Source organism: Oryx dammah, unplaced genomic scaffold (assembly GCF_014754425.2).
Source record: "Oryx dammah isolate SB20612 unplaced genomic scaffold, SCBI_Odam_1.1 HiC_scaffold_20, whole genome shotgun sequence".
In the NCBI taxonomy this organism is placed as follows: domain Eukaryota; kingdom Metazoa; phylum Chordata; class Mammalia; order Artiodactyla; family Bovidae; genus Oryx; species Oryx dammah.
Window position 1 is genome coordinate 66,314,097 of NW_024070204.1, and position 115,075 is coordinate 66,429,171.

Below are 115,075 nucleotides of genomic sequence, written 5' to 3' on the forward strand. Positions count from 1 at the left end.
TTGAGAAATCGGTATGCAGGTCAGGAAGCAACAGTTAGAACTGGACATGGAACAACACACTGGTTCCAAAGAGGAAAAGGAGTACGTCAAGGCTGTATATTGTTACTGTGCTTATTTAACTTATATGCAGAGTACATCATGAGAAACGCTGGGCTGGAAAAAGCACAAGCAGGAATCAAGATTGCGGGGAGAAATATCATTAACCTCATATATGCAGATGACACCACCACCCTTATGGCAGAAAGTGAAGAAGAACTAAAAGCTTCTTGATGAAAGTGAAAGAGGAGAGTGAAAAAGTTGGCTTAAAGCTCAACATTCAGAAAACAAAGATTATGGCATCTGGTCCCATCACTTCATGGGAAATAGATGGGGAAACAGTGGAAACAGTGTCAGACTTTATTCTGGGGGGCTCCAAAATCACTGCAGATGGTGAGTGCAGCCATGAAATTAAAAGACGCTTGGTCCTTGGAAGGTAAGTTATGACCAACCTAGACAGCATATTAAAAAAAGGAGAGACATTACTTTGCCAACAATGGTCCATCTAGTCAAGGCTATGGTTTTTCCAGTAGTCATGTATCGATGTGAGAGTTAGACTATAAAGAAAGCTGAGCTCTGAAGAATTGATGCTTTTGAACTGTGGTGTTGGAGAAGACTCTTGAGAGTCCCTTGGACAGCAAGAAGATCCAACCAGTCCAACCTAAAGGAAGTCAGTCCTGAATATTCATTGGAAGGACTGATGCTGAAGCTAAAATTCCGTTCCTTTGGCCACCTGATGTGAAAAGCTGACTCATTTGAAAAGACTCTGATGCTGGGAAAGATTGAGAGCAGGAGGAGAAGGGGACGACAGAGGATGAAATGGTTGGATGGCATCACTGACTCAATGGGCATGAGTTTGAGTAAACTCTGGGAATTGTTGATGGACAGGGACGCCTGGCGTGCTGTAGTCCACGGGGTTGCAAAAAGTTGGACACGACTGAGCGACTGAAATGAACTGATCCAACTCTCCCTGAATCCATGTCCTTTACCATGTGACTTTGCTGCCTCTCTCATCAGGAAGTAGAGTCTATTTCTTTAGCCCTAGAATCTGGGCTGGACTTGCAGCTTGCTTACTCCAGTAGGATCTCATAAAAGTGGTGTGCCAGTTTTGATCTTGTCCTCAGGAGATCTTGACTGCTTCTGCTTCCTCTGTTGGAACCCTGTCACTGTTCTTAGAGTGAGCCAGAGGTAGCCAGCTGGAGGATGAGAGACTATGTGAAGAGAGCCCAGTTATCCAGCTCAGGTCATCCCAAACCATCCCACAGCCAGGGGGGCCCCAAATGCATAGTGAGGCCATCCATGATCACAGAGCTGATAACACTCAATTGACATGAGTAGGCCCTGCCACGAGCAGAAAACTGGCCAGTTGACCAGTAAACTCAAGAGGAATAATACATGTTTATTGTTTGCAACCATTCTTGGGGTTGGGAGGAGGGTTGTTATGCAGCAACAGCTGACTGACACAGTATGGCCACCACCACTGTCTTCTACTCTAAGGAAGCAGATTGACCATAAACTTAGTTTTCCATCCTTCTGAAAACCAATTTTTTCAATGGCTAATGGGAAGGAAACTTTAAATTTAAAAACTTCAGCAGAATATGTCGAGACACTGATTGATTTGCTCTAATTTTTAAAGATTTTTTACCTTTGATGAGTGAAGCATTTTTCAGGTGAGAAATGGCCTTCTGTTACCTCTGTGATTCTTGTTCTGTTCCAATTTTTCTTTTATGCTTGTTTCTCTTTCTAGGGCACATAAGCTGGGTGCACGATGGATCTGCGGGGCTTTTCGCCATGTTTCCTACCCTCCCCCTCATGCCCTTGCTTCAGTCTTTTTCTCTGTGTTTTGAGAGAATTCCTCTTTAATCCACAAATTTGGTATTTTCTAGTATTCAAATTCCTGTCGCTTCCTCCATGACATTTTAAATTTCTGATCATCATGATTTTCACCCCCTAGAATATTTTTCTGATTCTCAGATTATTTTCTTTTCATTACTGCTCAACCTTGTTTTCCAAAGGCTGTGTCCTTTCAGATCTTACTGAGAAGATAAATGAGAATTTGTTACATACATCCCTGTATGTATATAAAGATGTTATATACATCTTTCTGCTGCTGCTGCTGAGAAGATAAATGAGAACTTGTTACATACATCCTTGTATGTATATAAAGATGTTACATACATCTTTCTGCTGCTGCTGCTAAATCATTTCAGTTGCGTCCGACTCTGTGTGACCCCATAGACGGCAGCCTGCCAGACTCCCCCATCGCTGGGATTCTCCAGGCAAGAACACTGGAGTGGGTTACAATTTCCTTCTCCAATGCATGAAAGTGAAAAGTGAAAGTGAAGTCATTCAGTTGTGTCCAACTTTTCGCAACCCCATGGACTGCAGCCCACCAGGCTCCTTCATCCATAGGATTTTCCAGGCAGGAGTACTGGAGTGGGTTGCCATTGCCTTCTTTGAACATCTTTCTGACTTTTTAGTAATTACATTTTAAGGGAGATTATTCCTTTTGGACTATAAAGAAAGCTGGTGCCAAAGAATTGATGCTTTTGAACTGTGGTGTTGGAGAAGACTCTTGAGAGTCCCTTGGAATGCAAGGAGATCCAAGCAGTCCATCCTAAAGGAAGTCAGTCCTGGGTGTTCATTGGAAGGACCGATACTGAAGCTGAAACTCCAGTACTTTGGCCACCTCATGCGAAGAACTGACTCACTAGAAGAAACCTGATGCTGGGAAAGGTTGACAGCAGGAGGAGAAGGGGACGACAGAGGGTGAGATGGTTAGATGGTATCACTGACTCGATGGACACGGGTTTGAGCAAACTCTGGGAGTTGGTGATGGACAGAGAGGCCTGGCATGCTGTAGTCCATGGGGTTGCAAAGAGTTGAACACAACTGAACGACTAAACTGAACTGATTGCTTTTGGGGTTGTTTCTTTTTTTTTTTTTTTTGGCTGCATTGTGTAGCTTGCGGAATGATCTTGTTCAGTGCTGACCAGGGATCAAACATGGTCCACAGCAGTGAAAGCACCATGTTCTAACCATTGGACCAACAGAGAACTCCAAGGTGACTCTAACTTTAATTCCTCTAGGTAGACACTTTCTTTTGATCTGCTAAATTCTTTCCACATTCTAGGTAATTCTGCTGTTTGTTCATTCTTATAGGATGGTGGTTTTGGTAACCGGTGGAGTGGTGGTAGTGATGGTGGTGGCGGTGGTGATGGTGGTGATGTGGTGGTGGTGGTGGTGATGGTGATGTTTTGGTGGTGGTGGTGATGGTGGTGGTGGTGGTGGTGGTGATGGTGGTGATGGTGGTGGTGATGGTGATGTGATGGTGGTGGTGGTGGTGATGTGATGGTGGTGGTGATGGTGATGTGATGGTGGTGGTGATGGTGATGTGATGGTGGTGGTGATGGTGATGTGATGGTGATGTGATGTTGGTGGTGATGGTGGTGGTGGTGGTGATGGTGGTGATGTGGTGGTGGTGGTGGTGCTGGTGATGGTGGTGGTGGCTGTGGGTGTGATGGTGATGGTAATGATGGTGGTGGTGATGATGGTGGTGGTGATGGTGGTGGTTATGATAGGGGTGGTGACCTCACTCCGTGGCCTTGTCAATCCTCATTGGTTTTCTCAAGCAGCTTCACCCTGACTCTATAGGAGAGGTTCCTGTGGGCTGTGGTCACTTGGAGTCCATCTCTAGCTAGTCTTGACCAGGGTGGGAGGACCAGCCACATCCTACACCATAGGCAAGCAGAGCCTGTCACTGACCAGTCCTTAAAATAGGAGTCCCTGTGGGACAGACAAGGACTTGGCTGGGAGAGCACAGGGTATTTGAGCAGGGAGGGTAGGGAGGCCTCCATGGAAAGGGCTGTGGGGTAATGGACCAAGCACTGATTTTAGCACCCACTGCCTTATATTATTATCCCAGCTCTGCCACCACGAGACCTTGGGGGGTTACTCCACCTCACTGAGCCTTGATTTTCTTGACTGTAAAATGAAGTTAATAGTGTACTATTAGACATCCCTGGCAGTCCAGTGGTTAAAACTTCACCTTCACATGTATAGGGTACAGGTTCAATCCCTGGTCAGGGAGCTAAGATCCCACATGACTGTAATAGTAACTCAACAAATGTTACTTCTCTTTCCCATTTTCCATGAGTCTCAGTTCAGGCAGGAGGCTAGGACTAGGGCAGTTTCCATCTGAGATCCCAAAGCCGAGATTCCCCACAGACAATCTCAGGCTGGTGGAATCGGAGGTGGGGTGTCATGGTTAGAGCGCAAACTTTAGCCCCAGACAGCCCTGAGCGCTGCTTCCCAGCTGCGTGACCTTGGCTAATACACGTGACCCCACTGCACCTTGGGTCTTTAGGCATTGTGGGGTTAATGCTGTACTGCCTCATGGAGCCACTGTGAGTGGATGTTGGGACACAAGAGCACTCTTTGAACGGTGTTTGTGAAAGGATATGGCAATCCCTGAAGTGGGTTTGTAGAATGTAGTTTGAAGAGAAATATTAGTGTTTGCTGTGTGTGCTCACTGGCCAGGAACCAGCTGGTCTGAATGTTTCTTGCGAGAGAGATCGACACGGGCACGCATCCACTCTGCTGTCTCTGCCCCGGGTCACCGTGGCCTCATTCCGAGTGGGCACGATTGGCCTGGAGACGGGCGAGTTAACAACCCTCCCTTGGTCATATTTGACCATCACACCATCAGAAAGGCGGGCTCAGCAGGCGCTGCTTTCATGTTGTTCTATATTTACCCCTCATTGGTCTATCCATGGGACCGGGTGTGTGCTGATCCCTGCCCAGCGCCTCCCTGGCTCCCAGGGGCTCGTTATCACAGGACACAGACCCCTTATCTCCGTTGAAGGCTCAGGCAGCAATTTGCTTTCAGGTTGAAACCTCCTCAAATCAATTTCGGATGCTTTCTGTGTGACAGCCTGTGGCTGCGGGCACCTCCCTGGTCCCCTTGACTGGTCTCTGCCTCTCGACAGTGGTTCAGAGGAGCTTTTGGAAACCTTTTACCCTGCCAACAAGTCATCATTCATTCATGCACTCAATCAATGTTTATTGAGACCTTGTGCTGGGGGCTGGGGATATAAGCGCTCATAAGATATATATGAGGACATGACCCTTCCTGCAGCTCATAGTGAATAAAATAATCATGCGGTAATGAGTGCTGTCTTACGAAGAGCCAGCAGAAAGATAATAAAAAGATTGCCTTTGGATGGTGTGGTAAGCTCAATGCTGCTGCATTGGGTCCCCAAGAGGCCACCCCAGGGGAATATCACAGGTGCTCACCCAAACCTCCACATCCTGCTGGTTCAGAACTTTAAAAAATTATTTCTTTATTAAAGTATAGTTGATTTACAATGTTGTGTTAATTTCTGTTGTGCAACAAAAGGACTCAGTTAACACATATGTACATTCTTTTAAAAATTCTTTTCCATTACGGTTTATCCCAAGATGGATTGGAAAGATGTCTTGGAGGAGGAAATGTCAACCCACTCCAGTATTCTTGCCTGGAGAATCCTATGGGCAGAGGAGCCTGGTGGGCTACAGATATCGGGTCACAAAGAGTCGGACACATCAGAGCCACGCACTGTGTGACATAGTGGGAGCTTGTTGTTTATCCATTCTATGTGTAATAGTTTGCATGCAGTCACCCCAAACTCCCAGTCATCCCTCCCACACTGCCTGCCCCTTGGCAACCGAGAGTTTGCTCTCTATGTCTGTGAGTCTTTCTGTTTCACAGACAAGTTCATCTGCGCCGTATTCTAGATTCCACGTATAAGCGACAGCACATGGTGTTTGTCTTTCTGTCTTGTTTAGTGCGACAATGTACGGTCGCCTCTGAGTTGCTGTGGATGCGTCGTTTTGTTCTTTCTTACGGCCGAGTAGCTTTTCATCCTTATATGCCCCACACCTTCTTTATCCATCCACCTGTTGAACATTTCGGTTGTTCCCACGTCTTGGCTACCGTGAATAGTGTTGCTATGAACATAGAATACGTGTATCTTTTTGAATTAGAGTTTTGTTCAGATACCTGCCCAGGAGTGGGATTGCTGGATCATATAACAACCCTATTTTTAATTTTCTGAGGAACCTCCATACTGGTTTCCATAGTGGTTGTGCCAGCTGACAATTCCACCCGCAGTGTAGGAGGATTCCCTTTTCTCCATACTCTCTCCAGCATTTGTTATTTGTAGACTTCTTAATGATGGCCATTCTGGCTCAGAAGTCTTATCAACATCCTGGGATCATGTCCTTAATTCAAATGTTGCCCACGCTATAATGGGCTGAATTGTGTCCCTACACAGTTATGTTGAGTGTTTCAGCATGTGACCTTATTTGGAAACAGGGTTGTTCCTGATATAATTAGTTAACATGGGGTCATTAGGGTGGGCTCTATGGTGTCCTTACAAGAAGAGGAAATTGGACAGAGACGGATGTTCACCAGGGAAGATGATAGAAAGAAGCAGGCAAAGAACAGCCAAGAGACGACACAGACAAGACTGGAGCGAGGCGGCCGAGAGGCAAGGAGTGCCAAAGACCCGCCCCCCGGCAGCGACCAGCGGCTGGGGGGCAAGGAGGGCCTCTCCCCGAGAGCCGCCAGAGGGAGATGGTCTTGCGAGCCCTTGATTTCAGACTTTCAGCCTCCAGAGCTCCGAGAACATAGTTCTCTGTTGTGTTACACCACCTACTCATGCACCAAGTCCTCAGTGAGCAGTTGCTCTGCGCAGACACTATGCTAGATCTAGGGACACAGCTGGGGCCTGGGGCCTGGCCGAGGGGTAAGCTGGTGAAGGGCCTGGGGCAGAGGCGCCAGGTCCAGGGCACCATCACGGAAAGGCATCTACGGGTGAGACTGGAACCAGAGCCAGAGGAGGTGTGAAACCATCCTCCCCAGCGGACAGAGCTGGGAGGGGGACTGTGAGATGGCACTTCCGGGGCAGCCCCTCCCATCCTCTGGGCTGTGCTCATCACCAGGTTGTTCTCTGGATGGGCCCAACACAGCAGATGAGGCTTCTACTTCAGAACCTCCAGTCCCATCCAATAGTTAGGCCTCCCTGAGATTGCCCCAGATGACACTGGATGGAGTTTGGGGGCATCCCCAAAGCTCTCCACTCACATTTACCAGGGAGTTACCAGTTTAACCCACATGACACGCAGGGCTCACTCAGGGCCACCGTGTCAGCATTCTGTTTGCAAGGCCCCGTGTGTCTGCCCCGTGCCACTTCCTCCCCAGACCTGTTCTCACATGTTGACTACATGCCTTGCCCAAGAAGAGCAACCGAGGTTAAGATCCCTGAGTTCCTTGGACTATTGATAACCTTCCAGGTATCTACTGCTGTGGAAGATAGCCAACCACCATTTAACTCTTCCATGGGTCAAGAATTCAGACAAGACACAGTGTATCTTTGCTCTGTGAGGTTGGGGGCCCCAGCTGGGAGACTGGAATGGCTGAGGCTGGAATCCTCTGCAGCCTCCTACACTCCCCTGCCTGGTTCCCCGGGCTGGGATGACTCGAGGGCTGGGCTTATTTGGAATTGACAATCCAAGCATCTACGTTAGCTTCTCCATGTGGCCTGGGCTTCCTCACAGCATGGTAGCCTCAGTGTCGTTGAACTTCTCACCTGGCAGCTGCTTCTTCAAGGGCAATGGATCCAGAGAACAAGGCAGAAGTGGTATGTCTTTTATCACCTAACCTTGGAAGTCATATAGAATCACCTCCAGTGTATTCCATCAGTCAAAGCAGTCTCAAGCCCTTGGAGATTCAAGAGGAAGGAAAAGGAGCCTGTGGACATAGACACAGACCCCTCCCGCAGAGGACATGTGTCAGACAATTTGCCACTATGTTTCAAAACCACACAATCAATGACAAGAAAACCTAGGACAAACCTAGACAGAATGTTAAAAAGCAGAGACATCACTTTGCCAACAAAGGTCCATCTAGTTCAAGCTATGGTTTTTCCAGAAGTCATGTATGGATGTGACAGTGGGACCACAAAGAAGGCTGAGCACCAAACAACTGATGCTTTCAAACTGTGGTCCTGGAGAAGACTCTTGAGAGTCCCTTGGACAGCAAGGAGATCAAACCAATAAATCCTAAAGGAAATCCACCCTGAATATTCATTGAAAGGAATGATGGTGCTGAAGCTCCAATACTCTGGCCACCTGATGTAAAGAGTTGACTCATTGGAAAAGACCCTGATTCTGGGAAAGACTGAGAGCAAGAGGAGAAAGGGGTAACAGAGGATGAGATGGTTGAATGGCATCACAGACTCAATGGACATGAATTTGAGCAAACTCCAGGAGACAATGAAGGACAGGGAAGCCTGGTGTGCTGCAGTCCACAGGGTCACTAAGAGTTGAACACGTCTTAGCAATTGAACAATAGGTAGGAAACCAGACTCCCCTCAGATGAAGGGACACTTCACTTGGCTGACAGCTCCTGGCCCTCCCCTCAAGCACAAGATGAGGTCCAAATCCCTTGGCATAAAAATCAAAGTCCACACAGCCTGTCCCAGACTGCGTTCTACCCACCTCCTCTGGCCCTCTGGACTCTCCCTGAACTGACCAAATGCTTTCACACGAGTGTGCCACCCCCTGGCCAGCATGGGCCCGAGAACCCATGACCCTCAAAAGGTCTCACTGAGGCCACAGCTCCTGGGATTATCCCTCCAGAGGCCCTGAGTCCCCAGGGGGACAGAGAAACCTACCTGGAGCTCTGGATCCTCAGCCTAGAGGTGATGGCCCTCGTTCCCCACTAACGACTCAGCCACCTGTCTTCCCTCCTTGAACTCTGCTCCACTTGAAGCGACACAGATTCCCAGCTGGGGCTTCAAAGGCGTGGGGGACGGGGGGATTGAGTGGCCCTAAACACAGGAATCAGAGCTGCTTGCGATTCTCTAGAGTTCCCGCCCAAACTCATAACTATTCGCAGGCACAGACAGCTGAGCTCTGTCTGCGCTCTTGAAAGGGCTGCCTTTGAAGCTGGCAGTGGAGCGCTGAATAGCTCCCCTGAGTGGGCACCACACCCAGAGAGGAGGAAACGGGGCCACACCTGGAAGGGCCACTCTGTTAAAAGGACCCATGGCCCCTGCAAGGAGGCAAGAAGAGCAATAGGAGGAATACACTTCCACAAAATGATGACCATGGGATTGAAGGGGACTGAGAGTCCAGGGACAAAGCCACTTCCCATTTCAGCTGGCAAGCTTCAGCCCAGCCTTTTCCTGGTGGACAGTGAAACTAGAAGGGAAAGCCCTTGCCCTTTGGAAATGGGAACTCTTTCCTTCCTTACTCCCTTCATTCACTCATTTGTTCTTTCCATCATTCAACACAGAGTGATTGAGAGCCCACTGTTTACATGGTCCTGCTGGGCTCAGCACTGGAGGTTGCCAGGTGGCCAGGCCAACTCCCCCGCCCCCAGACTCCAGATGATCAGACCAGCATAAGCTCACGTCCTAGTCCAGCTTCTTGCTAGCTGAGTCTCCCTGAATGGTGGCCCCTCAAAGATACATCCACCTCAAATCTCTAAACCAGTGAATGTGACCTTATTTGGGAAAGGGGCACACAGCAGGGGCTCAGGAAATGTTGGCCATTTTTCAATTGTTTTGAGTCCCCCACCCCACTGCCTGGCTGTGAACGGAGTCTGGGTCTCCAGTGAATTTCTAAGTCGGACCCTGAAAAAGAAAGATGCAAAACTTGATTTTGATACCATGTAGACGTCCAGTACTCTTGCCTGGAAAATCCCATGGATGGAGGAGCCTGGTGGGCTGCAGTTAATGGGGTCACTAAGAGTCGGGCACGACTAAGCGACTTCACTTTCACTTTTTACTTTCATGCATTGGAGAAGGAAATGGCAACCCACTCCAGTGTTCTTGCCTGGAGAATCCCAGGGATGGGGGAGCCTGGAGGGCTGCCGTCTATGGAGTCGCACAGAGTCGAACACGACTGAAGTGACTTAGCAGCAGCAGCAGCAGACGTTGTAAGGGGGTCCACTCATGCTACCTGCCACCCTGAATTGCTTGCATTCCCTGGCATTTTGTGTGAAGGTCCTTGGGCTCTTGGACAAGAATGAACTCTAAGGGGATTAGACAGATCAAATTCACAAGTGTACAAGCTAAATGCACTCTGCACTTGAACTCCTGCCCTTGAACGGCACTGTGTGATGAAGCATGAGTGAAGTGAGCCCCAGCAGCCAGGGTGAAGCCTTCTTTCTTTCTTTATATTCATCTTCAATAACTCTGAATGTTTAGAGGCTTTTTAAACTTTTTGTTTGGAAATCATTACAGACCCACAGGAAGTCACAATAGTACAAACAAATCGGGGTTCTGTGGACCCTTCGCCCAGCCTCCCCTAGTGGTGACCACTGTTTATACAGCAGTAGCCACTGTTGACAGGAGGCCGACCTGGGTATCATACTGTCAACTATTATTCTGTTCTCACCAATTGTTTTCATGTGTGTTCATTTTTGTGTGTGCGTCTATGTAATTTTATCCCAGGAATAGACTGGTAATTTCACCACCACTGAAATCAAGACCCAGACCAGAGGCATCCCCACAGAGGACCTTCCTCATGCTTCCCTTTACAATCACAGGTACGCATACCTCGTGCCCTGGCAACCTCTAATCTGTTCTCCATCTCACTAGCTTTGTCATTCTGAGAGTGTTATATATGTGGACTCGCAGAGTAGGCAACCTTTGAGATTGGCTTTCTTCACTAAACATCATTCTCCTGAAATCCATCCAGAGGGTTGCATCTATGAACAGTTTAATTTCTTTTATCGCTGAGTAGTATTCTATTGTAAGGATGAGCCTGATTTTATTTAGCCATTCACCCGTTGAAGGACATTTGAGTTGTTTCCAGTTTGGGCTACTAAAGATGATTTGAACATTCGTCTACAGGTTTCTTTATGGGTGTATGTTTTCATTTCCTATGAGATAAGTACCCAAGAAAATGTTCAGTTTTAAGCTTCTCTATTATCTGGAACAAGTCTGCTAAGATGTCATGATCTGCAAAGACTTTAGAATTTGTGTTTTAAAATACCAGCTAGTTAGTCATTTTTCTAAAGAGAAATCATCTTGTTTTCACACTGATTTTGTAGATGGGGCTCCTTCTATATAGAATCTGCATATGAAAGAATATTAATATGCTCTTTTTGTCAGAGATAATTGCATTAGTCTCATAACCAATTTAAAAAGTAGAGAAGAGACAGCCATTGTACCACCATTCCACTTTTCGGTGACATTGAAACCGGTGGTTGATGTGGTTTTATTTTTCATTCTATCAAGCCTGAACTGTCCTAATGGACCCCCACAGGCTTAGTGGTAGCATTGCCCCCAAAGGGGACACATTCGCCACAGTGATAGCAATGTCTGTGTAGAGACACAGACTCACACCACCAGCCTGGGCTGGGCCTGTCCAGATGCCCGCCTCCATCCTTCCCTCCCACCTCTGTGGGCCCCACCGTGGCTATACTCACATAGCACCTCCAGACTCACGGCCCTTCTCATCTCATGCAGCAGGCCCTCTGCCGCTGACTACAGTCCAGCATCCCAGGAGACAGCACCTCTTTGGCTGCACCCAGCATCCAGCTCAGACCAGGATGTCCCATTGAGGCCTGGCCACCAGGGGCCACCATCAGACCCACACACTCATCCGGGCTCCCTATGTTGACTCACAGCCCAGGGCCTCCTGTGGCCCAGGAAGAATGTCAGCTGGAGAAAAAGAACCAACAAGACGAAAGCCATGGCCTTTTGCAACCATTGCTTTTGCTGTATTTCATTCATATTTGCAGAAGCAACAGAACAGAATGTATAAGAGGAATTTGCTTTGTTTTAAAAAAAATAACTTGCCATATCTCATCAAACCTAAGATGCTCTAGTTTGTAAGACTACCACTGTTTTATGTACCACAAAGAAAGAAAATGTGCTTCCATTTAAACCACAACACATGACTGTAAGACATCTTGAGTTCAGAGATGCTCACAGTAAAGCCATGTGCATCTTGGAATCAGATGAAATTCAGGATACAAAAGTTAAGAAGCACCTCCTGGAATGGTAACAGCTCTTCTCTCTGCATGGAGCACCCCATGCCCACCTGGGTGACTGCTATTTACTCTAAGAGCTCAGCTCAGATGTCTCCTGCCAGGGAGGATGCCCCAGGACATTTGGACTCTATTCTGCAAGCAAAGAAGTTACAAAATGATGGACTATGTGTCCATCTGGTACAGAGATGTGTTTTGTTTGGCCAGCAGAGAGCTGCTGTATGCCTTAAAATTTAAATATAGCTAAATTAACTACAAAATTAATTCAATACATAATTATGTTATCTTGGTAGAGTAACAAGAATTACTGAAGTGCTAAGGCTTTCTGTGATGGAATACAAATTCGGGAAGCTGTGTGGAGCATCAGTGTTGCTTTCTTCTAAACGAACACCCTGCTGTGACTCTGGCCTTTCTTCCTGTTGGCAAGCACAACAATGTATAACAACCGAAAATACTGAGCATGGCTGAAAGCCACGGTGATCTTGCAGGAATCTGGACATTTTACATCCATAAGGTAAGAATTTGGAATTTGAACCAGCCATTTCTTTTTATGTATTTTTTTTTCCTTTTCCAAGAAAGGATGCAGTAAATCTCTAGCCAAATGCATGTTGATCCTTTCACAAGCCTCCCTTGTCTGGATCACTAAGGTGACACCCCCAGAGAGCAGCATGTGACCCAGAGTACGGCATCAATTTCCAGGATCCATGCAGGGTGTTTTTGTTTATCTTTTGGGTTTTTGCTTGTTTGTTTTCTTCTTAATTAGTGGCTAACATTTAAGACATGCAGATGACACCACCCTTATGGCAGAAAGTCAAGAGGAACTAAAAAGCCTCTTGATGAAAGTGAAAGAGGAGAGTGAAAAAGTTGGCTTCACGCTCAACATTCAGAAAACGAAGATCATGCCATCCGGTCCCAACCCTTCATGGGAAATAGATGGGGAAACAGTGGAAGCAGTGTCAGACTTTATTTTTGGGGGCTCCAAAATCATTGCAGATGGTGATTGCAGCCATGAAATTAAAAGATGCTTACTCCTTGGAAGAAAAGTTATAACCAACTTAGAGAGCATATTCAAAAACAGAGACATTACTTTGCCAACAAAGGTCCATCTAGTCAAGGCTATGGTTTTTCCAGTGGTCATGCATGGATGTGAGAGTTGGACTGTGAAGAAGGTTGAGCACCGAATTGATGCTTTTGAACTGTGGTGTTGGAGAAGACTCTTGAGAGTCCCTTAGACTGCAAGGAGATCCAACCAGTCCATCCTAAAGGAGATCAGTCCTAGGTGTTCTTTGGAAGGACTGATGCTGAAGCTGAAACTCCAGTACTTTGGCCACGTCATGCGAAGAGTTGACTCATTGGTAAAGACTGATGCTGGGAGGGGTTGAGGGCAGGAGGAGAAGGGGATGACAGAGGATGAGATGGCTGGATGGCATCACTGACTAGATGGATGTGAGTTAGAGTGAATTCTGGGAGTTGGTGATGGACAGGGAGGCTTGGCGTGCTGCGGTTCATGGGGTCGCAAAGAGTCAGACACGACTGAGCGACTGAACTGAACATTTAAGAATCAAGAGTTTCAAAAAATCCAACTATCTTGCTTTTCTAGGAACACCTGAACATTCCTGAGCTGGGGTCCCTGCTTGGCCTAAAGATGCTTGTGTTATGACCCCTGCCACAGGCAGTAGGAGCACAGAGGGATTCAAGGAGGGTATGGCATGAACTTCTGAAAGAGGGGCTGATGTCTAGCACTGATTTAATGAGAAAAGACTGATTGGGATCAGTCAGAAGCTGCTGGAGTGATTCAGGCAGGAGATGGGGAGGCCTGAGCCAGGATGAGGCTGCATGTAGAAGTGGGGGCCTCTGTGACTGACCAGGCAGAAGAGCTGAAGACACGAGAAAGGGACGGGTCCAGTGGTTAAGACTCCATGCTTCCAGTTCATGGGCTTTGATCACTGGTCTGGGAGATAAGATTCCACATGCTACATGGCTGAAAAAAAAGGATATAGGAAACAGGTTGAGTTTCTGGCTTTGGCACTAGAGGCCAGGGAGGGTGAGGGAGGCTTTCAGGTGGGGATAAGATTGCAACCAAAATTGGCAACCCTGGTGTTGGTAAAGGTTTTGACACCCAGCTTCTGTATCCTCTGTCACTGTCCTATTTAAGCAGGCATCCCTCACCTACCTTCTGCAACCTTCTGTCAGTGAAGGTCTGGTCTTGGGCCAGAGCCCTGTGATGAAGCTGAGGATTGGGCTGAATTTCAAGAAGAGCCAAATCGCAGGCTTTGGGGTAATGCTAATCCCAGCTCTGGGTTAGACCAGTTCGTGGTCAATGGAAACTGGTGATAAAGGGGAAAGTAAGCTGCAAAGGCCTTCGAGGGGCTGCAATGGGGCCTGGGGCGTTTGCAGGGAGAGTGTTTGCTCTGGGACCACTCCACGCTTCCCTGAAAGCCGTGCTGGGGAGGGCACTGGCCTGCCAGTGTGTGTGTGTGTGTGGGTGCTCAGCAGCGTCCTGCTCCCTGTGACCCCATGGACTGTAGCCCACCAGGCGCCTCTGTCCATGAATTTTCCAGGACAAGTTACCATTTCCTTCTCCAGGGTGGCCTGCCAATCCCATCCTCTTCATTTCATCCACTTCCAGTACCCAGAGGCTATATCATTAAGGACACTTGGAGTGCAAGTAACAGAAACCCAAAGTAGAAGAGGCTAATTTTTCGCTGACCTACCTAGGGAAACCAGAGATACACCTGGTTTCAGGATTGTCTGGATCCAGGGACTCAAATGATACCAACAGGATGCTATCCGTCTGTCTTTCAGCTCTCCTCTTGAATAGACTGCCCCCAAAGACAGTCACCCTATAGCTTCAGAATCCCCTCCTTCAAGTTTATTGATCCCAGATGAAGGGAATGCTTCTATCTAGAGAATTCGAGCAAACATCCCAGGACTGATGCTTGGTGGCCTGGCTTTGGTTATGTGAGTCAATCACTATGACCCCAATTATCCAACTCTGGCATAGGGGGTTAGGTGAGTACCACCCTGACCAAGACTGAGAGTGGGCAGGAGTGGTTCCACAGAGGAAAATCCCAGATGAAGGGGACTGGATACAGGGCAGGCAGACACACAGGATACCACCACAGGGCATTTGCCTTTCAACCCTGAGGTCAAAGGGAGGAGGAGCTCCTCCCCTGCCCAAGGGGAAGGAGTGTGGGAGTTCTCCCAGACCATCTCCTGCCGCAACCAAACATCCTCCTCTGTGCTCAGCTAGACCCACTCCCCCACCCCTAAAGAAAGGGGGGAAGGACCTCTGGATAGCCAGGGAGCCCCCCTCCCCCACCTTGACTCTGCTCACACCTGTTTTACATCACAGCAAAAAAACTAGGGAAGGAAACAATTTTGAGTATGTTAAAGTACGGAAGGAAAAACATTAACCATGTCAGTAAAGACTTTCAAATCAGAAGGGACTGGATGTATTTGGGTCAGAGGATTGAGAAAATTCTGGATCACTAACATTATCCACTCAAAAGTATCTCTGCTATTGCTTTCCAGGATTTTGGTTTGGAAAATGGTTAATAATTTGGTTTCAGCTGCTGCCACATTCCACACAGGCCTTGGGATTACACAACCACTTTTGTTCCTGAGAAGAGCTGAGAGTGACGCCTATAACTTGCTGGATAGAAATGTTTGAAGTCAGCGTGGTGTGGAGTAACATGAGCAGCAGGGCTGAAAGATGGATGTAAATATTAGCCTTGAAAGCTCACCTTCCTGTGTAAATCCGTTTTCCAGAAAGAAGATGTCTGAGATCTCTTTTCTGACCTGCGGTGAGTCGGCGTCCCAGGTGGGAGGGAGCTGAGGAGCCCATGAAACGCTCTGCTACCCGGGAAAGAGGAGGAGCAGGCCTTAGAATGGCTTGCCCCGATCCCACCTTGCTCAGCACGAGAACTTTAGAAGTCCAGACCCTACCGCTCGAGAAACCTGAAAACCACCTAAATGCCCCCAGAAGAATGGAGGTGGGTGAGACCACCAGGTTCATTCACTTACTCACTTATCATTGAGTGCCTTTTATGCGCCAGCGACTATCTCTGGGTAAAAGGTTTCCCAATAAATTTTTTTTTCCTTCTGTAGAATTTGTCAGTGTTTTCCCAATTTTCTCAATAAGCCTGTATCACTTTTATCATCAGAAAAAAAAATGATCTCATTCAGTAAGCACAAAATCAACAAAAGGAACTCATGCTCGGAGACCACCTTGGCAGCAGGCAGCAGTTACCTATTGCTGTGTAACAAATGTGCCAAACGTAGTGGCAAAAACTAACAACACTCATTCATCCGTTGTTATTTCCTCTCGTGGTTCTGGGGCTTGTCCAGGCTCAGCTACAGATGTCTGTTTCTCACGCACATTTGACATCAGATGGTGGCTGATGCTGGAATCATTTTGAAAGTTTCCCCACTCACACGCCTGGCATGTAAGGTTGGCTGTTGCTGGGACCTCATGGGCTGGAACACCAGCAAGTGGGCTCCTCGTGTGGGCTGGGCTTCTTTACAGCATGGTGGCTGTGCTCCAAGGGGGAGTGTCCCAAGAGAGAGCCAGAAGGATGTGATATTGCCTGATGACCTTGTCTCAGATGTCACACAATAACACTTCCACTGCAGTCATAGAAGCAAAAGTCACGAAAGTCAGCCTATATTCAAGGGGAGAGGACTTAGACTCCATCTTATGACGGGAGGCTTGTCAGGAAATTTGCAAATATCTTTAAGAGGGATTACACCGTGTTTTCCTGAATCAAAGCTCCCAAGCACCTCTGTGATCTTTCAACACTAGCAGTCATCCTTCCCACCACCCTGTGAGTTCCTGTCTTATCTGTCTTCTCAGCATCCCTGCCCCCACTTCAGACCCTCTACTCTCAGCAGGAGACCTGGTCCCCTCATGAAAGGGAAACCAGACACAGCAGATGTCCCCATGCATCTGTATTCTTAGGGCTGAATCTGAACCCCCTTTCCAAGGTGCCCCTCTCCCCTCACCTCCTCCGTGACCTCACCCAACCCACTGGTCCATTCTTTCTCTCCCTTTTCCTTCACATTCTTGGAATGTGCTCTGTTTCCTGACCTTAAATAAGCCAGTCCCTTAGAGCCTGGGGGAGGGAACCATTCAGAAAGTTATTGCAATCAGGCGGCCTAAGTCAGATCAGGTCAGTGGGAGAAGGCAGGAAAGGGTCGGCTGAAAGCAAGTCCCCTTTGAACACGACTTTGAGGTTTCCAGTTTTTTGTCTCATGCATCATGGTATCTTTCTTACTAAATATGTCAGACAGAGTTCCCTCTGTCCTCTTAAATCCCAGAGCAGCGAGTGGGCATGAATCCTGTTGTGAAGAGGTTGAAAGACAAAGCCTTTCCAGAGACGCAGAGTCAGGAGGCAGCAGGAGCAGGGTCCTGGGGCTGAGAGTGCCTTTCTCAGAGGCTGAATCAGTTAATCCTCGCCTAGAGAAGGAGGGTAGCCGCTGTCACTCACTGTCTGCAGATTCCCTATGGCGGTGTGCAAAAATGCTCGCCCCAAGCTTACTAGTTAAGTCGAAACTGACTGTGATGAACCTGCACACAGTACCAGAGCGACATCAAAGCTGCACAGGGACCCAGGGAGAGGATGGAGAGCCTGGCAGTCGTGTTGTAATGCTGCAGGGTCACAGTTCACACTCATCAGCATATCCAATACCCCATCCACAGTTGTGTGGAAATGACTTCTTAAAAAGCAGAACAGGTTTGGAAGAAACAATATCGCCTAAGAAACCTAGAAGAGAAGTCGTAAGTGACAAAGAAAAACCAATCAGAAAAAAAAAAAAAAAAGAAAAACCAATCAGGATGCGTTATTTGTACTGGATACTATATGGCATTATTTTGCATTGAACACAAACACACTCACTGCATGTGTGAAACAGTTGTTTAAATGCTGGATATTATGCTGAAATGTCTAACAATCCCCAAATATCTGATAAGTTGTGAGGACAGAAGTCTAAGAGTGTATATTTGCCGTGATGTTTGGAGAAATCGGTTGGGATTTCTGGATGGACTGGATATCAGGATGGTTCTTCTCCTTCCAATCAAGGATGGTGCAGCCTGTTGCCTTCTGAAGTCCACAGTTCAGGACAGGGGTTCAGGACTGGGGTGATGAGCAGTGCTGGTCCCCAGTTCCCCACCCGATGCCAGACCCGGTCATCACAGGTCTTCACGGCTGCCACTCTGCTGGGCAAGACATCATATGTGTCTCATTTCAGTTGTGGATCATGGATTTCCAGTTGAGGGAGAGCATTTTTTCATCCTTTATTGTTGTTTGTATCTCTTGACTCCCATTAACTGCCTGGGCACAAAGAGACTATCTATCTCAGGCTGGTGCCCTGAACTCCCTCCAGTCTAACCTTTAGAAATTCCCAGGGTCTCTGACAGGCTCTCCCACAAGCAGCTTTCCAAATGGGGTAGACAAGCACATTCCAAGAAGCAGGGCTATCTGAGCTCTGCTGGGAAGGAGTCTGACTCCGGCACCTGGTTCCTCTCTGGGCTCCTCTGCCTTCCTCCCAGAAGGGGAGGTTGGGGGCCTTCTAGGCTCTCCTGGGGAAGTGCCCAATTAAACACCAGCTGGTATGGCCAGGGTGTAGGCACAGTGTGAGGCACGTGACCAAGGTTATGTGCCACTTGCTGGGGCTTTTGGGACAGCCTTCCACACTATAGAGCCACTCGTCGTTTGGAAATGCCGAAAGGAGCCGAGAGGCACGTTCAGCCAGATGGTCCGACTGTCCTCCCTGTTCCCTAAGACCAGGTGGCTCCGCACAGCCACAGGCTCCCCGACCTTCAGAGTGACCTTCATCACCGAAGGGCACTGATCACTTGCACCTGTCCCCTCAGGGGTTCCTGTGAGCAGAGGGCTAGGGAAAGGGGCCCTGAGTTTCAGACAGTGCTGGCCTTCTGACTTGATCGGTAGTGGGTTAGAGAGATAATGACATCTCAGTGTGTCTTGCTCGTTAATTGTTTTCGCACGAGAGCAAGTCCCCCAAACCACAGAAACAATCACACACAGACACTAACGACTGAGCAAAACTTTTTTAAAAACAAAACAATTGTCCCCTAGATTTACTTCTAATTTGCAAAGTGCCCTCTTATTTGTCTATTTTTGTTTCAGTTTATCCGCCCTCAAAGCCTGGGTTTTTAGTCTCTCCTGGCCAAAAGACATGGGGCCTCAGAGAGGCCGAGGAACTTGTTCAGCATCAGAAACACTAGAGCCGGGGAATGTAAAAACTGTCTGGAAAGCAGTCTGGCAATCCTTTTAAAGAGTTAAATCTAGGGTTACCCCATGACTCAGCAATTTCAGGTACATTTCCAAGAAAAGTGAAAACATGTGTCCATATAAAAACTGTTACAAAAGAATTTTTTTTAAATTTTGAGATATATATTTAAAAAAGACCGATGATAACCAGTGTTTGTTCAATACATTTTTAAAATGAGAAGGGAAAACAACTCTTTCATGAATGTTCCTAACATACCCATGATAGCCAAAAAGTGGAGACAACCCTAATGTCCATCAACAGACAAAAAGATAAAGAAGACTTTCGTGGCGGTCCAGTGGCTAAGATTCCATGTGTCCAGTGCAGGGGGCACGAGTTTGTTTTCTGGTTGGGGAACTAAGATCCCACATGCCACGCAATATGGCCAAAAAACTTCTATTTTTTTAAAGAAACATCAACAAAATATGTAGACTGTGGTCAGTCTATACACTGGAAGATTATTCAGCCACGGAAGGAATGAAGCTGAAAACAAACTGTGATAACATAGACGAACCAGAACCATTATGCTCTTCGGAGGACGCCAGGCCCCAAAGGCCACACTGCATACAGCTCGAAGCACCTAAACGTCCAGAAGAGGGAAGCCTACAGAGATAGAAGTAGATTAGTGGCTGTTTAGGGGTGGGGGTGGGGCGGGATTGGGGAATGGAGGCCTAATTGCCAACAGGCACTGAGTTTCTCATTGAGGTGATGAAATGTTCTAAAATTGTGGTGATGTCTGCACATACCTGTGAATATATTGATGCTAAAACCATTGGATTGTTCACTTTAAGTGATAGATTGTACAATATGTGAATTAAATCTAAATAAAGCTATATTAAAAAAAAAAAACTGTCAAAGCCAAGACCTGCCATATGAGCTTTGAGTATAACTTCATCTCCTCTTTCCACACATCAGGCTGCAGGTCCATATTATTAGTACAACACATGAAGTGCCTGACTGAGCCCCGAGGCATTTGCTGGTTGATGAGTGCCCACAAGCACCAGTGCTAGCGAACAGCCTGATTACGTAACCTACCCAGGAAGAAAGATGTAAGCTAATAAAAATGTAGGCTTTTTAAAAAGGATGTATGTTAATAAAAATATTAACCAAGTTCTATTGCAGGGGGAAAGTTGATCACTGAGATACCCTTTGAACTATGGGATGGATTAAATGTGTCACGGAGCACAATGCAATCACAAAAAATTATGTACCAAATAAAATCTCAAAGTCCATTAACAGAGAACAGAGTAAATCATTTACAGCGTTTCCCCACAGTGGTGTGCCACAGAGCCATTTGAAAGAATGTGGTAGCTCTATGAAAACTGAAATGGAAGGATCCTAAGAGATACTGATTTGGTGCAAAACTGTGCATAAGATTCTTCCACTTGTATAATTTTATATACACACGTGTACATATATACACGCAGACACACACATATACTTGAGTACAGGGACAATATTTAAAATATTTAGCAATTGATAGACCAGATAAAATTGTGGTGCTGAAGAAGACTCTTGAGAGTTCTTTGGACTGCAAGGAGATCAAACTAGTCAATCCTAAAGGAAATCAATCCTGAATATTCATCGGAAGGACTGTTGCTGAGGCTGAAGTTCCAATACTTTGACCACCTGATGTGAACAGTCAACTCATTGGAAAAGACACTGATGCTCGGAAAGATTAAAGCGAAAGGAGAAGAGGGTGGCAGAAGATGAGACAGTTAGATAGGATCACCTACTTAATGGACATAAATTTGAGCAAACTCCAGGAGACAGTGGAGGACAGAGGGGCTTGGCATGCTGCAATCCATGGGGTCAGAAAGAGTCAGACATGACTGAGCGACTGAACTGAGGGTACCATCCAGTTAGTTAGCATGGATGCTGGCAGATATTGCTGCATCCACACTGAATATTAAACCTGAATTTGTGAATGATATATTAGAACATTTCTGGAAGGAGATATAAGAAGCTGATGTCCGTGATTATGTATTAACTAAGGAGCTTTTGACTGTAAGATTATACCCAACAAATACTCAACTTTTACAACTCAACAATAAGAAAACAAACAACCTAATTAAAAAATCGGCAAAATATTTGAATAAACACTTCACCAAAGAAGATATTCAGATGGCAAATAAGCATATAAAATCATTAGTCATTAGGGAAACACAAATTAAAACCACAATAAATACTGTCACACACCTACCAGAATGGCTCACGTTTAAAAGGTTGACCATACAAAGTGCAGGTGATGACATAGAATAACAGGAATTCACTCACACAGCTGGTAGGAATGTAAAATGCGGCAAACACTTTGAAAACACTTTGACAATTCCTTGAAAATGTAAACATACACTTATATGATCCAACCAGTGCTTTCCTAGGTATTTCACCACATGCAAATGAAAGCATAAGTTTATACAGAGACTTCTACACGAAAGTTTACATCAACTTTACTTGTTATAGCAAAAACTGGAAATGCTTATTATTCAGTTTAGACAAACAACCTGTGATATATTCACATGATGAAATACTACCCAGCAACAAAAAGGGATTAACAATTGATACATTGAACAGTATAAATGAATCTCAAAATACTTATCCTGAGTGAAGGAAGCCAATAGTTACACTAAGTGAAAGGAGCCACAGTCCCAAAATAGTGTGATAGTGACAGGAAGCAGGTCAGTGGTTACCTGGAGAACACACAGGAGCGGTGGAGGAACAGTGAGGGCCCATTGACCACAAAGGCTTGCCCCGCTTCTGGGGGTAATGGATATGCTTGTCACCTTGGTTGTGACTGTATGCATATGTCAAAACTCAGTTGTGCAGTTTAATTATGTGCAGTCCATTAATTATCAATTTCATCTCAGTAAAATTGCTTTTAAAGTAAAAAAAAAACACAACAGTTCATACAATCTGAATTAATATATTTTTGAGAAAATAGAAAAGAAAAATGCACAATAATGTACTCCCAAATGTTAATGGCAGTTCTCTCTAGATGGGATTATGACTTCTTCCTAACTTTGAGGGGAGAATTTTGTTCTGATCAAATATGTGCTCACTCAGTAGTTGTCCAACTCTTTGTGACCCCATGGACTGTAGCCCACCAGGCTTCTCTGTCCATGGGATTTTCCAGGCAAGAATACTGGAGTGGGTTGCCATTTCCTCCTGGAGGGGATCTTCCCAACCCAGGGATTGAACTCGTGTCTCCTGCATCGCTGGCAGTTTCTTTACCTGCTGAGCCATCAGGGAGACTCCTGTGATTAAATATACTTACCAGTTGTCCTGCAAGTGGCATATCTTGTATTGCTTTCATAATATGAAACTGCACTCTGACAAAAGTATGCCTCCACTGACAAGAAACATCCCACAGACAGCTTTCATTAATTGGGGTGAAATTCCTAAGCTAAGGCAATCTGGAAAGGGCCAGCCCTTTGGTGGTTGAACGCTCAGATGCACCCCATCACTACATCCCAAGGTTTGGAATCCATCCTGCACTAGCTACCCCTTCTGACAGCAGCCCCATGATTTCCTGGTGGGAACCAACCCCTCCTGCCTTCCATTCTGTGGTTTGTGGAAGCAGGGTTGTCTCCACCCCCGTGCTGGGCCTGACCAGTCAGGACATCTGCCCGCCTCGGCTGCAAGAATGAGGGCAGGGACCAACGCAGGGGTTTGCGGGAACTCTTAGAAAAAAGGCCCTCTCTTCTGGGGTTCCAAGCTAAGAGGACGTAAGTCTGAAGCTGCCTGTGGAGGAAGAGGGAGACTTGCCACCTCAGGCAAGTCCCCTTGAGAATAAAGCCAACATGGAGAGAAACAGGGAGATGAAGGGAGACGAGTTCCTAACACTGTAATTAGAGCACCTGAATCCAGGTGTGATTAAAGGCACTCTCCATGTTTTATGAGCCAGTGAATTCCCACCTAAGCAAAAGGTTAGGTGACTGCCCTGCTCCTAAACACCCCTCGCCAACCCCAGGTCAGCAGGCATCCTCACCCCTCAACCCCTCCCTTTAGATCTCTGTGGTGCTGGGTGGGGTCCGCATCAAGACGGCTAGACCCTGCGCCCCTATTGTTTGCCTCCTTTATTCTTGCTGTTGAGAGAATTCCAGCGGCCCTGGAGCCCAGCTGCCTGATTTGAGCCCTAGATCCATCAGTTTCTAGCTGTGTGATCTGGGGTATGATTCTGGTCCTTTCTGGGTCTTAATTGCCTCAGCTATGATAACACTACCTACCTTATAGAATTCCTGGATTAAGTGAAAAATAAGTAAGCAGTCAGTAAGTGTATTAACATCATCACCACTGCAGAACATAAACACCTCACCAAATATTGTTTTTGGATCTCATTATAATTGCTTACCATTAATTTTATTTTGACTACCATTTGCTGTTTCTAAGCAGTCTAAAAGAGTTGTCACTTTGCTCCCAGGGTTTCGGGGGCCCCTTCTAGGACACTCACCACCTGCTACTCTGTCTGGCTCCAGGTCTGTCTCCGACAGGCGGCAGGCTCTGCAAGGCAGGTGGAATCCTACCCTTCAGTCCTCGGGACCCAGAAGAGTGTAGCCAGCATTCACATGCAGGAAGATTCTGGAATTACTAGGGGGATGAGGTCATTCAGGAAGGCAGTCAGAGCTTGCAGAGTCTAATGAGTCACACCTCCTTACTCCTCTGATCTCCTGGGTTCGAAACCTGTTCGGGTGGAGGCAGAGAATGCCCTGCAAGTGCTATGGAGTGCTAACCAGGAATACCCTTCTGAGAAGTGCTAACACTTCTATCAGGAGCACTCTTGTTTGTTTTTTTTTAAATCAGGAGCACTCTTGTTTTTCAGACCAGTCAAGCTGTCAGATTAAAACTGATGGGCCATTTCCTCAATTTTCAGCCCATATTCATTGGCTATTCTGTGGATTCATTTCATCCAGGGCAAAAAAAAAAACCTATCGGGGGAGGAGGGGAAGCGCAAAGGCCTAATAATAAAAAAAGAGAACCTTTTACTCTGAGTTAATTCTGCCCACTGACTTCTGTTCTCTAGATGGATTAGGAAAGATGCTGAATTTGTCCTGGTCAGCTCTGTCCCACTCTCAGCCCTTGCCCATTTGAGAAAATCTGCTCCATCCCTGGTCCTGAGTCCCTGCCAATCCCAGCATTCTCTTCTTGGCCTAAGCGCCATTTCTCCCAAAATAAAGTCTCAAAGGGAAAAGGGAGTGGATGCAGTGGCCATTGAGTTTATGGTGTGAGCTCTTGGCCTGAGTTTTGTCTTTTAATCCTCCCAGTGCCCCTAAGAGAGGTCAGCGCTGTGGGCTGTTCCTGTGCTCCAGAGGAGGGAACCACAGAGGGGCAACCGCTGCCAGGGAGAGGGCAGTTCACCCAGGCGGCACTTCTGACCATGCCCGCGGTGGTGTACTGACCGACCCGGCAGGCCCTGGGGCTTTGCTGCTGGGTACTGAGAAGGGGGTGACAACACCCGCCTCCCCTCACCCCAGCCTGCAGCCCTTCATTCCCGACAGCATGGCTGAGACTCCCGCCTGGTATCTCTTAGATTAGCCCCCAGCTATTTTTATTCTGCCCCTTGCTGAGGGAAGAAACACAAGTTTGGACAAACCCTCAGGCCGGGCCCCAGGGGAGACCACCACTGCCAAGGAAGAAAACAGAGCTTATTTCACACCTTACTATCTTTTAAAAAACATCTTTTTTCCTTAGAAGCATTGCCAAATTGAGCCACCCTGCCAGACTGCCTCCAGCAGGGCCTTTTTGACCCCCTAAGCTCACTCACACAACGGATGGAGGCAGACTTTCAGAGTCATGGGGACTTGTGCCTGTTGAAATAAAGTCCCATCTCCTGGGCTAGTGGGAAGAGGTGTTCTGGAGAGGCGCTTGCTGATGGGAAAAGGAACCGGAAGAGGAAGTGGGAGGGTGTCAGGAACACAGGGAAGCCTAGAGAAAGCCAGGCTGTCCTGGGAGGGTGAGGTCCAGGCTGGGCCAGGGTGGGGACCTCAGGGATGTCTGAATGAAGGTGACGGGGTCCAGAGCTCACCTGAGAGGAGATAAAGCTTTGAAAACTTTTTTCTATGTTTGAATCTTATTTATTGAAAGTTTTAAAAATGTCTTTTATTGAAGTGTAGTTGATTTAAATGTGTTCATTTCTGCTGTACAGCCAAGTGTCTCGGTTACACATATATTCTTCTTCATATCCCTTTCTGTTAGGGTTTAATCACAGGATACTGAGGATAGCGCCCTGTGCTACACGATTTTTAAAGTTTTATTTTGTTGGAGTTGGTTGCAGTGCTGCTTCAGTTTCTGCTGTATACACAGCCATGTTCTTTTTCATAGTCTGTTTCTGGAATCCTTGACGATGCCCCTCTAGATGACGGTGACAGCTCCGAGGACACGGGTGGATGGCCTTGCCTTTGGGAATAGGTAGTGCACGAGGGTGAGGAAGACCCAAGCCAGCACTCTAGGCTGAACAGAAGATAAAGCAAGAGGAGGCAGGAGTGGCTGAGGAGGCAAGAGGAAAACAGAGAGGGGTGTGTCACAGAGGCAGGAGGTCTCAGGGAAGATGCAAGGAGCGCTGGGCAATGCTGAGGAGGTAGGCGGGGCGAAGGCCTTTAGACCAGCAGCCTGGAGATAACTGATGACCTTAGCAGAGCTTGTTTTGGAGAGAATGATGGCAATCGTTTCAGTTCAGTTCAGTCACTCAGTCGAGTCTGACTCTTTGTGACCCCATGGACTGCCTCCCTGTCCATCACCAACTCCCTGAGTTTACTCAAACTCATGTCCATTGAGTTGGTGATGCCATCCAACTATCTCATCCTCTGTCATCTCCTTCTCCTCCCACCTTCAATCTTTCCCAGCATCAGGGTCTTTTCCAATGAGTCAGTTCTTCACATCAGGTGGCCAAATTATTGGAGTTTCAGCTTCCGCATCAGTCCTTCCAATGAATATTCAGGACTGATTTCCTTTAGGATGGACTGGTTGGATCTCCTTGCAGTCCAACGGACTCTCAAGAGTCTTCTCCAAAACCACACTTCAAAAGCATCAAATCTTCATAATAAAAGACAGATCAAAGGAGCCTGGTGAGTGGGAGCTGAGGAGACGTGTCACAGAAGTCTGCAGAAAAAAGAAAGGCAAAGCAATGGCTCAAGAGGGAAACAAACTCTTCCATGTCTTTTCCAGAGGGACGCCCTCTGCCTGCACAGGTCCCCCGGCCAGCACCTAGGACACCGGCTTCACTGTCATTCTGTGCTGTCCTGAAGGGCAGGGCCTCCATTCCTATGCAGCCCTCGGGTGCCTAACACACACGGGGAGCTCAACAAACAGTAGATGCTTTGGATGATGTTGATCACAACAACGGCAACAGCAATGGAGACAATGATGAAAACGCAGACTCTTGAGGGTCAGGAACTCCTGTCTGAAGGATTAAGGGAGCTGGTAGACTCTGAGAAATCTCGCTGGCAGAGCGCCTCTGCCTCTGGCCGTCTCCATCAGTCCCTGTCTGCTGGCTCCTCTTTCCTCTTCATCCTTATTTCTTCTCTGTCTATACTTAGGTCTCTGGGTGATTTCATCTGACCTCATGGCTTTAAATTCTGTGTGCCAGAGATTTCCAAATGGAGGATTTCCAAACCTGCCATGGGTCACTTTGACCTGGGTGTCTTTAAAAGGGCACAGCTTTTGAAAGAATGACCTGGTCCAAGGTCCAACATGGAAAAAGCAAGAGAGTTCCAGAAAAACATCTATTTCTGCTTTATCGACTATGCCAAAGCCTTTGACTGTGTGGATCACAATAAACTGCTGAAAATTCTGAAAGAGATGGGAATACCAGATCACCTGACCTGCCTCTTGAGAAATCTGTATGCAGGTCAGGAAACAACAGTTAGAACTGGACATGGAACAACAGACTGGTTCCAAATAGGGAAAGGAGTACGTCAAGGCTGTATAGTGTCACCCTGATTATTTAACTTATATGCAGAGCACATCATGAGAAACACTGGACTGGAAGAAACACAAGCTGGAATCAAGATTGCCGGGAGAAATATCAATAACCTCAGATATGCAGATGACACCACCCTTATGGCAGAAAGTGAAGAGGAACTAAAACGCCTCTTGATGAAAGTGAAAGAGGAGAGCGAAAAAGTTGGCCTAAAGCTCAACATTCAGAAAACGAAGATCATGGCATCTGGTCGTATCACTTCATGGGAAATAGATGAGGAAACAGTGGAAACAGTGTCAGACTTTATTTTTTTGGGCTCCAGAATCACTGCAGATGGTGACTGCAGCCATGAAATTAAAAGACGCTTACTCCTTGGAAGAAAAGTTATGACCAACCTAGATAGCATATTCAAAAGTAGAGACATTACTCTGCCGACTAAGGTCCATCTAGTCAAGGCTATCATTTTTCCAGTGGTCACGTATGGATGTGAGAGTTAGACTGTGAAGAAGGCTGAGCGCTGAAGAATTTATGCTTTTGAACTGTGGTGTTGAAGAAGACTCTTGAGAGTCCCTTGGACCGCAAGGAGATCCAACCAGTCCATTCTGAAGGAGATCAACCCTGGGATTTCTTTGGAGGGAATGATGCTAAAGCTGAAACTCCAGTACTTTGGCCACCTCATGAGAAGAGTTGACTCATTGGAAAAGACTCTGATGCTGGGAGGGATTGGGGGCAGGAGGAGAAGGGGACGACAGAGGATGAGATGGCTGGATGGCATCACTGACTCGATGGACATGAGTCTGAGTGAACTCCGGGAGATGGTGATGAACAGGGAGGCCTGGCGTGCTGCGATTCATGGGGTCGCAAAGAGTCGGACACGACTGAGCGACTAAACTGAACTGAACTGAAGGTCCAACATAAACTGATTAGAATCAAATGGGACCAAGATGGCAGACAAGCCTAGACCTTGATCCTGAATCAGCCAGTGAAACGGCACACCCAGAGGTGCCATGACAGTTCCAAGGCACTGTCAAAGACTAAGGCGTGGGTCGTGGCCCAAATCCTGGAAATCTCCACCCCTTCCCCAAGATAGTTGGAATAACCCTCCCACTCATTAGCATATGAAATTACCCGGCCTATAACAACTAACCACCCCACATTTGCCGCCGCTCTCACACTCTGAGATGGAGGGTGCTGTGGAGTGTGCTTCTTGCCGAATCTGAAAAACTACACTTCTTACCTATCACTTTGTCCCCCACTGAATTCTTTCTATGATGAGACATCAAGAACATGAGTTTATTAGGCCCTGAAACCAGGCACCATGGGTTTTGGCTGGGTTCGAGTCCCAGAACGTGTGTTCAAGTCCCAGTCTGAGATAAACGGTTTCATTGACACATCTCAATGTGTCCAAAGCCCAGCTCCTGACTGCCTTCCTCCTTTGGTTACTCAGGGCCAAAATCTCATAGTTCTTTTCTCTCCTTCCTTCAAAAATGATATCCATTCCTTCAGGAAACGCTGTCCAGCTGGGTTGGTTCTCCCTTCAAAATACATCCAGAATGTGACCACCTCTCGCCACCTCCACTGCTGTTGGCCAGGTGCAAGCCACGATCACCTGCCCCCAGGGTGGCCGCCGTTAGCCACCGAACTGGTCTCCCTGCCCTGCCCGTGTCCCCTTCCCTTTTTTTTTTTTTAAGAAACAAACATTTAAGACTTATTTATTTGGCTGCAAGGTCCCAGTTGCAGCACACGGATCTTCACTCTTTGGTGTAGCATGTGGGATCTTCAGTTGTGGCACGTGAACTGTTATTTGCAGCCTGTGGGATCTAGTTCCCTTATCTGGGATCCAAGGTCCCCTTGCATGGGGATCTCAGAGTCTCAGCCACTGGACCACCAGGGAAGTCCTCAGTATCCCTTTCATTTTGTTATCAACACATAAGTCATGTGAAGCCACTCCTCTGCTCCAAGCCCCATGATGGCTCCCTGTGTCCCTTAGAGTACAAGGCCAATCCTTCCAGTGACCTACAAAGCAGTCACGATTTAGTCTCCCACTATCTCTTTGACCACCTCTTACTCCTGTCCCTCTCACTCTCTGTTGTAGCCATGCTGACTTCCTTGCTAGTTCCCACATTTGCCAGTCATAGTCCAATTTTGTTTTTTTTTCCCCCCCAGATCAAGCAATTCTCCAGCATCAGCTACCCACTCCAGTATTCTTGCCTGGAGAATCTCATGGGCAGAGGAGCCTGGAGGACTACAGTTCAGAGTTGCAAAGAGTCGGACACAACTGAGCAACTAACAGTTTCACTTTTTTTTCACCTGGAAATAGCATCAGATCACCCATATTAAGTCCTCTGGGACTCCTCGCAGCTCCATTCCACCACCCCCACCTCGACTCCAACCACAAGTCCAGTTTGTCACCTATTTCTGACCAACAGGCTGTAGATGGGGGTTCCCATGAACCCCTCCTCCTTGGGTCTGATTAGTTTGTTAGTGTGGCTCACAGAACTCAGAGAAACACTTAATTTATGAGAGCAGCACCAGCTTATCATAAAAGGAAGTAGCTCAGGAACTTCCAGATGGAAGAGACGCAAAGGCCTAGACATACCCGAGGTGGAGTGTCCCCACTCTCCCAAAATGCGCCTGTCCCTGCAGCCCCCAGATGCTCAGCAACCTGGAGGCTCTCTGAATCCCATCCTTCCAGGTTTTATGGAGGCTTCATTACATAGTCATGGTTGATTACAGCACTGGCAATGGGTGACTGAACTCAGTCCCTGGCTCCTTTCCCTTCCTTGCAGATCAGGGGTGAGGCTGAGAGTTCCAACCCTCTAATTATGTGATTGTGTCCCTTTGGTCACCAACCCCATCCTTAGTGCTCTCCCAAGTCACCTTATGAACATAACAAAAGACAATTTTATCACTCTCCTTCAGAACACATTCCTATGGTTTTAGGAGTTCTGTGCCAGGAACATGATGAAGATATTCAATATATTGGATACACTCAAATCTATTCTGTATCTTATTAAAAATCACAATGTCACAGATGCTCTTACTGTAGTCCTTTGCTCTAGATGGTCCCTGAGTGGTACCTTCTTCCCCCAGCTGTTCACTCTGCTCAAACCTTGCCTCCTCAGTGAGGCCAACTGTGACCCCCTTACTTAATATTCCAAACTTTCCCTCCCTCCCCCCTTTCCAAATCTCCATTAGCTAGTGCCACATTTCCCAAAACATTTATTTTCTAACACAATAAATAACTTATCCAGTATGTTTATTTTTTTATTGAAGTATATTCAGGTATCGATAATATTCATTTCAGGTATACAGCACAGTGATTCAGTATTTTTGCAGATTATACTCCATTTTATTACAAGATAATGGCTATAATTCTCTGTGCTATACACTACATCCTTACCTACTCTATACTCAGCAGTTTGTGTTAGTCCTATACCCCTCGTTTGTCCCCCTCCCTTAGCTCTCCCCTATCCCATACTACAAGTTCTAAGAGGGCAGGGAATCTTTGTTTTGTTCACTGAATATCCCTAACACAGTGCCAGGGACAAAGCAGGTGTTCAGTAAATATCTGAATAAACAATCCCTTGAAGACTGTTCTAATACTTTAATACCATGACTATCGGCTCAGCAAAGTAAACAAAAGCTTGCCTTACTGTTTAACTTATGGTTGTCAGAGGGAAGGAATAATTACGGACTTTGGGAACGTCATGTACACACTGCTAGGTTTAAAATGGATAACCAACAAAGAGCTATTGTATAGCACATGGAACTACTCAATATGTGCCAGCCTGGATGCGAGGTGGGTTTGGGGGAGAATGGGTACATGTATATGTATGGCTGAGTCCTTTCGCTGTTCACCTGAAACTATCACAACATTGCTAATCGGCTATACCCCAATACAAAATGTTTTTGGTGTTAAAAGTTTTTTAATTAAAAAAAAATTAAAAATTAAAAAGTGAATTAAGGTAATTCATGAAATGTCTTCCAAAAACTATACAGGTGAACTTTGTTCACTTGCATGTTTGCTTAAAAATATATATATATAATAACATTTCATTTGGATGAATGGAAATAGTCTACAGCAAGACCATAAGCATGAAATGTGAGCACTGCCCCCTCCTGGTTGAACATGGAGACGCCGCCTCCCGCACTGCCAGCCCCAACCGGGACAAGTTAGGCTGGCTGACGGGGGTTGCGAGACATGCTGTCCAAGGCGTTTCAAACTGGGTCAAATTCAACCTTATTTTCAGAACGAGGCAAGAAGAGGAATAACGTATCAAAGGCAGAATTTTAGGGAGTACACAGCCCACACATTTACATATCGTGAAGAGGATGTTGACAATTAGTGGGAAGGAGTAAAGAAAAACGTTAAGACAAGACAATCCTAAAATGATCACATCCATCTGCTGCACTTACAGCTGGAATCTGAGTGGGAATTTCCCATCTGTGCTTTAGTCTCAGCTTTAATTTGACTATAAATAAGACACACGCGTGCACAACTTACAATGAGCAGCTTCTGGGCCAGGAGCTGTTTAAGGATGATCTATATAAACTGTGCACACACTAACTCAGAACCCACTCAGCACACTAGTCAGTCTGAGGTGGGCAGCCAATCTCTCATAACTTGGTCCCAGGATGATCTGCCACTTCATAACGGAGGCCTTAATGTGGACACCCTCTGCTCAAACAGAGGCAAACAGAACTTCCGATGCCCAGGCCAGCCTCCCCTGGAGAACCTAGCTGTTTGCCCCAGGAATTTTCAGGGCCCAGAGGCCTGACGGTGGCTGGACTGCGAAGCCTGTGGCTCAGTCAGACAGAAGCGGCACTTGCTACTTTGCATTCTTGTGTGATTCTCAGATGGACTCCACAGGCGTCTACATATGGACCATCACCGCCCGCCCAGGCAGGGAGGCTGAGGCTGAGTGGCCTAAGGTGACCTGCTATGGTCACGTGGTTCCTTAGCGGCAGAACCAAGACTCAAAATCAACTCTCTTAACTAAGGTTCAAATCCACACGTTTCTTCCACTTTCTCCTCTGCCCCCACATTACCCTCCCAGGGCCTCTGGGGCTATAAATAGTGGGGGAGGCTGGGATTTTGTGGGTGAGGTCAGCCAGGCCTTTAGCACAAGGAGACACTAACATCTCCCAGCCGGGCCTAGCTTGGGCCCTGCTACCCGCCAGGTCTCAACAGAACTCAGGCCCAGACAGGCCCCAGCTTATCACTGGCTTCACTCTCTGGGTTATATTTAGCCCTGGCCCTCGCAGAGAAAGGTGTGGGCCAGCCCCTGAGACGGTGCACACCCCAGCCACTGTGCGCAGAGAGGGCGTCCGCCTTGGCCTCTTCAGACGCTGCTGCGAGCCGCCGCCAGCGGGAGGTGCACCCTCCTCCCTGAGGGCCTGTGCGATCTTGTCTGTCTTGTTCGTTGAGGGACCATGGCAGCCTCTAGAACACTCTGTTTCTGTGTGGCTGTTGCTTAAAAATTCTTTGCTGAACGAACAAGTGAATGATCTGAGTTCAAGTTCTAGATAGCTGGACTTCAAGAATAGGCACATGAATTCCCAGAGGAATGCCTTAGAAAACCAAGTGCATTTCATGCTATTAAATACAGTCAACTTTATTCAAGGAATGGATGTTTTCATCCTCCTTCTCCCCTTCTTCTCTTCCCTCCACCAGATCTAGCATTAAGGCTGCAGAGGGGGAGGGGGACATGGGAGGGACATCAAATCCTGGAGGCCGGCCCGGGTGTCCCACATGATTGCACCCAGAGTGCGTGAGGGCTCTTGGCGTCCCTGCAGGGTCCCGATGACAGGCTCCCTCCTTGTCCTCTGCTCAGCCCGTCACACCAGCCACCTGCAGAAACTCACGGGGCTGTGTCTCCATCTCACCTGCTGAGCACCTGAAGCAGGCTGGGGCCAGAGTTCAGGAGTGCAGCCAGACTCTGACAGCAGAGTTCAGAGGGCAGAAGCTGGCAGCTCTCAGATCTCACAAAAATGGAAAGAGCCGTTTTTTCAAAATATAGAGGACTGTAGCAAGAAAGAGGGCCAGTGCAAGGAAAATGAGAAGCTTGTCTGTCAGCTCTCGGCGATTATATTTTGTGATGAGCTTCCGTCCCAACTGGATGGTCCCTGACATGGATTTGAATTCTTCATTTGCATCCAGGATAGTCCGTGAAGAATTAACTGAAACAAGAGGGAGGGAGCATGACTCAGAAACTGTATGGCACCAAACCCAGAGACTTTGCTGGCTGGGTTCCCGGTGTAACACTGCGCTTGGGAGCAAGTTCCAGGGCCAGAACAAAAGATGTGAAGACAGGCAGCACAGAGGAGCACAGAACAAGGACAGGGCAAGGAGAGGCAGCTCCCTGGGTTCCATCCAGCTCAGGGAGGGATGAGGTTTGCTTACACACATTGTCACAGGGCCATAACTAGGGAGGACTCCTAACCTGACACCTTAAACCTCCTCCCAACGTGGACATCAACAGGGAAAAAGGCAGAAACCGGTTCCTTTTCTCACCACCAACCTCCACTTTCTGAAGGAGGCAGGCACTGCTAAGAAGAACCGGTGGTCACGAAACTAACCCAGGGGACCGTGGACAGCACTGTGAGGTCTCTGTGGGGACAGGACTTTGCACCTGCGAGGTGCACCCTGCCAGGACGCCTGCTGGTCAGATCTGCTCTTTGCAGGATCGTCAAAGAGCTGGGGTGTCCTGGGCCCTGCCGCTCACCCTCATACAAGCCAGTCCTTCAGTCCAGGGACGCTGGCTGTAGAGTTAAACACATGATGCCTGTGCTCCAGCCCCCTGGGAAACCTACGGAGAGGCATGCATCCCTTAAGGTTCATTGTGCCCATGTGACAAACGAACTGGAGTGCCGGTTACTAGGCCTGACACCTGGGGAAGAAGGCGTACCTGGCAAGACTCCTCTGTAAAGCCTAACAGGGCATTATCAGGATATCCCCGGAGTGAAATGCTGTCAAGTGAGAAGGCTGGGTGTGAAGGACAGCATGTGAGATGTTTCCATTTATGTAACAAAGGAGGGGATAACTAACACCTGCTTGTGCTATGCACGCGGGAGAGTCTCAGGAGGCTACGAGACAAACTGGGAGCAGTGGACGCCTCTGGGGAGCAGGCTGGGAGGTCTGAAGGCAGAGCTGTTCCACCTGTGCCGTCCAGACCTGTGCAGCCAGTGCTGACTGCAACAAGCCATGCACCCCCTGAGGGAGTCAAAGGTGCCCCATCCAAACCGCAATGTCCCTATAGGCAAATACCCGCACGATTTCAGAGATTCAGTGTGAAAAAAGAAGAATGTAAAATGTCTCTCAATAATTTTCACTAAGAATTGCATATTGAAATAGTTAAATATATTATTACAATCAATTTCATATATTTGTTTTTACTTTTTTTTTAATGTGCCTAGTGAAAATTTTAAATATGTGGCTCCCATGACGTTTCTATGGGACAGTGCTGACCTGGAGGGTTTTTCCCTTAACTATGTCACTCATATTACCTTTTACAAAATTACAAGCTAGTAAGCAAATAAACTACCAGAGGAAATGGAGCAGTAGCTTGAAAAACACAGAGGGGTACAAACAAACACTCATGTAACACAAGTCCCTCTCATTCCTCTTTTCCCATGCCTGCTGCCACACTGAAAACCTGGCTTTTCCTTTTAAACTTTCTTTACAGAGAACTTTAACCATCACAAAAGCAGACAGAATAGAATCATGAAACGCCATGTGCCACTGCCCATACCCAAGAACCATCAACTCCTTGGTAATCCTGTCCCCTCAAGACCCCCAGACAATTCTGGCCCCGCTACAGTTTTGCAGCAAATTGCAGACATCATATCCTTAATGGGCTTAAAAAAAAAAAAAAAAAAAGACAAAAAACTGCAGTCCTAATAGATTTTTAAATCAAGCTGAATTTATGAGTCACAGGCAAGGATTAATAACCGTTCTTTCTTTGATGGCCATCTCGCCTATAACGTGTGCCCCCAAAACCCTCAGCACCCCAGAAACCACCAGGATCTGTGTCCCCTTCTCAGCACGTAACTCCACGGTCAGCTTCTGATCCGCCTGCTGGGGGTGGGTGCCTGTTACTCACACCAGAGCCCCTGGACTCCAGGGCCGGGTGGGCTCCTCCCTCTCACATTCCCCTTGGGCCATGGCCCCAGGGCACACTCAGAGGAGGTGACCAGCTGGTTCCAAGCCTAAATGCCCAGATGAGTTTCAAACATAGGCAGTGACCTCGGGGACAAGCTCCTTGGTTTCCTTTTTGCTTCTGCCTGTTAGGATGGTGCACTGGAAACAAAAAAGCAAAAGAGTGGTTCAGAATTGCAGATAACTTCTAGGGGTGATGATGGTATTGCTTTTTGTTTCTTGTTTCAAAAGTCTCTTATCTTTTAGAAAGATATATGGAAGCATTTATACGGATGACGTCTGAGATTTGCTTCAAAGTCATCAAAATGGGGGCAGAATGAAGACAGAGTTGAGGCTGGCCAGGAGCTGGCCACGGCCGCAGCTGGGTGGCGGCTCCTGGGAGTCGTGTCCCCGGCTCTCTACTTTCGGCTCTGTGCAACTCCTCCAAAGGTTCCTCAGAGTAAACCCTCCGCCTGTTTTCCTATAGGGAGGATGCTGGGAAAGCTGCTGGGGAGAACCAGATGGTCTCAAGAAGCTCAGCCTCTGACTGTATCTTTCAAAAGGAGCTCACAGGCCTTCCCTGGTTGTCCAATGGGTAAGACTCCATGCTTCCACTGCAAAGGGCATGAGTTTGATCCCCAGTAGGGAAACTAGGATCCCACATGCTACACAGTGCAGCCAAAAAGTAAAAAATATATATACAAATATATAAATAAAAGGAGCTCACAGGAAAAATAACATTGGGGAGTACAAGTGTAAGTGGATGTCCTAGTAGACCAGCTGGCAGCCAATAACTGATCATCTCTCTACCTGGCCAGAAGGGTCCCCAGAGCCCGAGATGAAAAACAGACTCCCAAGCCCCTCCTCCAGGCCTGTTGGCACCCACTCTCCAGGAGGGCGCCTGGGAGTTCTTCCGAACGTTTTGATGGGGTGTGTGGATCTTTCAGTACAACTATAAAAACCAAAAAGGGAAATGAGAGCAGTGCATCCCAACTGGGTAAGACCACGCTGTCACAGAAGTGAGAAGCCACACAGATCAGTAAAGGCGGGGCAGAGGTGGAGGAGCCAGGGGTGAGGGCCCTGGAGCCCAGCGGCAGCCTCCCACTGCAGGCCTGGCCTGACTTTACCCAGCGTCTGCATGGCTTCCTCGCTCTGCTGGACCTGCTGGGACATCATCCTGCTGATCCCCATGAGGCTCTCTGTGATGGCGCTGGACGTCTGGGCCAGGCTCTCTTTGGCAGTTTTCCTAGAAGTACAGAGTAGGAGGAGGAATGTCAACAAAAGCCTGTCAAGAAAGCCCCTGGATTCAAACAAGATCCCACTTTCTAATCTATCGAATCAGCACATGTTTTTTAAATGGGCATACTTAACGGTGGCAAAGGACTTCCCCTGAGGGCTCAGTGGTGAAGAAGCCACCTGCAGCAAGGAGACTCAGGAGACGCGGGTTTGATCCCTGGGTTGAGAAGGTCCCCTCAAGGAGGAAATGGCAATCCACTTTAGTATTCTTGCCTGGACATGGACAGAGGAGTCTGGCGGGCCACAGTCCATGGGGTCACAAAGAGCCTGACATGACTGAGCAGCTCAGCACACCGCAGTGGTGGCAAGGGCTTGCAAGAGCACGCACGTGAAGACTGCCGGCAGGGACGCCCACTGGTGCTCCTTCTGAGAGCCAGCTGGCGACGTGTGTTAGGGGCCTTAGCAATGCTCATGTCTTTGACCCAATAATCTCATCCCTGGGAATCTCTCCAAAGGAAATACACAGAATGTGGACAAAGCTTTACGTACTGACATGTACCCTCATGTGTTATTCATAATATGGACATAACGAGAAATATAAACCCACTATAAAGAGCTTTTTAAAAAAACAAGCAAATCTTTGTGAAGATAATAATACTAAATGAAGACTAGGAGACTATATTTAATGTTCAGTTCAGTTCAGTTACTCAGTTGTGTCCGACTCTTTGTGACCCCATGGACTGCAGCACACCAGGCCTCCCTGTCCATCACCAACTCCCGGAGCTTGCTTAAACTCAAGTCCATTGAGTTGGTGATGCCATCCAATCATCTCATCCTCTGTCATCCCTTTCTCCTCCTGCCTTCAATCTTTGCCAGCATCAGGGTCTTTTCAAATGAGTCAGTTCTTTGCATCAGGTGGCCAATGTACTGGAGCTTCAGCTTTAGTGTCAGTCCTTCCAATGAACATTCAGGACTGATCTCCTTTAGAATGGACTGGTTGGATCTCCTTGCAGTCCATGGGACTCTCAAGAGTCTTCTCCAATACCACAGTTCAAAAGCATCAATTCTTCGGTGCTCAGCCTTCTTTATGGCCCAACTCTCACATCCATACAGGACCACTGGAAAAACCATAGCTTTGACTAGACAGATCTTTTGACAAAGTAATGTCTCAGCTTTTTAATATGCTGTCTAGTTTGGTCACAGGTTTTCTTCCAAGCGTCTTTTAACTTCATGGCTGCAGTCACCATCTACAGTGATTTTGGAGCCCAAGAAAACAAAGTCTGTCACAGTTTCCATTGTTTCCCCATCTATTTGCCATGAAGTGATGGGACCAGATAACCATGCTGACTTCATAAAAAATATGGAAGAAAAAATAATGAAAGGAGGCAATATAGCAAAATAGTTGTGAACAACACAATTTATACTTTCACTTTGTGATTCACATTTTAATTTTACCAATTTACTAAAAATAAGAATGTATTTCTTTTACAGTTAAAAAAAATTACTTATAAAATATCAATTTTATGCTGAAAACAAGAGAGGGTTCCCCACAGTAGGTTTTGCACCTTGCCAACTGCTGTCTATTCTGTCATCAAAACCCAGAAAGACAAGAAGATACATACCTTTGCCGGAATAGGTCTCCTCCCTGGAGAAGTTCTGCTTTCTCTAGGTTGTCGATAGCAATTTTGCAAGTGAGGTTAGCCTTCCTCCATGAGGTCTGATTGCTGGAATTACAAAAACCATGTGTGAGTTTCTCTTGATGCCAACAGGCTGTCAGTCAGTTCAAGTCATAGCAGTCTTCCAGCCAGGGGGTGATGGGGAGGCCACCTGTGTGTAGCCCAGAGTCCATCACCCTTCCCACCACGTCCTCTTCTTGGTTGCCCCAGAAACTGTTTCCATTCTCCTATCACCCATAACAGTCCCTCTCCCCCAGGGCAGCCAGAGGGAGAAGACTGGTCATAGCATCCCTGTGTTTACAGCCTGCAATGGTTCCACTAAAGGGTAACATCCAAACTGCCCAGCTGGGCGCATGCGGCCCCTTTCAAAGTCATCTCCTACACATTACTGTTCTGCCCGCAGTGTGGCTTGGTTCTGCTCCTGGAGAACTATGCCTCGTTCATCTTTGTTTCACCAGTACCCAGGACAACAGTTATTGACCCATTAGCTGCTCAATCAATATAGGCAGTAGGAAGTAGAAAAATCAGTATAAGACAGTTTTCTTCAATATTTCTTCAAGGTTTGCTGTTCTTTACACCAGTGATCCCCAATCTTTTTGGCACCTTTGGTGGACTTTTTCTGCTATCAATTCTCTTTAGATTAAAAAGGACCTTATATTACAAAAGCAACAAATTTTTTGCTTTTTAAAAAGTATAAAATATAGCATAATGTTAAATATGCTTTTGTACACTATACACAGTCCCAGCTACCAAAGAGCCTCGGCTTACCCCCCAGCTTCAGCAGGTTTATTAGGCAAACTCAGGCACAAGCCTCCCCGGGAGCAGGTGGCCCAGCGGAGGCCACTGGCAGAAGGCCAGGCCCCACCCACCTGAGCATCTGTTTTTTGTGATTCTCCACTTCTTGGAGCAGAACTTGCTTCTCTGACTCTTTGTCTTGCTCTTTAGCCGACTGCTCAAGCTCCTTTGGGAGGAAATCAGCTCTAAGTTAAAATGATTTTGAAAGGTAATGAAAAACTATTTCTACCAGTTATGCAACAGCACTTGAAAACCCTCCTAGAACAGAAGACTCAGGAATGCTGGTTCATACACAACAAACATCCTTTTACATAGATAGCTGTCTAAAAGGAAAGAAAGGACCATCCTCAAGAACTCAAAATGAGAAAGGAACTATGGCTCAGAGCAGTCTTCCTGTGAGGGGTGTGAGGCTGCCCTGGAGCAGGAGATGTGTTCCTGCAATCCAGGACATGCTTGAAAGGAAAAGGAAAAAAACTACAATAACATAGGAGCCTACTGATCCTACTCTGAGATATGATGGAAATAATACACTGCTATCTGTTTCTAAATGCTCTCAATCTTGGTATATATTTCAGACTGAATGGCAAACACGGTTTTCAAGTCCATGTGGGGACAGAAAACAAAGCCTTGGCCACCTGAGGCTGAGAATTGGAACTGAGACCACTGCAAAGTCAGGAGCACAAAGGGATACAAACACCCTTAGTGAAAAGGTGAGCTAGGAAAATGTCTGTGAACCAGCACAGAGAAGTTGTGGAGTTTTTTGTTGTGAGATGTGGCTACAGGGATATAAATGTCTCTCCCGATTATAACCATGGCACTCCCCTCACATGGATCGAGGGTCCAAGTTCATCCTCCCTGAGTGATTCAAGAACCTCCACAAGGAGAAACGAACATAAAAAGTGCTCCCAGACCTGTGGTAATCCCAGGAGACCTGGCGAAAGCAAATGCAAAAACCTCTGAAGAGACTTACATTCAACTCAGGTCGCACGAAAGCCCCACAGGTAAGGCCTTCTGAAAAGAAAGACTCAGAGCCCCAAATAACCAAACACCAGGACACAGCCATCCACCTCAGTGAGGGGCAGCAGACCTCACTTTCTTTTCGTCTTGAACTCTCTCTGGTTCTCTGTGACAGAACTTCATTTCCCCCACCTTGCCTCCGTCCCTCCCTTCTTCCCACACACCCATTCTTCCACTCAGCGATGGTGCCCAATCTGTACCATCACGAGGGATATGCAGCGAACACCAGGAGCAGTCCTGCTGTCATCGAGTTTACACTCCATTAAAGAATCTAGATTTTAAACAAATCATTAACTTAATACAATGCAAAACCTCTCCAATGCACATTCTTTTCTTTCCCCAGGTCCAGCGCCCCAGCTCCGCACTCACTCACCTGTATTCTGTGCCGCAGTTGCTGAAACTTCTCTTTCACTTTAGTGTTCAGTTCGGTAAGTGCACTTAATGGTCCTGAACAATCTCGAATATCCTAGGAGACATTGAAGAGATGAACGGGCCTTTCTCAAGGCAATGAGAGGAAATAACACCAGATGTACAATGAGAGAGTTGGCTTAGACCACAGCTAAGTTGGACCTACTGGCTGTAATTCATCCTAATCTCTGCTGTTTACCTCTGTAACACAAGCAGAAGCATTATAATTTACATTTTTTTCATCCCTCTTTGGAGCCAAGTCTGAGCGAGTAACATAGAAGCATAAGCAGAAAGACAACAGTGCGACTTCCCTGGTGGTACAGTGGACAGGAAATCCGACGCTGCGGAGCAACTGAGCCTGCACACCGCAACTGCGGAGCCTGCCTCTGCAACTACCGAAGCCCTATGCGTCCTAGAGCCTGTGCTCCGGAACAAGAGAAGCCACAGCAATGAGAAGCCCGTGCACTGCAACAGAGTAGCCCCTACTCGTACGATCAGTGAAAGCCCATGCGCAGAAACGAAGGCTCAGTGCAACCAAAAATTAATTGATAACCACGTTTTTAAAAGCAGAAACGAACTAAGGAACTAGTAAGTCTTGACGTTTAACAGAACACCATCCAGCCGTTATGAAAGACTTAAAGCAGCTTGCATATCTGACAAGAATGAACACCTGAGAGGGTACTATAACTTTAGGTCTTTCCAACTTAAAAATGAGGATGCTAAATTCTTGGCATATGACAAGACGAACCTCTTTAACTGCTTGAACTAATTTTACAAACCATCTATTAATATTATAAACCACACAGTTTACAGACATGTTCAAATGTAGATTTCGAATTTGTTTCTGGACATTCAGAATTACCAGAGCCAGGTAAAAAGTAGGCCCTAGAGCCAGACCATGTGGATTCAAATTCTAGTTGCAGCAATTTATCAGACATATAATCCTGAAAAAGTTACTGAAGCTTCTGTGTCTGTTTCCCCATCATTACCCACTTCATAACCAGGGACCCACATAAAGGGCTTAGCAGGAGCTGCCACACTGTAAGGATGTGCTAAATCTAGCTGTAATCAATTGTTCTCTTCAGGAGAGAGTGAATCTTAGAGAGTGTAAAATGAGGCTGAAGCAGTTTAGATCACCTGAAAAGCCAGTTTCATTTTTATGGGCCCAGATGTCTTGTACTTTATACACGGGAAAGGTGAAGTTCAAAAAGTTTAAATGTTTGTATCAAGTTGTTCTTGTTCTCTGGATTACTCATTAAATCACAGTTCCATACAACATTTAATGGCTATTAATTTGGTTTATTTTGCACCTGATTTCCGTAGGGAGCTTACTTTCCTTCACCTTTTACCACAGCTAGATGAAGACTCTTACTTAGCATCTAAGGTTGAGTAACACGGCTGGAAATGGAAACCGTTTGCCCAAAAGAAAGGTTTAAAACTCTTGGTTTCTTTTTGATAAACTAAAGGAACTATTTCTACATTCCCAACTCTTGCCTATGCCAACTGGTTTACTGAACTATTACCTTCTACCCTTAATTGGCTTAGGCAAAGGATCTCAATCGCCCCATCAGTTAAACGAAGTAGACGCCAAGAATTTTTTCTAGGATGACTTTCCTTGTCCGCGTCCCAGTTTTGCCATTATCTACTTTCTGCTCAGGCAGACTCCTCTCTCATTTACAAAATCACAACTACGGTCTGGGTCACGTTCATTTCACCCAGTACGTCCTGTGCCAGGTGGCCTTTGGTGCCACGGGGCCGCAGACCAGCAGGGGGCGAGGCTGATGGCCTACAGGACGCTACTGAAGGATGGGGAGGACGGGATCAGAAGGCGGGGCCAGGCAGGATGACAGGTATGTTTTGAGGCTGGCTGGGGGTGGCGAGATGACGGCCAGGGGTGTGTAGGGGAGCGGCCACATAGGGGAAGCCCAGTTAGGAGTGGAGGTAGAGGAGGGGGTGTCCTGGAAGAGGGCGAGCTAACGGCAGTCGGACGGAATACCAAAGCCAACGATCCAGGGGACGGGGCCATGGGGCGAGACAGTTGAGGGGTAGTGGGCAGGGAGCTGGGCCAGTGACCTCGGAGACATGACCAAGTGGGGAAAGCTCGGGAGAAAGACCGCTGAGCTCACAGAAGGCCAGCTGAGCTTGGATTTAGGGCTTCTGGACCCTGGCGGGGATCCCGGGCATTAGTACCTGGATAAGCGCCTTCACTTCCAGATCGAATTTGACAATCTCTTGGTTACAGATACGGACGTGGACATCTTGGGCAGCCGCCATGTTGGAAATGCCGGCTACGGGAAGCCACGGAGCCCAAGTTCCAACGCGTTTTCGCACCGGCTTCCTTTTTAGCCTCCGGGTCTTACGGCAGCGCCCCCTAGAGACCGGGCCTGAGGCGAGCGAGGGTGGTGGCGCCAAGTCCTGTGGCCTTTGCCTGACACGTGGGAAAAATCAGTCGGCCTCTTGTGGACCTAGAAGACGTAGAGAAAGAAAGGAGGGAATTGTCAGGACGCTTTAACAGGGCCGTTTCCCCATATTCTGCCCATCAGCCATTCTAATGACTGCATATTTTTTGCACAGAGAGGGGAAAAAGATTGGAAGAAAAATATCCATTGGGATGTCTCTGGAAGGTGTAATTAAACAATTTTTTATACTCCTTTAAACTTTCTTGTATTTTTCATATTTTCTATAATGAATATAAGTTGTGGGGTGAAAGAAGAAAATGACAAATGTTATCATTATTTTTTAAAATGTATGAAATTCAAGGCAGTTTGCTAGGGTTAACAACTCCTGTCAGTTCAGCCCACGGTTGGAAGGATCTTTCTAAAATGCCCAACTGATCCAGTCACATTCCAACTTATACCCCTTCTCTGACTCCTGGCGTTTCCCTTTTGTGTGCAATTGGTTTTAATAAATATACTTTGCTGGAGTAGTTTTGATGGATTAATGTAGTTTTTAACAGAAACAAAAGTGAGTCGCTTAGTCCTGTGACTCCATGGACTGACTGTAACCTGCCAGGCTCCTCTGCCCATGGGATTTTCCAAGCAAGAATACTGGAGTGGTAGCCATTTCCTTTTCCAGGCAGATCTTCCTGACCCAGGGATTGAACCTGGGTCTCCCACACTGCAGATTCTTTACCGTCTTTAGAGCCACCAGGGAAGCCTTAAATTACTTAATGGAAATACTTAAGAGCAAACCCTCAACAGATGGAGGCTCTTTCATTGTATTATTATTATTATTATTATTAACTAGTCCAAGTTTCTTAGCTGGATCTCAAGGGCATCAATCACCCCACCAGCCCTGTCTCCTTCCTGGATTCTTCAAGCTGTTTTTGGAAGTCTAGTCCTGGAGAGAACACCCTCCCTTGAAGTGTTCATCACACCACTGCATCTAATAGACTGGCTGGGCATCGCATCTTGGGCATCAGCCCTGGCTTGAATCCTGCTTGACCACCCACTTCATCTCTCTGTGCTTCTGCCTCCTCAGAGGCTAACTGCCGGCAACCCCAGCATTGACTGGAGGACTGAATGAGGTAATACATAAGCAGCACCAAGCACGCTGTAGTAACACGGTGCATGGGGAGAATGTAACGCACATGACTGCCCCGTGGTACTGACATTTCTGAAGCCCTTCCCTTGTGCCAGCCACTTTGTACTAAGTGCTGTTATGTGTACCATTCCAATGTAACTCTCACAACAACCCTGTGAGGTAGAGTTATCTACTTCTTACAGATAAGGAGACAGGCACAGAGAGACTAATGACTTGCCCAGCCCAAATGGAATTGCTAGGTCAAAGGATAGATGCATTTTAAAATTTGGATACATGCTACCGAATTGCTTTTCAGAGAAGTTGTATCAATTTACACTCCCACAGGCAATGCGGTACTAATGCCTGCTTTCTCACAGCCTTGTACACATGGTGTCTTTACAAACACTAGGATTTTTGCCAATCTGATTAAGTGAAAAGTGCCATCTTTTAACTTTCATTTCTCTTATCATGAACTGAAAACTGTTTTTACTATCTGTTCATTTTTCTATTAGGTTGTTGGTATTTTTTGTATCAGCTCCCAGAGCTACTTATATACTAGGAGGATTTGCCCTGAGAGATGAGCTTTATCTTAGTCAATAGAATTTTGACATGGCTTACTGTATTTGGGGCCTTAAAGAAGTTTTATTTGAATTTTTCTGCATTTAGATCTTTACCCACTTTGAAGTATGTGTTGGCTTATGGTGTGAAATATAGAGCCAAATTTACCTCCTCCAGAGGAGTACCCAGTTGTTCCATCACTATTTTCTGAACAATCCATCTTTTTCTCACTGGTTTCAGATGCTGTATTTACCATATAAATTCTTACATCTGAATTTACTTCTATACTTTCCATTATAGAATGGAAGTATATATACAGAAGTATATACATTCCATTCTCTTGACCTACCACTCATTCATGCACCATAATGACAGCTTTATTATTACAGTTTAATGTGCTTTAATGTTAGGATCAGGCACCCCATTTTTTTCTCCATGTGAACTTAATTGTATTGGTATGTCTCACTGGGATGGCACTAAATTGTTACTTTAACTTTGGAAGACTGACGCCATTGACTGCTGTTTAACAATTTGGTCTATCTTTCCATTTGTTCAAGTCTTCTTCTGTGTCATTCATAGTATTTTAATGTTTTCCATAGAGCTTGAACATTTTCTGTTAGGTTCATTCTTGGCAACATCTTAAGATTAAAACCCTTAAAAGAAACTGAGGTTGATGTTCTTCAAGTCACTCAAACGTTCTGGATTCTCAAGTAGAAGTTCCCTATTCAAGACAGTGAAGAAACCCGAAGTCTGCACGTAGTAGATGGGCCCACGTGATCTTGGGCCCCTTTCCCATCATGCTTCTTGCTGGAAATTCCTCTTCAACCAACGGTGGCCAACTGCATCTCCATGAGGCAGTTACAGAAGGAAACAACACACTCTTTTCTCCATGCTCCAACACACTCCCTTCTAATAAAGAAGACTCAATTCTAAGCCCTTTAGCTAGAGACCATCTTTGAATAGGTATACAATTTGTGACCTGCACTCTCCATCACCGACTACTGTCAATGCTGTTTTGCTCTCATCACCTGTACCAACTAATCCTGACTAGCTTTTGGCTACTACATCTACTAGGTTTTGGCTTTAATTCTTTCTGGTTTTCAAATCCTAAGCCCACTGTCTCCCTCCTACATAGAAAACCATCCAAATACTGCCTGTGACTTGCCTGGTTGCTTACAGGAGAGTATGCACGGCCTCTTGAGTGCTGCGTGCAAACTGCCATTTGAATTGAGTTCTGTACCAGGTAAGTTGGGTCTGGGGTGACTCCACACCACTCTAGTCTAGGTCTAGTCTGACTTCTGTAAAACGGACATGATCATCTACCTGACTGGGTCACAGAAAGCAGCAGGTGACTTCCCTGATGTAAAAGCACCTAGCAGGGGCTTAACAAATGCCACCCTAGCCTTCCAGGGCTTTCTAATGCTTTCTTCCTATTCTGAACCTTTCAGCTTGGACATGAAAGTAATTCTGAACTAATGTTTTTCTCTCTGGCTAAGGTGTTCTCCTGGTTCTGAAATCAGTGTCGGCAAGGAGGGACAACTGAACCACCCATCTCGCTGCATGCTACCCACAGAAGGTTCAGTTTCCTAAGAGCTCTACTTGAAGGGCTCACCTCACCCAGCTCCTTCAAATTCCCAGACCTCGACAGAGGCTCCTGTGAGGTTAAGTCCTCAAGCAGAACCAGTCCATGAGGGCTATGTGCACTCTGCTTCCTGACTGCCTAGCACTCTAATGAAGCAAAAAGGGCTTCTTCAAGGGACCAGGGACATCATGAACACAGCCTGTCAATTCTCTTAGCAGCCCCCACTGGACGTGGTACCAGTGTCCTTGAGGTAAATGTCCTCTGTAGTGATGTGCCTAGAACCCTTTGCATGTGTAAAGCTCTTGTTTTGTTCTGTGGTCCTGTTCAGACCATGTGGCTCCCTCAGCAAACTGAATATATTCCTGGAGGTCTCTTTAACGTCCTCCCAGCCAGTACCTAGCACAAGTCTTTACAGAGTTAACTGCTCAACGAATGTTTGTTGGCCGAAGGAACATTGCTGCAGTGAGGTTCACTCAGGTCCACTGATTTAATGGTGCTATGTACATGCCCAGCCAAGCTTGGAGATTTACTGAGAATTGTGAAACACACATACAAAACTTAAGTCAGCCAAGACTCAAAACACTTCATCTCCCTCGGAGAACTCACCTGGCCAAAGAATCAAGGGGAAGAGAGAAGGATAAACCATGTTCTAAACTATAAAGAGTGTGTTTCTGTCAATAAATAATACAACGTAGGAGCAAATTTTAACTAGCATGTTGAAAGATCAGCTCTAAGTGTTAAAAAATGTTAGCTCTTTGTACACTACACCAAGAGAGGGGCAGTGCTATCAAGAGTTCACTGCTGTCTCTAGCTCAGAATTTTGTTGCAGTGGCTTATTTTGAAGGGTGGATGGTCACCTCAGACAGCAACAGAAAAGCAATGGGAAAAGGAAGGACGAAAACACGAGGCAAACAATTGAAAACCTTTTCTTTTCAGCTTTTTTTATTTTAAATTACAAAGGATGTTGCATACACTGATGAATCTGTATCTGACTAGAAGTGCTGAGGGGCTGGAAGGTGACAGAAAACAAAGGCAACGACTGTATTGCCTTTTCTTCTGAAAAGAAAAACTGCACAACTATTAACCGACATTTAATAGAATAATTTTTAAACAGCTCATGCGTCAACAAGATAAAATTCTTTCTAGACAACAGACAAGACTGAATCCAATAAAAAGTTTCATAGCTCCAGTTGGCGGGGAGGGAAACAAAACTACAGAATATTCATGATCGCATTACAAACAGGTCCTACGCGCTATGCCAAAGAGGTCGCCACATTGTATGAACACATGGTTTGAATTCTTGCCCTTCCGCTCTTCTCTTGTGACTTCTTATGTGCGGTCAGCCCTAGTATCACTGTTAACCACAAACGCTAAGTTATAGGCCAAATCCTAGGGAAAGAAGGTTAAAAGAAAAAAAAAAAGCAGGCAGTGGAATACAGTGTCATAAAAATGTGGCGAAAAGGCAGATACAGTACACACATACATTTCTGTTATTTGGTTCTGAAAAAAACAAAGGGCGAAGGGCAAGACACAGTAATCAGTCCCGCTCACATCCACCCAAGATTTAATCAACTACACAATTGTGTTTACACTGCTATGAAAGAGGCAAACCTAGTTCACCCAAACTTGGCACATTGAAATACCCAACTCTGATGTTCCTCACTAGTCACCAAGTCGTCAATTCCAAAATACTATTCAGAAGTAGTTTTAAGGTTTTGTTCCCTCACCACTACCCCCAAATCTCCCTTTCCTAAAGGAAAATGGCAATTTGGCATAATTCAGTCCCTAGGTGTAATTTCTACGATTTCAGTCAGTTTACTCAGCACGAGGATTATGCTTCAACACATAACCCCACTCGCCTACGGAAGGGTAAAACCGTCAGTAGTACATTGTGGTCATCTTCCCCAACATGCTTATTCCTTAAAACGAAACCACCGTTCCTACAGTTGACATTCATGGTTACATCCCAATGTGTTTGAAATATTAAAAAAACATGGAGTCATCTTCTCATAATGCCCTTATTAAGATTACAAAGATTACAAAAGAATCCACAAGTATTACGGCACTGTGTGAGACTTATTTGTCATGATCTGAGGGAAGAACAAGACTGCAGTTCTGTGCAAAGTTGTGGAAATGGCCTCAGTTCCATGGGAAATGGTATTCCACAATTGACTTCACTAGAAGGATAATTGAAACCTTTAACACTGAAAGCATAATTCAATGCATTCTCAAAATTCAAGTTTCAAGATTTGGAGAGATGCTAACATTCTGTTACATAATTAACTAGAAAATACTTGAACAGCATTTTAGGAAGACTATATAAAGAAAGGGAACATAAGTTTGTGTTAATTCCTGCTGAAGGCAACTTGAATTCATTTCTTAGAAAGTTAACGAAATCTTAGCAGCTAAAATATTTTTAAATGTATGGAATAAAGAAAAGCACATCCATTCTTGACATTTTGGTGAATAAACTAACAGCTTTATTAATGAAGGCAAACATCAGATAATTGTATGAATATTATATATAAAAAAAGAAATCCAAACTAACAGCATTGTATTTCAAAAGTACTGTACTTCTGTTTCTTTTAAAGAGACTTGTCATCTGTTTTATAAAACAAACAAAATGAGTACTCTTTTCCTAAAAAATTCTGGAAAAATGAAATGGTCAATTTCAAGCTGATGAACTGAACACACCTTTCTTTAAATGCAGACTATTGCTAAGGAGCAAATAAAGTCAAGCATCAGAAAGAAGATGTATGACAAATTCATGAAAGTTAGGAAAAAGGGATGTAGTGAAATTACTGCTAATCTTTCCCCCTCATATTCAAAGACCATTCAAAACTGGTCTTTCATACAAATATAAAATAACAATAAAGAGAGGGAATTTAAAACCATACTCATCTGAAATCCTTCATGATGTTTTTATAATAGCTCTGATTCTCTTACCAAAAAGTTCAAAGTGAAAGAGTTAGGAAGTGAAAGGGAATGAAGACGTTTTGTTTTAAATGTACAAGTAAGGCACAATATAAAGCCACATCATAATCTGTCATGAAGGATATAGGAAAGGACAAGAATCGTACATGGTACAGTAGAACAAGCAATCATACTGACTGAAAAAGTGTGGCACCCAATTCAAAACTCAGACAAGATCTTAACAAGGACAACCGGACAGCATGCTTTCACATGGAGACAAACTCTATAAAGAATCCAGTGTATCTGAAACGAGGAAGAATATTGTTTGTTTTTTTAAATCATAGTAGTACTAGAGTCAAAGTTTATAATTGCTTTGGGAACAATGGGTTTATTTGAGGTGAATTCACAATGCTTTCACTTAACGTAAGATTCTGGACTTCATTATGAGCTATCTGTATACCATGAATGAACACAGAAAACCTTTAGAGAGCTCTTCTCTAATGATCTTCACCCAAAAATACATGCCACAATTTTCAAAAACAGAACATGTACAATTGTTGGGGTTTTTACGTTACCCTTATAAGATTTGTTTGTGTGATACACTAAACGTATATATTTTAATGACAATAGAGGAAGCAGATTATTACTGGCATTAAAGTACAACCATTTCTAGACGGTTTTAAATGCCACAGAGTCCCCTGGTTAAAATGTAAAGCTGCACAGCTTGCCTATGTCATCTTTATGATAAAGTTAAAACAGCAAGAGGATTTAACTTTCACTCTACATTTTACTGCCAGGTTTTTATTTAGATCAAGTATCGCTGCAGCATTCTGACCAGCCCAGATTTAGCAGCAAATGGCAGGAATCATATAAAATGCAATTTTTTTTTAACAAAGTGCTTTTTCTAAGATATACATACATATATAAATAGGTAGGTACAAAATAAAGTGTCAACATTAAAAAGCTCAACTATTTAAAAGCTTTTAACTATTTAACTTAAGTAGTACATATAAAACACTGAAATGCAAGGATATGGAATCTACTAAACAGATTCAAAGTCTTTTTTTTTTGAAATGCAAGACCAAAAAATCAAATTCTGGTTCGCAGACAAGAAAAAGGTATAAAAAACCAGAATTCCTAACAGAGCAGCTAGAAAGGGGCAATTTTATAAACCTCATCAGCTGAGTCTCTACCATGAAGTGATTTTCACCTGATTGCAAAACTGCCATATTTTGGAACATATTTCAATTTCCCAGACACACTCTGTCAAAACTTCATATACCTCCAAGATACAAACCTGTGCTTTGCCTTCTCCGATCTAAAAATGAAAAACATTGGCTAATAAACTTACATTCTATTAAACCATTAGATCTGAGCTTATCCGTTTCGTGTGAATGCACTAACCATGTACATTTCCACCAAGCACATAGGGTAATCTTGTGCATCACAGTTCAGCTAAGGTGTTAAGACAATCCTTCTTGGAGATTCTTCTTCATAATGTCAAAGCATGAAAGCAACATTGCTCGGTTGTCACTGTGCGTATTAGAACCAAACCTTTATAAGCTATAGCTTCATGTGCTATCACTTACAAATGGGCGAGGGTGGTGGGCAGAAAGAAAAGAAAAGAAACACACTGTATAGACAAAATATAATTTAAAATAAATTCTCCAAGGGTTATGGAGAAGTAGTTGGAGAAATAGATATTTTCCCAGCAGCTAGGTCTGAAATTTTTGGTATTTTTTTTCTGGCTAAATAGGATTTTTTATTTAAAAGATAGAATTTTTAAGTTATCAGTTTTCAGAGTTCAAAACACAAAATCTGAAAATAAAACAGTGAGAGAGACAGGATGGAAAGATTTGTAGGGAAGGTTTATAATGCTGCCTTGACATAAGAAATTTCTCATCAAGAGGTAAAGCTTTAACATAGTTAAAACACTGACTAATGAAGCTGTTTTGTGTGAACAAAAAGAGCACCTAAAAACTAAATGTGTTAATATTTCTCAGTTCTAGAAACTATAGAAGAAGAATAAGTCACATGTTAAGTTTGAAGAAGCTAGTTTGAAAATACCTGTACAAAAATATAAAAATCTATAAATTTTTTTGTTTTTGTTTTAAGCTTGTGTTGATCTTTGAAAATATTACATGCACAATAATACATCAATTGGAAAAGTGGCAACTAAAGAATTAGATATTTTTAGCTTTTTTCTTTCTTTACATATATATACATAATACAATAAAAATAATCTGTATTTTGGTTGTTTGGTGGAAGTATACTACAACAAGCTAAATAAACTTTTTAATTTTAAAGGTCAAAAACTATTTTACCAATAGCTTACTAAAATGAAATATATTAAAATTTCCTACAATAAGTGCAGAAATAAAAAGACTTACAGACACCTAAATGGCCACCAACTTATCTACTATGGAAGCGAACTAGAGGAACAGCAAAATAATATCTGTGTGTGTGGATGCTCCTTCTGTAGATAATTGGACCCAAACAGAAATAAAATTCACAGTTCAGTAAGATCCCTAACCCTGACCTTTTCGTTTTTCTTTTTTTTTCTCCTTTTTTTTCATACATTCATACAGTATCATGTAAGCTGTGCAAAACTTTACTTAGACTGGCAGTTTGCCATATCAGTTGCATTTGTCTTTGGTACAAAAAATAAAACAATCGCAATAATGTGCAAGTATTTGTCTTCTTCCGGTCAAGTACCGAAATATGAGTTTTCTAGAGCCATCTTTTTTTTTTGTTTGTTTTTTGTTTTGTTTTTTATACAATACACAGACTCTGTGGCATATATCTACATTTCAACATAGTCCTATATACATTCAAAAATTTTGAAAAAGAGTTGGAACAAAAAAACATTTAAACCCCATAATTTTTCCACCTATATATCTTGTTTTTTTTCCTCATTAGGGTTTTCATCATACAAAATATTACCAGTTTTATAGTTTCCCCAAAATACAAGGCACAAAGAATATGCTTTTTTTTCTTACTTGCACAGACATTATATATATATATTTATATATATATATTTATATATACCATATAGAGCTCGGAAAATGAACATCTAATATGGCACATGGGCATGAGTGCTGGGTTGTGCCATGTACAAGTGAGAGTAACAGTTGTGGAAAATTAGAACAAAAAGCAATAATTCTAAAAACAATCAAAACTGACTGTTTAAAAAAATGCTTCCTCAATTTTTTTGTGTGTGGTTCAGAGCATAAACCTGCCACAATATTTGGCATTTACTATTATCTTCACTCTTTCAAAGTGTCTTGCTTTAACAGATTTTGTAATCTGTATCTAAACATCTATTTAAATGTATGATTTTCAACTCTGATGCCTGTAGCAGTTTTAACCATGGTTTATGCTCTGAAAAATGCAATAATCAAGTATTTTGGATCATGCTTCACTTATGCTACTTAGTTCTTAAAACAATGTAACCTAATTGTAAATGTTTACATAATGCTAAACTGACATGCAAAACAGAATGAAAATTTACAATGAATAACGTGACAAACACAGACATTTCTGACCAGTGGTCCAATGAAGCTGATTACACTTTTGATGTTGGTATCCTTAGTCCTACAAGGCCTCCAGTGGGATTGCCTTCTGCAGTCTTCTCTAACACTTGGTTAACAAATTCTGAGGTTTGCCCAGCAACTGGGAGACCTGAAGAAAAGAGTAAAAGGCACACTTAGATATATCTGAAGGTAAGGAACAGGAAAATCTGAGGGTCAGGGGTGGCTCTCAGTTTGATATGACTCCTAGATGAGTGCTTGCTGCTTGCTACTGCAGCCCAGAAAATAATTCTACCCACAGTAACTAGTGCCCACAAGACTAGCAGGGTTAAACCAAGAACAGTCCAAACCCAAACCCCAAGCCTGCCAACAGACACTGTTTCCTAAAACCTGCCAGCAAGTCTTTTTCCTGTTCTCTCACAGCCAGTCTCTTCCAACTGCTTTAACTTCACTGTATCTCATGGATGGGCTTCACCCATGTGACCAAAAACACATATCTACAGGATGTTTTCAGTCATTTTTTATAAGGATTTGATCAATTTTATGTGCATTTTTTTTTCATTTTAAAGGTAAGTGGATAAATAAGCAAACTTGGAAGAGGAAAGAAAGGTGGGAGATACTGCATGTATGTTGATTTTTTTGTCTTCCTCATCCTCTATGACTGAGGTTGAAGATATCTGATTTATTGATTTTCAGTAATAGAGGTATATGTGTTTGAAAATGTAATAAAAAATAAGCAATTAAAAGGAGATGGAAGCAGAAAAATTTTATTTAGTAACTGCTTATAAGAAGTCAATATACTGTAAAAGAGTATTGACACCACCTTAACCATGTGATCAAATTCATTGGGACCAATAACTGGACAAACTGATACTGTGTGTTTCTTCAAGACTTTTTTTTTTTGATGTGGACCATTTTTGGCTCCCTAACCAGGGATAGAACCCACACCACCTGCATTGGAAGGCCAAGTCTTAACCATGGGACCATAGTATGTTTCTTGATTGACATAATGAGAAGGATATAACCTACAATGTATTCTTGCCAAGAAAATTTAACTGTATCTGATCAGGGGGAAACAGATGAATTCAGATGTTGGGACATTTTACAAGATTAACTACCTGGATTTTTTTATGGAAAGAAAAAAGACTAGGAGACTGATTTAGATTAAAGAAGAACAACAAAAAACTAAATGCAACTCATGATCCTTAATTAGATCAAAAACAAACAAAAAAGTTATAAAGGACATTATTGAGACAACTGGGGAAATTTAAATATGAACTCCACATAGACGTTATAGCGATGTTGAACCAGGAAGTGACAGCGGTATCATGTCTAGGTAAGAAAGTGTCCCTGTTCTTGAGCAAGACATGTTGAAGTAGTAGTTAGGGATGAATAATCATGTCTGTAAGTTATTTTCAAATATTTAGGGGAAAATGTAGATGGAGGCAGAACTAAAGCAAATGCAGCAAAAATATTAACACTGGTTAATCTAGCTGAATGACATGCAAATGTTCACTGGACTATTTATTTCTACTTTTCTTGTAGGACTGATATTTTAAATGAAAAGTTGAGGGAAAAAAATTAAGTACACATTATAATTAAAAAATGAGCGTGCAAGACAAAAATGCAGAAGTAGAAAATAATCAGAGGACACATACAAAATGAAACTATAATAATATGGATGACAACAGAATATGAATAGTATGACAACAGAAAGCAAGAAAGTCATATGAACAATCCTAATAGATCTTTTGGTGATGACAGAAGTTAAAACCAAACATGTATCAATAAATAAAAATGAGTGAAACACATCCATTAAAGAAAAACTCCTGGGGACTCCCTTGGCAGTCAAGTGGTTAAGAATCCACCTTGTAATGCAGGGGACATGGGTTTGAGCCCTCATCCAGAAACTAGGATCCCACATGCCATGGGGCATGCCTGGGTCCCACAGCTGCTGAGCCTGTGCTCCAGAGCCCACACACTGCAGTTACTGAAGCCACACCCAGAACCCACGCTCTGCAACAAGAGAAGTCACCACAATGGGAAGCCCACGCACCACCACTTGAGAGCAGCCCCCACGTGCCGCAACTAGAGAAAGCCCATGCACAACAGTGAAGAGCTTATGTGCTGCACTGCAGCCAAAAATAAATTTGTAAAAAAGAAAGAAAAACTCCTATAGCCAAACTATAAGTTATATATAAAAATCCAGGAGTGAATTTACGGTATTAAAATGAAGTCTACATTTTAATCTAAGACCTTTTACAAAGAGATCTCATATAAAGCAATACAGAAAGACTGAAAATTAAAGGGTAGGCAAAAAAGACAATTATCAAAATGAGAGAAAACAGTTACAAATGAAGCAACTGACAAAGGATTAATCTCCAAAATATATAAGCAGCTGATGTAGCTCAAGATCAGAAAAACAAACAAACCAATCAAAAAATGGGCAGAGGACCTAAACAGACATCTCTCCAAAGAAGACTAGATGGCTAATAAACACATGAAAAAATGCTCAACCTCACTTGTTTGTTAGAGAGATGCAAATCAAAACTAAAATGAGGTTATCACCTTACACCAATCAGAATGGTCATCATCAAAAAATCTACAAACAATAAATGCTGGAAAGGATGTGGAGAAAAAGGAATTTTCTTGCACTGTTGGTGGAAATGTAAATCGATACAGCCACTATGGAGAAAAGTGTGGCGATTTCTTGAAAAACTAGGAATAAAACTGCCATATGACCCAGCAATCTCACTGCTGGGCATATACCCTGAGAAAACCACAATTCTAAAAGACACCTAGATGTCCACTGACAGATGAATGGATAAAGAAGTAATCCTACATACATACAATGGACTATTACTCAGCCATAAAAAATTTGAGTCAGTTCTGGGGAGGTGAATGAACCTACAGCCTGTTATACAGAGTGAAGTCAAAAAAAGAAAGACAACATCATATATTAATGCATATATTAACATGGAATCCAGAAAAACGGTACTGATAAACCTATCTGCAGGGCAGCAATAAAGATGCAGATATAAAGAACAGACTTGTTGACGCAGCACAGGAAGGAGAGGGTGGAATGAACTGAGAAAGTAGCTTGGAAACATATATATTACCATATGTAAAACAGACAGCCAGCGCGAATGTGATGTAGCTGCAGGGAGCTTAACCCAGCTCTGTGACAACCTAGAACAATGGGGTGGGATGGGGATGGAAGGGAGGCTCAGGAAGTAGTGGACATATGTACACCCATTGCTGATTCATGTTGATATATGGCAGAAACCAACACAACATTGTAAAGCAATTCTCTTCCAATTAAAAAAAAAAAACTAATGTGGAGGTTTAAAAACTATTTTCTATACATGTACATTTCTGGATATCCTGATAAGTTTATGTCATTGTTCCATCTGAAATTCTGTTTTTCCTTTATCTTGTCCTAATCAAAGAACAAATTATAAGTTGATTTCCTCAATAAAATCTTACCAAAAAGAAAAAAAGGGTAGGCAAAGAGTTACCAAGCAAATATAAATAATAATAAGAAAGTTGTATTCATGACTGTAATATCAGACAAGATTGAATTCAGGAAAAAGTAATCAAAACCAAAAAAATATATGTTCTTGAAGATAAAGTCATCTATAATGAAGGGGATGTAACGTACAGCATGGTGGCCATAGTTAGTAATACTGTTCCATATATCTGAACGTAGGTAGGAGAAAGGATCTTAAAAGGTCTCATCACAAGAAAAAATATTTTGTTAACTATGCATACTGATGGATGTTAACTGGACTTATTGTGGTGATCATTTTGTAATATATACCAATATCAAACCAGTATATTATACACCTGAAACATAAAATGTTAATCACACCTCAAAAAATTAGAAGCAAAATGAAAAAATTCCTGAAGTTAAAATTAAAAGGAATGTAAGAGTGCAAATAAACACAATAGATAACGCATCTGAGAGAACAGCAATGAAAAAGGATAGAATTTTAAAATTAGAAATGAAGAGATCTTCTTAAATTTGAGAAAAAGTGAATATACCTCAGAAAATACTGAAGATAGACAAAGAAGATTCAATCCACAAATAGTAAGTGTCCCCAAAGAAGAAAATCATAGCAAGGGAACAAATTAAATACTAAAAGATCTGAAGTTATTTATTGAAAGAGCACAGAGTGTATATGTTACTACCGCCCTAAAATGACCAACTCCAAGACATAGTCTAGTAAAGTTACTAAGATTTAAATAAAAAGAAAAAAAAAATCCTGCTGACATCTGGGCAAAAACAGCAAATGACATACGGGGAAAAAAAATCAGACAATTATTAGCTTTTCAAAAGCAATATTTTATGCCAGAATAAAAATGGAGAAACATATTTAAAATACTCAAGGCAGGAAAATGTGAGTAAAGGACTGTATCTGGTAAAATTGATAATCAGATATAAAGGGAAAAGCACAAATATCAATATATAAACCTTTAAATTAAAAAATAAAAAGACAGAAAGAATTTTTTTCTTACAAAACATTAGATTCCTCTCTCTACCTAACATAGGAAAACTATGTAGAAATAAAAGTCTTTTAGAGAAAAAAACTCAAACATTTACAATGTAATATGGTAATATCAACAACTCTTACTGAGCATTGAGAATTTGCGTTCAGCAGTATGCTAAGTGCTTTATACGTATTCTTTCCATTTAATCCATACAACTGTCCACATTTTATAGATGAATAAAATTAGGTTGAGGGAAGTGAAGTTACTTCCCCACGGTCCTCAGGTAATAAGTGGCAGGGTCAGGACTTGGATCTAGAACTGATTTCAAATACTCTCATTTTAACCATTATGCTAAATGAGCGTTTGTGTTTTTAAAACATATCTTAATTTCTGCATATGACCAGTGGATACTGCTAGAGCCTAAGAGAAACCACCAGCATTTTTTCTGTGTGTGTAAAAAGACAGGGAACAAGGCATGCAGAACCTAAAGCATCTTAAAATAATAAAAATGTTTCAAGAATGAAGATAAGTGTCCAGTGGAATCAAATGTTACATAGAATGTCAAGAAAAATAAATCCTCAAGTAAGTCTATTGGACAAGGCACTCAGTGGACCACTTGTGAATTATACAGACACATACTAAATGATCTAGAATGAGCGTCAGATGGCAAGGCCAAGGGATGATACATGGGTCTAGTGCGAGCACTTGCGACTGGCAGAACTCACTTCTACTCCTGGTCCCCCTACTTGCTGGCTTGTTGTCCTATAGCAAGTTACTTACTACCGTGTTGGGCTTCCAATTTCTTATCTGTAAAACCAGGATAATAATACCTCCCTCACAGAACTGTGGAAGTAAATAAACTAAACGACCTTAATAGTCAGATCCTGGATCACAGTAAGTACTATACAAATGCGAACTGTTTACCCCTTTCTAGACTAACAAACTCTTTTTTCTTGTCTCTCAAATCTCTCTGTCATATCATCTCCACTGCCCTGCAAACATGAAAGTTGTCAAATCTCATGAAATCTTTGGGTTAAAATCTATATGCAGGGCTAATTTTACTAATGATTCCCAATTGCCGTTCAGAAACACTAGTATATTTTACATTCATTATGAACACAATGCTGACAAGAGAAACTAATAGTCATTTCAAAAACCATGAGAAATTTACTAAGTACATGGAAGTATTCAACGTGCATTTATTTTCAATGAAAGAAAATGCAATTATTTTAGCAGCAGATTTGGTATACAGGAATATTTCTGTATAAACAGAAATAAAATATTCTTGCTCACTCCACTCCATCTAAGAATCTTAATTTCTTCATAGCAATTACCACAATATTATTATTATTTCTGGTTTTCTGTTTATTCTTTATGCTCCATTTTTAGACTGCAAGCTTCATAAGAAGAGTAGCAACAAAGTCTTTGCTTAATCCCTGTGTTCCCCAACATCTGGCACATAGTAAGGCATTGAAAAAGTTTTGTGGAATGAGTGAATTTATACTAACTGGGTATCAGAAAAGCTTGTCTTAAATTCTAAGATGTTTACAATTGAATTTTTTAGAATAATAGTGTTTGGCACTCTAAATTCAGGTAACAAATTAATGATTGAAAAGTAAGCTTTAGTTCTTTTAAGTGAACTGATTCGGTATACAGTCAGCATTCTGGGGAAAAATGAACTGGAAGAAAATTTTCAGGGAAGTGAAATCTACTGCTATACAGAACGACAATGTAAGAACCAGTTTTTAAGAGACAATTTTAGGAAAACACTGTTAAACAAAGAACCAATTTTACGACGCTTCAGGGTTTTCCCAGACTGTGTTATGCTGTACTGCCCTTGGGATGCTACTGATGATAGGCTGATCTGATCCGCTCCTATGGCAGCTAAGCTCTTGGTTCTCTAGGGTTCGAATGTCTGTCTACTTTAGCTACCTCTACCCTCCCTGTCAGGTATCACTCTGCCTGACTTCTGTTTGGCTGCCTCTCTATTCCTCCCTATGTGGTACAATCTGTTCAGGGATGGAAAACCAGGTAAGCAAGTTTGTTAGAATCCTGGGAAAGAGTAAAACAAGTAGGTAAGAACCTCTAAAAGTATATACTGCAGCTTCTGCCACGGCAGCCATTGTAGAACAACAGCCATGGCTCTGCGCTACCCCATGGCTCTGCGCTACCCCATGGCCATGGGCCTCAACAAGGGTCACAAGGTGACCAAGAATGTGGGCAAGCTGAGGCACGGCCGCCGCCACGGGCGTCTCACCAAACACACCAAGTTCGTGCGGGACATGATCCGGGAGATGTGTGGCTTCGCCCCTTATGAGCGACGAGCCATGGAGCTGCTCAAGGTCTCCAAGGACAAGCGGGCCCTCAAGTTCATCAAGAAAAGGGTGGGGACACACATCTGTGCGAAGAGGAAGAGAAAGGAGCTGAGCAACGTCTTGGCCGCCATGAGGAAAGCGGCAGCCAAGGACTGAGCCCTTCCCCTCTGTTCATAATAAATCTTGCTCCCCCCCCCCAAAAAAAGTATATACTGCAGGCTTGACGTCAAGGACCTTTATTTTCCCCAAAGAAGGTTAAAGTTGCTAGAAGTTTACCCTTCCCAAGTGTTAAAATAGTTCAGTGATGAAGTCTAAATAATAAGTTGTGGTTACAAGAAGGGTATGTTTATGAATGCTAAATCTTCTCGTAAAGGAAAGTAACTACAATGAGAGCACTTGAGTTTTTCCTTAAAAAATTTTTTACTATTCCCTTGAATCACATACCTTACAATGAATGTTATTATTTATTAATTTATCCAGTATTCTTCTTACCAAGAGTATCTTTAATGAGGATTTCAAGCTTCTGTCCCATGTTGGGTCCTCTCTCCTCTCTTGGATTCTGTACTCGGTTTACAATCTCTTGCTTGATGGAGTTGATTACAAACAATAAATTATCTGTAAGACAGAACAGGACACTTGGAACATGTCACTAACATGGAAAAATTTACTTTTAATTGTGTAATAACAGATAATTAAAAATGAAGAACATGTAAGAAAACATTAGGCAGTGATGGCTGCAAGCTTTCTTATCCAAAGTGATTAATTTCAAATGATGTGCCACTTTTGCAACAGGCTACAGATATGTATCAGTCTCCCCTACTCTGTAAGCAATTTGTCCTACTTGCCTTCACAGCTTTAAGACCTATGACAGTGTCTGATACTGACTCAGAGTTTTAGTAAATGTTTATTAAATAAATCATAGCTCTTTAAAGACAAAGCTTTAAAAACAAAATTCTCTGCCTTTAAGAAGCTTTAAAAAAAAGAGCAAATTTAACCAAAAGTAAATAAGGAGGAAAATAATAAAGATAAGAGAAATCAATGAAACAGAACACACACAATAGAGAAAGTTAACAAAGTCTAAAGCTGGTTCTTTGAAAATATCAACAATATTGGTACTCACTCCCACCTTAATCCCCATCCCCAGCTAGACTGCTCCAACACCTATAGCTAGAATGAAAAAGGGGTTATCACTTTAAAACAAAGCCATTAAAAGGATAATAAGGAAATGCTACGCTAACTAAAAAACTTGGATGAAATGAACAAATTTATTGAAAATGTTACTTAACATGAAGAAAAGGAATATCTGAAAAGCCCATTTCTAACAAAGGAATTGAATTTATCCAAAAATACTCCCAAAAGAAAACTCAGAGAGTTTTAATGTAAAATTCTATCAAATATACAATGAAGAAATAAAAGCAATCTTATCAGACTTTTTCAAAAAAGAAGAAAGATCATGACTGAATTCATTCTATAAGGTAGTGTCCTCAAATACCAAAGCCTGACAAAGACATTACAAAAAAAGATAATTAACAGACCAATATCCCTTTTGAATATAGACCTAAAAATCCTTGACTAAGTATTAGCAACAGACTAAAATATCAAACTAGAATCCTGCAAAATATTTGCAATAGACTCTAAATAAAAAGTAAAATACATCATAACCAAATACAGTTTATTCTAAGAATGCAAGGTTGGTTTAATGAAAAATTAGTTAATATAATTCACCATATTAACAGGGTAATATGTGATATAGTACCAGAATAAAGGAGAACAATGATTGTTCCAATAAATGCAATTTAAAAATAAAAGAAATGGCAGTATTCCCTATCTATTCATGAAAAACAAAACTAGGAAAACAAGAAAACTTAAAACAATTGAGGGCATCTCAATTACCAAAAAACCTACAGCCAACATCAACTTAAAAGTCAAAGTTTCCCCTGCAAACAAGGCAGTCACCACATCTATTCAAATGTCCTAAACATTGCAATAAGGCAAAGAACAGAATTAAAAGGCACAGAAATCAAAAGGAGTAAATAAGGCCATTTCTATTTGCAGGTGACAACTACTTACATAGAAAATTCCAGGGCATCTACACACCTACTATTGGAACTTTAAATTGAGCAGGAAAATATGGCAGGAGTAATACACAGAATTCTTTGGTGGCCTAGTGGTTAAGAATCTGCCTGTCAATGCAGGGTATATGCGTTTGATCCCTGGTCCAGGATGATCCCATATGCCTCAGAGCAACTAAGCACAAGGGCCACAACTCCTGAGCCCACACGTTGCAACTACTGAAACCTGAGTGCGCTGGAGCCCGTGGTCTACAACAGGAGAAGCCACTGCAGGGAGCAGCCCGTGCACTGGAACGAAGAGTAGCCCCCGCTCGCCACAGCTAGAGAAAGGCCCAGGCACAGCAATGAAGATCCAGGGCAGCCAAAACATAAACGTTAAAAAGGCTATAAAACAAAGTTTCATCTTACGTATTAGCAACAATGAATTTGAAATTTCAACAGTGAGTCCATTTATAATGACATCAAAAATATAAAATATTCAGGAATAAATCTAACAAAAGATGTTCAAGCACTGTACATTGTATAGAACAAGTCAGAGAAATTAAATAAGACAACCAGATGGAAAGAGATCCAAAGTTCATGGATTGGAAGCCTGCATTTTGTTCAGATGGTAATTCTCTCCAAATTGATGTACAGATTAAAGCAATTCCAACCAAAATTTCAGATGACTTCTTTTATAAAAAGTGATAAACTGGCTCCAAAATTGATAATGGTCACGCAAAGGACCTAGAAGAGCCAAAACAACTTTGAAAGAAAAGAACAAAATTGGAAGACCAACAAGGACGAACACTACCAAGACTTTTACGATCTACTACTGGGAAATAGATGGGGAAACAGTGGAAACAGTGTCAGACTTTATTTTTGGGGGCTCCAAAATCACTGCAGATGGTGAGTGCAGCCATGAAATTAAAAGATGCTTACTCCTTGGAAGAAAAGTTATGATCAACCTAGACAGTATATTCAAAAGCAGAGACATTACTTTGCCGACTAAGGTCCATCTAGTCAAGGCTATGGTTTTTCCAGTAGTCATGTATGGATGTGAGAGTTGGACTGTGAAGAAGGCTGAGTGCCGAAGAATTGATGCTTTTGAACTGTGGTGCTGGAGAAGACTCTTGAGAGTCTCTTGGACTGCAAGGAGATCCAACCAGTGCATTCTGAAGGAGATAAGCCCTGGGATTTCTTTGGAAGGAATGATGCTAAAGCTGAAACTCCAGTACTTTGGCCACCTCATGCGAAGAGTTGACTCACTGGAAAAGACTCTGATGCTGGGAGGGATTGGGGGCAGGAGGAGAAGGGGACGACTGAGGATGAGATGGCTGGATGGCATCACCGACTCAATGGACGCGAGTCTGAGTGAACTCCAGGAGTTGGTGACGGACAGGGAGGCCTGGCATGCTGCGATTCATGGGGTCGCAAAGAGTCGGACACGACTGAGCGACTAAACTGAACTATAAAACTACAGTAAGATACTGCATATTCACATAAAGATAGACAAACAGCTCAATGGAACAGAATACAGAGTCCAGAGGTAGATCCACACATACAGGATCAACTGATTTAACCAAGGTGGGGAAAAAAAAAAAATCAATGGAAAAAGGAAGTCCTTTCAAAGAATGGTGCTTGATCAACTGGGTATTTGTTTGTGGGGGAAAAAAACTGTAAAATCTAAAACTATATAAATCCTAGGAGAAAATATACACAAAAATACAGTTTTGAAGTTGGCAAACTTTCTAATTAGAACACACAAAAATATAAAATGAAAGACTAACACATCAGACTTCATCAAAATTAAAAATTTTTGCTCTTTGAAAGATGTCAGTGAGAAAACAAAAAGGCAATCCAAAGATTAGTATAAAATATTTTCAACATATATATCAGGTAAAGAACCTGTATCTACAATAAAGAACTTTTAGAAGACAAAATTTTTAAATGGCCAAATATTTTAACAGACAGTTTACCCACATACACACAAAATATATAAACAGCCAATAAGTAAAGATGTTCAACATCATAAATTAATGAAATACAAATTAAAACCACAATGATATACTGCCACATATACATCAGGTTGATTAAAAGTAAGAAGACTGACCTTACCAAGTGTTAGCAAGAATATGGACCAACTAAAACCTCCCTATACTGTTTTTGAGAATGTAAAACGGTATAGCCACTTTGGAAAATAGCTTGGCAGTTTTTTATAAAGTTACTCACAGAACATATGTCCACCCAAACACCTCCACAGGAATATTCATAGCAGCTCTATAGACATATGTCTATAGCAGTTATAGCAATAGCAAACAATCTTAAATATTCACCAACATGTGAATGGATAAACAAACTGCAGTATATCTAATACAGTGGAATACTACTCAACAAAGAAAACCATTTAACTATTGATATAGATGGAGAAATGTTTAAATAAGTATGCAGACTGAAAGCAGCCAGGCAAAATAGAAGAATGTATGCTAGGATTCCATTAATATAAAATTTTAGAAAATGTACACAAATTTATAGCAACAGAAAGCAGATTGTGGTTACTCAGAGATAGGAAGAGAGAGGACCAGCTTACACAGGGGTACTAGGAAACTTTTGGAGGTGATCAAAATGTTCACTATCCTGACTGATTCCTCATGTATATACATATGTCCAAAGTAACCATATAATACTCTTTAAATATGTGGAGTTATTTTACTTTAGTTATACCTCAATAAAGTTGTGGGGTGTTTGGGAGGAACACACCTCCAGTTTCAACACGTGTAAGTCCTACAGTCTGAAATAAATCTCTACTACTTCAGACACTGCTTTGAAATTAATGATTTGTTATTCCTTATCTTGTAAAACTTAGAAGAAACCAATCTAGACTAATACTGAAGAGGGAAATCAGAAATAACTTGCAGGGGGAGGGGAAATAATTTAAAACTACATGCAGGGACAATATATTAAAAAATGTGTCACTAAACAAGGAAAGCACAGCTGACTCTCTAAACCACATGAAACAAGAAATTTATGCTTGTTTCTCAAATAAACGAGAGAGAAAACCATTAACTCAAATATAAATAAGGACATTTACATGAAGGCTGGACTGATGAGAAGCAAAAAGCCTCCCATCCTCAATAGGTAAAGTAAACCAGCTCACTGTTTACAAGTGAGAAGAGCAGTAAAAACTGAAACAGCAGAACAGCTCTTCCCAGCCTGGGCAGTGTCCACGCCAGAACACTGGGGCACGGGGGGCAGAGGGGAAGGGCTCTACCATCAAACACTTCTAGGTGAGGAGGTAAAAGCATCTGGCTCAGAAAGTGAGGACCAACCTTCAATTTGTAAGTCAGTCAGTCGCTCAGTTGTGTCAGACTGTTTCATGACTCCATGAACTGTGGCCCGCCAGGCTGTTCTGTCCATGGGATTCTCCAGGCAAGAATACTGAAGAGGGCAGCCATTCCCTTCTCCAGGGGATCTTCCCAACCCAGAGATAGAACCTGGGTCTCCTGCATGCAGGCAGATTCTCTACCATCTGAGCCACCTGGGAAGCCCAAAGTCTCTTAAGAGATCCCTCCTGTTCTGATTTCATGATCATCCAAGAATCTTCCAGAATTTTACCCTTGTCTGGGGATAAACTATGTTAATCAGGATGAAGGTCCAGTCCTCTTCGTAGCTTTACTTCTCATTCTGAGTCAACAAATTTCCATTTGACTCACAGAGTTCCTGTGAGCCTTGGTAGAAGGAATCAAGAGGAGGAAGAGGTCTGGCAGCATAGGACACGATGAGGACGACAGTAGTGGGCCCTGAAGCTAGTCCTTGGAACAGTGCTAGTTGATGACAAATTAAAATAGGTAAGGACAATATGGTACACTTTTCATAAACCTAACTTTAGTCTGAGATTATGCCTGTCTTAATTTTCTAACACTAAAATATTCTTCCCTGTATGAAATGACAGTAATTGTAGATGATATTCTTTTTAATGTCCTCATGTGGCAAAATATAAAGTTGGCAGCCCCATGGTTCCCAAGTCCCAAAATTTGTTTCCAATGTCACTGATTTTAGAAACCATTGGGTCAATACGTAATGGATGAAAGTGTTCCACAAAGCAGTAACAGTGACTCCCAGATATTTAAAGGAATCAAGGGCACCATTCCCTTGAGAGATATATGTATGTTCCATGGGAAGAACTTGCAAACCCCGCGTAATCTGGCAGAAACCAACACAATATTGTAAAGCAATTACCCTTCAATTAAAAATAAATAAATGTAATTATAAAAAAAAATACATGTGGCAAACCACACAGAGGTAGCAACTACTACATTGCTTCTGACATGTCTTCTAAACCAAGTCAAGGTTGTGCTTCTCAAGACTGGAAAAGAGAAGCTTGTAAGACAGATGTGGAAGAGAAAAATGAATGAGAAGATCCTTTTCCTCTGTGCTGACTGAGAAGAAAATGCACCTAGAGATAAGTTTTTTTCCTACATGAAAATATCTACAGGCTTTAAGTTAGCCTTGGGAATAAAAAAAATTAAAGGCCATCAAAAACTCAATTTGAAATAGAGGAACACATTCAGAAATATACATATTCCTGGCTCTTAACCAATTTCCCAATTGTTCCCCACCCCAGAACACAGAAAATATGTGTTTGTGGGCCTACACATACATATATACAAGCACAAAAATATATGGCCATACAGACGTGCATGATTATGGATAAATTTATTAATTGAACAACACACAGTTATATGTCTACATGCATCCAGAGAAAAAGAGACCCAGAAGGGATCCAGTGACCTACCACATCTCCCTACATTGTGAGTCAGCTGGGTTCTATTATAAAATAGGGGTGGTCCTTATTATAGAAGATCAAAAGCAGAGCTTCCCCCACCTCTAGTTCACTACAAAAGGGTTCCAAGTGTGTGAGATAATGATTCGCTTTCCCTGGTGGCTCAGCTGGTAAAGAATCCACCTGCAATGTAGGAGACCTGGGTTCGATCCCTGGGTTAGGAAGATCTCCTGGAGAAGGGAACAGCTACCCACTCCAGTATTCTGGCCTTGAGAATTCCATGGACTAGTCCATGGAGGTGCAAAGTATTGGACACAACTGAATGATTTTCACTTTCACCCCACAGGGACCTCCTCCCATGAGCAGCCTACTCCATTATACTCTAGGATGCCTTAGAGATGACAGTTTTCTGCATGTGCCAGGATGTGAAATATCAGGAAGCACTGATCTAAACCAATGGATCCCAAATAAGTACTAGAATGGCTGCGTAAGAGTAATCTGGGGTAACATTAAAAATATGGATTTTGGGGTTCTACTTGCATAGATTACAGTTCAGAGAACCTGGGGAGAAGTCTAGAAATCTGTAGTTTAATATGTACACACAGATGATTCTAATGAGCAATCACATTTGGAAAACACATTTCCAAACTATCCACTCAAAGGTTAAAATATACATTAGTCAATAAAACTGGCTAACTTCGCACACAACTGTAAAATTGAAGTCAGAGATTACCATGGTCACAAGAGGCGATCTGGCTTGGGGAGCGACAGATAGACACTAAGAGAAGAACATGAATAAATAAGAGTATAGCTTACTGAGTGGATGAACAAAAAAAAAAGAGGCTGGCCTGGACTTCCCTGGAGGTACAGCAGACAAGAATCTACCTGCTAGTACAGGTAGTACAGGTTTGATCTCTGGTCCAGGGAGATCCCATATGCCACAGGGCAACTAAAGCCCATGCAAAAGTACTGAGCCCAAGATCTGGAGGCTGCGAGTCTCAACTACGGAGCCCACAGGCTGCAACCACAGAAGCCTGTGCACCTAGAGCCTAGGCTCCGTAACAGAAGAAAGCCCGAGCAGTAACCAACACCCAGTGCTACCAAAGACAAAGCGTTAGATCAAAGAGGCTGGCCGAAAGCTGGGCAGAATACAGGGAGAGCAAATAACAAAACCAAAAATAATAAAAAGAGAGCAGTCAGCAAGGGAAATGGAAATCACTCAAGTTCATGTACGTGTAGGCTTACCATATTCTGTGTTGAGGCCCCATAATTTCACTTTATTAGCTTCATACTGCGCTTTTTTCTTTAACCGACAAGCCCTGGGAAAGGAAGGAGCAATTACTTCACTTGTTTTTTTAAAGTGAACATTCAGAATATCCTTTTTGCTGCTGTCATTTTCTAATAGCAACCAAAAAAATCACTGTCTACTGATATTTACATCAAGGGCCTGAATTACCCAAAACATACAATGTAACAGTTTATCCAAACTTATTTCTTAAAATTTCACCATTCAAAAAATAAAGCTATGGCTAATACACCAAATAAACAGAAAGTGACAATCAAGTGTTGTAGAAGCTGTGAAGTAAGTGGAGCCCTCATGTGTTGCTTGAGGAAATGCAGAACAGTACATACAGCTACTTTTGAAAATAGTAAATATTTGTTTAATTTACTTCATTACTTTGGAAACAGCTACTTTGGCATTTTCTTATAAAGTTAAACACACTAGGTATTTACCCAAGAGAAATGAAAACTTATGTTCACATTAACACCTGTAAGTAAATGTGTGTGTGTGCTCAGCTGCCCTGTTGTGTCCAACTCTTTGAGACCCCATGGACTGCAGCCTGCCAGGCTCCGCTGTCCATGGGATTTTTCAGGCAAGAATACCAGAGTAGGTTGTCATTTCCTCCTCCTGGGGATCTTGCCAGCCTAGGGACTGAACCCGCGTCTCCTGCACTAGCAGACAGATTCTTTACCACTAAGCCACCTGAGAAACTCAAGTAAATGTTTATGGTGACTTTATTCGTAACCGCCAAAAATTAGAAACCACTCAACTATCCTTCACCTGGTGAACAGATACACTGGAGTATTAATATATCACTTCAAAGGACTATTACCATCAATAAAGAGTATCAAACTGTTAGTCCACACAACATGGATGAATCTCAAATTCATCCTGTGTGAAATCAAAGCCAGACTCAAAGGCTGCATAGAATGATTTCGTCTGTATTCTAGAAAAGGCACAACTGTAGGAACAGAAAACAGGTCGGTGGTTGGGAGGAGTCAGGTGAGAGAAGGAGCTCACTTTACAAAGAGGCAAAGGAAAATTTTTAAGGTGGTAACAACGTTCAATATCTTGATTATGGTTGTGGTTACATAATTGGATGTTTGTCCAAAACTCACAGAAGAATACACTAAAAGGGAAGACAAGTAAATTACACCTCAATATAAACAACCCTGACTTGTTGCAAAACAAACAAAAAATAAAGCTATGATAAAATTTTTCATTTTTATACTACAATATAAGGCCCTTGAGTTCATTCACTTCTCCCCTTTAAAAACTTATTCCATGAAGCATAAGTACCATCATTTATTTTCAAAGGAAAAATTATAATACTCTCATTGTACTATTTATAAAAGGATATTTCTGAAAAAATGGCTGAAGGCCATCTCCTCTATGAAAGCTCACTGAAGTCTAACCTCACGTCCCAGACTTCAACTACATGAGTGAACATGATTAGCATTTACCTGGAAGCCAGTTTATTTTTCTCCTTCCTTGACCTTGGCCGGGCTGTTAAGGGAAGCTCACTGACTGGAGTCAGATCACTAATCACTTTATTCAGCTTCCGCAGTTCGTTGCCTATCTGGAGCAGTTTTTTAGGGTTTGGAGTCAGGTCTTCCACATCTGTTCTCCGAGACTTCTTGACTGCATATTTTCCTATAGATGATTTTTTTAAGTGAGATCATTTTATTTAACAAGTGATATATTTTCTACAGACATTTAAAAATCCACCTCTCTTCCCTTTTCTTTTTCAGCATATGAACAATCTACGGAAGGAGGGCTAGACTCCTCTCCTTCCCACCTTGTGACAGCAAGAAATGGAGGTAATATGGCACAACTCTATCCTTTTCCCAACCATTCTACGTCTTAAGGTTTGCAGCCCCACTATGAGCAATTCTTAATTATCTGCATGGAAGTAACAATCAAACATCAGGACTATAGTGCAAGCTCATCTGCACATAAAAATCAGGGCTCGGATATAGTACATGGTCAGGAACAAATTTGGAAATTTTACCCAAACCAAGACATTTATACCACTATGACTGAAAATATGTCAGACATGTATATTCCTGTGTTGAACACAAAAGTCCAGCAAATAAGGATTGCCTTTTCAGAAACTGTCTTCAGTCAGTTTGATAAACAACAGTACAGAAGACTCAGAAAGACCTTCCCTACCACTGCAGGCAAGAGGGATGGCTCTGTCCTCTAATGGCAATACCCTGAACAACTTTCCTAGAACTCATTACATGCAACTTGGACCTGTTTACTGGACCTGTCTTTTCATTTCTTGCAGAAAACTGATCCCAAGTCAAAAACTAGGTCTTTCATTCACTGAAAGATAGTAGAATACAGACCTGAGTGCTATGGAAAGGGAAAATGAGGTACAGATATACTTCTGATACAACATCTGTGTCAAAAATGCTTAGCAACTTAAATCTGTAGCATGAGCGACTACTAAACTGTTTATTGAGCTTCAGACCTACTAGTGCCCTCCACCTTCTCAGTACAGATTTTGGATTAAGGTAAAAATAAAATTTGTGCAGAAGAAATTCTCCTCAATTACATCCTCTTGGGTTCACAGTCAAAATCTGGCCCAAGACTATAAGCTTCTCCTGATTCCTATTGTTTAGTTTCTCCTACTCCTTTCCTTCTCTCCACAATTATTCTTCCTTTCTTTTCCTTTCCATTCTCTCTTCTCCAACCACGATTTTGATTCCTATCTCCATGTTTACATTTAGGCCTGGAGACTGGGTAAGAATGAAAGACAGAGGTGCCAGAGCCCATTCTCTTCCTCCTCAGTCCTTTCTTGCTAACAGCAGCTGCAATAGGTCAGCAATCAGCAGGCTCCCGGTCATTTCCTGGGTAGGACAGGTAGACTAAGAAGTGACTAGAAGTCATTTTTACACAAGCTTTCCTCCTTGTTTAGGTGATTTAGGCTGTTAAAACTGAAAAAAGCTATTCACTAACAAAGAGCAAGCACAGCAAATACAGCAGCTCTATTGTTCCACTCTCCCATTTGTTAGGAGGGGTTGAACCTATATATAATGTTTAATGATTAAGTATTGTGATTTACTATCTCTATCTGAAAGTGACTTAAAATATTAGGGACAGATGGTTACTAAGACTTATCATGGTGATCATGAAACGAACTGAAAGCGATTCAGTCGTGTCTGACTCTGCAACCCCATGGACTTTACAGTCCATGGAATTCTCCAGGCCAGAGTACTGGAGTGGGTAGCCTTTCCGTTCTCCAGGGGATCTTCCCAACCCAGGGATCGAACCCAGATCTTCCACATTGCAGGCAGATTCTCTACCAGCTGAGACACAAGGGAAGCCCTTGTGGTGTTCGTGGTGCATGCAAACGTCACTACGTAATATACCCGAAACTACAATAACATAACATTGAACGTCGACTATATTTTAAAAAGAAGGAGAAGAAATAAAGAAAGAAAAAAGAAGGAAAGAAGGAAGGGAGGGAGGGACACACACAACATGTATGATCAAAATCTCCTCTTACCATGGTGTAAGCCATTTTTCTGATACATGTTACTTGGCAAGGTCTCTCGGTTCCATTCAGATGGCCTCAGCATCCTCTCTTGCTGTGATGGTGTGAGTTGCTCACTGTACTCCCAGAAGTACCTTCTTTTACCTCTCTTCCGAGAGGTAATTGAAGTCATCTCCTTCAAGTCTTCCACAGAATCATTTTCGTAGCCTTAAAAAAAGAAAATGCCCACCCCCCAATATTTCTTAAGTTTCACAAATTTTAATAAACTAATCAAGAAAAACAAAAAGATTCCTTCTATTTACTACTTGACACATTTCACCTGAAAACATCATTAGCATGTCACAGATAATAAATTAAATCTGTAAAAATAACATTTAATATAGATATTTCTAACTCAAAATATTCAGAGATTAATAAACAGAAATAACTACACTGTGTATCTTCCTTAGGTTTCTCTTTGGTTAGTATACGACACTTTTTTTGTATCCTCACATAAGATTGAGAGAATAATGAAATCCAGCCACAGGAAGACAACCCAATCTAAAAATGGGCAGAGACCTAAATAGACATTTCCCCAAAGAAGACATACAGATGGCCAATAGGCACATGAAAAAGATGCTCAATATTGCTAACTGTCAAAGAAACACAAATCAAAGCCACAATGGGTACCAGCTCTCACCAGTCAGGATGTCCATCATTAAAAACTCCACAAGCAATAAATGCTGGCGAGGATGTGCATGTTGACAGGGACGTAAGCTGGTAGAGTCGCTATGAAAACCAGTATGAAGGGTCCTTCACAAACTCAAAAGAGAGTTGCCACAGGATTCAGCAATTCCACTCCTGGGCATATATCCAAAGAAAACTCTAGTTCAAAAAGATACATGCATCACAATGTTCACAGCAGCACTGCTTATAATAGCCAAGACTTGGAAGCAACCTAAATGTCCACCGACAGGTGAATGGGTAAAGAAGATAGACTACTACTCAGCCATAAAAAAGAATGAAACCATGCCATTTGCAACAACATGGACAGAAGTAGAGATTATCATATTAAGTGAAATCATACAAAGAAAAATATCATAAATAAATTAGATCACTTATATGTGGAATCTAAAATATGACACAAATGAACTTATTTTACAAAACAGACTCACGGACATAGAAAATAAACCTGATTACCAAACAGGAAAGTAGGGGGAGGAATAAATTAAGAGTTTGGGATTTGCGGACAGAAACTACTATATATAATAAACAATAAGGTACTACTGCACAGTAGGGGATTATATACAATATCCTATAGTGAGAAGAACATGGAAAAGATTTTATGTGTACATAATTCAGTCACTCAGCTGCATACCAGACTAACGCAACACTGCATGAATCAACTATGCTTCAACTTTGAGAAAAGGAAATAGTCTCAGGAGTGATGACGATACTTAGAGACTATACAATTTTTTTGATGTCTTTCTTCTAATATTTATGTATTTGAAACATTTCCAGACAGAAAGCTGTTCATTTCGCAGATGGTAACCTACCAGGCAGAATTCTTTAAGGCAGTAGTGGTTTTCTTCCTACTTCCCACCCTATCCTTTTTGTAAAAGTACAAGAATGACAGTTCTCACACAGGCTATTCAAATAAAAACATATGCCTATTCTAACTAATATTTTATCAGAAGCAATCTGAATTTACTTCACTTTTTAAGAAGCTATTTTCCCTACTAATAGGAAGTTTCAAAAAATAATTCTGGGCCACTGGAACTCCTGGTTTGACCCCATACAGGATGATCTGTAAACTAAAACACCCTCAGAGCACATCCATCTTAAACGAACAAACGCCTGTGCACAGACTATGTTCTTCTTCGCTAAGTCACATCCGACTCTGTGACCTCAGGGACCGTGTGTAGCACACCACGCTCCTCTGTCCTCCACTATCTCCTCGAGTTAGTTCAGATTCATGCCCACTGAGTTGGTGATGCTATCTAACGATCTCATCCTCTGCTACCCTCTTCTCCTTTGTTTTCAATCTATCTCAGCATCAGGGTCTTTTTCAACAAGTCGACTCTTCACCATCAGGTGGCCAAAGTATTAGAGCTGCAGCAACAGTCCTTCCAATGAATATTCAGGGTTAGTTTCCTCTAGGATTGACTGGTTTGATCTCCTTGCAGTTCAAGGGACTCTCAAATCTTCTCTAGCACCACAATTTGAAAACATCAATTCTATGGCACTCAGCCTTCTTTTTGGTACAGCTCTCACATCCATACATGACTACTGGAAAAACCATAGCTTTGACTAGACCTCAACACAGGCAGATGCTCCAACTGAAACACTCCCATCAGTGTTAAGAACTGGGGTCCCACATTTAAGTCCACCCCAGCCCAAAGTATAAAGGAAACATTTTCACATGTAACTTTCTCAGGCAACCCATCCCCCCAAACGCTTTGTTTGATACGCTCCTCAGGTGGCCTAGATTTCTGGCAAAACACTCTCTCTCTCATTTAATGAATGTACTCACATATGTTGTGAGTACTCACAGATATTTCATCTGAGGCTTCTAAGAGCCTGGTAGGAAGAGGTTATTAACCCTATTTACACAAACATGCTCATGAAGGTTTAAGTGATTTGGCAAAGCTAGGACTGGCTCAGGCCCCATGATTCCAGCTCCAATCTGGCTTCCTACTTTCCTGTATCTATCCAGTTGAATGGTCTGAACAGAATTTTTTCCCATATATATTCCATGTTAAATCCAGTCATAAGGATTTGGACTTCTCCTCTCCTATCCAAATTAGTTATCAGTTTTGCTTAATTCATATGTCCAGCCTTTTTCCAAAAAAGTGTTTAAGGGTATCCGTTTTCTTAAACCTAAAATTTTCTCAAGTATATACCATCAATTCACAATAACTTGTGTGCACACACACATACATACACACAAAGGATTTGTTAAAGTCTTTAAATTAAAAGAGTACTGTGATCAAGTAGCATGCAGAAAAGTTATTCAATATATTCCCAGATCACTGGTCTTGCATTTAAGATGATTAAATATTTCTCGAAGTGTGTTCTTAGGAACACTATTACTGTGAACTATGCCCTCAATCCCAAGTGAGCTCTGTGGTCAGATAAATTTAAGAGACATTCATCTCGCCTCTCTCACAAGTCACAGTGCCCAGAAGAGCAGCAGACCAAGACAGCAAAGCAGCACCCAAGCCCACGAAGCCGTGAGCTGCACGGAGACAAGAGCCACACCGATTCTGCTGGCCTCTGCACAGCCAAAATCCAGTACACACAGCGTCTAACACAAGACAGATATAGCCCCCACTTTTTTAAAAAACAAATCAGTGATTTGTTTAATGTACAAATGGACATTTACCATGGAGACTTTTCTACTTTCTTTTCATTTGATGGATCACCATATTGATCTAATTCATTCCTTCCTGACACAATTACCAAAAGGTAGTCAAAAAGGTGACACCTAAACTTCTGATCACACACCTTTGATTAGTGCAGGTTACTGCCATTAAGCTGGTAAAGCCAACCATGAAAATGTTTAGTAGGAATTACAAACTAAACTCACATTCTGGGGACCTAAATCTTAGCCTTACAACCATGTAATCCCATGACCCCAAACAGTTGTTGCCTGTCCTCAGAACAGGCTCTATTAAAACTTGGGAGCAAGTCCAGAGCAGAGACTGAAACTCCATTTTACACCTTTCCTGGAGCTTTGTAGACTCAGGCACTGTTGTAGCCAACTGCCAAGAAACAGCATCAAGGGAGCTAGTCATCACAAAAGGGCCTTTGTACACTGTCTGCTGTAAATTAAACCAATCAACCCTCTCTAAAACTAGCACTCTGAAGAAACTATAACCATCCCACTTTTCCGCTTCAAAGAATTTCTTCTTGCCTCTCACCAATTCACATTTGTATTCTTAAAGTAGCCTGTTTAGCTCTTTTTTCCAAGAAGGGAAATTTTCATCAGCAAACGTGAATAAATCCCCAAAATACCACAAAATATCATTGATTTGAGGTTAAAGCATTTCATTTGTTGACATTTGCAAGAAGCATCCAAGTAATCCTAACCAAAGAGGTTTTACTTCAAGTCAACTGGAAGTGAGTGAATTAAATGCCATCCAAACATTTAGCATTGTTAAATAGCACCAAGAGGAAGGCTTCACCTTGCCAAGGGCCAGCTAATGCATCTCTGTTTTAAAGTGGTGTTGGCTGCTTAACACCAACAGACTCACAAATCAGGGTTCTCCTACCAGGACAGGGCAAGAGAATATGGCAGGACAGAAAAGCACCAACTGTAACAAGGTTTACCCCTCCCTAGGAGAGTCAAAAGACTGAGAAAATGGAAATGCAGGTCAAGTTATGAAGTGGTTTCTCTTCATGGACCTACTCATCTCTCAACACATTTATCCAGGTGAAACCAAATCAAAAGATCAAGGATGAACTTAAACTGGAGTTAAAAGTCAAAGAAAAGTGAGAAGTGGGAATTCCCTAGTGGTCCAGTGGTTAGGATTCCATGCTCTCACTGTCAAGGACCCAGGTTCCATCCCTGGTCAGGGAACTAAGATCCTGTCCAAAAAAATTTTTTAAAGTCAAAGAAAAGCAAACCTAAACCCAGAAGCAGAATAAACAATAATAGTCCTTGCCCACCTTGACTGGTATTGGCAGAGTTTACTCCCTCAGGAATATCTGACTATTTAAAAGGAATATTTATATATTCCTTTTAGTGTCAACTGGTAAAGAAATTTTTCTTCTCTACACTTTCCATTTCCTAGTTATTACTCCTTGTCTCAATCCTTCCCCTCCCTCCTACCCTAATTCTAAATATGGGATTCAGAACAATAGGGCTGATCTGTCAGGCTGTAAGGACCACTAACAGCACTCTGGTCTCCCCATGGGAGGGAGCTACATAACTTACCACCAACTGCAAAGACAACTCTCCTCCAAACACCTCAAAGCAGATTCATTAACTGGCTGAGAGAAAAGTTTTCTTGGTAAGTAGAAAAGACAACTGGTTCTATCGAGACTATACTGAGTACTGCTACTGCTGCTGCCAAGTCGCTTCAGTCGTGTCCGACTCTGTGTGACCCCAAAGACGGCAGCCCACCAGGCTCCCCCGTCCCTGGGATTCTCCAGGCAAGAACACTGGAGTGGGTTGACATTTCCTTCTCCAATGCATGAAAGTCAAAAATGAAAGTGAAGTCGCTCAGTCGTGTCCGACTGTTCGCGACCCCATGGACTGCAGCCTACCAGGCTCCCCCGTCCATGGGATTCTCCAGGCAAGAGTACTGGAGTGGGGTGCCATTGCCTTTGCACTGAGTACTAAAGTAAACCAAAGAAAATGCATAAACCCTGTTCCTCCACAGCAAAGTACCTTTTCCTTACTTGAAACTCCACCAAGTCAAACAATTTAGTTGTATCAAATGCATAAATCTAAGCATTTATGCAACAGAAAAATTTCACTAAGAGGAAAGTCTCTCAGCAATAATATGCTTCACTGGCCACAATACAGCTACTGCTGTACCTTCTATGGCTAAAAAAACCTTTCTAAAGATTAAATATCAATGTTTATATTGCCCCAAATTCCAACAACAAAAGGGCTCTCTTTGACAATTCATAAAGTTTTTAATAACTTGGTCTTTTATGTAGAAGTTATAGTATTAACATTAGTTTTGAAGAATAACTTTCATTTAAATGTGAAGATCTTCACCTCTTTGTGAATTTTTAACTCTGTGCCACTTGGCAATACCATTTTCATGAATAAAAACTGCATGATCCAACAGTGACAACAGCCCAACCATGTACATGCTGAAGTGAACCAGTTCCCCAGGTTTCATCTTCTTTTTCCCTTTTATTTATAACGTGCTGGACATAAACAGAGCAGAGACTCCCTCATGCTCATTAAATTAAAGCACGTATTTTTTCTTCAATGGAAAAATACTGTGCAAATGAAAGATGCAGCAGACACAGAGAAAAAGCTGTCTTTTACATTCATTCAACAGGCTTTGTTGGTTATTAGGCATGAGTAATACAAACCATCATCACTTGATTCACTATTCTTGGGATTCCAAACTTACCTTAAGTCTAACAGAGGGACAAAGGCAGAAATAGGAATATTTTTAAACCAATCAAGTTTGGCATCTTTGCACAGCTGCTAAAAGAGTGACAAATCAGGTCACTTAACATAAGATAAATTAAGAAGCAGCCCTCAAGGAACCAGCATATGAGCCACACATGAGCAAGAATGATTATTTTAAAACTGTTTAAATAGAGAAGAACAATTATATATCCAAGATAAGATACTAAGTCATTTAATCTCCAAACTCAGACAAAGAAAGCCTACAGCAGAACTTTCTATTTCAGGAGAGCAGGACATAGTTTGGTAAGCCCCCAAACAATGCAATACCTGGTTCAGAGAAAGTGTCACTAATGTCATCGTCCTTGTCATCTTCATAATCCTCTTCCTCTTCTTCCTCTTCCTCATTTTCAGAAAGTTCATGCTCGCTGCCAAATCCTTCATCATGGTCCTCATCATCAACATCCTCCTCATCCTCCTCATCTTCTTCAGGACTGCATTTGGTTGGCTGCTCACCCAAGTTGTCAGAGACAAAAAGAGAATAATTGTGCTCTTCTTTTTTCTGGGATGAATCTGAGACCGATGTGCTGGCAGAAAGGCTGCTACTCTCTCCTGCTGCAACTGACCCAGGCCCCTCCTGAGGCAGGGGACTGAGTAACAGTTCCTGGGTTTCTTTAAAAGGCAAGGCTGGAGTGGCATGACCCTGCAGAGGCTCCGTCCCTTTTTTCTCTGGTCTCTTGGCTACTGCACCACAGTAGCAGGTGTTTTCCTTTGCTGCATCTGCATGAACCTGGCTCAAGAGAGGCCGGCTCTGATGCACTGGGTTGATCTTTACCTTTGCCTTTTTCACATAGTCTTTACATTCAACATGAAAGTTCACTTTTTCATTATGATACATGTTGGTCTTCACCATGATTTGTGTGCTTGAAGTGGGTTTACTTGCCTTTTGGACACAGTCTGACAAAGGGACCTCAGCTTGTAGAGCCTTAGAAGAGCACACAGGGGCAGCTGCTCTGCTTGTGATCTTTTTACCCGGGAATGAAGAGGCCAAGGGGTTTTGTTTGACACTGAAAAGTGAATCAGGGTAATAAAGGGAATCAGAAACAGACTGTGAGTCCTCGCTATTGAGCTGGGCCAGAGTTGGAGTTTTACTTATGACCTCTTCATCTTGGTAAGGGCTAGAAAAGTCATCAAGACCCAAGTAATCCACTTCTTTTGTTCCCCAGATGTCACAGCTGGTTAGTCTGGTGTACTTCGTTAAGTCTTCACAGTATGTATCCCACTGTTCCCAGTTAGAGGTTAAAGTACCCTCATTATCTAGGACATCTGTGAAAGACTCCAGATTTTCAATGTCTTTGCAGTCCTCCAAAGAAAGGAAGTTGTCTCTAGGATTCTGTTGGTAGTTCATCTCTCTATCCTGAGAAAGGTTAAAAAAAAAAATCACATACCATATTTAAGGAAAACATTAATAACCTATACCCTCACTTTCATATATCAGGTAAACAGTACTCAACCCTTGGTCTGTTTTAAGATAAAGACTACTTACATGTCACTCTACCATTCTATTTAGTATCATTTCCTTGGGCAAGGAAAAAAAAAAGAGGGAAATTATGTCCTCTGAGAAACTTAGGTATGGTCAAGGACTCTTGAACTTCACTACAAACACTCTTCCTAAAAAAGTTTACATTTCCTGATCTTTAACTCAGAAAGGATTTGGGGATATTCTTAGAAACAAGCTTCATTTATTAAGCAAATAATAAAGGCCTTTCCTTCATCATAGAAGAATCTGTCCTCCTAAGTCAGAACTTATACACAGAGTGAAGAGCAATCCACAGAGAGCTGAAACTCAGCCACAGAAAGATGAAATCTTTGGAATGTACCAACTCTTGGGCTTGGGGAATAAAATACTTCTCTCATTAGTACTGTACTTCTCATGAGTAGAGATATAATTTTTAAAATGTCAGTATGACTATGCAGCCATTAACAAGAATGCACGTAAGCTCTAATGTATTAAAATGAAAGACCACTTACCACGTTATGTTAGAAAGAGTTAAGTTACAGAATACTGTATTAATGGTATGTCATACAATTTAAAATATTCATATATTAATTTATTATTAATTATACATGCATAGAAAAACTCTGTTGGTCTTAATTACCTTTAGGGAGAAGGTTTGATGGGTGGAGGCTCAGTAAGAAAATGAGGAAATTTTCAGTTTTCCAGTCTGTTTTTGTTCTGTATCAATTTTTCCATTTGTTTGTTTGCTTTGTTTTATTTTTCCTTTTGCTTGCATATGTCTCTGTGTGTTTTACCAGTTTTACTGAAGTAGTTTACATACAACAAAATTCACCTCTACAAAGTGTACATCTCGATAGTTTTTTTAGTAAATTGACAGATTTGTGTCAGCTTTCCAGTTTTCATATACCTAAGCTGCTTAAGTTGCATGTAATTTAAATTATTCTTAAGTGTCTATTTACCTCAAGAATAAATGATAAGTATATTCAGATATTGCTTGGAATTGCTATTTTTGCCTCACATTCTCTGTAGTACATGCCTTATTCAATGTTATCATTCCTAAATATCCTAGCTGAAAAGTCTTTTAACTGTTAGGCTAAAAGATGGCTTGTCATCCTGTCAAAAACTAGATCTAAGGATGTTTAGATAATCTTTCCTCCTACTATTTTCAATGGCTTCATACATCCTGCCAAAATACTATGACTGATACTAATATGCATTAAGTTTGGCCTAATCACATTCTTTTCTTTTTAGGCCTTTATAAATAAAAAAAACTATACAATACCTTTACCCCAAATTGATTAAAGCAGAATCCAAGAAAATGTTACTTACCAGTTCATACATGAAATCTGGATCTGAACTGTTTGCTAAGAGATCTGTGCTCATCAGAGTCTGTTCTGAAAAGGTGTGGCTTCGAAAGGCATCCCCAAAAGGCGGATCCATTCCGCTTACACTAGGCTACAACAGAGTGATTTTAATTTGCAAAGTTAATGACTGCTTCAAGGCCAATTTATTACATACAAGACCCACCACCATCTCTACTAAGTAATTACTTTCAGAACAATTTTGTATTTTTTTTCTGCTTAACATTAAAATAACACTAAGATGCATTAAACATAGGAAAAGGAACAGAGTGGCAACGGTTACTAGTACCTAATTTCTAAAAACTAAAGCTTATTTAGGCCCCGGAGTCAGCACATAGTACCCTAATGAGTACTTTTATTTATTAGTTATATAACATGTCTTCAAATCCATCTCTAACAACACTAGCTGTTCTAACTCCACAAAGTAGAGGATCCCCTGCCATTTCCTGGAGTCAGCAGAGGTAGCAAGACAGTCCCACTCTACACTCCTCAATGAATTCAATATCTTAATTTCCCCAAACAAGTGAAAGACCATTTGGGGATCTCTAGTCCAAAAATGCCTCCAGGAATGTGATGGAGATAGATGAGCCAAATATCAAAAAATCTGCTGAGTGAGGCCAGTAACTGGGACATGAACTCAGTAACCTTAATCTTGATCCCTAAGAAGGGTACAATTTCTACGACAAAGAAGAAAGGGAGAAAATAAAAAGACTCGGCATCCAGAGTTAACGCTCCTTCTTTTCTCTTCATCCTCCCTTTCCCATTTCAGTATCTATACAAATCACTCCAGCGTGAAGTTCAGGCTAACACTCCTAAAAAGTGGCCCAAACAAGTCAAAGTCCTCACCTTGAAATCTAACTTGGATAAAGAAGGAAGATGGGAAAGAATAAAAATTCCCTCTTTACCTTTTTGTTATTTTCCAAGTTACTGTCAAAACTTTAAAATTTATGTTATAGTCTACTTGTTTATATTTCTCTATTCATATACATATACTTTCTACCTAAGACTGACCCATTTTGGTGCACTTTTTCGTCATGTTTTTCTTTATGGGTACGTCCCATCCCAGGGATGGGCAGCTCAGTTGTAAAGAATCCACCCGCCAATGCAGGAGATGTGGATTCAACCCCCGGGTTGGGAAGATCCCCTGGAGAAGGAAATGGCACCCCACTCCAGTATCCTTGCCTGGGAAACCCTGTGGATGGAGGAGCCTGGAGGGCTACAATCTACGGCATCACAAACAGTCAGACACAACTTAGCGACTAAACAACTTCCCATCCCATTCTTTCGTTTTTAATCTTCTGCAACCTGTCGGGCTGCAAGCTCAAAGTAAATGTTTTATGGACATAACTTCAAGTATTCAATAAACAGGAAATGAAACTGTGAATGGGAAAGAACTTGAAACAGGTACGTGTAGTCCACCTGGTCTAGTGGTTGGGGTGGAGATAGGCCACTGGTCCACAAACCGCTGTCTTCCTTCACTGCCTACTAGACCATCCCAGCAAGTTGTTGATTTCCTGTGCTCAAGGCATAGTTCTGGCTGGCCCCAAGTAAAACCACCTTACAGTCCCTGTCCTCTCATTATTTCTAGGTTTTTCACCAGCACAAAAAGGGAAAGGATAAGAGCTAACCATTGGAGGGGGAAGGGAGGACGTTTGGACATGCAGAGCGGGGAATAGGAGGACTTCATTTATTCTTTCAGTGATTGCCTCAAACCAGTAATTACCATAACATAAATAAATAGTCATTCTTAGACATGTTTTGTGGGGGGGGTGTGTGTGTGTGTATCTGGGAGATATATATATATATATGTATAAAATATAGGGGTAGGTTTGTGTGTGTGTATGTGAAAGAGACATTGCAGTCCCTCACCATTTCCTCCTAATTGAATCCGATGGGCATGAAGGGAGAGGAACAATGGGAAACAAGAAGATACAGGGGAATGAAATGGGCTTTCTGTGGCAGATTAAGGTTCTAGGGAGTTGGTTTAGCCCCCATAAAAGTCAGCACTTCTGTCACCTTTTAACCAATTTTTCGTTCACATTGCTCCATGTGTCAAGCTCACTAAATTTCAAAGCTGTGGCAAAGGAAGGATATCTATTCAAAGCCAGCTGACAGCAGCAGCAGAACGTTTTTACAAACAGCACAGAGTTGCACTAAGACCCGGAGAACTTACAGACCTGGCCGCAGCAGGAACTAGAAAACCCTGCCCCTGCCCTGTGTGATTTACCTGAGGCATTTCCAAGCCCGGATCCTGAGAGTCTGAGCCCAAACTTCTCTTTGTTCTTGTTTGTAGATTCCTTTCCAGCTTTACTTTTATTTCAAGACCAAAGATGATTTTCACAACAAACAGCAGGTTTCCCAGGATGCCTTCAATTCAACTGCTTGGATCACTTGTTTTTTTTTCTTAATAATTCTGTGCGAATCTGTCAAACAACACAAAGTAACTTCACTGAAAACGCCACTAAAAACAAGTTGACCTTTCAAAAAAGACATTAACAAAGAACACTTACCAGCACTGTGATTTTAATATTAAGAATGTGGCTGTTTTTAGTACCAACTATACTGAAATTCAACATCCGTCCCTTTGTTTCTATAATAGGACTGGTCAATAACCAATTGGCACCGTTAAAAAAGAAAAAAACAAACATCAACGAAATTAACATAGGCGCATTTTTCCTGTGATCTAAAAATGTATTTTACTTAATGTTAAAATAAAGCTCCCATTCACTTAATGCTTTATATGAGAAAACATAATATATCAACAATCCCATCTATTGGCTGGATGGCATCACGGACTCAATGGACGTGAGTCTGAGTGAACTCCGGGAGATGGTGATGGACAGGGAGGCCTGGCGTGCTGCGATTCATGGGGCCGCAAAGAGTCGGACACGACTAAGCGACCAAACTGAACTGAACTGAAGTGAATCTACATTTTATATCCCTCATAAATCTACTAGAAGAACAATGAATACATAATCTAGAATTTAACATATCCTTTACATTAAATGGGCTTCCCTGGTAGCTCAGATGGTAAAGTGTCTGTCTACAATGTGGTAGACCTGGGTCCGATCCCTGGGTCGGGAAGATCCCCTGGAGAAGGAAATGGCAACCCACTCTAGTATTCATGCCTGGAAAATCCCATGGACCAAAGAGCCTGGTGGGCTACAGTCCATGGAGTCACTAAGAGTCAGACATGACTGAGCGACTTCACTTCACTTCTACATTAAATAGGGGTTTCCCATGTGGCTCAGTGGTAAAAAATCCGCCTGCCACAGGAGAGACAGGTTCAATCCCTGGGTGGGGAAGATCCCCTGGACTAGGAAATTCCAACCACTCCAGTATTCTTGTCTGGAAAATCCCATGGATGGGGGAGTCTGGAGGGCTATAGTCCATGGGGTCGCAGAGTTGGACATAACAGAGCACGCATGCACACACACTACAGTCAATAAAATCACATTCATAAAGGCATATGCAAATTATTCTTTGAGTTATAAGTGAAAGCTGTCCTTGAAGTAAGAATTATTCAAGTTTTGAATATGTGTATGTTGAGAGGGCAAACAGGAATAAGTACTACTTTCCAGAATGGTTTCAAGGGTTAAACTAAATGACTTCAGATCACCTGGCAAAGGGTCTTGAATGTGGTAGAACCTGACAGGTTAGTTCCCTCTTCCGTCCTCTGTGAAGGCTTTAATCAAGAACTAAACAGCTATACCTACTTCATCATCTCTTTCTGGATAAGTGGTCCTCAAAGTGTGATCCCAGAACCAGTAGCATCAGTATCAACCTGAAAATTTGTTGGAAGTGCAATTCTTGGGCTCTAGCCCAGATCCACTAGGGCAGAAACTGTGAAAGTAGAGCCCAGGAAAGTGTTTTAACAAGCCCTCAGGATGATTCTGCTCCTCCCTAAAATGTGAGAACCTCTGTTTTAAACTGAATTCCTTACTCTCATTCAGTCTAGATGCAGAGTTATTTCTTCGATTGATGCAGAGTGCCAATTTAAGCTATGCTGCCCTCTGTAGTCAATACATTCTCTGGCCTAGAGCTTTACAGTGGTAAATATCAACTTCAGAGACCTCTTGCTGAACAAATAAGTGAGAGTCAACAAGGACTCAATAACTGTTCTATTCAGTTAGATTAGTACTTAAATTGAATATCATCTGCATTTCCGAGATCTTTGTTGGGCTCTTCTCTCTAGCTGGCTGTCATTCTCAGGGCACTGTTCTAGGAAATACCTTCAAGTGCTCAACCCGGGCCTAGAAACAGCATGAACTATGCATCTCAATCCAGTGCTACAGTTTAAATGGACTGATGCCTGCTCGTGCCAAAGGCTAGTTCTGGCCCGAATGCCCTTTATGTGGCTTCATGCCTTGAACCTACTGCTGATATGCAGTCTCAGTCCTAACTCTTCCCCTGACTCCTGTGTGAAACAAGGTCAGCTGTCTTTTCCAGATCTATTACTTAGATCCCCCTCCCCCCAAAACACAAAGCATTCAAGTGATGCATTCAACAAAGTGTACTAGTTAGTGTGTGCGTGTGTTAGCTGCTCAGTCGTGTCCAACTCTTTTGTGGCCCCATGAACTGTAGTCCGCCAGTCTCCTCTGTCCATGGAATTCCCCCGGCAAGAATACTGGAGTGGGTTGCCATCCCCTTCTCCAGGGAATCTTCCTGATCCAGGGATCAAACCTAGGTCTCCTGCATTGCAGGCCAATTCTTTACCATCTAATCCTGGTCTATAAGCTGGGTCTGGGAAAAAAGTTTGATACTCTTTTAAAACCTGAAAGTTACCATTTCTAGCAACAGGGTTAAAGGTTCAAGAAGATGTTCAGTTCTCATCAAGATATATTTACTGGCATCTACTATAAACACTATGTACCAACAGCGTGGTTTGGCATTTACTACAGACACCATGTACCAAGAGTGTGATTTATCAGGGAAACAAAAAAGGCTAAGTTCCAGTCACAGCTCTCACTTGAAAACTCTACAACATTGGGTAGGTCAATCTTTCTAAACTTCATTTTCTTCATCTCTAGAAAGTAAGTAATATTATTCCTGGCTACCAAATTTTCTAAGCCATAAAAATTTCCTTTTTTTTTTTTTTTTAACCATCTGAGCCACCATTTGTTGGGCTCTTTTACCATCTGAGCCACCAGGGAAGCTATAAAACTTCCATATGAATACAAATATTCATTTAAAATGTTATTTTAAACACATGGCAGCAGAAGAAACTTGTCAATGCATTAGCAAAAAGAGCATTTGTTTGGGAGACAAGAGGCTTGGATTCCAGTTTTGCTTCCATAATTAAATAGGAGAGTGACCAAGACGTCAGAGTAGAAGGAACCTAAATTCACCATCTCTCATAAGCACACCAAACCCACAACAATCTGCAGAACAAACACTGCTGAAAAAGACTGAAACCCACCAGAAAAGATCCTCAACAGCTAAAGACATAAAGACAGAAAACCACCATGAGATCAGTACAAGGAGCAGACTTGCAATATAATCAAATTCCATATCCCTGAGATTGGCCAACCACAAACTGGAGAATGATTACCTTACAGAGATTCCCCTACAGGAGCCAGAGTTCTAAGCCCCACATCAGGGACCCCAGCCTTGGGATCTGGCACCAGGTAGAGGAGCGTCTAGAGCATTTAGCTTTGAAGACCAGCAGAGCTAATTGTAGAAGCTTCCCAGGGAAATAGAGATTTCACTCTTAAAGGATGCATTGCTGTTATTGTTGTTCAGTTGCTCAGCCGTATCCAACTCTGCCACCCCATGGACTGCAGCATGCCATGCTTCCCTGTCCATCACCAACTCCCACAGCTTGCTCAAACTCATCTCCATTTGAGTCGGTGATGCCATCCAACCATCTCATCCTCTGTCGTCCTCGCCTCCTCCTGCCTTCCATCTTCCCCAGCATCAGGGTCTTTTCCAATGAGTCAGTTCTTCGCATCAGGTGGCCAAAATATTGGAGCTTCAGCATCAGTCCTTCCAATGAGTAGGATTGACTTAATTTAGGATTGATTGGTTTGATCTCCTTGCAGTCCAAGGGACTTCTCAAGAGTCTACTCCAACACCACAGTTCAAAACCATAAATTCTTTAGTGCTCAGCTTTCTTTTTGGTCCAACTCTCACATCCATATGTGACTACTGGAAAAACCATAGCTTTGACTAGATGGACCTTTGTCGGCAAAGTAATGTCTCTGCTTTTAATATGCTGTATAGGTTTGTAACAGCTTTTCTTCCAAAGAGCAAGTTTCTTTTAATTTCATGGCTGCAGTCACCATCTGCAGTGATTTTAGAACCCAAGAAAATAAAATCTGTCCATTGTTTCCCCATCTACCCTTTGCCATGAAGTGATGGGACCAGATACCATGATCCTAGTTTTTGTAATGTTGAGTTTTAAACCAGCTTTTTCACTCTCCTCTTTCACCTTCATCAAGAGGCTCTTTAGTTCCTCTTCACTTTCTGCCATAAGGGTGTTATCATCTGCTTATCTGAGGTGGTTGATATTTCTCCTGGCAATCTAGTAGTAGAAAACTACTAGAGCTCATCCATGAATTTGGTAAAGTTGCTGAACACAAAATTAATATACAGAAACCCGTTCCATTTCTGAATACTAACAAAGAAATATCAGAAAGAGAAATTAAGGAAACAATCCCATTTACAATCATGTCAAAAAGAATTAAATACCTAGGAATAAGCCTACCTAAGGAGACAAAACACCAGGACTCCAAAAACTATAAAATGTTAATGAAAGAAACTGAAGATGACACAGATGAAAAAGATATACCATGTTCTTGAACTAGAAAAATCAATATTATTTAAATGACCATACTACCAAAGGCAATCTACAGATTTCAAAGAAATCCCCATCAAATTCACAGAACTGGAACAAAAAAATTTTTTTAAATCTGTATGGAAACACAAAAGACCCTGAGTAGCCAAAATAATCTTGAGAAAGAAGAATGGAGCTGGAGGAATCATACTCTTCAGACTACTTTAAAGTCACAGTAATCAGAACAGGATGGCACTGACACAAAAACAAGACACACAGCTCAATGGAACAGGACAGAAGGCCCAGAAATAAACCCACACACTTACGGTCTATGACAAAGGAGGCAAGCACATACAACGAAGAAGAGACAGTCTCTAAGTGGTGCTGTGAAAACTTCATGTGAAAGAATGAAATTAGAACATTCTCTAACACCATACAGAATAAAATAATCCACTCAAAATGGATTAAAGACCTAAATGTTAAAGCCAGATATTGTAAACTCCCTAGAGGAAAACACAGGCAGAACACTCTGAAATAAATTACAGTGATTTTGGGGGGGACTCATCTCCTAGAGTAATGGAAATAAAAACAAAAATAGAATCCGCCTATCGATGGAGGAGCTGCAGAAGAGCCTCTGGTTCGATACTTGGATTGGGAAGACCCCCTGGAAAAGGAAATGGCAACCCACACCAGTATTCCTGTCTGGGAAATCTCATGGACAGAGGAGGCTGGCAGGCTACAATCCATGGGGTCACAAAGACTCGAACACAACTGAAAGACTCAGCGCACACACACAACTAAATTTAAAAGCTTTCGCACAGCAAAGGAAACCATAAACAAAGAAGACAACTGAGGACCTGGGAGAAAACATTTGGAAACAATACTATCAACAAAGGATTACTCTCCAAAACATACAAACAGCTCAGACAGCTTAATATCAAAAACCAACCAACCCAATCAAAAATTAGGCAGAAGATCTAAATGGACACTTCTCCAAAGAAAACATACGGCTAGCCATGATGCACATGAAAGATGCTAATTATTAAAGAAATGCATATCAAAACTACAATTAAGTATCACTTCATGCCAGTCAGAATGATCATCATTAAAAAAAAATCTACAAACAAGAAATGCCAAAGAGGTTATGGAGAAAAAGGAACTCTCATATATTGCTGGTGGGAATGTAAACTGGTGCAAACATTATGGTGAATAGCATGGAGATTCCTTAAAAAACTAAAAACAGAGCAATCATATGATCCTATAATCCCATTCTTGGGTGCATATCTGGAGAAAACTCTAATTTGAAATATACATGCACCACAACATTCACTGCATCACTATTTACAGTCGTCAAGACATGAAGGCAACTTCAATGTCCACTGACAAGAGGAATGGATAAAGATGTCATATACAATGGAATATTACTCAGCCATAAAAAATAATGAAATGATGACATCTGCAGCAACATCAATAGACTTAGAGATTATCATATTGAGTGAAGTATCCCAGATAGAGAAAGAAGAACTGTATAATATAGCTTATTTCTGGAATCTAAAGAAATTATACAAATGAGCTTATTTACAAAACAGAAATGAACTCACAGACATAGAAAGCAGACTTTTGGTCACCAAAGGGAGGTGGGGGAGATGAATTAGGAGTCTGGGATTAACATATACACTATTACATATAAAGTATATAACCAACAAGGGCCTACTAAAGAGCATGGGGAACCATGCTCAGTATTCATAATAACCTATAAGGGAAACGAACCTGAAAAAGAATACATATATATATATGTGTGTGTGTGTATGTAGATACATATGTGTGTTTAACTGAATCTCTTTGCTGTACACTTGAAACTAATATAGTACTACACATTAACTATATTTGAATTTAAAAAAACTAAATAGCCTTATGAATTAGAATAAGTTGCTATTTCTTATCTCCCAGACTGAGGAATTACAATTATTCTCTCTTAACTATGTAATAGAGATGTTATGAGAATTAAATGATAAATTAAGATGTAGTAATGAAATAGATCTGAAAGGTGATTATTATCAACAGGTATATTTTGCCAATGCATTATTTTCTCCCATAGCTAGTCCAGCTCAGAAACTCAACATCTGTGACAGCTGTTAGCAACAAGGCTGTATATTTTAAAGACACCAATTCCCAAAGACAGGGTATCCACTATGCAGAGAATGGAGCTCGTTCTCCTGGGAAAAAAGTCTTTAGTTGCTCCTCCTAGTCTCTTGCTGCTACTACTGCTAAGTCGCTTCAGTTGTGTCCGACTCTGTGCGACCCCACAGACGGCAGCCTACCATGCTCCTCTGTCCCTAGGATTCTCCAGGCAAGAACACTGGAGTGGGTTGCTATTTCTTTCTCCAATGCATGAAAGTGAAAAGTGAAAGTGAAGTCGCTCAGTCATGTCCGACTCTTCGCAATCCCATGGACTGTAGCCCACCAGGCTCCTCCGTCCATGGGATTTTCCAGGCAAGAGATGAGACGTGGGTGAATTCTACCTCAAGCAGCAGGACCTTTATAGTGACAATAAACTCACCCAATCTCTAAAACTGATGACTCAAGCTCACAATACCAACTATCCTCATCCCCAACATTTCGCACCCATTTCACAAAAATGCTTGGTACTGTTCCAAACATCTATTGTGAAACAACCAAGAAGAGACAAACTCCCCAACCAAAGCTGCAAGAGAAAAAAAAAAAAGAATAAGGGCTTCTACAGCAGTTACCATTAAACAGAATCTTCCATAATGACACACTGCTCCAAAACTACCTCCTATACCAAGGAGTCATATACAAAAGGCACATTAGATAGCCAAATAACACTGAGGAGGAGGGTGCAGTAACATGCTTCTGGGGGAAGACTTCTGTGGGCTCAAGAATATCCATATTCTACTCAAAGTTTTTGATATTAAAGCATGTAAAAAGTTAATGATCATTTCCAAATGTCTGACCTAAAGAATATTTGTTCCTAAGAATTTTAAACAGTTGCCCAACAGAAGTGTTGTGAGGTTAGGAAAATATCATGTTAAAGCTGTTACACTGCCTTTAATGCAGAATCTCTCGGAAGCTTTAAGATACTAACTTCTAATATGCATTATATATCACCAACAGATGAAAAGAGCAGATCTCCTTTCTCAAACTTATTTGATCATAAAATCCTCCACCCTGCCCTCAAGCTGACCTCAAGGACTGGTGGTTACACCAGAAAGAAACGAAAACCCAACAATGACAGCTAAGGGAGAGGCTAAATTAACTCCCTAGTTATTACTTCCTCATTCACAGCTCTAGCTCACTAGTCCCCAGTGCAGTTTTATGAGTCTTTCAAGAGAGAGAACTGTAGTCCATCAGAAATAATATTTACCAATAGATCTTCTGTACTTGGGCTCATCCAAGACTATTCAACAAGAGCTCCTAGGTGCAGGAAGATACTTCAGTAACAGAGAACTACTTTTCTAAAGCATCATCCTAAAAGATGCTGCTGTGAAAGTGCTGCACTCAGTATGTCAGCAAATTTGGAAAACTCAGCAGTGGCCACAGGACTGGAAAAGGTCAGCTTTCATTCCAGTCCCAAAGAAAACAATGCTGAAGAATGTTCAATTACCACACCATTGCACTCATCTCACATGCTAACAAAGTAATGCTGAAAATTCTCCAAACAAGGCTTCCAAACAGTATGTGAATGGAGAACTTTCGGATATTCAAGCTGGATTTAGAAAACGCAGAGGAACCAGAGATCAAATTGCCAACATCCGCTGGATCATTGAAAAAGCAAGAAAGTTACAGAAAAACATGTACTTCTGTTTTATTGATTACACCAAAGCCTTTGACTGTGTGGATCATAACAAACTGTGGGAAATTCTGAAAGAGATGGGACTACCAGACCACCTGACCTGCCCCCTGAGAAATCTGCATGCAGGTCAAGAAGCAACAGTTAGAACCTGACATGGAACAATGAACTGGTTCCAGATTGGGAAAGAAGTACATCGAGGCTATATTGTCACTCTGCTTACTTTACTTCTATGCAGAGTACATCATGTGAAATACCGGGCTGGATGAAGTACAAGCTAGAATCAAGACTGCCAGGAGAAATATCAATAACCTCAGATATGCAGATGACATCACCCTTATGGCAGAAAGCAAAGAGGAAGTGAAGATCCTCTTGATGAAAGTGAAAGAGGAGAGTGAAAAAACTGGCTTAAAACTCAACATTTAAAACACTAAGATCATGGCATCTGGTCCCATCACTTCATGGCAAATAGATGGGTAAACAATGGAAAGAGTGACAGACTTTATTTTCTTGGGCTCCAAAATCACTGCAGATGGTGACTGCAGCCATGAAATTAAAAGACACTTGCTCCTTGGAAGAAAAGCTATGACCAACCTAGACAGCATATTAAAAAGCAGAGACATTACTTTGCCAACAAAGGTCCATCTAGTCAAAGCTATGGTTTTTTCCAGTAATCATGTATGGATGTGAGTTGAACCAGAGAAAGCTGAGTGCCAAAGAATTGATACTTTTGAACTGTGGTGTTGGAGAAGACTCTTGAGAGTCCCTTGGACTGCAAGGAGATCCAACCAGTCAATCCTAAAAGAAATGAGTCCTGAAAATTCACTGGAAGGACTGATGCTGAAGCTGAAGCTCCAATATTTTGGCCACCTGATGCGAAGAACTGACTCATTGGAAAAGACTCTGATGCTGGGAAAGACTGAAGGCAGGAGGAGAAGGGGACATCACGGACTCAATGGACATAAGTTTGAGCAAGCTCTGGGAGTTGGTGATGGACAGGGAAGCCTGGCGTGCTGCAGTCCATGGGTCGCAAAGAATCAGACACGATTGGGCAACTGAGCTGACTTCTCTAAAGCAATGAGATGGGCCAAATGATTTATTTATAAGCAGCAACAGTACCACTTGAAGACAGTCACAGCTTCGATCTCTTTCATGGCCCTCCCCACCAGATCCCACCCTAAGCTTTTCTGGTTTTCTATTTGAATATACATTGAGGCTTACTATGTTCATTAGGCAAAGTGAAAGGTCAAGCAGGATGACAGGAAAGGTCAGAAGACTTCATGTAAAGGTTCATTCTCGAGACTGCTCACAACACTAATCCAAACTTTAAAAGCCAAACCCCAAGAGCTGACTAGGGTGACCCAGGCAGCTCACACATATCCAAGAGCTCCTAAATTGTGCCCCTTCCCAATCTGAGGGTACCAGCTAATTCCTAAGAGACCACATATTAAAAAAAAGTTGACACAGAGAAAAATATTGTTGTTTAGTCACTAAGTCACATCTGGCTCTTTGCGACCCCATGGACAGTAGCCCACCAGGCTCCTCTGCTCATGGGATTTCCCAGGCAAGAATAATGGGAGAGGGTTGCCATTTCCTTCTCCAGGCAAGAGAAATAAAAATTGCTTTCTAAATGAAAATCCCTATCAATAGGCCGATACTGTATATGATGGTTAGAGTCCCTAGAGGTCCCCTTCTATGTGGCACCAACTTAGGCCACGGCTCTTTTTTATTATCTTGAAGAAACCAGTTCCTCACAATGGTAAGCAGCACGCCTGAATCATCAAAGTAGATGTTAAAAAGTTTGATACACCCATCCAGGATGGTTAACAGCCAAATAATGGAAAATAACAAGTGTTGGTGAGGATATGGAAAAATCAGAAATGCTGCGCGCTGCTGATGGAAATGTAAAACAGTACAGCTGAGAAACAGTTTAGTAATTCCTCAAAAAGTTAAACACAGAATTACTATCTGATCTGGAAACTCCACGTCTGGATACACACCCAAAGAAATCGAAAGCAGGAGCTCAAACAGATACATGCACACCCATATTCACAGCAGCATTATTCACAAGAGCGAAAAGGAAGAAATAACAGATGCACACAGTGGAGCACTATTCAGCCAGAACAGGAGTGCCCTTCTGATACATGCTACAAAGTGGATGAGCTTTGCAAGCAGCGTGCTAAGTGAAACAAATCAGACACACAAGACAAATATCATGCGAGTGCACTTAAATGAAGTACCAGGATAGGGAAATTCACGGAGACAGAAAGGAGAGAGGCTACCAGAGGCTGGGAGAGTGATTATTTACTGGGTAAAGAATTTCTGTTTGGGGTGATGAAAATATTCTAGATATTTCAGAACAGTGGTGATGGTTACACAAAATTGTCAATGCATTTAAATGCCACTGAATTGTACACAATATGGTTTAAATGGTAAAATTAATGTTTACTTTACCACAAGCCAAAATTTTATGATTATCACCACACACAGTTTACAGGATCTTTGTTCCCTGACCAGGGATTGAACCTATGCTTCCTGCAGTGGAAGCACAGAGTCCTAATGACTGCCAGGTAATTCCCCACTAGGAAAATTTTTTAAACAATGTTTGTGGTAACAAAGGCCATCACATTTATACTGTTATATAATTTATATATCATGGTTTATTTTGATCGTTCCTAAATGCTGCTAGTTTATGTTCATCATTTCTTTCATGTGGCAGAGTTCTTGGGTTCTCTCTCTGTAGGTGGTAATCATCCTGACTGCTAATTTAAATAAATCATTTCCCCTGTGATTTAATCCCCAAGATGAAAGAAAGGGAAGGGGGAGAGGGAGGAAGGAAAGACCGCCACACATTCCATCCAAACTGCTACACTTCAAATGCCCCACTCAACAATTCTTTTCCTTTAGAAAACTACTTAGCAAGAGTTGAACAAAACAGACCTGCAGAGGCTTACTAAGTCAAGCTGTTTTACCAGTCACCAAACCATTGAGGACGCAGAGGCTGACTAGAAAATGTGGGGGCTGTGTTCTCCCTTCATCACATCGTGTAAATCCTATGAACCTGTCACTCCCTTCTACCCTTCAACAGCAGCTCTCTAGAGTCCAACATTTGAGAAACAAGCAAGCAAATTTCAAACTAGATGGTTATCCTAAACAGATGTTAATCCAGTCGGGATGTGATCCTCCAGTCATAACACCTTGTGAACTCCTCATCCCTGGGCAGCCCAATAGTCTCCTTTTATCCTCACACTCAGAATTCTAAAAATAAGGAGGTAAATCAGGTTGGTCACAACACTTTAATTAAGTAAAACAGTTAAAACCATGTTTTCCTGAAAATCCTGAGGAGCTAAGAAAATATACTAAATCTCAAAAGTGATCTCTCCTTGGAATGCTGTCTTAGAGAAAGACACAAGCCTTCTCAGAGAATTTTATTCCTTTCCAAAATCTTTGTTGTTGTTCAGTTGCTAAGTCATGTCTGACTCTTTGCAACCCCATGAACTGCAGCACACCAGGCTTCCCGGGCCTTCCCTATCTCCCAGAGTTTGCTCAGACTCATGGCCACTGAGTCAGTGATGCCATCCAATCATCTCATCCTGTCACTCCCCAAACTCTGGCTCAACGATAACCAGAGACAATGCACAAGAGCGTATTTAAGCCACTTTCGGAACCAATAAGACAGACTATTAAGGCAGGTTTCTTTCAGTGTGAGTCGAATGAGAAGAGTTTTTATTTCTGAAAACCATCAACTATAAAATACTAGGTTTTTCTGCAGTCTTCATACCTGCCAATTAAGTTGTTTGGACCATAAGAATAAAAATGTGGGATGGTTTTAGACAGAACCGAAGAATGAATTTCTAACCACAGCCGCCCTTGACAGCTGGTGACAAACGCTCAGTTTCTGTTTGGTGCTACTGCTCACAGATTACGAAGCACACTACTACGCCGTGTCACTGAACACAGCTTGGTGGAGTGATCAGCGTGAGTGTTGAGCAGCACCCTCACGCTCTGCCCAACCGGCGGACTCTGCTTTGAAAGGTTCACCAAAGATCAGAGTTGCCCAAGGCCACTCAGTAAATGGATGCCTCTGTGCAAATCTATCGGACTGTCTCTATCGTCAACACCTCAAAGGTCATCTCCAGAGGACTCCCAAATCTGTGTCTCCAACCTAAACACACCAGTGAACCATCTCTACTATCTGAGACCCAGGTATTTTCCTGGATCACTTACAGCCCATGACCTCAGACACAACATGCCACCTCCCCACTCAAACATTTATTCTGTCAGTAGTACCACCATTATCAGGCATTCAGGCATGTAACACTGATCTCAGCCTTGACTCTCTTCTTCCTCCTCCCCACTTGCTGTGTTTTAAATGACCTCAGCCTCTTTATTAAGAATATACCGTGGAGAAGGCAACGGCACCCCACTCTAGTACCCTTGCCTGAAGAATCCCATGGACGGAGGAGCCTGGTAGGCTGCAGTCCATGGGGTCGCTAAGAGTTGGACATGATTGAGCGACTTCACTTTCACTTTTCACGCACTGGAGAAGGAAATGGCAACCCACTCCAGTGTTCTTGCCTGGAGAATCCCAGGGATGGGGGAGCCTGGTGGGCTGCCGTCTCTGGGGTCGCACTGAGTCAGACACGACTGAAGCAACTTAGCAGCACGCACGCACGCACGCGCGCGCACACACGCACACACACGCACACACACACACTAAAAAAAAAAAAAAAAAAGAATATACCGACAATTTAACCTTGAACAGAGGACGCATGTACCTGTCTGACTTTGCCTTTCCCGCTTTCTCAACCCCAGCTTGGAACCTTATCATTTTCTACTGTCCCAATAATTGCCCTACAGATCTCTTTGCTTCCAACCTTTCCCTCTCTCCCCTTCTTATGCTCCATTATCAAATTATTCTCCCTAAACTACCACATCATATTAGCAATGTGCTGGTAAGTTTTCAGCAACTAACTATCTTCCTGATAATGTTCAAAATACTCAGACACAAAGAAACTATCTTTCAATACCCGAACTTCCACCCCTCTCTAATAAATATAACATTAGTATCAGCTTAATCTTAACAATCTCCCCCAAATCCTCACTTACAATCCCGCTTCACTAAGGATCTCCAGCAGTGAGACTCTGGCTTTTCATGCCTTTGCTTATGTTTTTCCTCTTTCTCCTCCCAAATGCTTGCCTTTTCTATCAGAGATTGTAAAATCTTTAAGAATGACTATTATATCTCATGTCTATTACTGCAGCGTCAAGAGTAATGCTTTGCTTAGCACAAGCATCCAGACAAGAGTTCCATGAATAGGAAATCTCCTAAGACCATAGGTCATTCTAGATAAGGAGTCAGAGGTGTGTCATTCTTCATATAGAAAGAGGACATTAGAAAGAAGTCATCCAATATATATTTATTAAGCATCTTTCATGCGCTCCGCAGTATCTTGTACAAGCTTCTACAAGCTTGTTAATTTGAGTCTTGAACCACTCAATTTTTTTTTAATTTCCAGGAAAAGTACTGTTCAAATTTCAGGCAATTTTAAAGATATTAAATAATTTTTGTCTAGGGAGGAGAGGATAGAGGAAAGAATAGGATTAAAACTTATTTAAACCAACTGAATCCAGGCACTAGACTAATAACATGTTACACTGTTCTCTCTCCTTTGCTTTTTCTCACACACACACATTTTTAGCTAAGACAAATATTTTATTCAGGTTCAACACTGGAATCATTTCACTTTCTGAGCTATTCTGCAAAAATCTACAAAACATAAAAAAAACCAATACAATTAAATGTAGCAGCACAAAACCAGCAGTGCCCGTGAGAGCACACTCGAGCCACGCAGCAGTGTGTCAGGGAAACATCCGCTTGGGGCTGACCCTAATAGTGCCGGTGCTCTTGTAATCAGAGATCTGGGCCCTTCCTCAAAACTTATTATCTCCTCACTCCCTTCTCAGAGCTGATGCTTTTCAAAAGTAGCATGAATGTATATACACTAGAGGCAGTTTTTAAATTCCCTTCAAATTCCTTCCTAGTGTGAAATGGGCTATTATATGCCACTGGCTCAGGACTATAAAGGTACATAGGTTAGGGCCCAGGGGCTACAGAGGTTGTGAATACAGTTTTGCAGTCTTCCTTTCTACACTGAGAAATGGTGGCTGCCTCTCTGGCCCCACTACTCCCAAAAGGGCTTCCCTGGTAGCTCAGCAGTGAAGAATCTACTGGCCAAGCAAGAGATGTGGGTTCAATCCCTGGGAAGATTTCCTGGAGAAGGAAATGGCAACCCATTCCAGTATTCCTGCCTGGGAAATCCCTTGGACACAGGAGCCTGGCAAGCTACAGTTCACGGAACTGCAAAAGAGTCCAACATGACTAAGTGACTAAATAATCACAACAAAATGAGAAGCAAACTCTAGATTCAAGATACAAAGTTCTGCTTTAAAACTGAGTATTTGGGATTTTGTTCCACATTCTCACCTGTCTTATCTGTAAATACAAGAATTCCCCAGGGATACTGTGATTCATGATAATATGTAAAGAATCTAGCCCTGGCACAAAACAGACACTCAATAAACAACGGCTATTTTTTGTTTTCTGATTCCTTTCTTGGTATAAGATGTTCCTTGGATATGGCTGCTACTAAATATACAAACCTAAATTCAACATGGAATCCTAACTTGAATTCCAAACTTAATTATCACAAACCCAACTGCCTGAAACTAGGGTGAATACAGGATATGCAGGCAACACAGGTCATTTAACACCCTCACTCCCGCTTTATGAGGGTGAAATGTTCATTATGCTGGTTTAATCAGCAAAACAATCTTTGGATTCACAAAGTAGTTCATAAACTTGCAAACTAGTCATCTCTGTACACAATAAAGAACTGGAGAAAAAATTACAAGGAAAAGGGCTTCTTCTGAGAGATTATTGCTTTTATTCTTCAGAAAATCACATACAATTTACCTCTTTTTATAGTCATTTATACTGGCTTCACCAAAGAGTCTGAGTAACTCAAGGGAATAGATTTATACACAACTTATCTTTGTACTTAAAAGACCTTACACAGTTTCTGAAGCACACACACACATATACATACAGTTTAATCTATACTACACTTGTCTCAACAAGGTTCAGAATAAATCAAAACAAAGGAGGTAGACTATCCCAACTGCTGAGAAAACATAGCTTTGAATAGAATCAGCAGCTAACAGCAGAGAAATACAAAGAGTAACCAGAACCCGGTCCCATTCTTCCATTAGACACTCATAATTCTTACATCCCCCCCAAGGAGAGTAAAGAAGAAAATTCATTTACAGTAACTTAATAGTTTTTAACTTGGGAGTTTGGGAAACCAGCAAGTTACTGTGCTAAGGTATAAAACAAGGTAACAAGAGCCTAATAAGTATACTCTACTAAGAGTATGCACAATTTAAAACAAGAGACAAAAACTGAAGTTGCTTCTTTCTTTGTTCATTTTTGTTTGGCTGTGTGGCTTGTAGGTTCTTAGTTCCCCAACCAGGGACTGAACCTCGATGTTGACAGTGAAAGTACTGAGACCTAACCATTGAACTACTGGGGAATTCTCAAAAAACTGAAAATTTAAAGCAAAGTTCTCAAACTGAATCACAGCCATAAATCAATGCCCACCTATGGATTTTGTTCAGCCAACACAGCAGTGTTCATAAAAAGTTAAAACTGTCAGAACTTCAATTGGAAATTTCATATAAAACCTCTGTATCCTGTTATCAAATACCACTCTCTTGAGGAAAAACAGACCTGCCAACACTGGGCACACACTCCCAGCAAGACCACCTGGCCCGGAGTGGAGAGCCTTCACCTGGCACCGGCCTGTGCTTCCCAGCTGCTCCAGTCGCCATCCAGTCCCATCTTACAGGTGGGAAATCTTCAAGATTCTCAAAACGACAGGCACGCAAGCTACGTTGCTTCAGTCATGTCCAACTAAAAGGGACCCCATGGACTCTGGCCTGCCAGACTCTGCTGTCCACGGGGATTCTCCAGGCAAGAATACTGGAGTGGGTTGCCATGCCCTCCTCCAAGGGATCTTCCTGGCCCACGGAACGAACCCCCATCTCTAATGTCTCCTGCACTGGCAGGCGGCTTCTTTACCACTAGGTGCCACTGGGGAAACCCCTCAAAACCACAGTTGGCAAAAAGCCTGTTTGTTGAGTATAGCTAACTCCAGGACTTTCTTAAGTTCTTAATCATTTCGCAACTCTACCTCCAGGTGAAATGTAATGTGAAAACAGGTATTTAAAAGAACTATACAGGAATGTCTATAGCATCTTTATTTGCAATAACCTAAAATCTGAAAGCAGCCAAGATATCCATCGACTGGTAAATGGACAGACCATATATCATATGCTATATCCATATGATAACAAGTACTCAGCTGATACTTGAAACAACATGAATAACTCTCAAAAGCATTAAGTAAAAGCAGTCAAGACTCATAAGACAACAGATTCTATGACTGTACTTATATGAAATTACAAAAACGAACAAACTGTGGTGACAGCAAGTAAACAGTAATTGTGGCTGGAGTGAAGAGCGGCATGAAGGAACTTTCTGTGGTGATGGAAATATTCCACATCATGACTGTAGAGGAGGTTAAATAACTGCACACATTTGTCAAAACGAAAAATTGAGTGAATTTATAAAACCTGTACCTCAATAAAGCTAGTTCTAAAAGAGGCATTCAAAAAATACTATAAAACTAGATAGAAGAGTACTACTATCTCTACCTTGGAAAGTTTGGGAAAATTTCAGGAAAAGGTGAGATCTGAATTGGGTCTCGTCACAGAACAAGTTTAAGGCACATAAGTAAAAAACACAGAATGTAAGTAGTAATATTCTGCACTGTAGCCTATGAGAACAGGCATCTCTGAATATAAAGGAAAAATACTTCAAAAAAGGAAATTCACAGAAATGAATAATTAGTACCTGGATAAGTATCAAAGGCAAGTTGATCACACAAGATTTCCCAAGAGGGAATCAACTCAGACATTTACTGCTCTTTATATGCAAAATTAACAGTACTGTGAAAGAATTTTTGTTTTCTTTTCAAACAGAGCAAAAAGAAAAGGAAGAAAAAGGAACCTAAAGAGAGTAAAGGAAGGGATGGAGGCAAGTAGACGAAGTAAAGGTAAGGGATACACTGCGTCAGAATAAAGGTACCTGGTGCCCACAGATGAGAAAACAGAACAAGGGAGGCATGTCAGGCCTTGATGAGGGGCGAAAAGGAAAACTAAAAACCAGGGAAAAAGAGACCAAAGTCAGAGCACAAGAGAACAGAGGCCTGGCAGAGGAACGCAGACCAGAGGAATCAGAGGGAAGGGAGAGCAGGAGAGTTCTTCCCCCCTGAATCCCACAAAGTAGCCCCTTCCTCTCCTGTTTCTGCCTCTGCCTCTGCCGAAGTCTGCGCATACCCAACCCCACTCCATACATCTTGTACATCCTTCAACTTCTCTTGACTTCTTTCACTCATCTTCAAATCCCAGTTTAAATGTCATCTTGTCTGGGAAGCTTTTCCAACTTTTCCAGGCAGGATCCACGTTGTTCTAAACACCATAATGTTGAACTGTAATATCTGTGTCCTCTACTAGTCTATGGGCAACTCCAGCAGAGGAGTCAGTAGCAAGAATGAAACCCTTACTAAAGAGCAGTTTGAAAAACTATAAAGTCCACGTAGTCTTTTACGATTCCCAGGTGACTCAGTGGTAAAGAATCTGCCTGCCAAGCAGGAGATGCAGGTATGATTCCTGGGTCGGGAAGATACCCTGGAGAAGAAAATGGCAACGCACCCCAGGATTCTTGCCTGGAGAATTCCATGGACAGAGGAGCCTGGCGGGCTACAGTCCACGGGGTTGCAAAGAGTAGGACACGACTTTGTGATTAAACTAGTAAGTCTTCCACAAGTCTTAAAGCAGGATGCTTGAAGCTTTTCTGTTTAAAGGGTACAGTGAGGGAATCCCCTGGTGTTCCAGGAGTTAGGACTTGGTGCTTTCACTGCCAAGGGCCCCAGTACAATCTGTGGTCAGGGAACTAAGATCATACAAGCCACACAGTACAGCCAAAGAAAGGAGCACAGTGTATCTTTCAAACAAGAGTACATCTACCTTACCACCAGTGTCTCCCTAAATGGTCACAGGGCATTTTTGTTTTCATTTCTCAATGAATGGCACATATAAAACAGAAGGAAAATTGCACCAGGAATAGCGTGTAGCATTCAAAGTAGGAAATTTATCTACAAAATAAAAGGAGGAGCTTCAGTTTGCCAAAACAAAACATTACTTGGAAGAAAGCGTTAAGTGTTCCACAAGGAATCTGAAGGAAACTGAAGGACAGAAAACAGCAAGCTCAAGATGCTCTCACGAGAAACTTGTCAACGTCAACAATACCCAAAGATAAGTAAGTGAAAACGTGACTTTGTAACAAAACATGTAAATATGGTTTGGGTGTTGTCCAAAGGACAGAATGACAGGATGATCAGAGTTGCTGGAAATTAGTGAGGAAATGAATAGTTCAGAAGGCTGCTGGGGGTGAAGACTTCCAACACAAATTTTGGAAGAAATGTCATGAACTGCTGAAATGGCTTACAAGGCTTAGCAAGCAATGGGAATGAGATGGTATTGCATTCACAAAGTACCACTGCGTGTGTGCTAAATCACTTCAATTCTGACTCTTTGTGACTCTATAAACTATAGTCCACCAGGCTCCTTTGTCTATGGGACTCTCTAGGCAAGACTACTGGAGTGAACTTCCATGCCGTCCTCGGGATCTTTCCAACCAGGGATCAAACCCTTGTCTCTTGTGTCTCCTGCACTGGCAGGCAGGTTCCTTACCACTGTGTCATCTGGGAAGCCCACTGCAGTCCCCTGCATCAAACTCTCTCCACATCTAACCCAAGTCATTGGGATAAAAGACTTATTAGCAAGAATGATTTTACATATTTCTCCCTAAAGGGACCCTTGCTACATAGATGAATAATTATCCCAAACATCTAAGAAGTAAGAAATTTTGCTCACATTTGTCAAACATCTAGAGACCAAGTGTGCCAAGAGCTAATGACAAATTCACAGGACAAAGAACAAGGTTTTTAGTTGCTGTTTTCTTGGAAGGAGTACTTGAGTCTAACTAATGGAATGTACCTAACAACAACAACAACGACGAAAAATAAAGGGATTTTAAAGAAATCATCGAACTAGCTTTTCTTACAAAAAAGGGTCAATTTTAACATGTAGACTTTTTGTTTGATGAGCAGATGGGGACTAATTACTCCCTTCCAACTAAGAAAAGCCCAAGGTCTCTACTAATAGTAGACTGACTTCACTGGCTTCTATCTAGAAGTTTTTAGCAATCTACTCATTTATTTAAGCAGTTCAAAAACACTAAAAGGTGTTAGGCACTGGGCATACAGAAATAAGAGGAAGACTCTGACCTCAAGTTGCTCGCTGTTAAGTAGGTAGAGAAATACTGTAGAGTGCAGAAAGTCCTAATAAAAGAGAAACGGAGAGGCAATCACTAAGAGAAAGAAAATTAAATACAGATTTGCTAGGCAGTTTCAAGCAAACCCAAAGTATTAGCATATTCAAAGTACAAGAGTTTGAGAATAACTAACAATTTCCCAATAGCCCTCTGTGAGATAGAAAAAATCACTAATCCTTACCATTAACAAATGAATAAACTGAATCACTCATAGGCAAACATAAGTTAAACAGAACTAGAAACAAGATTGAAGGCCACAGGATGCTTTTTGGTTTTAAGAGGTCAATATATTCTCTTTCCTAAATTCTCATGCTCACCCTCAAATCCAGTTCGAATCAACAAGACTGGTGAAATACTACATAAAAACAAAATGGAAAGCTACACATGAGAAAAGTACTTGCCTGTGTAACATTTTTAGTTATGGCATCTCCACTTCGGTGGGCACTTAGCACTCCTGATATTTTCCAAGGAAGGGGAGGGGCGGCAACCTACATTTCGGCGGTCTGGTTTGAAAAAGCACCCTATCCTAATTAGGTAATTCTACAAAGAGCTCAGGCAAAAACAAACAATGTGGCTCCCAAATTACATGTATGATATATATAAGATCTATGTGTGTTATCTATTCACTGGACCAACTTCTCTCCAAATAGTTAACACACTAAGGTTCTTAGATACATTTTAAAATCAGATTGTTTTTCAATCAGAATGCATCTCTAAAATAAATAAGACTTGACATTCCAACATTTGCTTTAAACAGTTTTTCAGGAAGACATCTATTCGCAAATAAAAATGTAGAACAAAACATAGACATGTGGTCTTACTCTAAAAATTCTTCAAGGCATGAGATACATACATTCTGCAAGTGCCCAAATATTACCCAAAGTTCATGTTTATATATGTTGCAATAACTTAACATCCAAGTACTTAAAACCCAGAGACTGATGTCTTGGAACATGGGTTGATAGACAAACTACAGCATTCAAATACAGCCTGTTCTTATAAATAAAGTTTTACTGGATTATAGCCCCAAACATACTGTCTATGGCTGTTTTCATCCTACAATCTGCAGACCCGAGTAGGTGTGACAGACACTACATGGCCGACAAAGCGTAAATATTTACTACTCCATCCTATACAGAAAGTCTGCACAGGTTACTCTATCTTCGAATCATTAGAATCAATGATCTCACAAATTTATGTCCAGTCTAAGAGTTCATCTACCCTGAAAGCTGAACTACTGAATATAGTAAAAGAGGATTTGTCCCCAAAATATCCAAGTACAAACCCACACGGAAAGAAACCTCTGCTGAATCACTGAAAGTCATGTAGTTGTCAATCTACACTAAATTTTAAAAGCAAACGGTGAAAAAAAAAAAAGTAAAAGCAAACAGTGGATTTAGTTCACAATCTTTTAAAACTTTGCTACAGTAATAGAATCAACATGCAAACTCACTGTACTTTCACTGTCACTGTACTTAGCTCACCACCACAAGGAGACATACTAATTATTCCTTCATTACTTACACTTGCATCCAAGAACCTACACACAGTAAACTAGTAAACCAAGACAGAGTTTTTGTAAAAGTTTGTTTCCCCTGTCATGACAGAGAATGGGATGGTAAGTGGAGGTAATCTCTTCTTCTAGATATATTAGCCTCTTCTATGCTTATTAGTCTAAAAATTCCAAAGATGCTTTATTAATCACATAAAAAAGTTATATCCAAATAAGTCTTGTTGAATCTATTTGCCATTCTTAGAATAAGACAAAAAAGGCGAGCAAATACTTTCACTTGTCATAAAAATTATATTTAAGAACTCAAAGTCTATCAAATAATCAGGATTTACATTTTTATATATCCTTAACAGAACCGTGAGTCAATCATATCAAATACAGAAATTGATAAACCATTTATTTACCAATTATTTTTCTCCAGTTAACAAAATAGGAGATAACTGTAAATTCCTAAATAAATACAGTCAACTCTTGAATAGTCCCTCACGATATACCCAAGGCATGTTCCTGACCGTTTAAGTGTTTAACCAAAGATCCATCAACAGCCTGGTACCCTTGAGAATACCAAGAGAGTCACAGGTTGTAAAGTGATGTTAACATAGAACTAAATTAAGGATCTAATACGGCCGACGTGATGCCAAAATAATCATAAAACAAATAAAGTAAAATAAGTGATTTTCTAACTACTCATACCATTCCTCTTTCATCTTTGATGTTTCTCCTAGCTATTTTGGATTACAATGGGAAAAAAATATTTAAAAGTACAACCAAGTGACAATCAGTTTACCATAAATCACAAGATTTATACAGAAGTCTCATTTTTTGCTTTTTTAAAAGAATTAAGTCAGATCTTGATCCTATTTCTCACCTGCAGGGTAATCGCAAGACAAGAGTCCTAAAAGAACCTTCAAACCTAAATAATTTTCTCAAGACTCAGTTTTCTCATGAAAGTATATTTAAGGGCTATCAATTTATGTAAGCAGGAGGGGCAAATTACAATCAGGACCAGGGCAAGCACGAAGGGCCTGATCTTTACAAGGTATCCTGATGAAAAAAATGGAGACCCCGCCCAGCCCTTAACTTTCTCGGCTTTTCTAGTCCTGGTCTCCTCCGAGCAAAATCCAAAAAAACAGAACTTCCTCCTCACTGCCTCCTATCCGGGGCCTGGTGCACAAATTCAGACCGCTAGTTATCCAAGTACCTTCTTAAGGCAGTCTTAAGGCTCAAGCTCGCTCAGAAACAGCAAAAAGGTTTGCCTTCTTGGGTTAAAGGAGGGCAATTATAGGGTTTGGCGGCCGGTTTGTCAGGAAGCTTAAAGCCGATAAAGAGGGAGAACCCAGAAACTGAGCTCCATCTACTCCCAGGAACCATCCCCAAGGGGCGGCTAGACTGCCCTCGGTACTTCCCTGCCTCCTCTGCTCGGGTGGGGAGAGCGGTGGGTCGGGGTCAGGCTCCCCTGAGCTACTTCATCGTCCCCTCGGACTCGCCTTCGGACACCCGAAACGCCCCCGGCCCGGTTCCCTTGCCCTTTGCCCTGTCTCCTCCCCTCTCAGTGACCCACCGCCACCGGTCCCCTCCCATCTAACATGGCCGCCCCACCTGGCCCACCCCCGACACAGCCTAACCAATGGGGGGGGGGGGTCCCCATCACACCGCCTCCCGCAAGCCCATTGGCGCGTCTGCCTCCGTCTGCCTGCTCCATTGGATGGTGGCATCTGCCACTCTGTGCCGAAAGCTCCGCCTCCAAGCCGCTTCAAGCTGCTTTGAGAAGACATATAAACAAATCCCGGGAGGGAGGCCCCTCTCGGCAGTCACTGGGGCGGGGACGAGAAGGGGGAGCGGCTACCCCCGAGACACCCCTGCCTGGACCCCCTCAGCCGCAGCCCGCGCCTCCTCGTCTCCTGCCAGCCTGGTTCCAACCTTCGTGGCCCCGGCCCTTCCTCACACGCCCCTCTCTCTCCTCCCCCGCCAGCCTCGCCTCCCCTCCCTTCCCCGGCCCCACCCCCCCCCCAGCGTCTCTGACAGGCCGGTTGCCGGCTGCCACGGCCCCGGGCTCCGAGGCAGCAGTAAAGGGCCAGGCGGCCTGGCAGGGCGGACGCTCGGCACTGCCCACCCCTGGCCTAGCCTGCCGCCCGCCCGTAGGTCCCTCTACCAATGCCCCGCGCTTTATATAACCGTCCCGGGCCGGGGGTGGGGGAGGGGAGCCGGAGTCCCCGTGACCGGCAGGCGGCAGCCTGCAGCCCGCGCGCCCCCAGACTCGGTCTAGTCCCGGTCCCCGCCCCGTGCCGACCCGGCCCAGAGCCTCGGCGCTGGCGCCTCTTAGGCCAGCGGCCCTCCTCCGCCCCCCGCCCGGTTCGTTCCCTAGCCCAGGCGCCTGCGGGCTCCGGGCCGAGGGCAGCGGACCTCACCTGTGGGTGTGGGGGCGGCTCAGGCGCTGGGTCTGGTTCCACTGCAGGGGCCGCGGCCCCTCTCCATGCTGCCTCGGGTTTGTTTTGTTTATGTCCTTCCTGACGGGTTCCCGGAAATCGCGTGACTCGCCCCCCTCACGTGGGCCGCGGCGAGGAGGAGGAGAGAGGCGGGGGCCCGCCGGCCTCGGGCCAATCGCGAAGCGCCCCGCGGCTTGGCCAATCAGAAGCTCGGGCTGACAGAGTACCCCTATCACATGACGCGGGAGGGGCGGGTTGCCGGGAAAAACCAGGAAGAGGGGGCGGAGCGGGGGCTAAGCCTGCCGCTGCACCGTGGGCGTGGGCCGTCTCTGATACTTAGCTACACTCGCGTTTGTCCGGGATGTTTGTTTTCACTTTCACGTCCAGCATTATACTAATATTACAACTACGCGGCGAGGCCTGAAGTGCCCGTATGCCCATTTTACAGTTTAAGTTTCTGAAACTTGAGGGAAGCTACGAAAACAGCATTAATTTAGGAGGGGGGATTGATTGCATCCAGTGTTTTATGCATGTCCACAACAACCCCATCTGAACCACTTAATTCAGTGAGAAACTGACCTTGCCTGCAGCTGGTCGTCCATTCTTCCAACTTATTGCGCACGTTTGCTCCAGACACTGGATTTCGTGCATCTTTAAAACGGCGTTATGTACAGAATTGTACATACAGAATGCTACTAGAAGCGCCTAGGCAAGCCTATATGACACTTTGACCTGAGTGTTTATATATGTGTGTGTATGTTCCCTAAATCTGTTCATAATAACACTCAGTGGTAATATACCAATTTTTTAGACGGGGAAATTAAGGTTCAGAAAAGTTAAGTTATTGCACAAGGTCAGGAAGCTTGTAAATGACCCAGCTGAGACTAGAACCCAGTCCTGTCATCACAGCCTGTGCTTCCAGGCTTCTCTTTATGTTTCTTAAGGGCCCAGAATTTGTCTTCTGAGCACAGTACAGAAATGTGATTTTAGTAAGCAAAAGGAAAGGAGGATGTGGGAACAGAAATCCTTGGCCAGATTCCTTTAGGATGCCAGTTTTCTCTTAGGAGTAATTGCCTTTAAAAAGAAGGTGGCTTCTCTTTGCACACATGTAGGGAAATGGTAACCCACTCCAGTGTTCTTGCCTGGAGAATCCCAGGGACGGGGGAGCCTGGTGGGCTGCCGTCTATGGGGTCGCACAGAGTCGGACACGACTGAGTGACTTCACTTTCACTTTTCACTTTCATGCATTGGAAAAGGAAATGTCAACCCACTCCAGTGTTCTTGCCTGGAGAATCCCAGGGATGAGGGAGCCTGGTGGGCTGCCGTCTACGGGGTCGCACAGAGTCGGACACGACTGAAGCGACACAGCAGCAGCAGCAGGGAAGTAATAATGTCAGTGTCAAAACCACACTTTTGAATCAGACTTTCATAGACCATAAGCTTCAAACATCTACCTTTCATGCCTGGCACATGGTCATTAAGTACTGGTTGAATAGCAACCTGGGTTTGAAACCTTGTTCTACTGTATGGGAACCAGGACAAATTATTTACCTCTGTGTGGCTCCTCTGTAAGTACCTCATGGGGTTGATATAAGAACTGAGTGAAAAAAATTCATATAAAGCACTTACCATAGTGTTTCACATAAAGTGAGCACTTAATGAATGACAGTATGATTAGATTTTTTCAAGTGCATCATTTAGAAGATCCATAGCAGACTAAATAGCAAGAAAAGATAGCTCTAGGCTTACTTTTAGTAGTTTGCTGCTAAGTCGCTTCAGTCATGTCCGACTCTGTGCGACCCCATAGACGGGAGCCTGGTAGCCTACCAGGCTCCGCCGTCCCTGGGATTCTCCAGGCAAGAACACTGGAGTGGGTTGCCATTTCTTTCTCCAATGCATGAAAGTGAAAAATGAAAGTGAAGTCGCTCAGTGGGTTGCCAGTGTAGTTTAGCAGCTACTAAAATACTTTTGTCGGAGAAGGCAATGGCACCCCACTCCAGTACTCTTGCCTGGAAAATCCTATGGGCGGAGGAGCCTGGTAGGCTGCAGTCCAGAGGTCTCGAAGAGTCGAACACGACTGAGCGACTTCACTTTCACTTTTCACTTTCATGCATTGGAGAAGGAAATGGCAACCTACCCCAGTGTTCTTGCCTGGAGAATCCCAGGGACGGGGGAGCCTGGTGGGCTGCCGTCTATGGGGTCGCACAGTCGGACACGACTGAAGCAACTTCGCAGCAGCAGCAAAATACTTTTGTACACAATATTAATAGGTAAGGATATGTAGGTACCAAAGAGGAAAGTAAAAGTAAATCTTCCCTCTGTATCCTTCAAAATGAAGTGAGGGAATGAATACTTTCCCTACTGCACAGGAAACGTGTGCATGCATGCTAAGTTGCTTCAGTTGTGTCTGACTCTGTGCAACCCTATGGGCTGTAGCTCAGCAGGCTCCTCTGTCCATGGGGATTCTCCAGGCAAGAATACTGGAGTGGGTTGCCATGCCATCCTCCAGGGGATCTTCCCCACCCAGGGATTGAACTGGTGTCTCGTGTCTCCTGCATTGGCAGAGGGATTCTTTACCACTAGCGCCACTGGTAGCAGGATTTTAATTATTTTCTCGAGGCCAACACTTTGTTGTTATTTAGTCACTAAGTCATGTCCAACTCTTTGTGACCCCATCGATTGTAGCCACCAGGCTCCTCTGTTTATGGGATTTCCCAGGTGAGAATAGTGGAGTGGGTTGCCATTTCCTTCTCCAGATCTTCCCAACCCAGGGATCAAACCCGAGTCTCTTGCACTTGCAGGTAGATTCTTTACCGAGTCCCTGGGGGAAGCCCCAGGGCTAAGATACCACCTTCTAATTTTCCATATCAACTGGAGTTTAAAAACGAAACCCCAATAGAAAAACTAGCTTGCAAAGTATGAGCCAGGTTCCTCTCACTCATTCATGAGATTCATGCATTAAATCTCCATGGAATACATTACAGATGATTCTCACTCGTAATATCATGTTTGGGAAAACTGCAGCAGATGGTTAGCTCTTCCACTGTTACTGCCCTTTGAATATAGGTATTTTCACCTCCTCTCCTGGGCAGCAGTTTCTTGGGCTCAAGGAGCACCCAGATTCTTTTCACAGCAGGAGGCTCTGCCCATTGAAAGCTCTTAATAGTGAATTATGTTGTATTCCCGCCTTTGCATCTTCTGTTGTCTTGGAAAGGACAGACTTTTGGCTAACAGAGACCTTTCCATCAAGGTTTATTAATGACTGTATCCTGCTCTGAAGTGAATGAAATCACTGACTCCTAATTGATTTGTTTCTCTGAGTTTTATCCTGCCAGATTGTGCCACAGTCAAAGTTGGCAGGGAGTTAGGACTCTGGAATAGCATTGCTTTGAGTTTCAGAAGGCTCTTCTTGTTCTAGTCACAAAGTGGTAACAAAAGGCCATCACCACTTCCAACATGCTTAACCTTGATACCGGCAGAATCATTTCATAGTGGGATATCCTGAATCAGAAAAATATGTTTTACCAAATATGAGACAATGAGGTAAAAAAGTAATACTTAAGACTCCACTGAATTCTTAAAAATAATTTTTATTTTGTGATTAGGTAACATATATACACCATGCTAAATTCAAAAGGTACAAAAAGTATTTAGTGAATGTTGAATCTCTCTCCCACCCCTGTTCCCTGGCCCTTCAGGTCTCCTTCTCAGAACCAACCAGTTACCCACTCTCCGTATCCTTCCAGAGACTCTGTGAATGCAGATATTTCATCCACTTTACACCCTGATGTATTTGAACCACTATTCTTGGTGCCAAGACCCCAACTGGAGCTTTACCACCAACCATGAGACCAAGAGTGAGGGGCTTGACCTCTCTGGATTCTAATTTCTTCACCAGGAGGAACTGGATTCTTTCTGTTCCTTCTCTGAGTCCTCCTAAGGAGTTAAAATAACTGCTATAGGTCCTAACTCTCCTTTTGATCTAAAGTTTGCACTCTTAATTTTTCATTAGAGCACAGACTGAGCCTGGCCTCCTGATCATGCATACATCTTCTAAATGAGTGTTATCCTTTTGAATCTGTGTTTTCTTTCCAGACCCCTCCAGACCTGTGTGATATGTTAAGATTTCACAGCTTTGGAAGTGAGATTAATTAACTCAACACTGGAAGATCTCCAGGAAAAGCTGTGTCCTTCAGACACTTTTGAAAACCGATTTTCTTCCTGAGAAAGCTGGAGTGTTGCTAAGGGAGAATCTAAAAGAGATACTAATTGATGCTTGGGAATTGACACCCATTCCTCTTTCATCCCTCCTAAAAAATATTCTTTGGGGGAAGAGGAAAGATCAGTTCTTCCCATTGCCTCAGCCTCTCAATAGAATGCAGTGTTCTTTATGTGACAGTTCTGAGCTTTGGTTTCTTACTTCTCTCAGAAAGCACCAAAGTTCACTCCCAAATGAGCTTCCATACGTCGACCATTTACTTGTTTCCCGATTGCTCGTCCTCCAAATCCCAAAACGTGTCTGCCAAAGGATAGGAGCTTGTGGTCAGAAGGCACAAATTAATCTCCAAATCCTATTCAACCTCCACGGCTTCAGATCCCATATCTTTTATGAAGTCTGTTTCTATCATATCTCCCTTTTTTAAAAAATAAGAGGTGCCTTTTTTTTTTTTTTAATGTGAACCATTTTAAGTCTTTCCTGAATTTGTTAGAATACTGTTTCTGGCATGTGGGTTCATAGCTCCCTGATCAGGGAGAGCTGCATTGGAAGATGAAGGCCTACCCACTGGACTGCCAGGGAAGTCCCTACCATATCTATTTTGGCCTTCATTAATCTCCTTCCTTCTACCACCCAACTGAGAATTTAATATACTCATTGCTTTGCATTATTTGTAATATGTCTGTTGATGTTATTCTATTAAATCAAGGGGCATAAACACTAATACATCCTTGAATTATGGAGAATGCTTAGACAGCAGATTCAAGCTTGCTTGGTGACAGATAAAGGAAGAGAAAGTAAAAACAAAAAAACAAAAAACCTGACATTTGTTGAGTGCCTAAGGTGTACAGGAAGACACAGTCTCTACCCTGGAAGAATTCAGAAAGTGGGAAAGACTTGACTTGGGAAGCTGAAAATTCAGTAGAGTTTATAAGAGGGGAAGCCCTGACCTGGTTGTTAAGAACATGATACATAAGTGTTTCAGGGCCACTTGCTTGCTAAATGATTTGGGCAAGTTCCTAATCTATCTTGGTTTCTGTCACCATCTGCCTCACAGGTTGGTTTTGAGTATGAAATGCGGGGCCTGATGTCTCATAGGTACTCAACAGTGTTGGTCTCCCCCTCCTCCACCTTCCAGGGAGAAACATGACTGGAAGTCTCTTGGAAGAGAAGCACCAGCAGAAAAGGGAAAGAAAGTGGCATGGCTGGAGAGGGCAGCAAGCAACTCAGACTGTTTGGGGACACCATTATCTTCCACGGCAGCATTTCCATCAAAATTGTTTTGTCTGTTTCACTAAGACTGAAAATTTCTAGGACATCTAATAATTCCCGTAGGGTTCTTGTTTTTTTTACTTTTTTTTTTTGTCAGCGCTGAGCTGAGCATACAGTTAGTATCAGCCACTGTTACTGATAGCAAACCAGGAAGCGAGGGAATGAGAACAATCTAGCATTTGTTGTAGGAAAGATTCCCAAAGGCCAGGTACAATAAGACCTTCTTGTTGGGGAGGCCAGAAGTAGGAGGATAAAAACAAAGCGGAGGAACAGACTGATAAGAAGCAGGAACCAAGACTTGTAGCCAGATAGCAGTTTGCTGAACTACAAATACAAACACATTCCAAAAGGCCCAATCAGGCGTAAAACTGAAGCTGGATTTGAAACACAGGAAGTAAACAGTCCAGAGAGGTCGCTAAAGAAAAGTAATAAAAAGCTCAGAGAATTGAGGGTGAATTTAGGGGGTCCTTTGTATCCAAGGTTTCTTCCCCCTACAAATTCACAGGGCTTCCCAGGTGGCACTAGTGATAAAGAACCCGTGTAAGAGACCTGAGTTCGATCCCTGGGTAGGGAAGATCCCCTGGAGGAGGGCATGGCAACCCACTCGTGTTGTTGCCTGGAGAATCCCATGGACAGAGGAGCCTGGCAGGCTACAGTCCATGGGGTTGCGAAGAGTCACGCAGGCACAAATTCACAAGGTCATAAATTTCCTTCATGTTACAGCGAAACCAGGGATGGTGCCATCAGTTTTTAGTTTTCAGCCTGTTTTCACAAGGTCCAGCCCAAGAGTGGGTGCACAAGATAAATGGGTGTTATGTACCTGCATTCACACTCGAGCCACACCATGCACAGAGCATATTAACAAACCTGAATGCCAGCTGTGGGCTCTATCCCGTGCCAGGAGGAAGCCTCATTAATCTACCCCCAGAACCTGGTGCCCTTCTAGGGCTGCCTGCCTTTCTATACAGACCCTCAGAGCACTGGTTCCCTGCAACCTAGGTGGTACACCCATCACTCAGGCCAGGATTCAGCCAGGATTCTGACTGCAGGAGTCCTGGTGAGCTGGCTACCATTGCTCCCTGACGCCCTGACAACCTGTCACTTCATCATGAGGACGCCTCCTGCTCATGTTGCCCAATCACCTCTTCCCACTCTGACAAAAGCAGAAGTGGCCTTTGGGACACTTGGGAGTAGCAGATGAAACCAAATGGGGATCAGGACAAAGGCTGGGGCAGTTCCTCTTTCCTCCTAGCAAAGGAAGTAATAAAAAGATTTAGGCTCCTGCCAACTCCACAGGAGAAGAGAGGACCAGGTCAGTGGTTTTCTTTTCTCCTCTGGTTGGGGAACAGAAGTGGGGAATAAGGGAATAAGTATTAGAAAAGAGGGAAATACTGCTTTTGGCCTTACCCCAACCAGTCACACTCAGATAAGGTGTAAGGCAACACAGTAAAGTCCTTAGGGTCTGCTGCTGCTGCTGCTAAGTCGCTTCAGTCATGTCTGTCTCTGTGCGACCCCAGAGACGGCAGCCCACCAGGCTCCCCCGTCCCTGGGATTCTCCAGGCAAGAACACTGGAGTGGCTTGACATTTCCTTCTTCAATGCATGAAAGTAAAAAGTGAAAGTGAAGTCGCTCAGTCGTGTCCGACTCTTCACGACCCCATGGACTGCAGCCTACCAGGCTCCTCCATCCATGGGATTTTCCAGGCAAATGTACTGGAGTGGGTTGCCATTGCCTGGCACCCAACAAACCTAAGTGAAGGTTAGTTATTGTTGTTATTATTAGTAACAGTGGCTCTGAACTTTTCTGGGGCTCTGATGAAAGCCACAGACTTGCTCCCCAGAAAAACTCATCGAAGTATACACATATCTAATTTTGCTGGTGATTTCAGGGAATATGCAGCTATTTGTGTAATACTCTGATTAGGACCCCTTGAGGTCAGAGGGACACTACACCAACCAATAGAACAGTTGCATAATTTGCAGGTCCAAGTGCAAAATGAGAATGTAGCAACCCCTTGTTCAAAAATTAAGAATTTCATGACGACAAGAGCACAACAGCAAACCCAAGTGCAGGACCCTTCTCCGCATGGCATGGCTGCACAGGTCCCACACTCACCCAGCCGGCTCACCAAGACCCAGAGCTCTAATTCAGGCAGCTGTACCTTTGCTTTAAGCAAATGCAGTATCTCAAGAATGGAACTTACAAAAAAATGCATTTGAAAGCTGGCTGCCCATACGACTCTTATTGAGCAAGCTTGTAGACATCAAACACTTGAACGCCAGAGATCCGGCCCAGCAAAGCTTTTGCAGTCTGGGGGGAAAGACCCGTAAATTATAACAGCTGTGATGACAGGAATCAGCCACAGTTGCTGTGGACACCAAGAGTGGCCATAATTTAGGGAGGGGAGCACCCCCAGGGGCTGACTCTGGGTGAGCACAGAGATTAAAAGGTGCTAGGTGTTCCAGGCAGAGGGAGGTGAGAGAAGGGACGATGCTTTGCCCAGACCTGCACTCTCGTGCAAATGAGACGTCATGCCTGAAAATCCCACTTCTGCCCCTGCTTTTCAGAAATGTCAGCAAAGAGCAGGCTGTGTGCCCCCTCCCTTGGACACTCAGATGTGGGTGAGGGCTGTTCCTTTACCGCAGGTGCTGTAGAAACAAACCATGGTGAAGAAGCTAAAACTGAAAGACCTCAACGAGGTCACGTAAGGAAATTTACCCTGGGACAAAATGCCATGGAGACTCAGTGGCAGGCTGGGACCCTGCCATCAGGCGCCTTTGGGACTGAATCCCATTACCTCTAAGTAGTAGTTTGTGACCTTGTGCCTCAATGTTTTCATCTGTAAAATAGGGATAATCGGAGTATTTATCTAGCTGGGTTATTGTGGGTATTGAATGCATTAACATGTGAAGCATTTAGAACAACATTTTGCTTATGCAACTGCTACATAAATGCTAGCTATTATTGTTAGCAATAGGACTGATAACAATGATGGAAAAAATGGGGGTGGGGGTCGGGAAGCAATTGCAGAAGGGTCCCAGAGCTCAGAGATGGGAAGAGGCTTGGGTGTGGGTAAGTGAGGAAGGGAAAGTTGGAGGCACTGTAACCATACCCTCTGAAAGGGCAAAAACTTTGGAATGAGAGGACCTTTGATGGGACTTCTGGGCAGAACTGCTTAAGTCATACAACCTTTGTTGACCTCAATTTCTCCGAGTGTAAAGAAGGAATACTGTGTCCCACTTACTTCTCTCCCCACCTCTAAAGAGGGGGTGCTTCTCAGTTCTCCAGCCTACACTCTACACACTCCTCTCGGCACCCATACCTACACCCACAGCTTCAGGTCTCTCCATGCTGGTGCCTCATGATCCCACCTTGAGCCTGGTCCTCCTTCTCAACCTCCACACCCAGGTAGAAAGTACCCACTAGGTCTCTCCACATGAATACCTCAGGCACCTGCAAACTCACTGTCTGTGATTGAACTCATCATGGCCCCAAATCTC

General features: G+C 42.9%; 3 protein-coding genes, 1 long non-coding RNA gene and 1 pseudogene across 6 annotated transcripts; 2 read left to right on the forward strand and 3 right to left on the reverse strand.

The window, feature by feature from the left end:
• Nucleotides 1–12,393: 12,393 nt before the first annotated feature.
• LOC120879662 lies at nucleotides 12,394–12,724 on the reverse strand (annotated as a pseudogene).
• Nucleotides 12,725–31,322: 18,598 nt separating this feature from the next.
• Nucleotides 31,323–42,853, reverse strand: BNIP1 (BCL2 interacting protein 1). Its single transcript, XM_040262736.1, has 6 exons — nucleotides 42,750–42,853; nucleotides 40,525–40,617; nucleotides 39,209–39,300; nucleotides 38,286–38,387; nucleotides 36,555–36,673; nucleotides 31,323–33,470 (listed from the first exon to the last, which is right to left on the reverse strand). The coding sequence occupies exons 1-6, from the start codon at nucleotides 42,831–42,833 to the stop codon at nucleotides 33,274–33,276; spliced, it is 687 nt and encodes a 228-aa protein (XP_040118670.1). The 5' UTR covers nucleotides 42,834–42,853; the 3' UTR covers nucleotides 31,323–33,273.
• Nucleotides 42,336–43,485, forward strand: LOC120879664. The gene is made up of 2 exons (XR_005724846.1): nucleotides 42,336–42,409; nucleotides 42,802–43,485. It is a non-coding gene; the product is annotated as an uncharacterized LOC120879664 (long non-coding RNA).
• Nucleotides 43,486–47,145: 3,660 nt separating this feature from the next.
• CREBRF (CREB3 regulatory factor) lies at nucleotides 47,146–106,208 on the reverse strand. 3 transcript variants are annotated; one of them, XM_040262737.1, is made up of 9 exons: nucleotides 106,070–106,208; nucleotides 82,272–82,467; nucleotides 80,013–80,138; nucleotides 77,495–78,581; nucleotides 71,101–71,295; nucleotides 69,050–69,239; nucleotides 67,550–67,623; nucleotides 59,963–60,085; nucleotides 47,146–52,815 (listed from the first exon to the last, which is right to left on the reverse strand). In XM_040262737.1, the coding sequence occupies exons 2-9, from the start codon at nucleotides 82,278–82,280 to the stop codon at nucleotides 52,700–52,702; spliced, it is 1,920 nt and encodes a 639-aa protein (XP_040118671.1). In that variant the 5' UTR covers nucleotides 82,281–82,467; nucleotides 106,070–106,208; the 3' UTR covers nucleotides 47,146–52,699. The 3 variants fall into 3 exon arrangements, with proteins under 3 accessions (XP_040118671.1, XP_040118674.1, XP_040118672.1); XM_040262738.1 differs by lacking the exon at nucleotides 106,070–106,208 and adding an exon at nucleotides 104,530–105,629 and having other exon boundaries at nucleotides 51,699–52,815; XM_040262740.1 differs by lacking the exons at nucleotides 80,013–80,138; nucleotides 82,272–82,467; nucleotides 106,070–106,208 and adding an exon at nucleotides 79,324–79,991.
• On the forward strand, nucleotides 59,296–59,643 carry LOC120879666 (60S ribosomal protein L36-like). The gene has a single exon (XM_040262741.1). It carries the CDS (start codon nucleotides 59,312–59,314, stop codon nucleotides 59,624–59,626), a length of 315 nt encoding a protein of 104 aa, XP_040118675.1. The 5' UTR covers nucleotides 59,296–59,311; the 3' UTR covers nucleotides 59,627–59,643.
• Nucleotides 106,209–115,075: the final 8,867 nt, after the last annotated feature.

Bases quoted from the DNA above. Each gene is read 5' to 3' on its own strand.
- BNIP1 (XM_040262736.1), bottom strand. From the start codon at position 42,833: ATGGCGGCTGCCCAAGATGTCCACGTCCGTATCTGTAACCAAGAGATT. The intron at 39,301-40,524 runs GTGAGTGAGTGC...TTCCTCCCAAAG, and splicing joins AACTGCGGCACAGAATACAG to GAGCTTGAGCAGTCGGCTAA. The intron at 38,388-39,208 runs GTGGGTGGGGCC...TTGTAATTCCAG, and splicing joins CACAAAAAACAGATGCTCAG to CAATCAGACCTCATGGAGGA.
- LOC120879666 (XM_040262741.1), top strand. From the start codon at position 59,312: ATGGCTCTGCGCTACCCCATGGCCATGGGCCTCAACAAGGGTCACAAG.
- CREBRF (XM_040262737.1), bottom strand. The intron at 69,240-71,100 runs GTAAGAGGAGAT...AATCATCTATAG, and splicing joins GAAAAATGGCTTACACCATG to GAAAATATGCAGTCAAGAAG. The intron at 60,086-67,549 runs GTAAGCCTACAC...TCTGTCTTACAG, and splicing joins GGGCCTCAACACAGAATATG to ATAATTTATTGTTTGTAATC.